This window comes from Anomaloglossus baeobatrachus, chromosome 2 (genome assembly GCF_048569485.1).
Source record: "Anomaloglossus baeobatrachus isolate aAnoBae1 chromosome 2, aAnoBae1.hap1, whole genome shotgun sequence".
Taxonomy (NCBI): domain Eukaryota; kingdom Metazoa; phylum Chordata; class Amphibia; order Anura; family Aromobatidae; genus Anomaloglossus; species Anomaloglossus baeobatrachus.
This window is the reverse complement of record NC_134354.1, coordinates 229,714,358-229,858,536: the sequence shown is the minus strand read 5'-3', so window position 1 is coordinate 229,858,536 and position 144,179 is coordinate 229,714,358.

The following is a 144,179-nucleotide window of genomic DNA, read 5'->3' as shown; positions in this document are numbered from 1 at the left end:
GACACCTGAGTCTGCCTGCACTGATCACAGACATCAGAAAAGTTATTAACCAGAGTTTCAGAATCTGTAGTCTGAACAGATTCCGTAGCCACCATGACAGTTGGCGATGTTTGTAAAATCCTCCATGTGACATCACCCCTCCCTCTAAGAGGGGTCTCTGTGCACTCAGGACCCATTTCTTTCTGGAGGGAGACTATGAAAAGTCCTAACTAGGTGATCAGCATTGATTTCAGAGGCTGGTACCTAAGATCTCTCCTCAGGACGATAACCCTGCCAATGAATCAAATATTGCAACGAACAGTGCATAAAATGAGAATCAACAATCTTGAACACCTGGAATTCTAATCACTCATCGACTAAGACTGGAGGTGGAGGTAAGGAAAGAGGTTCCCGAATGCACTTATTTTTTTTAACAGAAATTTGTGAAATACATTATGGATTTTGAATGATGCAGGTAATGGCAGATGGCAAGAAACAGGATTAATGACAGCTGTAATTTTGTACAGACCAATAAATCGGGGTCCTAACTTCAATGAAGGTATTTTAAATGTAATGTCAAGCTGAAAGCCAGCTCAGAGAAGGTTCAGCGCTCGCTCCCAGCGATCAATTGTACTCTCGTCTTTTAGACACGAGTACAATTGAAGCCCTGACCGCCGACACTTCTGGGTAAAGGTGCCATCAGCAGAGTGATCATTTCAGCTGATCACACTGCTGACATCACTCCTCATTACTACACAGGTTGCTGAAATTTGCTGTGGAAATGGCTCCAAAGGAAGACACCAAAGATTTATTGTAAGTAGCGGAAGGGGTAAGAAATTTGAGTACAGAGTATGGGGAGAGAGGGTGGAGGAAATGTATACAGTATGGGGAGCAAATGGGAGAAGAAATTTGAGGATACAGTATTTGAAGCGAGGGGGAGATGGGTGCGGACACAGTATGGGAGCAAGAAAATGGATGAGTGCGGACACAGTATGGGGGGGTTTGATGACAGTATAAGGAGTAAGCAGGTAAATTTGAGAATACAGTAAGGACAGTGAGGGGGTGGGATGGGTTTGGACACAGTATGTGGAGCAATGGGGGGAATGTATACAAACACAGTGTAAGAAATGAAGGGAGATGAGTGCAGAGTTAGTGAGGAAACAGTAGGGATGAGAAAAATGTGAGGTGGCACAGAATAGAGACTGGGTTGTGTACAGGGGACTATGGAGAGGGGGTAGCTTGGGGACAGAGTGATGCAATAGCAAGGAAGAAACAGTATGTCAGGGAGGGGGAGTGTTATGAAGGGGGGGAGTGATGAGTGGGGACATGTCCCATAAGAGGGACACTGTGTGCATCATATTTTGTACAGGGAACACAATGATGGGCAATTATATAGTCAGGCGCACTGCATAGGTCAGATATTTTTATTCAGAAGCATTATAATGACACTGCCAGTTTTTAAGGGTATCCTGCTGGGATGTGCTGAAGAAAACCAGAGAAGACAGAGGTCTGCAGAGATGAGCTGTGGATGTGAAAAGTCATCATGACACCCCGGCACCTCGACAAGATGAAGAAAATAAAGGGAAGAACTCTGATAAGAGACAACATCCTCTATAGGGTACCTAGTGTAAAGATAGTCCTGGGAGTGGACCCACTGGACCATGTACCGGATTCCCCTGTGACGCCGCCTCAAGTGAACCCCTATACAGGGACTGTTGGGCGTAACCGCAGAGGGCCTAGATGCATGAAATCCGGGATCAGCAAGAGTCACTGGATGCAAGATCCGATCTGGACCAGGTACAGGTTAACGGGATCAGGCAGACGTCCAGAAATGGGACTGGTGCAGGTCACAGGGATTAGGCTGAAGTCCAGGAGCGGAGACTGGTGCAGGTTAATGGGATCAGGGTGAGGTCTGGAGGCGGAGGCTGGTGCATGTTAACGGGATCAGGCTGAAGTCCAGAGGCGGAGGCTGGTGCAGGTTAACGGGATCAGGCTGAAGTCCAGAACCGGAGACTGGTGCAGGTTACTGGGTTCAGGCTGGAGTGTGTGCTCAGACCAGTACTCAGGATCTGCAAGCAGAGACAGAGTTACACCAAGCACCAGCGTAGAGGGACCTGAACAACTAGTACAAAAGAGACAAGCTACAGGGACACGATGAACAAGCACTGGCCATGGGGAATAGGAAGCCTTAAATACCCTAGATTGCTTATTAGTGATATTCCGGAAAGATGTGCTGGCCCTTTAAGTCTAGGTGAGTGCATGCGCGTGCACCCTAGTGTGCCTGTGTGAGGATTGCAACCCGGAAGTCAGAGCCGAGACCACAGGAGGAGAGGCAGGACGCTGGTGGCTGCACTGAGTGAGCGGAGCCGAGCCGGGACTGACAGGGAAAAGGTCTGGATGGGGTAGCAGGAGTGCGGGCTTGGCGGGGAGCAGGGACCCCAGGGGTTGGAGCAACGGGTGGTGGGCAGCACAGTCGGACCGGGAGCGTGACACCTGGAAATAAATTATTATTTGCGATGCTGACTAATTCTCATCAGTACTGGGCTTTCTGAGTGGTCGGCAGTCTAATGATGACTGATAGATTCAACTTCCTGTTTCTCCTTACTTTTGTTTAATACATAGTGGGAGTTGTATGTTCATACGATACAAATGTATATGGGTCTGACCTGACATTACAATTGATGTACCATGTACTGATGGTGGTTTCTGTGATGTATATCTGTACTGATTAGCGTTTGATGCTGCGTTTCCGTACTGATGGAGGGTTATATGGATGTATTTTGTTCTAAATTCTCACATGATTCTCTGGTTACAGTGCTAAGAGTGGGAGGTCACGAAACCGCAAGTGTTGTGAATGTCAGTTATGCTTTTGCTGCTATGAGGCTCCCTCTTATGGCCAGGAATGGTTTGGACAGAGACCAGGTGTGTTGAGCAATGGGCGTTTCCATTCCTAACTCTCTGCCTATTTAAACCCTGGTCTGCTAGCAGGCTATGCCGGATGTCAGTTGTTCTTTGTTTACCAGCCTGCTTCATCCTGCTCTAGACCACATCTACCCCAGATAAGTGCTTGTCTCTTTATTTGTTGTTTGGTTCTTTTTGCTCTTATCTGAGTTTGTCATTTGCTGTGGTTGTTTTCAGTTTATTTGCATGCAGTGATCTTCCCTCTCAGTTGCTTAGCTGGGAAGCTCCCTGCAGCTATGTTTGGAGTATTGCTCCTATAAGTCCATGTGTTTGTTGCTTCTTGACTTTGTAATGGTTCCTGCTTTCTGTTCATTGGTATGACAAGAGCGCCTGGTATAGGACGGAGTTCAGATCTAGTGATCTGAGGGCTTTTTGTACTATCAGGTTTTTGGAACTTTGTAGGGTTTTTCTCTGGCCACCATCAGTCCCTTTCCTATCCTGTCCTATTTAGTCAGTAGGGCCTCACCTTTTGCTAATCCTATCATCTATCTGTGTATTGTGTTTTCCTATATCACCGCAGTCTTTGAATGTGGGGGGCTTGCTATTCTTTATCTATTTTCTGAGGCAGAGAGTTATTCATCGTTCCTTCCTTTAGGATAGCTAGTCCTCCGTCTGGGTTCACGGTGCACCGGATGTTAGTTCACCCCTCGGCTACTTTTAGTGTTGATGGTTAGTAAGGAGATGGCGGCCAGATTAGTTGCCAGTGCTCTTGTCACCTTTTACCAATGATTTATGGTGGTCTTCCATGGTTCCAGATCATAACACGCAAGTATGCGATTTACATACATGTGGTCACGTGCCAAGTAGACATGAGCAGTCTTCCTCAATGAACATGAATTGAGTGAGGCTGGACATGTCTAATTGGAATGTGGCCAGAAGTATATTAATCGCATATTAGTGCTCACATGACCGTCCAATCCTGCCACTGGGAGGGAAGAGTGTGCCACTGGGAGAGAAAAGTGTGCAGTGCGCAAGCTGGGAGAATTCTGAAGTCTGCAGTCACCTACAGTGACTGCAGTATTCATCATGAACCTGGACAAGTCCTTTAATTATGAAATTAAGCACTGTAGGATGCCCAATTTTTAACAATATGTAATATGTTCACAGTCAGGATTCAGCTCTGCTTCCTGGTTCCAACAGTCATCACATTGATAGTCCTCTCATATGCATATTTCGTACTTACCATCATGTGACAACTGTCTTTTCTCACTGCTTCTCTCTGTTTTTCACTGAACATTGAGAGAAATGGGATGACTAAGGCCGGGGCCACACGGGGACTAATGCGATCCTTGCATGACACTCGGCTCGCGCTGGCAGCACAGCAGGAGCTGAGTGTCATGCGAGTGTCACTGCAACTGAGGTCCGATCATGCGATCGGACCTCAGCTGCGGGGGCGGGCCGGCTCGAGGAGTGGCAGCCCAGTGCTGAGTAGGGGCGGCCCGTCACGGAGGAGGAGAGGGAGGGATTTATCTCCCTCTCTCTTCCATAGCCGGCTATTGCCATTCTCGCCCTGCACTTGCGGAACACCGGTGTACCGCAAGTGCAGTGCGATCTTTCTCTCGCCCCATAGACTTGAATGGGTGTGAGAGAAACCTGGATCACATTACAGTCGCAGCATGCTGCGATTGTTTTCTCGGTCCGATTAGGGCTGAGAAAATAATCGCTCATGTGCGCTGACACACAGGCTAGTATTGGTCAGAGTGGAATGCAATGTTTTATCGCATTCCACTCTGTCCAATTTTCATGCCGTGTGTCTTAAGCCTGCTTTACATGGTACAATTACGCATACGATATCGGATACGATCGTACCCGCCCCCATCGTATGTGCGGCACGTTCAATTTGTTGACTGTGTCACACAAACGATTATTTCCCGTCACACGTACTTACCCTTCCATACGACCTCGATGTGGGTGGCGAACATCCACTTCCTGGAGTGGGAGGGACGTTCGTCGTCACAGCGACGTCACGTGGCAGCCGGCCAATTGAAGCGGAGGGGAGGAGATGAGCGGGACGTAAACATCCCGCCCACCTTCTTCCTTCCGCATTGCTGGCTGGAGCCGCGGGACGCAGGTAAGATCTGTTCATCGTTCCCGGGGTGTCACACACTGTGATGTGGGCTACCTCGGGAACATTGAACAATCCGACATGCAATTTTTAGCTTTTGAACGACGTGCATGCGATGAACGTTTTTTCGTTCAATCGCAATCGCACGTAACTTTTACACGTTACAATATTACTTACGATGCCGGATGTGCGTCACTTACGACGTGACCCCGCCGACACATCGTAAGATTTATTGTAGCGTGAAAGCCCGTTTTAGGCCTTAGCGTGCAAATTGCATATGAATGATTAAAGACTACCCAAACTGTTTCTGGGGCGGAATACCTACATACACCTCTATGCTATGGTGATATTTGTATGCCATAAATGAGCTTTAGTTTCTTATTTATTTAATCTTTTAATAAACAGAATGGAAAACATGGGTGTGCAAAGTAAATGGTTCTGTCCTGAAATGTTTTCCTTGTTTAGCAACAACAGGAAATAATTCTTAATTTTGTTTTAGGCCAAATAAAATATTGTTCAACCTGCACATGTAATGTCAGTCTGTAATGTCGAACTGTAAGAGGTGTGGAGTGGAGTGCTTGGGGTGCCTTCTGTAGGTGTAGCTGTGCTTTGGGACAGGCTTACTGAACATGCTTGGTGTGGGACTGGATGCTTGATTGGGGTGGAGCACACATCTAGAACATCAACAGTAAGAAGCAGGACAAATTTAACTGTAGAAACAAAATAGCAAGTTGGTTAGATCATGACAACCTGAACAGTAGCCATAACAAAACAGAATCTGATTACACCTGAAGGTCATAAATGAGACATATGCAATGACTGGCCTGACAGCATTGTGCTGACCTCCATCTGCAGGGGTTTGAATTAATTTTTTACTTTTAAATATTCTCACTCCATTTTAACAACATTTATATGACAACAGAACATTCCAATAAAAATTCAATAATAACAATTAAAAAATTGACAGTTATTAATATTGCTATTGTTAATCATTAGAATATAAGTATATCCAGATTAATAAGGTATTAATATAAGCTTTTACATGAATCAAATAATTATACTGAACAAAATGATAACTGTAACCCTTTTATTTTGACTCCCTTTTTCATGTGCTGAACTCAAAGATCTGATTTTTTCTATGTACACAAAAGGTCTTTTTCTCCCATATATTGTCCACAATAGCCTTCTAAATCCTATAACGACATGTGTTTGTCCCCCTCAATTATGTAGTAATGCCACCCATGCTGGGCCCCCCCCAGCCTGGTGTATCTGGGCTCTCAGCGTGGGCCCCATCCTGGTGTATATGGGTGACGCACCCTCTGCTCCCCCGGTAGCTACGCTACTGATTCTGTGCTTAAAAAAGTAACTGCAGTTTTCTCCATGTATTTCCTTAAGCTCCACATAGAAGAAATTAGAGAAAAATAACGCCCCAAAACAGTTCAGTGGCATCTTTTCATGAAGTCACATCCACTTTGCTTGGACATTTAAACACAGCAGAATTTATGTGCAAAAAAAAAGCAGCAGAATTAAGGCAGTATTTATGATACATGTGAACACAGACAGAATATGAAACGTCATGAAATCTCCATCCTTGGTAAGTCTAAGGGGTACTTTACACGCTGCGACATCGCTGCCGATATATCGTCGGGGTCACGTAATGGCGCACATCCGGCACCGGTAGCGACATCGCAGCATGTAACACTAATGAGCGACGATCAACGATCGCAAGATGCCGGATGTGCGTCACGAAAACCGTGACCCCGACGATGCATGATGCACAATTAGTCGTCTCGTGTAAAGCCCGCTTAAGTCGATGCTGAACTCTGCACTTTTGGTGCTTTTTTCCTCTATAGGCTTCTTTGTGGAGCCTGAAAAAAAAATGCTGCTGTTTTTTTAAACAGAGAATCAAGGCTTTTCTGTAGTATTAAAATGCATTAACAACCCAGATTCACTTCTGCACCAAATGTATCAAATGTCGAGGAATCGCATATAAGACACGGCAAACACGCAATAATCAGAGAAGATTGTTATTACACTGTGTAGTGCGGATCCCTGCAGAAAAAAAAGCAGTATTTACGCTACATGTGAATGTAGCGCCCGTGAGACTTCAGTTGCCACAGGGTATTGCATCTCACTTAAGGTGCAGAACTCATCCCAGGTTAGGAAGAGGTTAACCACTGGATTTCACTTACACAACACACAAAGCTCAGGTGCTTTCCCACTGCAACTGGGCTAAAGGTAGTAACCATAACAATGGGTTTTTCCCAGCCACCCATAAGTCATCAGGAAGGTGGGGGCAGCATGAGGGAAGTGAGAGAGCACACAGTTTTTACCTCAGAATAGTCTGAGACTCAGAACAACATGGTCGCTGTGGAGAGTACTTCAGAGCTTCCACAGTTAGGACCGGGCAGACTGGAAGGAGAAGGAGACAACTAGTGGAGCTGGTGGGACATGGGAGCAACATGGTAGCTGGAGGTAGAGTTCAATAGCTCCCTCAGCACCAGTGCAGACAGGGTGCAGAACCCTAGGGTGGCGTACATGTGCCGCATCTGCAGCGGATTGAACCGCTCGGATCCGAAGTTGCTGATTACTTGTGGCTTGAGGGTCTCCGGACCCGGGGGCTTAGGGGCCACACTCAAATGTAATAGGGGTTATTTACAGGGAAATTGGTATAGTTCGTGATGCCACCCTTGATGTACGGTAATTGGGAGTACCGCCGCTGCCGTTGGGAGTACCTGGTGTGATGGATTGGGGCAGCCAGGTGACCTTGCCCTCCACAGGTAGGGACAGGCTCCGAGACTTTGTTTGGAGATACTGGGACACAGTGCAGGGGCCAGTCGGGTACTCACTCACAATGAAGCAACAGGGTAAACCAAGTCTCTGAACGCCGTTGCCTCTCAAGGGGAGCTCGTCAGGGTCCCGTCCCCTGCCGTGTTGCCGGTGGTCCGTAACCTGCCTCCTAGCACTAAGTTTTACATTTTCTGTTGTGGCCTGGTAGCTCGGAGCTTTCTGGGCCCCGCTCCCCACTGTGGCTAAGTAAAGGAGTCTGCTCTCAGGAGCTCACACTTGGGATTTCAGTGGGCCGCTTGTAGGAAAGCCCTATCCCCCTCGTTGCGCTAGTGCCCCCGATCTCTGAGCTGGTGGGAACAGTCCATAAAGGCCCTGTCCTCAGCAGGGTAATTGCCAGGTTGCCTGAACCTTCTCCCTGACCTAGGGTCCGTGTACCCCATTGTGCCTTCGGTCCCAGACCGGTGATAGGACCAGGCTGCTGGCCGTCCTCCTTGACACCTAGCCTCAATCACCTGCGACTGGGGGTCCGACTCCTCTAGGTCCAGACCATCGTCTGCAAACTAGTTTTCTTCTCCCCTGGGAGCTCCAACTCCCAGCTTCCTCAGAGCTCCTCACAGCTCGAGGGCTACCACTCCACTCTGCTCAACACCTCCCACCTCTCTGCCTGACCCCTAGGTGGGTGGCACTATTCCTGCTTAAGCAGCCCACTGATGTGCCTGAAAGGTGTGGTGCAAGGTGCATCTAGGATTTGTGAATGCTGATGGGGGCAAACACTGCAGGATACAGACCCAGAACCATGGGGGGTTGAATAACGCATGGGGAGGGCAGTTTGTGCAGTACCCTGTGATGACCTGAATAGTCCAGGGGCGTCATATTCCCCCTTGGTTAAACGTAGCTCGTCCTTGAGCTACAGGAAATCCAGAGGTTTATTTATTTTTTTATTTTTTTTAACTGCAAAGATAAAAAGAAGGAATAACATTTTTATTAACATTTTTGGTTTTTGTACCAGATAAGGGAGGCACATTTGCTTTAACGTTTCAACAAACTCTTAGAGTTCACCTTTTATAAACTATGGAACGCTACCGGTTGTGTTGGTAGCGGGGGCTCAACCTACTCCGTTGCAGCCTCTTCCTCCGACAGTCCAGTCCCAACGTCCCGGATCCCATTAACCCGCCACCCAAACAAACCTGACCTGCTGTATTCCTACTTGGGTTCTGTGACAGGGTTAAAGTCACGGATTTAAAAGGGTGACTCTGGTAACAGTCCTGAGTAACCTAGTAGCCGTTGCCCGTTGCACCAACCTCCACCAGGGCCCCCTGCTGCCGTCTACCAGCACTGCACCGTCCAAGGCCCTGATGGTCTTTTCCCTATAACAGAGGGTGGAAAAAGGTTCAACAAGTCTATTTGCAGCATAACTTTCCTGTCACCTTCCATAAGGGACCCTTCAGCCGATCCCCAACAGCCTCCTCCATTTGGAACACTGGAGGACGTTCAACAAAGGTGACAGTCCACACAAAACTTTTAGAACTTGCAGGTTCCGGTCCCTTTAACATCAGTCACCTCCTGGACACACTCCAGCAAAGTGTCCTGGTAAACCACAGCGACGGTATACGGGCACCACCACATCCACAGTAGTGACCGGGGTTTCATCATCTGAGGTGGACTCCTCTCCCCCTTCAACCATCTCTAATTCGTGCACTGCCCGTGACGACAGGGACATCCAATAGCCGTTTCCTCCATAGCGTGGTACCCAGGCAGCCTCTGGAGTGCTGGAACCTGAATCTCCTTCCTTTATCTCCTCCGCTTCCAATTCTAGGGTAACCGGCACAATCATATCAGGAGTCGCGGCCTGGTCATCTCCAGCAGGAGTTAAGGATTCCACTGCCAATGTTGCGGGCAGCTTCTCGGGGTCAGCCGTGGTAGAGGGCGAAGGTGACGGCAGCTGAATGCTCGCGGCGGGCAGGGGCAGACCGGACCCCGCAGCCATATAGGCCGGGTCAACCGGGGCTGGGTAGCTGCTTACCCGCTCCTCGCACGAGACTTCAATTTCACGGGCTCGCACCGCCGCGACCACTCTCTGCATCTCGATCCAGGCAGCTGTAGCAGGAGCAACATCCTCTGCTGAACAGTAACGCTTCTCTGACATCTTGCCTCTGCGGTATCCAGGAACATTATGGCAGAGTCCAGGGGTCCCTGCTTCACTTCCGCTGCTACATGCCGTCACGCCCCCTCGGTTTTCGCCAGCCACTCACTTCTGCTCTGGGGCCCTCTGGGAACTTCTGGTTCCAGGCAAACTCTCAGGACGAAGGGCGGGGCTTCAGCTTCGCATGATTTTGGTCTGGAAGATGGTGTTTTGGCGCCAAAGATGGCAGACAATGGCGGAAATGGCGGGAACAGGATTTTTGACACGCAGCTTCGCTTTTCAAGGCACACGTCACCCAGGTTAGTGGGCCCAGCTCGTTTCCTGTTTGTGGCGCCAAGTTTTTGAGGTGTGCCGCCCCTACAGCGGATCGAACCACTCGTATCTGGGGGTGCTGATTACTCGTGGCTCGAGGGTCTCCGGACCCGGGGGCTTAGGGGCCACACTCAAATGTAAAAGGCGTTATTTACAGGGGAATTGGTATAGTTCGTGACGCCACCCGTGGCGGACGGTAATTGGGAGTATCGCCGCTGCCATTGGGAGTACCCGGGGTGATGGATTGGGGCAGCCAGGTGACGATGCCCTCCACGGGTAGGGACAGGACCCCCGGGACTCTGTTTGGAGATACTGGGATGCAGTGCAGGTGCCAGTTGGGTACTCACTCAGCCAAGAAGCAGACGCTGACAACAGGGTAAACCAAGTCTCTGAACGCCGTTGCCTCTTGAGGGAAGCTCGTCCAGGCCCCGTCCCCTGCAGTGTTGCCGGTGGTCCGTAACCTGCCTCCTGGCACTAAGTTTTAGATTGTCCGTTGTGGCCTGGTAGCTTGGAGCTATCTGGGCCCCGCTCCCCACTGTGGCTAAGTGAAGGAGTCTGCTCTCAGAAGCTCACGCTTGGGATTTCAGTGGGCCGCTTATAGGAAAGCCCTATCCCCCTCGTTGCGCTAGTGCCCCCGATCTCTGAGCTAGTGGGAACAGTCCATAAAGGCCCTGTCATCCGCAGGTTAATTGCCGGGTTGCCTGTACCTTCTCCCCGACCTAGGGTCCGTGTGCCCCGTTGTGCCTTCTGTCCCGGACCGGTGATAAGACCAGGCTGCTGGCCGTCCTCCTTGACGGGTCCCAGGCACCTAGCCTCAATCCTGTTACGTCGCCACCGGAGTCTGCTCCAGCGGCTTCTGCTCTGATCGCCAGGCGACGCCATGTTCCTGCCGTGGATGGTGCTGGTGATGGGAGAGGAGTTGATGCCAGCGGCACCGGTGGGCGCAGGCTCCGATCATCCACTGGGCTGGGTTATCTTGGGATCTGCAGTACCACTGGCTGACTGTGGGTGGCGTGTGTCTTCTAGCTTCAGTTGCCAGCGTTCAGCTGCAGCCATTGGGAAGACACCACACCCTTCTTAGTTCCCCTCCTGTCTGCTGACCTCTGCCAGAGATAGTTCTGATTTTCCTGGCTCCTGTTATGTCCTATTCTGTTTGGTGATTCCTGTCTCCTGACTTCTGCGTGTTTTCTGACTACCCTCCTGCCTGCTGTTTTTGTACCTCGCTGCCCGATCCGGATTTGTCCTCTGCTACGTTTACTGACTACGTCTTTGCCTGCCGATTCTGTCCCTGTTCCGCAATTCCTGGTTTGACCCTGCCTGACTACTACTCTCATCGGACTGCAGCCTTCCACAGGTAGTGATCACCAGGGCCCTGTGTAATTCCAAATCCCTGTATAGGGGTTAAAGGGTTTCAGGGTTCTGGGGGTCCTGCTTGGTGAGTGGCTTCCCTCTAGCCTCCCCATTACAGCCCATCTGAGTCTGTGGATCCAGGCAGGCATTACAAATCCCCTGCGACCGGGGGTTCGACTCCTTTAGGTCCAGACCACCGTCTGTGACCTAGTTTTCTTCTCCCCTGGTAGCTCCAACTCCCAGCATCCTCAGAGCTCCTCACAGCTCGAGGGCTACCACTCCACTCTGCTCGACACCTCCCCCCTCTCTGTCTGACCCTAAGGTGGGCAGCCCTATTCCTGCTTAAGCAGCCCACTGGTGTACCTGACAGGTGTGGTGCAAGGTGTATCTAGGATTTCTGAATGCTGATAGAGGCAACACTGCAGGATAGAGACCCAAATAGAGACCATGGGGGGTTGAATACCCATGAGGGCAGTTTGTGCAGTACCCTGTGACGACCTGAATAGTCCAGGGGCATCACATACACTCCATGTTGCACCATCAGAATCTGCAGGGAAGGGGGATTTTATGTCCCATTGCCCACCACAAAGGTCCCGGGGCACAGCAGCCTATAGTCAGGAGTCAAGACCACGGTCGGCCCCACATTTGATTTGCGCTGCCTGCGGATGGGATGGGAACTAAACCCAAGGACATTGGGGTCCCTAAGTAGCTTCACGCCACGGGGATCCATACTACAGAGCGCAAGGAAGGAAGGTCTCACACTCCACAACACCAGTAGTGGCTTCTAAGGTACCCGGGATTGGCTGGGGCCCATCACAGCGGAAACCGGCGCTCCAAGGGTGACAACTGAACTGTGAGTAAAAGACCTTGAACTGCAATCACTGTGTCAGCCCATCATTGCCGGTGCCGGCGCCCCGCACTCCGGCGCCAATGGCCACTACCACAACCATTCTAGCTGTGACACCATCTGCCCCACAGGATAGCGACTGCAGTGACGGCTAATCCCTGGCCGCATACCCTCAGGTGGCGTCACGAGACAACTACATCTCCCAACATCACCAATCAGCCTCATCCCATCATCTATCCCCTTTTTGTGGACACCTCGGGGTTACGAAACCGGACAGGGCCACTCGTGACATCCCCTGACCCTCACCAGCCCGGTGACGAGTATTCCCCAAGACCCCATGGGGTGCTCCATGAACACAGCCTCAGTGATACATTTTTATTACATTTCTTATGGGTTGTAATAGAGAAAAATAATCAATTGAGCCAAATCAATTGGGGTGAAAAATAAAATCATACTTTTCTAATTTCTTTTTTCTAATTTCTTTATACTGTAGTAGTTTTATAGGAATAAAACAATCTGATTTTTTTCCTTCACCTACATAAACATGCAGTATATATCTATATTTCTATGTAGCGGAATAATCTACTTCTGGCTTCTCTGTCTGCAATAAAGGTCAAGATTACCAAATCCTCCTCTGTCTCATAGTGTAGGCAGTGGCTCAGTGGTAGAGCAGCTGCCTTTGGACCAATAGCTCTTCACAAGCTCATGAGGAAACAGGATTAGATGAAATTTAGTTTATGCATTGCTCCCCTTGAATTAATTTATTCACTGAATTAAGAGGAGGAGGAGCAGTGAACAGCGGGACTGTGCGAGTGAATATGTCTGCACTCGATGCAAGCATGTTGCGTATTTGGAAGCCAAGGTAACTGATCTAAATAAGCAGCTTGCAACACTCAGGGGCATTGCAAACCTGGAGAGGAGTTTAGAGCTCACTGAGCTTTCTCTGGCTGGGGCCAGTGATATGGAGGAGGGTGGAGGTGGAGAAGATCAGGACCCAGAGGTAGGTAGTTGGGTAACAGTTAGAAGAAGAGGTAGGGGGAAAAGTGTCAGGGAGCCTAGTCCTGACCTGGCACAACCTAGTAAATATGCCAGCTTGGCTGATATTAGGAATGAAGGGCCTGGACTAGGGTCACTACAGCAGGACGTTGCTCCTAGCAACCAGGAAAACAACTGCTGTAGGAAGGAGGGAAATAGGAGTGCAGCAAAGCCCAGACAGATGTTAGTGGTAGGGGACTCTATAATTAGGCGGACAGACAGGGTCATCTGTCGCCGAGACCGTGAATGCCGAACAGTGTGTTGTCTGCCGGGTGCTCGGGTTCGGCATATTGCGGATCGGATAGACAGATTGCTGGGTGGGGCTGGGGAAAACCCAGCAGTCATGGTGCACATTGGTACTAATGACAAAGTTAGAGGCAGGTGGAAGGTCCTTAAAAATGATTACAGGGAACTAGGAGAGAAGCTGAAGTCCAGGACCTTCAAGGTGGTGTTTTCAGAAATACTACCGGTGCCACGAGCGTCACTAGAAAGACAGCGGGAGCTTAGGGAGATAAATACGTGGCTTAGAAATTGGTGCAGGAAGGAAGGGTTCGGGTTCATGGAGAACTGGGCTGACTTCTCAGTCAGCTACAGGCTCTACGATAGGGACGGGCTGCACCTCAATGGGGAAGGTGCTGGGGGAGAAAATTGTCAGACGGATGGAGGAGCTTTTAAACTAGGATCTGGGGGGAGGGAGGGTAGTGGAGCAAAAAAGGGGATAGATAGAGCAGATAGAGACAGTGAGATGGTAGGGGTCAATGAAGGATTAGTGGGGGATGGGACATGCAAGGAAGGTAGGGAGGCTAGGAGTAATAAAGGTGTTAATAGGATTAAATGTCTACTGGCAAATGCAAGAAGTCTTGCAAACAAAATGAATGAATTGGAGACTTTTATGTCAACCATAGATTATGATGTGGTCGGCATTTAGGAAACCTGGCTGGATGAAAGCCATGACTGGGTGACAAACATACAGGGTTATAGTACATTTAGGAGGGACAGGAAAGACAAAAAAGGTGGTGGGGTGTGTATATTTATCAAATCTAACCTAAAACCTGTGTTGAATGATGACATTGGGGGGAACTGCAACAATGTAGAGTCAGTATGGGTAAATGTACATGGGGAGGGGAATAATGGAAAAATGCTAATTGGAGTTTGCTATAAGCCTCCTAACATACCTGAACAAATAGACGGTGAAATGCTGGAACAAATTGAAAAGGCAGCTAATAATAATAATCGGGTTCTTATTGTGGTTGTGCTAAAAGCTGTAAATTCTTATCTACCATTCAAGACAATTACCTCTCTCAGATGGTAGATGAACCGACGAGGGGAGATAATTTGCTAGATTTGGTCTTGTCAAATAGACCGGATACAATTTCAGATATACAGGTCCGGGAGCACTTGGGCACCAGCGATCATAATATGGTAAGCTTCAACGTAATATTCAATAAAACATTTCAAAGGGGAAATGCTAAAACCTGGAATTTTAGGAAAGCTGATTTCAAAAAATTAAGGGAAGAGCTTAAATGTGTAGATTGGGACAAAGTCCCGGAATAAAAAGAAACCACTATGGATAAATAAGACTGTACAAAGTATAATAAAACAAAAACAAAGGGCGTTTAAAATCTTGAAGGCTGAAAATACAGAAATAGCATTTCAGGACTATAAAGATATCAATAGGCAATGCAAAAAAGAAATCAAACAAGCAAAACTAGCTATTGAAACAAAAATCGCCAATGACATTAAAATAAATCCCAAAATCTTTTATAAATACATTAATGCCAAAAGGAAAACAAAGGATAGTATTGGCCCCTTAAAATATAATAACAAGTTAGTTATAGAGGACAAACAAAAGACTGAGATATTAAATAGGCATTTCTCTTCTGTGTTCAGCAAGGAACTGACTGTACCAGGCATCATTCAACAAGTGAAAAATCAAAGTTCACCACCCGATATAATTAATTTAACACAAGAAGAAGTACGCCTACGTCTGAGAAAATTAAACATTGACAAATCCCCAGGGCCAGATGGCATTCATCCACGAATATTGAGGGAATTGAGCTCCGTAATTGACAGACCGCTGTATCTTATCTTTTTAGACTCGCTTGTAACAGGGTTGGTGCCTCAGGATTGGAGGCTTGCTGATGTGGTACCGATATTTAAGAAAGGTAAGAGGGTATATCCAGGCAACTACCGTCCAGTTAGCCTGACATCAGTAGTATGCAACGTTTTTGAGGGCATTTTAAGGGATGACATGCAAAAATATGTTGCAGAAAATAATATAATAACTGACAGACAGCATGGATTCATGAAAGATAAATCGTGTCTAACCAACCTGTTGGGGTTCTATGAGGGGGTAAGTGCAAACCTGGATATTGGTAATGCAGCTGATGTGATTTATTTGGACTTTGCAAAGGCATTTGATACTGTACCACATAATAGCCTTATACTAAAGCTCCAGAAGCAAGGACTAGGGCAAACTATATGCAACTGGGTAAGGAATTGGCTAAAAGATAGGAAACAAAGAGTAGTCATAAATGGAACATTCTCTAAATGGGCCATAGTCAGCAGTGGGGTGCCGCAGGGATCTGTGCTAGGACCAATTCTTTTTAATCTCTTTATTAATGACCTTGTGGATGGGATTGATAGTAAAGTGTCAGTCTTTGCTGATGACACCAAACTATGTAGGATATTAAAAACTGACCTTGATAGTATAATATTACAAAAAGATCTGGATAAGATGTCAGAATGGGCAGATACTTGGCAAATGATATTTAATGTTGATAAATGTAAAGTAATGCACCTAGGACGGAGTAATCCTATAACTGCGTATACATTAAATGGAAGTAAACTCGGGACTACAGAACAGGAGAAGGACTTGGGTATTCTCATTACAAATAAGCTGAGCAGCAGCACTCAATGTCAAGCAGCAGCTGCAAAAGCAAACAAGATGCTAGGGTGTATAAAAAGAAAGATTAGATCCCGTGATCCCAACGTATTGTTACCCCTCTATAAATCACTTGTAAGGCCACATCTGGAATATGGGATTCAGTTTTGGGCTCCACATTTTAAAAAGGACATTCAGAAGTTAGAGTCAGTTCAAAGGCGGGCAACTAGACTACTACAAGGAATGGAAGGCCTCCCATATGATGACAGGTTGAAAAAGTTAGATATGTTTAGCTTAGAAAAAAGACGTCTCAGAGGAGATCTCATTTATATGTATAAATACATGTGTGATCAATATAAAGGACTGGCACATGACTTATTTCTTCCGAAGACAATACTAAGGACCAGGGGACACTCACTGCGAGTGGAAGAAAAGCGATTCCGACAGCTAAATAGGAAAGGGTTCTTTACAGTTAGAGCGGTCAGACTGTGGAATACACTACCACAAGAGGTAGTAATGGCAGATACTATAACAGCTTTTAAAAAAGGGCTGGATGATTTCCTCAGTACACACAACATTGTTGGTTATAAATTACTTAGTGACCAAATGTAGAACTGGTGGAGGAAGGTTGAACTAGATGGACCTAGGTCTTTTTTCAACCTTAGTAACTATGTAACTATGTAACTATGTAACCCTCAAATCGGGACAGTCCGCTGAATCCGGGATGTTTGGAAGGTATGCATGGGACAGCTGTTTTTGACTCCTACTTCTCTCAGTTTTTCAATGAGAATTGAGAGAAATATGAAGAGCAGCTCGTCGGCATGTGACTGTAAGTGTGCAAATCGGATATGAATGTTTGGTCACATGACGACTACTCAAACCGCTTGAAGAAGTGGGGCTCAGTTGAATTCTTGCACCAAGTGCTGGAAAGCCTAGATACACCTCTGAGCGTGGGCAGCGTCTCACTTATGCTTGGTATGCCACCAAGGGATGAGAGGAACTGTGTGGGCATGGCCACTGTGATGGAGAGATAAAACTCACTGACAGTGCCAGAGACCTATTCCAGAAGATAAAACGTGGATATTTTTTTTAATGTAACACAATATTTAATAGCTGAATATTACAAAAATATATATTTACATATTTTCTGCCTAATTAAATGTACCCTTTAGGATGTGCATACCCCCTTAAGTCATCATAGGACAGAGGAAGAGAATACTATGCAATGTCGTGTCAGTCAGCACCACTCGTCACTATTTTTTCCTGTCAACCTGTTAAAAACAAACTGAGCTAAATATGAAGAAAAATGTCTTACATAGTTATAGATGTGGAGTCGTAAATAATCATATACCATCATTTATTTATCTTCTACACAGGACCAGTCTCTAATCTTCAGTTGAGGAAAATAGACAATTCTGGAAAGTCGCGTTTTTGTCCTTCTGGAACCCTTCTGTCGGGGTTTGCACCTGAATTCTGATTTTTAGGACTTCAGACAGGTGCCCAACAGAGCCACTAACGTATGGCAATAATGCAATAAAAACATAGCCTATAACATAACGAATGTTTCGTGATATTTAACAATGAAAAATAATTTTAGCCAACACACCATTACTGCCTGAAAAGGAAGCCTTTCTATAAAAATTACATTGATATGATTATATGTCTGGTATAGGTTCAAATCATGTATGGGCACTGTAGTCCTCCTGCACCCCAGGGAATGATGGCGCCTATGCAAGATCTTGGGTGGGGGATGCAGGTAATTCAGACAAAACTGACCTGTTTATGACAGGCGGGTGAAGAAAGAGGGAGAGTAGCAGGAGGTGAGTTGTAAGTGCAATGCCAGCCCCCCTGCACTTGCGCCTCCTTAGCATAAAAATTGTGCAAGGAATTTCTAAAAAAACAAAAAAAATTACAAAATAGTAAATTCCTTTTTACAAAGCAAATATGAACTTAATCTCCTTTAGGCCCCCTTCACACGTCCGTGATACACGTGCGTGTTTGGTCCGTTTCCGTATATACCGGAGACACGGCCAAACGTGCACCAATGTTAATCTATGATTGTGGTCACACGTCCGTTATTTCATTATGTCCGTGTGTGCGTGTCCGTGATCCGTATGTGTTTGCGTTTGGCACGGATGCATGTCCGTTATCTGCACGGAGCACGCACACGTGGACACAATGAAAGTCTATGGGTATGTGCACACACGTTAATAAACACGTATGCATATACCTATAGTCCGTGTCCGTTTGGTGTTTTTATTTCTAGTGATGTCGGCTATTCTTTCTATTTCTGTGTATGTCCGTCAATCTCCCTGAGTCCGTCGGTCAGTCTCTCTGTCGGTCTCTCTGTCTGTCTGTCCCTCTCTCACAGTCTGTCGGTCAGTTTCCCCCCCTCTCTCATACTTACCGTTCCCCGATCTCCGGCGCAGCGCTGCACGGCATTCACACTGCTGCGGCGGCTTTTACTATTTTGAAAAAGCCGGCCGCCCATTAAACAATCTCGTATTCCCTGCTTTCCCCGCCCACCGGCGCCTATGATTGGTTACAGTGAGACACGCCCCCACGCTGAGTGACAGGTGTCACACTGCACCCAATCACAGCAGCCGGTGGGCGTGTCTATACTGTGCAGTAAAATAAATAAATAAATAATTAAAAAAAAACGGCGTGCGGTCCCCCCCAATTTTAATGCCAGCCAGATAAAGCCATACGGCTGAAGGCTGGTATTCTCAGGATGGGGAGCTCCACGTTATGGGGAGCCCCCCACCCTAACAATATCAGTCAGCAGCCGCCCAGAATTGCCGCATACATTATATGCGACAGTTCTGGGACAGTACCCGGCTCTTCCCGATTTGCCCTGGTGCCGTTGGCAAATCGGGGTAATAAGGAGTTATTGGCAGCCCATAGCTGCCAATAAGTCCTAGATTAATCATGTCAGGCGTCTATGAGACACCCTCCATGATTAATCTGTAAGTTACAGTAAATAAACACACACACACCAGAAAAAATCCTTTATTAGAAATAAAAACACACACACATTCCCTGGTTCACCACTTTAATCATCCCCGAAAAAGCCCTCCATGTCCGGCGTCCTCCAGGATGCTCCAGCGTCGCATCCAGCGCTGCTGCATGGAGGTGACAGGAGCTGCAGAAGACACCACCGCTCCGGTCACCTCCACGCAGCTAATGAAGACAGCCGCGCGATCAGCTGAGCTGTCACAGAGGTTACCCGCTGTCACACAGCGGGTAACCTCAGTGACAGCAGCTGATCGCGCGGCTGTCTTCATTAGCTGCGTGGAGGTGACCGGAGCGGTGGTGTCTTCTGCAGCTCCTGTCACCTCCATGCAGCAGCGCTGGATGCGACGCTGGAGCATCCTGGAGGACGCCGGACATGGAGGGCTTTTTCGGGGATGATTAAAGTGGTGAACCAGGGAATGTGTGTGTGTTTTTATTTCTAATAAAGGATTTTTTCTGGTGTGTGTGTGTTTATTTACTGTAACTTACAGATTAATCATGGAGGGTGTCTCATAGACGCCTGACATGATTAATCTAGGACTTATTGGCAGCTATGGGCTGCCAATAACTCCTTATTACCCCGATTTGCCAACGGCACCAGGGCAAATCGGGAAGAGCCGGGTACTGTCCCAGAACTGTCGCATATAATGTATGCGGCAATTCTGGGCGGCTGCTGACTGATATTGTTAGGGTGGGGGGCTCCCCATAACGTGGAGCTCCCCATCCTGAGAATACCAGCCTTCAGCCGTATGGCTTTATCTGGCTGGCATTAAAATTGGGGGGGACCGCACGCCGTTTTTTTTTAATTATTTATTTATTTATTTTACTGCACAGTATAGACACGCCCACCGGCTGCTGTGATTGGGTGCAGTGTGACACCTGTCACTCAGCGTGGGGGCGTGTCTCACTGTAACCAATCATAGGCGCCGGTGGGCGGGAAAAGCAGGGAATAGGAGATTGTTTAATGAGCGGCCGGCTTTTTCAAAATAGTAAAAGCCGCCGCAGCAGTGTGAATGCCGTGCAGCGCCGGAGATCGGGGATCGGTGAGTATGAGAGAGGGGGGGACACTTCAGTCACTCGGGGGATTAGCGGTCACCGGTGAATCCTTCACAGGTGACCGCTAATCAGTACTCGACACAGACAGAGCCGCGGTATGAGGATGAAGTCGGGTGAAGTTCACCCGAGTTCATTCTCATCGCGCAACTCTGTCTGCTGTCAGCCGACATTTATAAACGACATTGTGCATCACACACACGGACATTACACACGGACATTACACGTACACATACACGTTAATTCCACACGCACAAACGGACGTTCTGCACACAAACACGGCTAGCATACGCAATTCACACAGGTGCCACACGGACCATAAAAACAGACACAAAAACGGGACACGGACCCGAAAAACGGCCCGTAACACACGTGCGTGTTTTTCACGGACGTGTGAAGGGGGCCTTACAGTGATTTTTGTAGTTGTTATTAGTTTGGGGTAGAAAATACTGCTGACAGGTGCCCTGTAATTGAAAATGTCAGCATTAGTGTGCGTGCTGCCTAGGCTTTCAGCATAAATTGTGCGAGGTATGCCTGGGCTTTCAGCATAAATTGTGCGAGGTATACCTGGGCTTTCAGCATAAAGTGTGCGTGGTATGCCTAGGCTTTCAGCATAAATTGTGCGTGGTATGCCTGGGCTTTCAGCATAAAGTGTGCGTGGTATGCCTAGGCTTTCAGCATAAATTGTGCGTGGTATGCCTGGGCTTTCAGCATAAAGTGTGCGTGGTATGCCTAGGCTCCAAGCACACCAGCATGGACTCTGAAATTATATTGATATTAATATGGTTAGCAACTCTAGAAACTGTCATACAATGATCGTGTGTAGTAGGCTCCTGGGAGCACAGAAAATTACACGGTAGGAAAGAATGTACATACTGTCTCTCAGACAATTACAACACGTGTGCTGAAGATATTCTCTCTTACATAATACATATGAATGTTGTTACAAGTATACTATTTCCTTTACATCCTATGTAATGTTTCCTCCCAGCAATCTGCTAAAGAGAAAAGTTACTATACAAAGAGGCAAATCTTATTTACCGGAGTTGCATCAGATGCATAGCTAAAGGATAAGGATAAAAAGTGGAAAAACGTCCGCGTTGCTGTGCCAATAAAGAGTTACTTCCAAATAAAAGCAATGCAGGGTGGGTTATTCTATGCGTTTCGGAGATAACCCCTCTCCTTCATCCGGAAATCCACCAAAAATGGTAAAGCAGAGATAATGGTGCAGTTGTTTCCTCCCAGCAATCTGCTAAAGAGACAAGTTACTATACAAAGAGGCAAATCTTATTTACCGGAGTTGCATCAGATGCATAGCTAAAGGATAAGGATAAAAAGTGGAAAAACGTCCGCGTTGCTGTGCCAATAAAGAGTTACTTCCAAATAAAAGCAATGCAGGGTGGGTTATTCTATGCGTTTCGGAGATAACCCCTCTCCTTCATCCGGAAATCCACCAAAAATGGTAAAGCAGAGATAATGGTGCAGTTGTTTCCTCCCAGCAATCTGCTAAAGAGACAAGTTACTATACAAAGAGGCAAATCTTATTTACCGGAGTTACATCAGATGCATAGCTAAAGGATAAGGATAAAAAGTGGAAAAACGTCCGCGTTGCTGTGCCAATAAAGAGTTACTTCCAAATAAAAGCAATGCAGGGTGGGTTATTCTATGCGTTTCAGAGATAACCCCTCTCCTTCATCCGGAAATCCACCAAAAATGGTAAAGCAGAGATAATGGTGCAGTTATATAGAAAAAAAAACAAAACAATCACATGAGGTCAAAGTTCAAAAGGAAACGTGCTTGTCCATGTGGCATTGCTTCAAAATTCTAAACCATTCATTTTATTAAAACACAAACAAAAACCATTGAATTAAAATTCAATAACCAAGTATTCAGAGAATGAAAATTAAAAAAATGTAAAAAAGGAAAAAAATAGTAAAAAAGGAAAAAAAAATTTAATAATGGAATAGAACCAGCCTCCATGCGGTAGTTTTATTTACACAGATGGATCACTACCGCAATGATCTACAAACCTAAGAAATATTCTACTCGTTGTTAATGTGTGGTATGTTGCAACAAAGTAAAGACATTGAAAAAAATCTTAAAACAATCTGAAGGGAGTGGAAAAGGAATTCAACTTGTCACATATAGTAAAGGTACTATGGTTATAGGTAAATTATAACATTGAGCCACATCCTAAGATGTATTATTTTTAGTTTTAGCTTTAATTAGTATGTCATAACTAAAAAAATGTATATATAGTATTTTGTTTTCAACTTTGGGTAGGTTTGCTGTGACAAAAAGGCAAAAGTTATTAAAGGATAGGACATAGTAATAGATTGTACAATAAATAAATATTTGAGATATGTGAATTTAAAAATATATAAAACCTTGGTTATTAAACATGTTACAACTTACGGATAAGCGAGTATACTCGTTACTACTCGGTACTCGCTGAGTAGTACAGTATTCAGGCTACTCGTTATTCCGCGAGTATCTTTGTGATTACTCGTTAGGAGTAGCGAGTAGGGATGGGCGATCCTGAACTAAAAAGATAGATCAAGCACATTACTCCAAAACAATTATAATCATACTTACAGGACCCGTGACGCGTCCTGCAGACTCTGCCTCCCGCCGCTTCTGCTTCTGCGTCTGTCCGATCATTGCTGTGCCGCCCGGTAACCAACACTGGACTACTGAAGGACCTTCAATAACGTCATAGCCATGTGACCCAGTCACGTGTGAATGTTGAATTACTTCATTGGCTACAAACTGAACTTTGACTGTCACTGTGCTAGTGTCGCATCGGCATCACCCGGTATGGCTGCACATTCTTCTGACAGGAGCGGTCGGCGCTCGTGTCCTGAGAGTGTCAGTTCGTTCGGGGTGATGCCGATGCCAGACTGCACGAGTCACACGTAAGTGGAGCTCCGGCCTCAGTGTCAGTCTGCATCTCACTCTGGATAGCTGCTGTGCAGAGGGATGTAGTAAAGTTGACATTGTTCATTGCTCTCTCTGATTCTCACACTGTATAGACTGTCTGTACAGAGTGATGAAGCAGAGGTGACATTGCTGTACCTGTGGATTACAGATTTTTTATAATAAAGAAGGAGCCTCTAAATGGTTTTTTTTGTTTCATTTCTAATAAAAAAAAATTCTCTGTGTTGTGTTTTTCAGGGCCACTGGATGAGCCGGGTAAAGTGCCTGGAAATTGCGTTAAGAAACAATGCGCCATTTCCAGGGGCGGCTGTGGGCTGCCGAGAATCCCAGCCCCCAGCTGCCTGGCTTTACCTGACTGGCGATCAAATTATGGCAGGAACTCATGCATTTTTTATATAAAAAAATAATTAATGGGCTTCCCTGTATTTTAATTGCCAGGCAGATGGGGGAGAGGGTGACAGCCTGTAGCCGTCCGCTTTATCTGCGCTGAGAATCAAAAATACCGCGCTACGTCATTTTTTTAAATTATTTATTTTAGACAACTATATATTGTGTGTGTGTGTGTATATATATATATATATATATATATATATATATATATACAGCTCTAGCCAAAATTAAGAGACCACTAGTCTATAAATTAGTATTTTCAGAAAGTAAATAAAAAATTTGTTGCTTGGAAATTCAGAGACGCTGTCAGTAGATTATAGAATAAAAGAACAATGTACATTTCACTCAAAAATATAAAGAGAAAAATCAGAAAAACTGAAAATTTTGCAGTGGTCTCTTAATTTTTGCCAGACATTATATATATATATATATATATATATATATATATATATACACACACATATGTATATATATATATATATATATATATATATACTGTATATAGACACACACACACACACAATATATGGTTGTATAAAAATAAATAATTTAAAAATAATGACGTAGCGCTCGGTATTTTTGATTCTTAGCGCACATAAAGCAAAAGGCCACAGGCTGCCACCCCATCTGTCTTTCTTTACCTTGGCTGGCAATCAACATACAGGGAAGCCTATTTTTTATTTTTATTTAGTTATTTAAAAAAAATAATTAAAAAAAAATGGGTGGGCTCCCACTCCATTTTCTATTGCTAATCCAAGCAGCTACTGGCTGCTAACCCACGCTGCTTGGTATTAGCTTCACTGGCAATGAAAAATCCAGGGAAGCCCTTTTTTTTTTTAAAGTTTTTTACCAAAAAGCTAAAAAAAAAATTACGTGGGCTTTGCCATATTTTTGTATGCTAGACAGGTACAGCAGGCAGGTACGAGCTGCCCCCAACCCCCAGATGCCTCTTTTTACCCGACTGGGAACCAAAAATATAGGGAAGCCCTTTTTTTTTAATTATTTCATGAAATAATAATAATAAAAAAAAACAAAAAACGACATGGGCTTTGCCCAATTTTTGTGTCCAGCCAGGTACAACTAGGCAGCTGGGGACTGGAATCCGCAGAACAGGGTGGCCCAAGATTTCTGGCCCCCCCCCGTTGCAAATTGCAGTCTGCAGCCGCCCCAGAAATCGGCCCTTTAATAGAAGCGCCATTTTCAGGCGCTGTATCCAACTCCTCCAGTGGCCCTGGTGCCGGGTGGCATGCTGAATAGTAAGGGGTTAATACCAGCTTTGTTTTACCAGCTGGTATAAAGCCAGAGATTCTTAATGTCAGGCCAAGTTTGACCCAGCCATTAAGAATCACCAATAAAGGGTTAAAAAAAGACAAAAAAAAAAAACTTTATTAGAAATAAATACACAGACACACTTAGAAACTCCATCTTTATTACTCCCTCTCACCCCTCTACGATCCAGGTCTTCTGTCTTCTTCAACCCATCTAGCTCTGCTATATCAGAATGCACAGGGAGAAAGACAGTGCTCCTCCCCGTGCAGTCTAATAACTGAATGAGTGAACAAAGACTGCGGGTTAGTAAGCGGTGATGTCACCGCTGCCACCATTGCCATAGTAAGCTAAAGAGCAGGTTACTATAACAATGGTGATCTCCGCTCACCTGATCCCCGGCACCGCTATTCACTGGCTGTAGCAGCCAATTCCTGCATGTAGGCTGACTCTGTAAAGAGCGCCAGCATGCAGGGATGGGAAGCCGAGCATGTGCCCAAGCATCTCGCCGGTACACGACGTTCTCCGAGTATACCGAGAGTAAGAAGATGCACGGGCGAGCACCAAGTACCAGCGAACATGCTGACACTACAGGACCTTAGATGACGTCATAGTCATGTGACCAGTCTGTAGCCAATGAGATCATACAACATTCACACGTGACTGGTTACATGCTATGACGTCACGGAAGGTCCTTTGGATACCGGGCGGCACAGCGATGAACGGACTCAGAAGCAGAAGCGTCAGGAGGCAGAGTCTGCAGGTCGCGTCGCGGGACCTGTAAGTATAATGATAATGTTTATTATTAACTGTATTCTTTATTTACAGCCCCCCTCGTGGCCTTTTACTCAGCCCCCAGACAATTACTCGCATTTCCCATTGACTTGCATTGGACTCACTACTCGTAATGAGTACCTGAGTATTAGAACATACTCGTTACGATTATAGCAAGTCCGAGTATTTCACTACTCGCTCATCCCTAGTTACAACTTTCTAAAAAAAAAATATATATATATATATATATATATATATATATATATATATATAATAAATTAAGAAATTAAGATAAGATAATTATGTATTCTAACGCATCGGGTATTCTAGAATTTATGTATTGTGTAGTTAATGTATGATTTCTGTTATATATATATAGATGTTGTTGTGTGTAGTTGCCAAGTGTTTGTGTAGGGCGCTGTAAATGTTCTGGGTGTTGTCTGGATGGGGGGGTGAGAGTGGTGTTGTTTGTGTGTTGCGTTGTGTGTTGCGTTGTTTGTGGAGCGCTGTGTGTCTGTAGCGTTGTGTGTGTGTGGTGCTGTGTGTGTTGCGCGGTTTGTGTGGGTGTGTGTGTGTGGGGTGCGTGTGTGGGGTGCGTGTGTGTGTTTTGGGGGAGGTATGTTTTGTGCAATGTGTGTGTTGCGCGGTATGTTCATATATTTGTGTGTGCCGCGGTGTTTGTGTGTTGTGTGTGTGTGCAGCATTGTCTGTGTGTGTGTGGGTGTCTGTGTAGGGTGGTGTTTGTGGTTCCCAGTGTGTGTGTGTGGTGTGTTGTGCGGTGCATGTGTTAGCGGTGTGTGTGTGTTTTGGGGGGATGTGTGCACCCCCCATCATGGTCCACCCCCCATGCTGCACCCCCCCCATCGTGCTCCTTCCCCCATGCTGCGCATCCCCCATCGTGCTCCATCCCCCATGCTGCGCACCCTCCATCGTGCTCCATCCCCCATGCTGCGCACCCCCATCGTGCTCAATCCCCCATGCTGTGCACCCCCCATTGTGTTTCATCCCTTCATTCTGGGCACCCCCCATCGTGGTCCACCCCCCATGCTGCACCCCCCATCGTGCCCCATCCCCCATGCTGCACCCCCCATCGTGCTCCATCCCCCATGCTGCACTCCCCATTGTGATCCATCCCCCATGCTGCGCACCCCCCATCGTGCTCCATCCCCCATGCTGCGCACCCCCCATCGTGCTCCATCCCCATGCTGCGCACCCCCCATTGTGCTCCATCCCCCATGCTGCGCACCCCCATTGTGCTATATCCCCCATGCTGCGCACCCTCCATCGTGTTTCATCCCCCCATTCTGGGCACCCCCCATCGTGGTCCACCCCCCATGCTGCACCCCCCATCGTGCTCCATCTCCCATGCTGAACCCCCCATCGTGCTCCATCCCCCATGCTGCACTCCCCATTATGCTCCATCCCCCATGCTGCGCACCCCCCATCGTGCTCCATCCCCCATGCTGCGCACCCCTCAGAGAGGAGTATAATAGGAGATTATAATAGGAGGAGAATAATGGGAGGAGTAGTCCTGGGGAAAGAGGAGTATAATGGGAGGAGTTGTCCTGGGGGGAGGTGTACAGGTGCCCAACGTGTGCGGGGGGTGTGGCCGAGCGGGCATAGTGTGAGGGGGGCGTGGACGAGCGGGCATAGTGTGAGGGGGGCATGGCCTAGCGGGCATAGTGTGAGGGGGCGTGGCCTAGCGGGCATAGTGTGAGGGGCCATGGCCTAGCAGGCATAGTGTGAGGGGGCGTGGCCTAGCGGGCATTGTGTGCGGGGGTGTGGCCTAGCGAGCATCGCGTGCGGGGGCGTGGCCTAGCAGGCATCGCGTGCGGTGGCGTGGCCTAGCGGGCATCGCGTGGATGGTCGTGGCCTAGCGGGCATCGCGTGCGGGGGGCTTGGCCTAGTGAGCATCGCGTGCAGGGGACGTGGCCTAGTGGGCAGAGCGTGCGGGGGGCGTGGCCTAGCGGGCATCGCGTGTGGGGGGCGTGGCCTTGCGGGCATCATGTGGGGGGGACGGGCCTGGCCAAACGGTTAATCCATGCGGGGGGGCCCCCAATCCGTGTGGAAGGGCGGGGCCAGGCCGAGCCCAGCGGCCAATCCGACGGTTGTCACTGTAAGGACACAATGTCACTGTAACGACACAATTTTGGAGCAAGACAGACAGACAGACAGACAGAATAAGGCAATTATATATATAGATACATAGATAAAAACACAATAACACAATAACACATACAATCACCGATAGGAACAGGTAAAAACACATACAGTATATGAAATATAGATCACAAATTAGAGGAAGGCACTTGGGGAATAAAAACCAAAACAATTTAAAGAAAAATTTCTGAAATCAAATTTAGTCCTTTGGGTTTCATAGTATCAACTTTAAAAATCCAATATATCTCTCTCCTATTAAAGGAGTTGTCCGACATTAGCTTAACAAAAATATTTGAGTTTATCTGTGCTGTATTGTCATATAAATCACCCCTACATTGTTATTTTTTGTTTTCTAACTTTTGTTCCTCTTGAATTATCCCTTTATTCTCTGCAGCTTCTTGTTTACATTCAGATCCAGCAAACATGACCACTTCCTGTGCTGAACCTCAGTCAGAGCTGTCACCACCCACCCCAGTGTCCAGCCTCGCCCCCTGCCCGCCCCCTGCACACATATTCCCTGTCAGTATTCTTCCCCAGCACCTGACCTGGTATCACTACAGCATTGCAAATAACAGCCCCACATCGGGCTCTGCACCGCACACGCACACATATGGCTCTGCACCACACACGTATGCTCTGCACCGCACACATATGGCTCTGTACTGCACACATATAGCTCTGTACCGCACCGCACACATATGGCTCTGCACCGCACACGCACACATATGGCTCTGTACCGCACACGCACAGATATGGCTCTGCACACGCACACATATGGCTCTGTACACGCACACATATGGCTCTGCACCGCACACGCATGGCTCTGCACCGCACACGCATGGCTTTGCACCGCACCCGCACACATATGGCTCTGTACCGCACACGCACACATATGGCTACGCACACGCACACATATGGCTCTGCACACGCACACATATGGCTCTGCACCGCACACGCACAAATATGGCTCTGCACCGCCCCACCACCGTGCGGAGCTGCCGCCCCACCACCGTGCGGAGCTGCCGCCCCACCACCGTGCGGAGCTGCCGCCCCACCTACACCCCACCTACTGTCTCCTCCCCAAAATCCTTTAGGATGTAAGCCCGCAAGGGCAGGGCCCTCTTCCCTCTGTACCAGTCTGTCTATTGTAACTTGTATATGTATTCTGTATGTAACCCCCTCATGTACAACACCATGGAATCAATGGTGCTCTATAAATAAACAATAATAATAATAACATATGGCTCTGTACCGCACACGCACACATATGGCTCTGCACACGCACACATATGGTTCTTTAACGCAGACGCACACATATGGCTCTGTACCGCACACATATGGCTCTGCACCGCACACGCACACATATAGCTCTGCACCGCACACGCACACATATGGCTCTGCACACGCACACATATGGCTCTGCACCGCACACGCACACATATGGCTCTGCACCGCACACATATGGCTCTGTACCGCACACGCACACATGTCTCTGCACACGCACACATATGGCTCTGCACACGCACACATAAGGCTCTGCAACGCACACATATGGCTCTGTACCGCACACGCACACATATGGCTCTGCACCGCACACGCACACATATAGCTCTGCAACGCACACGCACACATATGGCTCTGTACCGCACACGCACACATATGGCTCTGTACATGCACACGCACACATTTGGCTCTGCACACGCACACATATGGCTCTGCACACGCACACATATGGCTCTACATCGCACACACATGGCTCTGCACCGCACACGCATGGCTCTGCACCGCACACGCACACATATGGCTCTGCTCCGCACACGCACACATATGGCTCTGCACCGCAAACGCACACATATGGCTCTGCACCGCACACATATGGCTCTGTACCGCACATGCACACATATGGCTACGCACACATATGGCTCTGCACACGCACACATATGGCTCTGCACCGCACACGCACACATATGGCTCTGCACCGCACACATATGGCTCTGTACCGCACACACACACATATGGCTCTGCACACGCACACATGGCTCTGCACACGCACACATGGCTCTGCACACGCACACATATGGCTCTGCACCTCCCCCCCCCATATGGAACACATGTGGAATACATACTCACCCCTCCTCGGTCCCCGCCGCTCCTGCACGTTCGCCAGCTGTCTGTGCTCTGGACATATCAGCACAGTAGTGACGTCACCGCTGTGCTGAAGAGAGCACAGACAGCCGGAGGGACAGTGATGAGAAGCAGCGCTGCGCTGCTTCTCATCAGCACTTTCAAATGTACCGGCATCTGTGATCTGCGATCTGTGATGCCGGTACATTTGAATGTGTGATCCTGAGCAGGGGGCACGGTGCTGGAGCTGACACCATGGCAGCTGCCGCCAGGGCCCTCCCCCAGGTCACGGACCCCACAGCAGTGCAGGGGGAGATTACTGGAGAGTAAAAGAGGTGCGGGGGAATGTGTGGGAGGGTGCAGGGAAGGGGGCGGGGACTCCTCGCACTGTACAGCCCAGCAGGGCGGCAACATGCTGTTCCACATTTGCATGTCAACATGGCCCTGCCCATGTTGACATGAAATGACCGGAAGCAGCAAAATCGCGGCAGGAGCGGTCACATGACCGCTCTGAGCCGGGGGAGAGGGGCTGACAGCAGGGCAGGTAAGTGGTCTCTATCTACTTACCTGCCCCAATGTAGCCCAATACGGAAATAAAAAAAAAAAGTCAAAGAAGCCGGATAACCCCTTTAAGGGTTTCAATCCTATTGGGAGTGGAAGCAAGCACATGATTAATGGGACTTATTCTTAATTTATTGGGATCTTTGTTGTGTGATATAGCAAAATTCTGAGAGAGCCCATGTTTGGAATATCCCTTTTTAATGTTTGACCTATGGGAATTAAGCCTGCAATGTAGTGGTTTGGTTGTATGACCCACGTACTGTTTCTTGCTAGAAACAGTACGTGGGTCGTACAACCCAACCAATACATTGGTTGGGTTGTACACAACAAAGATCCCAATATATTAAGAATAAGTCCCATTGATCATGTGCCTGCTTCCACTCCCAATAGGATTGAAACTCTTAATAGGAGAGAGATACAGTATATTGGATTTTTAAACTGGATACTATAAAACCCAAAGGGCTAAATTTGATTTCAGAAATTTTTCTTTAAATTGTTTTGGTTAGTATTCCTCAAGTGCCTTCCTTTAATTTGTGATGTATATTTCTTATGCTGTATGTGTTTTTACCTGTTCTTATCAGTGATTATATGTGTTATTGTGTTTTTATACATGTATATATATATATATATATATATATATATATATATATATATATATATATATATAATATATAAAGCTGAATGTGTGTATGTGTGTATGTGTGTATATGTGTGTATATGTCCGGGATTGGCCTCTGCATCGTCGCAGCTATAGCCACAAAATTTTGCACACTCACACTTCTGGACCCCGAGAGCGTCATAGGCTATGTTTTGAGGGGAAATTTTAACCCCGCTCTTTACAGTTATTCACCAAAAAACCTACCTCCATTAAAGTGAATGGAGCTGGGAGCCACAGTGCAGCCAGAACTTCAGAAGAATGCGCAGCCACGCCCTTATATGGAATGTTGGCGTGTCACAATGCAGCCAGGGAAAGAGACAGCCACAGACAGGGTAAGAAACAGACATAGTCAGGGTAAGAGACAGACACAAAGAGACAAAGAGACAGACACAGATAAAGAGACAGACTGACAGGGAAAGAGAGGGAAAGTGACAGACAGGGAAAGTGACAGAGATAGATAGACAGGGAAAGAGATTGAGACAGACGGAGAAAGAGACAGACAGGGAAAGAGACAGACAGACAAAGAGAGAGAGAGACAGAGAGATATATACAGAGGGGGAGACAGACAGAGAGGGAGAGAGAAACAGAGAGACAGTTACTATCCCGGGCAGCGCTGGGTGCTATGTTGTGAGGCGAAATTTTAACCAATTTACCAATCAATTTTGCCCCTATCTACATAATGGGGGAAAAGTGAAACGAAAAGTGTTGGGGGCAAATTGACAGCTGCCAGATGTGAACAAGGGGGACTTAAAGAATGAGAACGATGGTGCCAAAGAGTATATACCGTACAGTTGCTAAGGTGGGACCCCAACATGGGATACTCACCGGACTCGGGGATATGAACACACACACAAAATGCGCCACACACTACCACGTACTTGAACACATATACCACCCTCAGCACACATCTCACCACACATACACCAACCTCGCCACATAATCGCCCTAAACACACACAAGTCTGGTATTATTCTTCAAAAATAAAAATCTGATTAATAAGCAGCCAAACTACAAGAACAACAAATGTACCACATAGGAAATACGGCAGCTGTCAGTCACATGACCTGTCTATATGTGTATGTGTGAGCTAATATATACTGTCAGGGGGAGGGCTTTCTGTTGCCTGGAGATTTATAAGGCTGCCAATAGCAACCAATCACAGCTTAGCTTCTATTTTGCTACAGTTAATTAATCTGAGCTCTGATTGGTTAATATAGGCAACAATTTAATAATAACATTTCTATCTATTTGTTTTGTGGTTTTTGTGTGCAGAATACATTTTTGATAATACATTCTATCTTGTTAACAGCAGTTATTAACCTGGGCAAAGCCGGGTAGTACAGCTAGTATATATATAAAATTATCTTATCTTAATTTTTATATATATATATATATATATATATATATATATATATGTATGTGTATATATATATATATATATATATATATATATATATATATATTATTTTTTTTTTTTTTAGAAAGTTGTAACATGTTTAATAACCAAGGTGTTATATATTTTTTAAATTCACATATCTCAAATATTTATTTATTATTGTACAATCTATTACTATGTCCTATCCTTTAATAACTTTTTTCTTTTTGTCACAGCAAACCTACCCAAAGTTGAAAACAAAATACTATATATACATTTTTTTAGTTATGATATACTAATTAAAACTGAAAATAATACATTTTGGGATGTGGCTCAATGTTATAATTTATCTATAACCATAGTACCTTTACTATATGTGACAAGTTGAATTCATTTTCCACTCCCTTCAGATTGTTTTCAAGATTTTTTTCAATGTCTTTACTTTATTACAACATACCACACATTAACAACAAGTAGAATACTCCTTAGGTTTGTAGCTCATTGCGGTAGTGATCCATCTGTGTAAATAACCCTACCGCATGGAGGCTGTTCTATTCCATTTTTTTTCATTTTTCACTATTTGTTTTCCATTTTTTTAATTTTCATTCTCTGAATACTTGGTTATTGGATTTTAATTCAATGGTTTTTGCTTGTGTTTTAATAAAATAAATGGTTTAGTATTTTGAAGCAATGCCACATGGACAAGCACATTTCCTTTTGAACTTTGACCTCATCATGTGATTGTTTGTTTTTTTCTATATAACTGCACCATTATCTCTGCTTTACCATTTTTGGTGAATTTCTTGATGGAGAGGGGTTATCTCCGAAATGCGTAAAATAATCCACCCTGCGTTACTTTTATTCGGAATTAACTCTTTATTGGCACAGCAGCGCGGACGTTTTTCCACATTTTATCCTTGTTTTTTTCTTGCTTCCGCCTTCGGCACGTGGAGTCTTCAGCAGCTGATACATGCTTTAATACTGGTTGTGTGTCACACAACCACCCCAGGTGAGTGGTTTTCATTGACCCTTACTGTTGTTATCCTGGTAAGACCCTATATGCGCTTTTTATATCCAGGTTTTTTTACTAGCTAAGGCTATGTGCGCACTTACCGGATTTTGCCGCGGATTTTTCGCGGATTTGCTGCATGTTTCGCTGCAGAAAATGTTCATAACATCTCTGCAGTGAATCACCAGCAAATCCTATGGAGAAAAAAAATCCTGTGCGCACTGGGCGGAATTTGACAGCTGCATGTTTTGCTGCGGGAATCCCGCAGCAAAAACAAGTGCATGTCACTTCTTTTCCGCACATCGCTGCGGGATTTCACTCCATTGACTCAATGTTAATCATGAAATCCCGCAGGGAATAACGCAGGCAGCAAATTCTGTGCGGTTCACTGCGTTTTCCTGCGTTATTCCCTGCGGTATTTCGCGGTTTACCTCCGGTAATGTGCATCGCTTGTCTGCGGTTTTGCAGGGAAGTGATGTCATTACAGGAAGAGGAAGCCGTGCAGAGTAAACACACACACAGACACATCACAGACACATAGAACACATAGAACACATAGACACAGACACATAGAACACACATAGAAAGAAAACGGAAATATAGGAAAAAAAGAACGTGGGCTCCGCTGCATATTTACCATCCAGCCGAGGTAAGCACACAGCGGCGGCCGGTATTCTCAGGCTGGGGAGGGAAAGGGGCAAGGGTAATGTCCCCTGCCTCACTCCCCCTCCCGCAGCCGAGAATATCAGCCGCAGCTGCCCCGGCACTGTCGCATGCAATATGCGGCAGCACCGGGAGTGTCCTCGGCTCTTCTTGCCACCGTGTAGCAGTGGTGGCAAGGTAATACAAGGGGTTAATGTTGGTGGGGGACCACCGCCATTAACCCCAGGCTTGATCATGGCAGCGTCTATGTGACAGCTGACATGATCAACCCGTAAGTAAAGTGAAAAAACACAGACACCAAAAATCCTTTATTTTAAATAAAACCAACAAGCCTCGTTCACCATTTTATTAACCCCCCCAAACAAAGCTCCGGCGTAATCCACACAGCTCCGGCTCCTGCGTCCTGCACTGCTGACATCCAGCCGCGATGTGTCACAGACACAGGCTGAAAGCAGCAGACAGCAGAGGTAATTACCGGTCATTTCCCACGGCCGGTAATGTGAACTCACTGCCGACCGTGGGAAATGCAGCGATCTGTCCTCTATCTATCTATCCCTCTATCTATTCTTCTGTCTATCTACTATCAGAATTAAATGTATTTTTTTTTTTTTTTCTTCAATGTGCTTTATTGCATTGAATGCAATAAAGCACATCCCAACCCGCACGCGGCAAAACCGCGGCAATACCGCGAATAATACCGCGGTAAAACCGCGGCAAACCGCTGCAAACCGCATGCGGTTTTCGGGTGCGGTTTCCCGCGGTTTTTTACCGCGGGTGCGGTAATCTTTGAGAGCATGCGGAATTCTCTCAAGGAAATTTCATTTCCCAGTGCGCACAGAGCCTAAAGGATAAGCAGAAGGGAGGTGGGGGAAACAAATCTGAGTAGGTCCCTAACCTAAGTAACCATGTTAACAACTGCAGTGGTGCACCCTAACCATAGTGGGTATAGGGAAACCTCAGGAGATCATTACTATGCGATCATGCTATTACTAAAATAAATCATTATACAAAAACCAAGACCAATGTTACTGTTAAATGATGACCGTTTAGTGGTAGTTATCAGTTTTGATGCATTTATTAAGAGATTACAACATAGTTTTATTAGATGATTTACAGCTGAAATAACAGTACTCCTAGTCCCCCACATAATAATACCAATACTGTGTCCTTTACATAGTAGCACCCACTTTGTATACCCTATTGATCAGGAGTCTCAAACTCGACTTATTAGAAGGGCCGCATATAGAAAAAAAAATATTTGTGCGGGACCACTATTTGCAGGACATAGTGACATTTTAAGTGATACCATTTTTTTCTCCATACACCTTTGGATGACTTTTTTTTGAACATTTTTTGCTTGTTTATTATAACAAATGTGCACTTTTTTTATTTCAGTTTATATATAAAATATCATATTTAATGTTAAAAAAAATAACGCTTTATTTTGAACTACTTTTTGTTTTACATTTTATCTCCTTCTTGTAAGTAATATTGTTTTAGAATTAGCACCATCTAGTAATTTTGGCCAACATCCTCTAGTAATGTCCCAATTCTGGTCACCATCTTTTAGTAATGTGCCCATCCTTGTCCCCATCCTGTAGTAATGTGCCCATCCTTGCCCCTTATTACTGTAGTAATGCCCCATCCTTGTCCCCATCCTGTAGTAATGGTAGTAATGTGCCTAATCCTTGTCCCCTTCTGGTAATGTGCCCATCCTTGCCCCCATCCTGTAGTAATGTGCTCATCCTTGTCCCAATCCTGTAGTAATGTGTCTATCCTTGTCCACATCTAGCAGTAATGTGCCCATCCTTGTCCCCATCCTGTAGTAATGTGCCCATCCTTGTCCCCATCCAGTAGTAATGTGCCCATCCTTGTCTCCAACCTGTAGTAATGTGCTCATCCTTGTCCCAATACTGTAGTAATGTGTCTATCCTTGTCCACATCTAGCAGTAATGTGCCCATCCTTGTCCCCATCCTGTAGTAATGTGACCATCCTTGTCCCCATTCTGTAGTAATGTGCCAATCGTTGTCCCTATTCTGTAGTAATGTTCCCATCCTTGTCCCCATCCAGTAGTAATGTGCCCATCCTTGTCTTCAACCTGTAGTAATGTGCCCATCCTTGTCTCCATCCTGTAATAATATGCCCATCCTTGTCTCCATCCTGCAGTAATGTGCCCATCCTAGTCCCCTTGTGGCAGTGTGCCCATGCTGGTCCTTTTCTTTTAGCAATGTCCCATCTTATTATAATGTCCCCATATTATACCGTTGTTCACATACCCAAAAAAGATTCTTCTCATCTGTACTCCGTTCCCCCTGTGTCCTCTTTTCTGCTTCTTGTGGCCCACAGAGATGTAAACCCCGTAACTATCGCGGCTCTATGCAGGGGGCCGCCAACGTCAGTGCTATAGGTCAGTTGAATGATTTGCGGCACCGAGCAGAGACCCACTCTTTACACAGCTATACCAACCAATGGCAGCAACCAGAAAATCAGAGGCCAGCATCTGACATCATACACTATCATGGGGTTTACGTGCTTGCTACTGCAAGAAGTAGTCTCAGGGGCTGCGAGTCACGTGTTTGAGTCCTCTGCTAGAGATAGTAATTTTGCCTTGGAGGAAATAGTAATGCACTCTGTGACTGCCGTAGAAAGTAATTAATTGTACTCACATTTTCCCTCTTAGAAAGTAATAATGTCTTCTTTGTGCTCCTTCGACAGTTATAATATCCTGAGTATTCTTATAATGTAATAATGACTATTACAGTTGGGAAAAAAAAAGTATTTAATCAGCAACTAATTGTGCAAGTTCTCCCACTTAAAAAAATGAGAGAGGCCTGTAATTGACATCATAGGTAGACCAGAACTATGAGAGACAAAATGAGAAAACAAATCCAGAAAATCACCTTCTTTGATTTGGCAAATTTTTTTTGCAAGTTATGGTGGAAAATAAGTATTTAGCCATCTAAAAACATGCAGGATTTCTGGCTCTCACAGACCTGTAACTTCTTATTTAAGAGGCTCCTCTGTCCTCCACTCATTACCTGTAGTAATGGCACCTGTTTGAACTTGTTATCAGTATAAAAGACTACCTGTCCACAACCTCAAACAGTCACACTCTAAACTCCACTATGGTGAAGACCAAAGAGCTGTCAAAGGACACCAGAAACAAAATTGTAGCCCTGCACCAGACTGGGAAGACTGAATCTGCAATAGGCAAGCAGCTTGGTGTGATGAAATCAATTGTGGGAGCAATAATAAGAAAATGGAAGACATACAAGACCACTGATAATCTCCCTCCCTCAATTTGGGGCTCCACGCAAGATCTCAACCCGTGGGGTCAAAATGATCACAAGAACGGTGAGCAAAAATGCCAGAACTACATGGGAGGACCTAGTGAATGACCTGTATAGAGCTTGGACCACCGTAACAAAGGCTACCATCAGTAACACACTGCGCTGCCAGGGACTCAGATCCTGCAGTGTCAGATGTGTTCTCCTGCTTAATCCAGTACATGTCTGGGCCCGTCTGAAGTTTGCTATAGAGCATTTGGATTATTCAGAAGAGTATTGGGAGAATGTCATATGCTCTGATAAAACAAAAGCAGAACTGTTTAGAAGAAACACAACTTGTCATGTTTGGAGGAGGCAGAATGCTGAGTTGCATCCAAAGAACACCATACCTACTGTCAACCATGGGGGTGGCAACATCATGCTTTGGGGCTGTTTCTCTGCAGAGGGACCAGGATGACTGATCCGTGTACATGAAAGAATGTCATGTATCGTGAGACTTTGAGGGCAAACCTCCTTCCATCAGCAAGGACATTGAAGATGAAACGTGGCTGGGTCTTTCAGCATGATAATGATCCCAAGCACACCGCCAGGGCAACAAAGGAGTGGCTTCGTAAGAAGCATATGAAGGTCCTGGAGTGGCCTAGCCAGTCTCCAGATCTCAAACCCATTGAAAACCTTTGGAGGGAATTGAAAGTCCATATTGCCCAGCAACAGGCCCAAAACATCATTGCTCTAAAGGAGATCTGCATGGAGTAATGGGCCAACATACCACCAACAGTGTGTGCCAACCTTGTGAAGATTTACAGAAAACATTTGATCTCTGTCATTGCCAACAAAGGATATATAACAAAATATTAATATGAACTTTTGTTATTGACCAAATACTTTTTTCTACCATAATTTGCAAAAAAAATCTTGCCAAATCACAGAAGGTGATTTTCTGGATTTGTTTTCTCATTTTGTCTCTCATAGTTGTGGTCTATCTATGATGTCAATTACAGGCCTCTCTCATCTTTTTAAGTGGGAGAACTTGCACAATTATTGGTTGACTAAATACTTTTTTCCCCACTGTATGTTATTACTTAGCATTTAATACTATCCCCTCAATGCCACTAAAAAGTTACAACATGCACTAATGCCCCCACAACATTCCACATGGTATTGTAACGCCCCTGAGTACATCAGGGTGCTACAGGGAACTGCATCCTTTCCCCAGGGTGCAGGGCCTACCCCCATGGTTCCAAGTTTCCGGAAACCGGTGTCGCCTCCCTCAGCACCACAAACCCCAACTAACACCTCACATCATGACCTCTGTCAGACACACCAGTGGGTTGGTCTAACTGGGACAGGACCACCCACTTAGGGGTCAGGCAGACTGGTGGGAGGGACTGAGTGAGAAGTCTAGTGAGAGCCCTCAAAGTGAGAGGGGCTGGAGTGTTAGTTCCCGGGGAGCTAGACAGTCAGAAGTTGGGTCGCAGACAGTGGTCCGGTACCACAGGAGTTGATGACCGGCTGCAGGGACGTCGGTCTGGAGTGCGACAGACATGGTTTAGGAGGGACTGCAGGCACCAGAGAGGGACCCACAGAGCTGACCGGTACCGAGCACAACGGGGTACAGGACCCTAGGTCAGGTGCCGATTCAACATCCTGGCAATTAACCTGCAGAGGAAGGGGACCTTCAGGGACCTTCCCAGAGCGCAGAGACTGAGGGCATCAGCACAACGTTGGGGACAGGGTTTTCCAAACAAAGCAACCCACTCAAGTCCCAAGTGCCAGCCCTTAGGAGCAAGACTTCACTTAAAACTGAAGAACTGGACCTTACAGCTTCAAGCTATAAGGACCCACACAGACACAAAGCAGTGCACAGAGGCAGGTTCACTAAGTGACACCGGTGGGACCGGGTACTTGGACGGGCTCCCCGCAGCGGCAGCGGCACTCAGAGACTTTGGTTTACCTACAGTGTGTGTGTCTACTTTCTAAACCTCATCCAACACCATGACTACCCGCAGTGAGTACCCTGATCCCTGCACCCGGTCCTCCCAGAGCTGCCAAACCCCAGAGTCTGGGCCCTTCCCTACCTGCGGAAGGACTGACACCTTGCTGTTTCACACCACCTGCCCTGGTACTCCTTCCAGCAGCAGCGGTAGTCCCATTACCGCCACCCGTAGGTGGCGTCACAAACTTCTCCCCTGTAAATAACCCCTTCTCAAGTTCTGAGTGTCCGCCGAGCCCGGGTCCGGACCCCTCGAGCCACGACCACCCTGGATCTGAGCACCCCGGTTGTCACCGGGGCGGCACAGTATTATGCCTCAACAGCTCCCTATCCACAGTATGATGGCCCCCGCAGCCCTTATACAAAGTATGATAGCCCCACAGCCTTTATACCAAGTATGATGGCCCAACAACATGCCAAACAGTATGGTGGCCCCATGCCCACCTTCCATTTATACATAGTATGTTGCCCACACAGTCCTATACACAGTATAATGGCTCCACCGCACACAGTATGATGGCCCCATAGTAGTCCCAACCATACAGTATAATGCCCCCATATTCCCTTACAAGTACTGAGCCAATCAAAATTAAGGCATCTTCCGGCATATTAGACTTTTATTTGCACTAAAAACAGTGGTGTTGATGCTCGGATTCCCGAGGCTCACGTGATAGTGTTATGACACATGAGCCCTGGGACCAATCAGCCCCGGCTTACTTCTTTCCACCTTCGTACGATTAAGTAATTAACAGGAAGTGAGTGGAAGCTACAGAGCTCACTTCCAATTAACTACTTAAATGTCTGAAGGTGAGTAGAAGGAAGTCAGCACTGATTGGATGCAGGGCTTGCATGTCATCACATTGTCATGTTTGCCCTCTGAACACAAGTTCTGACATCGCTGTAATCACGCCAGCACTGGCGGGGAGTATATGTGCCGCCCCCGTGCCAGCAGCCGGCGTTGCTCGGGTCCGAGCCTTCTGGGGTGGTGGCTCGAGGGTCTTCGGACCCGGGGGTCTCGCGGACACGCCGAATAAAATAGGGGGGATGTAGATGTATGGGCTAGGCCGTATTAAGTTCGTGATGCCACCTACGGTGTGTGGTGAGTTAGGACACCACCGCTGCTGTGATGAGGCACCCGGGGGAGATGTAGTGGCAGCTGGATGTTAACCCCTCTGTGGGTAAGGATGGTTGCCCCGGGGCCCAGTGTCTCTGTGCAGGGTATAGCAACCGCAGGGAGTGTTTGTTTACTCACAGTTAATAAACCACACAAGTCTCTGGTAAACCAAGGTGCTGGTGGCCGATGCCGCGGCCGGTTGCATTCGGGTCCCCCACCCGGCTGGTGGTCTCTATCCTTTTCCTCTGCACTATTTTGTATAAGGTGGACTTCCTAGTCTGAAACTCAGGAGTCCGCTCCCGGCTGGATGTGGCCTAAGGAGCCGTGCCCGCAGACGCTGGCCCGTGGGATCTATGGGTCCTGGCGGTGACCTCTTATCCCTATCGGTGGGCTGTTGTCTTCTATGAGAGACTTTGGGTGGGACAGGACCTCTAGTCCTGGCCTCAATCGGGAAATTAACCAATCCGCTTGTTTCCAGTTCTGGCTTCAGGGTCGGAGTACCCCCCCTTGTGCTTCGGTTTCCGGGTCGGTTCCCCGTGTCGGTACCGGCGGGCTACAACACTGTCCCGGTCCACCTCGGTTTTGCCGAGCCGTCTTCCCGTCTCCTGCTGACGGAGACCACCGTCTGCCTCCTAGCCAACGTACCAGGGCTCCTACCCTGGCACCGTTCAACTTGAACTTGCTCTGCTGGAACTACACTTAGCTCCAGCCCACACTCCTCTCCAAACTGAACTTCAGACTAATCTGACTTAGACTAACCATTTTCCCGCCCTGGGCTGTCAAGACCCCTGGGTGGGCATGTCCCAACCGCCTGGTCACACCCACTGGTGTGTCTATCTTTCCCTAAGGGGGGGTGACTAGGCTTTGAGGTCGGCTGTGTGTTTCCTAAGTGAGGGAAGGTGTTATGTGGGGGCCTATCTGCGACTACCTGGTTTTGCCAGGGCGTCACATATAGGCTTTGTTATTTTTATGGGGGCGAACATGGGGAATGAGAAGGGGTTGTCCAAGTAGTGGACAAATCCTTTTACTGAAAACTAGAATAAAAGTTTGGCCTCATCTTAGAATAAATTAAGTAAAACAAAACTATGGACTTGTCTGCTGCAAGAAATTAAAACTTCTTTTAGTGTAAATACCGCTCTAATATGTTCAGAAGATGTCTTTATTAGTGATGGGTGGACGCGCAGATAAGCAAGACTGGTGAACCTAACCGATTTAAAAAAAAAATTGGTTCCGGCCCGGAATTAATGCCGATTATTTGGCCAGATGCCGGTCCCCATATAAGTCTGTGGGGATCAGAATCCAGCGATTAAAAATGGTGGTAGAAAGGATAGGAGGAAAAGAGCAAGCACTTCATATTTACTGAGGCTCCAGCACGGCTGTAACTGCTTCCTGACCTCTCATTCACTTCCGGAGCAGATCATTTACCTTCATGCATATGCACTGCTTTCCCCGCCCACCAATGTCTATGATTGGTTGCAGTCAGACGCGCCACCACCCTGAGAGGGAGCGTGTCAGCTGACTGCTTCCAATCAAAGTCTCTATGTGCATGTATCATGGTAGAAAACTAATTAAAATTGTCGTAGGGTTCACCCATATTATTACACCTAGCACAGATAAAGCCTACTGCTATAGGCTGCAGCCCCCAGCCGTGCACTTATCTTGGCTGTGTATCAAAACAAGACAAACCATATGCGGCTTTTTTTCATTATTATTATTTAAATTTTCAATTTTGATACTATGATTAAGGCAACAGCTGGTGGCTCATATTCTCAAGTTGGGGAGACCCGTGGTTATTGGGCTCCCCCCAGCCTAAATATAGCAGCCTGCAGCTACCCAGGTTTGCAGCATCCATTAGATGCGCCACTCCCAGCACTTTACCCGGCTCTTCCCAATTGCCCTTGTGCAGTGGCAACCAATCACAGACGCCGGTGGGCGGGGAAAGCAATGCATATGCAATTAAGGATAATAAACAGCCCCGGAAGTGAATGAGCGGCCGCGGGAGCAGTTACAGCTGTGTCTGTACCTTGATAAATATGAAGTGTTTGCTTCATTCTTATTTTCTTTATTTTTCCTTTATGTTTTTATTTCCCGAGTTGCTGGATCTGGATCAATATCCAGAATTCAATGAGAATTCCGGGCCCATCACTCGGGCATGATTGAAACCGCGCGGATCCAGACTTTTACAGTCCAGGTTCACCTATCACTAGTTTTGATTTTGATTGGTTTAGTACTTGAAAGGGAATGTGGGAGCATTTTACTGTATGGTTGGGACTACTCTAGGGTCAACATACTGTGTGGGGTGGGACCACGAGAGGTGAGTATATTCTTTGTTATTTTTATGAGTGCAAACATGAGGAATGAGAAGGAGTTGTCTAAGTAGCGGACAACCCCTTTAAGTATTATTTAACAAACTTAGTGATCAACTAAGTTCTGCTCCATGTTTTGTTCATTTGGATCCAGGAGCATATCAGGGTAAGGGAGTGAGTGAGACATTTACACCAGACTCAGCTCGTAGGGGGGATGTTATCGGGCCACTTGATGCAGCAGTCTGTGTTACTTCCTCAGGAGCTGCATTTTGCTACTCCCCACCTATTGTGGGATTTAGCCATTCTCTGAGCTTAGAAGGCGTAACGTGACAGATCAGGGCAACATCCACAATGTGATCAGGTCATCTGACCACGCTGCTGATGTCTCTCCCATCAGCCACAAAAGCGTGAAAAACATCAGTTTGGTAAGCAATTCTCTGGCACTGAAACGACCAATGATTTATTGTTATTTGGGGAATGGCTGTAGAAACAATATGTGGAGCAGGGGAATGGCTGTGGAAACAATGCATTGAGTGGGGGAATACTTGTGGAAAAAACATGGGGAATGGGGGAGAATGGCCATGGAAACAATATCGGGAGCAGGGTGGGGGAATGGCAGTGGAACCAATATGGGCATGGGGAGATGGAGCAGGGAATGGCTGTGAAAGCAATATAGGGAGTGGGGAAAGGCTGTGGAATCAATATGAAGAGCAGGGGGTATGGTTGTGGAAACAATATAAGGAGCGAGGGGAGAATAGTTGTGGAAATAATGAGAAGCAAGAGGGAGAATACCTCACCCATGGCAACCGTCCTGCACCATGTAGCACCATTATAGGGACCAGGGGGGATAGTTGTGGAAACAATGTGGGAAGCAGAGGAGAAATGGCTGTGGAAACAGTATGGGGAGCAGGAGAGGGGATGTATGAGGAGACCGTATGGAGAGTGAAGCGTAAATGTGTGAGGGGATAGTATGGTGAGTGGGGGAATGTGTGAGAAGACTATAGAGTGGAATAGTGTGAAGAGACACTATGGGGGAAGAAACGTGTTAGGGAGCACAGAATAGAGACTGTGTAGTGTGGGGATGGGGCAGTATAGAGAGGCGGCAACATGGAGGGACAGTGTGATGGCACAGTTAAGACAGTTTTCCTGGGGGGCGAGTGTGATGAGGGCACACAGTGATACATGACTATGTTAATAAAGTATTGCACGATCTGACAAGCTAAGGGTTGCTACGTTTTTATTAATTTTAGGGGCATTAAAGAGGTAGTCCAATAGTGTGATGAAAGTCTGCAGACTTCTGGATTCTCACAGTGTGCACCTTGGATGCTATCAGGATTCTTTGAAACCCCAAGTATGTGATTTTCATACATGCAGTCAAGTGCCAACAAGACATGTGTTTTACCTTGCTCAATACAAGTGAATTGAGCAAGGCCGAAAACTTCTAGTTGAAATGTGGCTGTAAGTATGTAAATCACTTTTCTGCTCTCAAATGACTGTCCACTCTTGCCGATGGCACAGGAGAATCCTGAAAACGTGCAGTGCACGCAATGTGAGAATTCAGAAGTCTGCAGTCACATACAGTCACAGCAGACTTTCATCACAAACCTTTCAACCCCTGTATATGTAACATTAAGCACTGTAACATGCCGAATCCTAACAACGTGCAATATACTCACTGTCAGGATTAAGCTCTGCTTGCCGATTCCAGCAGTCATCAGATGACAAATCATGTTATTTTCTTTCTTACAGTCACAACTAGCTTTTCTTTTTGCTTCTCTCAGTGAAGCAAGGGCTGTAGTATTTCATTGACTATTGTGAGAATTGAGAAAAGCAGTACATGACTGTAAATAGGCAAATGAAATCCCATTTATATGACGACTGCTCAAATGGTTTGGGGGGAGGGGGACCCAAACTGAATTTTTACCCCAGGTGCACACCAGATCTACCTCCATGTGCATCTACAGTGGGGCTTTTATCATGTTGTTTGCTCATTTGTACTTTATTAGTACTTACATTGCCCACCATTTTCATTATACTTTTATATGGCATACTTTCACAAATATTTCTTACACTAGTTTAGTGTTAATAAGATTTGGCAGAATTGTATCTGGCCATAATCTGGTGTCACATCACAGACTGCGTCAACCACATGCGTAGCATACTGAAACAGAAGCAGACAATAGGGTTTTCAGACTGCAAATTTTCCCTGTCACCCTAGCTGGGTGTTGGTGTTATGTTTTCCTGTTTACTTCCTATGAGAGTGGAATGGAACACAATGTTCTACCTACAAGTCTGCAAGTCAGAGCTTTCCCTTTCCTATGGTGAATACCAGACATTAATGGGATTTTCCAGGATTTATAAATAAGTTTTAACATGACCGATACGGAAAACCCCCCAGAACAAAACACAATATACATATTTTCTATAAGTGTTTTTAAAGTATTATAAAAATACATGACAGTCCAGAGAAATGATTTTACACCAAATATGTACAATAAAAATAAGTTATTTTTATGATTATATTTTACTTTGTTGTAAATGTGTAAATATTAGGGATGAGCAAATCTTTTTAAATTCTATATTGCCAGCTTCCTTCAAAAAACGTAAGAAAAAATGTTTTGTAGAGAATCAATTCTTTGTAAATAGCAAGTACTTCAATTGCCATGAAAAGACAAGTTTAAAGGGAATCTGTCACCAGGTTTTTCTTACCTCATCCGAGAGCAGTATAATGTAGAGACAGAAACCCTGATTCCAGTGATGTGTCACTTAGCATACTGGGTGCAGCAGTTGTGATATAATCAGAGTTTTTAGATGTAGCATAGCTCACAAAGCTAACAGTGAGTTGCGAATCAGTGCTGGGGGTGTGGTCTGTGAGCTGTAGTCCAGGCAATGTTAATCTTCTGCTGAAATAACAGCACACAGCCTAATAAGTGACACATTACTAAAATCAGTGTCTCAGCCCCTACATCATACTGTATTCAAATGACATAGCAAAAACATGCTGATGGATTCCCTTTAACACTTGGAGGATTCCTAGGATTGTATCCAACTCCTTTCAAGCTCTTTCATATAAGCACAATCTTTGTAATGTTAAAGTGACCTAAACATATACAGCTGAAACCAGAAGTTTACATACAATATCTAAAAAGACACATCTGCTTGTTTTTCTCACCATCTGACATGAAATCAGAATAAACCACAGAGAGAGAGAGAACTAACTGTTTGGCCATAATGACCATTGTTACGTTTGTAGGAAAAAGGGAGAAGATTTGAAGCCCAAGAACACCATCCCAACTGTGGAACATTGGGGTGGCAACATCGTGTTGTGGGGTTGTTTTTCTGCAGGAGAGACAGGTGCACTTCACAAAATAGATGGCATCATGAGGAAAGAAGACTATGTAGCAATACTGAAGCAGCATCTCATACCATCAGCCAGGAACTTAAAACTTGGGTGGAAATGGGTCTTCCATAGGAACAATGACACGAAGCATACTACCAAAACTGTTACAAAGAGACTTAAGGATAACAAAGTCATTGTTTTAGAGTGGCCATCATAAAGCCCTGATCTGCATCCTATTTAAAATGTATCTGCAAAGCTGAAAAGGCAGGTGCGAGCAAGGCAACCTACAAACATGGCTCAGATACACCAGTTCTGTCAGAAGGAATGGGCCCAAATTCCTACCAACTATTATGAGAAGCTTGTGGAAGGACATCTGTGACGTCCCTGAATCTATCAGGGTGTCACAGGGAACTGCACTCCTTTCTCTTCTGGTGCAGAGCTCAACCCCCCATGGTTCTGGGATCCCAACCTTTGGTATTGCTTCCAGCAGCACTCAAATCCAAGCCACACCTCACACCACACCCTGTCAGGCACACCAGCGGGCGGTGCAGCCGGAACAGGGCCACCCGCCTAGGGGTCAGGCAAATTGGTGGGAGGGAGGAAGTCAGTGAGAGGAAGTGGAGAGTAGAGCTTAGTCAGTTCAGTGTAGCCCTCAAAGAGTGAGGAGCTTGGAGTTGGAGCTCCCTGGGGACTTTTGGCTAGGTCGCAGACTGTGGTCTGGGACCGGAGGAGTCGGAGACCCGGTCACAGGGTATTGGAGAAGAGTGGCCAGACTTAGTTTTGGAGAATGGTCCACAGCGAAGTACCTAGTAACTGAACCGGTACCGAGCACGGCAGGGTACTGGACCCTAGATCAGGGAGTAGCTTCACTCAACCTGATAATTAACCTGCGGAGGATAGTCTCTCTATGAACTGTTCCCAAGAGCTCAGAGATCGAAGGCAACAACACAACAAGGGGGATAGGGTTTTCCAGCTTATGCAGCCCACTGAAATCCCAAGTGTCAGCCATCGAGAGCACAGTTCCTTTACTTAACTGTAGGGAGCGGGATCCTGACAGCTTCAGGCCGAGGGGTCACCAGAACATCTAAAATACAAAGTGCATGGAGGCGGGCTTCAGACCATCAGCAATACCAACGGGAGCGGATTCCTGGACGAGCTCCCCTAAAGTGGCAGCGGCATTCAGAGACTTGGTTTACTCCTGTGTCAGAATTGCCTTAATGGTCGCACCGACACCAACAGGGCCTGAGTGAGTACGCTGTCCTCCCCTGCGTCCTGCCTGCACCACGCTCCCCTACACCTCATCATCCCGAGTCCGGGGCCTCCCCTGCCCCTGGAGGGAACGTCATCTGGCTGCCCCACTCCATCTCCCCCGGGTACTCCCATCGGCAGCGACGGTACTCCCCTGACCACGAACCACGGGTGGCATCACAAACTCTCCCCTTGTAAATAGCCCCCTTTTCATTTGAAGTAGCCACGAGCCCCTGGGTACGGAGACCCTCGAGCCACGGTAACCCCAGGATCCGAGCAGTGAGACTGCTGCAGGGGCAACACACCTCAAATTTCTGGCATCGCGAACAGGATTCAGACCGGGCCCACTAACCTGGGTGACGTGCGCCTTGAAAAAAATCCAAGCTGTGGTGTCAAAAGTTGGTTCCCGCCATTTTCCGCCATCTTTGGCGCCAAAAGCCATCTTCCTGACCAAAAGTGCGCGAAGCTGAAGCTTCGCCCCTGGTTCTGTGAGCGCAGCCGGAAGCTGGAGAACTGGCTGACGAAAACCAAAGTGGCGTAATGGGATGTAGCAGCAGAAGTGGAGCAGGGACGCCAGGACTCTGCCCATAAAGTTCCTGGACACCGCAGAGGCAAGATGTCGGCAGCAAGGGACTGGTCACCGGAGCGTGCTGCTCCCGGGACCGCGACCTGGATTGAAGAAGAAACCGAGCAGCTCAGCAGGAGGATGCAGACGCAGTTCCTCTACATCCTGGATCATGGGAGGGAGGAAAAAAGTGGCTTAGCTGTGGCAGTGCGGGCCCGTGAGATGGAGGCCCCGCACGTGGAGTGGCTAAGCAGCTACCCAGTCCCGGTTGACCCGACCTAGCCAGCTGCAGGATCCGGTCTGCCCCCGGCCACCACAATCACCCAGCCACCGGTACCCTCACCCTCGGCGGACGCCAAGTCGCTACCCCCAACACCAGCAGCTGAACCTTCAGCTCCAGCAGAAAGCGAGCAGGCCACGACGTCTCTGGCCTCACCACCAGCCAGACCAGACCAGGTGGCAACGTTTCCGGTCCCATCATCGGCCCCACCAGACCCGGACGCATCACCGGGCCCGTACCCCGGTACGGAGCACCCGGACTCTGCTATCCTGACTGCGGAACAGACGATTCCTTTATCTACCACAGCGGGGGTGGAGCCTCTTGAGATGCCGGTTCCACTGCCGTGCAGCCTCCCGTGAGCCGCCGGGGCCACAGGAGTCTACTTACAGCCAGTTCCCATAGAGGACGCGGAACCCGATATTAGCGCCTCCTATTGGGAAAGACAGCAGCACCAGCTGCATACTGAAATTGCCACCAGAGAGCGGCGCTGGCAGGAGATCGCTGCCCGCACCAAGAGAGAGAAGGATCCCTTAAGAAGGGCTACCTTCCATGTCAGAGGTGCGCGGTACCGTGGCCAAGTGGTGCGCTTTGACCCCATTAAGGGCTGGGGGTTCATGGCGGAGCCAGGCCTTGCCATGGGAGTGTTCGTTTCCAGGAGGGATGTGGCCGAGCACATTTCTAGAGGACACCCTGACAAAAACCTAAAGCCGAGTGACCCGGTTTCTTATTTCCGGTAGTGTGGGGAGCGAGGTTGGTACGCCCTGGAAGTTAACAAATATGCTGTGATGAATGAGGAAGTTGTAACAGCTCCCGCAACTACCCCCGACTACCTTAGAGAGTAACGGTAGCGGAACCAGGCTACAATGTTAAATGTTGTGTTTTATAATGTTTTATTAGCTGCTATTGCAACTTTGAGAACCAATGATAAGGGAAATGTTGCAAGAGTGCTGATTAACTGATAATTACCCGAATGCTTAACCTGATTAATGTTTGCACCTGGTGCATGGGCCCTGTTTTATCTTTCGTTATTAAATATGGACCATGGCTGCAGGACTGGCAGAAGCCAGCACGAACTTGTGCTATTGTATAAAGTTGCGCCTTGTACGCCCACCAGGGTCGTCTTTTACACCTCCAGAACTTCAACACTGTCACTGGGGACTGCCAAGGTACCTGGAAAAGGGGTGTCAACCAGGATTAGAGGTGGCATCAAGGATCCATGTTGTTTGGGTGGCGGGTTGAAGGTAGAGGGACAATGGGAATGGACTGTTGCAGGAAGGGGCTACAGCAGAGCAGGCTGAGACACTGAATACTGCTACAACCAGTAGCGTTCCCTGTTGTTTTTAGTAATTGAACTCTGAGAGTTAACGTAACGTTTAAGTACTGTGCCTCCCCTATGAGGGATGAATAAGTATGCATAACTTATTATTCTTTCTTTCAGTTAAAACAAACAAACAAAAATCCTCTGCGTGTCCTGTAGCTCGGGGACGAGCTACATTTAACCAAGGGGGAATGTGACACCCCTGAATCTATCAGGGTGTCAAAGGGAACTGCACTCCTTTCTCTTCTGGTGCAGAGCTCAACCCCCCATGGTTCTGGGATCTCAACCTTTAGTATTGCTTCCAGCAGCACTCAAATCCTATCCCCACCTCACACCACACCCTGTCAGGCACACCAGTACGTGGTCTAGCTGGAACAGGGCCACCCGCCTAGGGGTCAGGCAGACTGGTGGGAGGAATTCAGTGATAGCAGAGCTTAGTCAGTTCAGTGTAGCCCTCAAAGAGTGAGGAGCTGGAAGTTGGAGCTCCCTGGGGACTTTTGGCTAGGTCACAGACGGTGGTCTCGGACCGGAGGAGTCGGAGACCCGATCGCAGTGTATTGGAGAAGGGTGGCCAGACTTAGTTTTGGAGAATGGTCAGCACCGGAGTACCTAGTAACTGAACCGGTACCGAGCACGGCAGGATACTGAACCCTAGATCAGGGAGTAGCTTCACGCAACCTGAAAATTAACCTGCGGAGGATAGTCTCTTTATGAAATGTCCCAAAGAGCTCAGAGATCGAAGGCAACAAACAACGAGGGGGACAGGGCTTTCCAGCTTATGCGGCCCACTAAAATCCCAAGTGTCAACCATCAAGAGCACAGCTCCTTTACTTAACTGTAGGGAGTGAGACCCTGACAGCTTCAGGCCGAAGGGTCACCAGAACATCTAAAATACAAAGTGCATGGAGGCGGGCTTCAGACCATCAGCAATACCAATGGGAACGGATTCCTGGACGAACTCCCCTAAAGTGGCAGCAGCATTCAGAGACTTGGTTTACTCCTTTGTCAGAATCTGCTTAATGGTCGCACCGACACCAACACGGCCTGAGTGAGTATGTTGTCCTCCCCTGCGTCCTGCCTGCACCACGCTCCCCTACACCTCATCATCCCCTGTCCGTGGAGGGAACGTCATCTGGCTGCGGCACTCCATCTCCCCCGGGTACTCCCATTGGCAGCGGCGATACTCCCCTGACCACGAATCACGGGTGGCGTAACGAACTCTCCCCTTGTAAATAGCCCCCTTTTCATATGAAGTGGCCGCGAGCCCCTGAGTCCGGAGACCCTCGAGCCACGGTAACCCCCGGATCCAAGCAGTGCGACTGCTGCAGGGGCGGTACACATCCAAAATGTTTGACCCGTCATACAGTTTAAGGGAAATGATACCAAATACTAATGAAATGTATGTAAACTTTTGACTTTGCAGAAAGTAATAAAAATGCTTTAAAACATTCTCTCTCTCATTCTGGTATTTGGAAATATAAATAATTTTGGTTCCTAACTGACTTAAAACAGGAAAGGTTTATTCTGATTTCATGTCAGATAGTAAGAAAAACATGTAGATGTTTCCTAGATAGTGTATGTAAACTTCTGGTTTCAACTGTATGGCTAAGAACAAGGTAACCACTTTTCATTGCTGTTGTGCAACATACACTGTGTAGAATTTGTACAATGTTTTGTGGCTTTCTCTCCCTATGTCTTTTGCTAAGCCATGATTTGTGAAGTCCTCTCACTCTCCAGATTCACCCCAAAAGAGCTGCTACAATCACTGCCTTTGCTTTTATACAGACTATGATAATCTCCCTTATGGGGAAGCCCACCTGGCCTCGCCCAAGGTAATGTGTAGAATCGTAGGGGCCATTTTTTATGTTTCCTGTAGATTTGATTGGCTCATCTTTTATTAATATGCATCAAATGAATATTTATTTTAGTACTTGTCTATTTGTACATAAGTGTTATTAACTTACTGTATATAGCTTTTTTCCTTAGTATCTAAATCTTTGCTATGTTACATATGGATGTTTCTACAGAAACGTTACATATCACATCAAGTGAGGAATGGGAGAAGATATGAATGAAGGGAAGTAGTATGGAAATCATTTGCCCTTGAAAGAAGAAAATCCCTTCTGAACCCGTGTTGGTCAGATTGGTCAGACTCAAAACAAGAATTTCATACATTTACATAAGCTTGATGATATGTTATTCTAAGATATAAGTTTTTGTGGCTTTGACTGTGCTGTGACCCACACCTAAAGGTAAGCTATTCTGCTGACTTATCGTTCTTATGGGAAACATGCATTGTAACCTTCGTGTTATTCGGTGGTGTGAGCAAGTCCTTAGGGGCACTCTAGAAACTTAGAGGTTTCTCTAACTTCTATATCTGGTTGTTTGTAACATGTATAGGAATTGTTTTAATTGTTCCTTATTACGGAATAAATTATTTGATTATAGCATTTCATTATCAAAGAAGCTTAGAGTTATCAACTCTTGCAAGACATTCATGAGGTTCTTGGAAAAAGGGTAGACCTCCCAGATTCCAGAAAGCAGTGGCAAATCTACTGTGGGGACACAAAAGCCTACTGAAACCCCCCAACATGCAGGTCTTCCAGAAGGATTCTCATGTGTCTTCTCCATTATGTGATAAAGCCTCGGTGTCCAATCACGTATTCATCATGGGCGGGAAACATGATGAGGTATGACATGTAAAAAAGTCTCTGCCTATGATAGAACAATTTCCAAATTATGAGCCTCCTAAAAGGGAAATATGGAAATTATATACACGTTCAGGAACGTGAGAAAAACTTTCCATAGGAAGAATAATGACAAATCACGTGTCACATTTTTTAGTGTATTGCAGTGTAAAGAAAAGTATATTGGAGGTCTGTTTGGATCAAGAGCTAATTGGTCAATGGCAAGCTTTAAGGAACATGTAAATGTAGAATATCATTTTGTGGCAATGAAAGTGTTAACGTCCCTGTTGGTGACAACACTGTGGTGACACATTTACAAGCTGGGGGCTGTCTGGCTTGTAGTGTCACAGGATCCTCAGGCACAGAAGAATAGTCCCACTTAAAAGCCTATTAAGAACGCAAAGAATGTGCAAATACAATGATTCTTTCCCCCCTGCGGGCATAGACTATGAGCCAGCACATCACTCACACCTGAGTGCAGGGACAATGAGTCATCAAGTAGAATAATAACCACTGGATTGGGGGAAAGCACAGGATTTAATGGTGGGACATATTATATATGAGGTTTGCTCCCGCTTTTCACATTGCGGTATATTTGCCTGGCTAGGTTCACACAGGTAAAAGCGAAGCTTGAAAATTACTTTACTATTGCAGAAAGCAGCAAAATTGACTAACTAATCAATAAGTCTGATATGCGGGCCGCTTAATCCACCTCTCCCCTTGCTATTGTGATGCCCTGGGCACCCCAGGGGTCACAGGTCATTACACTCACCACATACACCCCCACCCCAGTAATGTACCATCAGTCAACCAAAAGACCTGATTGCCTCCCTCAGAGTCAGACAGGCACACCAGGTGGGTGGAGTCAGGCGGATAGACACGCCCACCGAGGAGTCTGCTGGCCTGAGGCAGAAAAACACAAGTAGATAGAGACTGAGTTAGGAGAGAGGAGTGAGAGGAGTGAGTTCTGCTTGGGGCCTGAGCTGGAGCCTAGGACCCCAGATCAGTCAGGCAGGCAGACGGTAGTGGCCGCCTGCAGGAGACCGGGAATACGACCGGCGGAACCGTAAGGGACCGGGACAGGGTAGTGGCCCACCAGAACCGAACCGGGGAGCTAACTGGATACCGGAGCACCAAGGAGGGTACTCAGACCCCGAACTAGGCTATAAGCCACCACCATAGTCAAATCAACTGATTGCGGTCTGGACCTCAGGTGTTCATTCCCACCTAAGTCCCGATTGAAGGCAGCAGCCCAATCCGTCCGGAAAGGAGCCACCGCCAGAGGCCAGAGATCCAAGGGGCCAGCGTCTGCAGGCAAACGGGCTCCTCCGACACATATACGCCAGGGAGCGGGCTACCCGTGCCCAGGCACAGTAGCCAAGATCACATGCAGGTGCAGGAGAACCGATCTGGAGAAACTGCAGCCGGCTGCGGGCCCCGTTTGTCACCCCATTTGGTTTACCAGTGACTCTGTGTGGTTTAATCGTGAGTACACCAGTGCCCTCGGGCATCGCACCGCACTGCAACCCCCGCGCCCTGCAACCTCACTACCGGGCCCCAGGACACACTGCCCCTACCCACGGAGGGCTTAACACCAAGCTGCGCCACTACACCGATCCCGGACGAGCCCCCGTACCTTCACCGCAGCGGTGGTGTCCATCATCACCACCACCCGTGGGTGGCGTCACGAACTGTACAACACAACCACCCCACAACCCCTGCGTGCACCGCCACTACACCCCTTACACAGCGACGTGACCCCCAGGTCCGGAGGCGCTCGAGCCACCGACATACACGAGCCCGGACCCGAGCGGCTCGGAGGTCGCAGCCGAGGCCGCGGGGCGGTACACTATTCCCTGGCCTCGCCATTCTGCCAATCCCTTCACTGGCTTCCCATCGCCCTAAGACTCCAGTTCAAAACATTGACCATGACATACAGTCATATGAAAAAGTTTGGGCACCCCTATTAATGTTAACCTTTTTTTCTTTATAACAATTTGGCTTTTTGCAGCAGCTATTTCAGTTTCATATATATAATAACTGATGGACTGAGTAATATTTCTGGATTGAAATTAGGTTTATTGTACTTACAGAAAATGTGCAATCCACATTTAAACAAAATTTAACCGGTGAAAAAGTATGGGCAACCTTATCAATTTCTTGATTTGAACACTCCTAACTACTTTTTACTGACTTACTAAAGCACTAAATTGGTTTTGTAACCTCATTGAGCTTTGAACTTCATAGGCAGGTGTATCCAATCATGAAAAAAGGTATTTAAGGTGGCCACTTGCAAGTTGATCTCTTATTTCAATCTTCTATGAAGAGTGGCATCATGGGCTCCTCAAAACAACTCTCAAATGATCTGAAAACAAAGATTATTTAACATAGTTGTTCAGGGGAAGGATACTAAAAGTTGTCTCAGAGATTTAAACTGTCAGTTTCCACTGTGAGGACATAGTAAGGAAATGGAAGAACACAGGTACAGTTCTTGTTAAGCCCAGAAGTGGCAGGCCAAGAAAAATATCAGAAAGGCAGAGAAGAATGGTGAGAACAGTCAAGGACAATCCACAGACCACCTCCAAAGACCTGCAGCATCATCTTGCTGCAGATGGTGTCAATGTGCATCAGTCAACAATACAGCGCACGTTGCACAAGGAGAAGCTGTATGGAAGAGTGATGCGAAAGAAGCCATTTCTGCAAGCACGCCACAAACAGAGTCGCCTGAGGTATGCAAAAGCACATTTGGACAAGCCAGTTACATTTTGGAAGAAGAAGATCCTGTGGACTGATGAAACAAAGATTGAGTTGTTTGGTCATACAAAAAGGCGTTATGCATGGAGGCAAAAAAACACGGCATTCCAAGAAAAGCACTTGCTACCCACAGAAAAATTTGGTGGAGGTTCCATCATGCTTTGGGGCTGTGTGCCGGCACAGGGAATCTTGTTAAAGTTGAGGGTTGCATGGATTCAACTCAGTATCAGCAGATTCTTGACAATAATGTGCAAGAATCAGTGACAAAGTTGAAGTTACGCAGGGGATGGATATTTCAGCAAGACAATGATCCAAAACACCGCTACAAATCTACTCAGGCATTCATGCAGAGGAACAATTACAATGTTCTGGAATGGCCATCCCAGTCCCCAGACCTGAATATCATTGAAAATCTGTGAATGATTTGAAGCGTGCTGTCCATGCTTGGCGACCATCAAACTTAACTGAACTGGAATTGTTTTGTAAACAGGAATGGTCAAATATACCTTCATCCAGGATCCAGGAACTCATTAAAAGTTACAGGAAGCGACTAGAGGCTGTTATTTTTGCAAAAGGAGGATCTACAAAATATTAATGTCACTTTTATGTTGAGGTGCCCATACTTTTGCACGGGTCAAATTTTGTTTAACCCCTTGTTTAACCCCTTCACGACCATGGACGGATATATCCGTCATGGAGCGTGTCCCGTTAAGCCCCGCCCAATGCCGCGGGCAGGCGGCGTGGATCGGCACACATATCAGCTGTTTTCAACAGCTGACATGTGTGCCTGCATGTTATGAGTGGAATCGCATTCCACCCGTAACATTAACCCCTTACATCTCGCTGCCAAAGTCTGGCAGCGAGATGTATATACGCGCGGTGAAGATTTTCACTTACCGCTGCCCCCACCGGAGGTCACGTGAGTGATCACGTGACTTTCGGTGGTTGCCATCGTAGCACAGAGTCATGTGATGACGCCTGTAGCTACGACGTTTCACTTTTTGTTTTCACCCGGCCCGGAGCAGAGTGAAACAGGAAGTGACTGTATCTGCTGTTTACAGCTGTATAGCTATGATCAGCAGAAAGATAAGAGCGATCGTATTGCTGATCACTATAGCCCCCTAGGGGGACTAGTAAAATTAAAAAAAAAAGTAAAAAAAAGTTTTAAAAAATAAAAAAAACCTAAAAGTTCAAATCACCCCTTTTTCCCCCATTGAAAATTAAAGGGTTAAAAAATAAATAGATATACACATATTTAGTATCGCCGCGTTCAGAAATGCCCGATCTATCAAAATATAAAATCAATTAATCTAATTGGTAAACAGCGTAGTGGCAAAAAAATTCCAAACGCCAAAGTTACGTTTTTTGATCACCGCAAGTTTTACGCAAAATGCAATAACAGGCGATCAAAACGTAGCATCTGCGCAAAAATTGTACCATTAGAAACGTCAGCTCAAGATGCAAAAAATAAGCTGTCACTGAACCATAGATCCCAAAAAATGAGAACTCTACGGGTTTCGGAAAATGGCGCAAAATGTACGCCACTTTTATTGGACAAGCTTGTGAATTTTTGTTAACCCCTTAGATACAAGTAAACCTATACCTGTTTGGTGTCTACAAACTCACACCGACCTCAGGCATCATACCCACATATCAGTTTTACCATATAGTGAACACCGTGAATAAAACATCCCAAAAACTATTGTGCCATCACACGTTTTTTGCAGTTTTTCCACACTTGGAATTTGTTTGCTGTTTTCCAGTACACCATATGGTAAAACTTATGGCTTCATTTAAAAGTACAACTTGTCCCGCAAAAAACAAGCCCTTATATGGCAAGATTGACGGAAAAATAAAAATGTTACGGCTCTCGGAAGAAGGGGAGCAAAAAACAAAAACGCAAAAACGGAAAGTGCCCCAGGGCTGAAGGGGTTAAATGCGAATTGCACATTTTCTGTTAGTACAATAAACCTCATTTCAATCCAGAAATATTACCATCAGTTATTCGATATATGAAACTGAAATAGCTGTTGCAAAAACCCAAATTGTTAAAAAGAAAAAAGGTTAACATTAATAGGGGTGCCCAAACTTTTTCATATGACTGTACAAAGCCATCCACAACCTGTCTCCTCCTTTCATCTGTGACCTAGTCTCCCGGTACCTACCTGCACGCAACCTCAGATCCTCACAAGATCTACTCCTCTCCTATGTCCTCTTCCTTCAATCTCATATAAGATTTTTCCCGTGCCTCCTCCATACTCTGGAACGCTCTACCTCAGCATATCAAAATCTCCCCTACCTACCATAAACCTCTCGCCCACCTCCTTCCTTCAGCATTGCTGGCGGGACGCAGGTAAGCTGTGTTCATCGTTCCCGGGGTGTCACACGGAGCAATGTATGCTGCCTCGGGAACAATGAACAACGGGACGTTCGATTTTTTTGCAAATGAGCAACGTGTCAACGATGAATGAGAAGGTGAGTATTTCTGCTCGTTCACCATCGCACGTAGCTGTCGTCACACACTACGATATCACAAACGATGCCGGATGTGCGTCACTTACGACGTAACCCCGCCGACATCTCGTTAGATATATCGTAGCGTGTAAAGCCCGCTTTTGTCCAGGACACCACTGAGCAACCAGCTCTGTCCTCACCTATTGTACTGTCACCCATTCCTTGTAGACTGTGAGCCCTCGCGGGCAGGGTCCTCTCTCCTCCTGTACCTGTCTGTTTTGTATTGTTAATGATTGTTGTACGTATACCCTCTTTCACTTGTAAAGTGCCATGGAATAAATGGCGCTATAATAATAAATAATAGTAGTAATAATAATAATATGTATATTTGTGAACTTGTATGAATTTAATTATGCAATATGGTTAATATATTTGAATAATTAATACATCAGTCACATTCATAGTGTTTTCATAATTTACACAAGATGGTGCAAAACATTGTAAAAGTATTATTTCCAAAAGTTTTACTATTCTATAAAAATAATAATTAAAAATAGATCAATTTGGGAAAATCTTATAGATGTACCATAAGTTTACTGCACACCACCATAGTGATGTAATAGTTCCTCCATTCAGGTATATGGGGCTTTAATAAACCTCCATAGGCCTCCAGTTTTATATGGAGAAGTAAGGCTATGTGCGCACATTGCCTTTTTTGTGACCCCAAAGATGCAGCATTTTTGGGCGCTAAAAAATGCACAACAACGCATCCGCGGTAAAAAAAAAGGCATAAAAAACCGCATGGTTTTTTTGCCGCGTTTTTGTTGCTGCGTTTTTTGAAATGCATTGCATGGGTGAAAAACGCTGGCAAAAACGCAGAAAGAATTAACACGTTGCATCTTTGTGGTCACCACAAAAATGCACCTAAAACAAAACTGCACTGTGCGGACAGCAAAAATGAAAACTCTTAAGGTCGCTTCACATGCAGCGACATCGCTAGCGATGTCGCTGGTGAAAGCACCCGCCCCCGTCGGTTGTGCGTCACGGGCAAATGGCTGCCCGTGGCGCACAACATCGCTAGGACCCATCACACAGACTTACCTGCCTAGCGTCGTCGCTGTGGCCCGCAAACCGCCTCCTTTCTAAGGGGGCGGTTCGTGGGGCGTCACAGTGACGTCACACGGCAGCCGTTCAATAGAAGCAGAGGGGTGGAGAGCAGCCGAAAGAAAGTGACGCCCACCTCGTTGCCGGAGGACGCAGGTAAGGTGTTGTTCCTTGTTCCTGGGGTATCACACATAGCGATGTGTGCTGCCGCAGGAACGACGAACAACCTGCATCCTGCAACAGCAACGATATTTGGGATTAGAACGACGTGTCAACGATCAACGATTAGGTGAGTAATTTTGATCGTTAGCGGTCGTTCGTACGTTTCACAAGCAACGACGTCGCTAACGAGGCCGGATGTGCGGCACGAATTCCCAACGACATCTCGTTAGCGATGTCATTGCGTGAAAAGCCCCCTATAGACTTTGCTGGGGAAGCAAAGTCATGCAGTTCTAAGACCAAAAACGCATCCGAAAAATTTGCATAAACACCACGAAAAACGCACCATGCGCACATAGCCTAAGGGGTGTTTTTTCTTGTCGTTTTTAAAGCAAATAAAGTGTAAAAAGTGGGCCAAGCTGCATTGTATATGTAGATATAAAAGGTACTTGTAATATCTGCCACATAAGGTGGCTGACGAAGCATCGTTTTGCTGTATAGAACCTCTGGTCATATGGGTGTTTTTGTATCGTCTCTTGTAGCTGGCTCTGTTCCTTTTACCCTATAGACCTAATGATAATTACAATATTGGTATCTGAGCTCAGTCTTGAATTAACCTATGTACCTATGTGTCTGGCTCCTATTAAAGGGGTTGTCCGACATAAACTCAAAAATTTTTGGTAAGCTAATCTGTGCTGTATTGTCATATAAAACACCCCTACATTGTTATTTTTTGTTTTCTAACTTTTGTTCCTCTTGAATTCACCCTTTATTATCTGCAGCTCTTTGTTTACATTCAGCTCTAGCAAACATGACCACTTCCTGTGCAAAACCTCAGTCAGAGCTGGCACTGCCCGGCCTCAGTGTCCAGGCTCGCCCCCTGCCTGCCCTCACTGTCCAGCCTCGCCCCCTGCCCGCCCCTTGCACACATATTCCATGTCAGTATTCTTCCCCAGCACCTGACCTGTTATCACTACAGCATTGCAAATAACAGCCCCACATCGGGCTCTGCACCCCACACCACATCGGGCTCTGCACCCCACACCACATCGGGCTCTGCACCCCACACCACATCGGGCTCTGCACCCCACACCACATCGGGCTCTGCACCCCACACCACATCGGGCTCTGCACCCCACACCACATCGGGCTCTGCACTGCACACCACATCGGGCTCTGCACCGCACACCACATCGGGCTCTGCACCCCACACAACATCGGGCTCTGCACCCCACACCACATCGGGCTCTGCACCCCACATGCACACATATGGCTCTGCACCCCACATGCACACATATGGCTCTGCACCGCACACGCACACATATGGCTCTGCACCGCACACGCACACATATGGCTCTGCACCGCACACATCTGTGATCTGTGATGCCAGTGCATTTGAATGTGCGATCCTGAGCAGGGGCCCGGTGCTGGCGCTGACACCACGGCAGCCTCCGCCAGGCCCCTCCCCCAGGTCACGGACCCCACAACAGTGCAGGGGGAGGTTGCGGGGAGAGTAAGGGGTGCGGGGGAATGTGTGGGAGGGTGCAGGGAAGGGGGGCGAGGCTCATTGCACTGCAGCCGCCCAGCAGGGAGGCGACATGCTGTTCCATATTTGCATATCAACATGGTCCTGCCCATGTTGACATGAAATGACTGGAAGCAGCAAAATCTCGGCAGGAGCGGTCACATGAGCACTCTGAGCCGGGAGAGAGGGGCTAACAGCGGGGCAGGTAAGTGGTCTCTATCTACTTACCTGCCCCAATGTAGCCCAATACGGTAATAAAAAAAAAGTCAAAAGAAGCCGGATAACCCCTTTAAATGACCATGCTTAAAATGATATCGCTGTTCCTTAAAATCACTCCTAAGATTTTTGTAGACGTTTTATAATTGTCACCATTGAAAAAAGACACGGTTCATTACGGCCAATCAATAATCCTAACATTTTGATATTAAGAAAAAAAATCTGTCCTGACGACACATATACTGTATTTTTCCCAAAAATAAGGCAGGGTCTTACATTATTTTTGGGAGGGATTATGGGAGGGAAAAGGGGTTAATTTTACATTAACAGCCAGTGTGCGACGCGACCATATATTTTCTGGGGCTTACAGCAACACAATGGGGCAACATACAGCAATAAATGTTACATATCCTCAAAGGGCTGCCCAAGCCCTATTTCAGAATACTATTAATATGGTAATCAAAAATGAACCACAACTAGAGCTTATTTTTGGAGTAGGGATTATATTTTAAGAAGACTCCACAAAGCCTGCTAGGGCTTATTTTCAGGGAAAGTCTTATTTTTGGGAAGAAGAGGTAGCAAAGAGAATTTTTGTGGATCAATGTTTCATCTGCAGAAATCTAGTAACATTTTTAAACTTAATTAACTGACCATCTCATCAATGTGTGGCAAAGAATTCAGTAGTGGCAAGGAAAGAGATAATGATTAGACATTAGGAAAACCTTTCTGACAGTGAGGGCAGTCAAAAAGTGGAAAAGGCTACCACGGAAGTTAGTGAGCTCTCCATCAATGGAAATCTTCAAGCAGAAACTGGATAACCATATAGCTGGGACGATTTAGGAAAACCTGCACTCACAGGGGGCTGAACCCGATGGCCCTTGAGGTCCCCTCCAACTCTACCATTCAATAAGTCTTAGAATTTCATAATATCACTGAGTAAAGATTCACCATCTGTGATGATCATGATGATGATGATGTAGAAACCTTTTCATTCTAGATGTAGATGATCCCCACTTATCATTGTTGCAGGCCTATGTATACAAATATCATTAGAAAGAGCTCTATACTGTTCCTTCACATATTCTTAGATTGCAAAAAGATCGCCACTAGAGAACTTTTTATGAAACTGAAGAAGCCTGTTTGATAACCTGTCTTGGTAGTGTAGTTTAACCAGTCCCTTTATAACCTGGTTATCCTCTCTGCACATGATCTAGTTCAGCTACTATATGTGCTTCTTATTTGTATACTTTACTAGAACCCAAAGTGTGGCCAAACTAGCGACTTGCATAGAGGCAACACTATGTTCTTTCATAAGCATCTATGCCTCTATTAACGCATGCCATCACTTTATTTGCCTTTGCATCATCTGCCTGACACTTGACAATAAAGTTGAGTTCATTATCCACCAACACGACCAAGTCTTTTCCGGTGGCAGTTTCACGTACGGTTTTATCATTTAGTACTTAATTGTACAATTTACTTCTTCAGCCCCAGTGAATGACCTTACATATATCTATGTAACGTTCAATTACCATTTCTTGGTTCAGGCCTCTAACTGCCCCAAATCCCTCTGAAGTATTAAATTAGCCTCCTCTGTGTTATTTACCTTGCTTAGCATCATCTGAAAATATTGAAATTCTCATCTTAATGTCCTTAACAAGGTAATTAGTAGGGAATCGGTTTATACTTGAGTATAAGTCGACCCAAGTATAGTCCGAGGCACCTAAGTTTACCATAAAAACTGAATAAACTTATTGACTCAAGTATAAACCTAAGATTATAAGACGCACCCCAAATTTAGAGAAGGAAAATTGAAAAAAAAAAAACATTTTTAATGTTCAAATGTTGGTCCGTCTTATAATCCTAGTGTCTTATATTAATTAGCTCACCAGTGGCAGCAGAGTGGCTCCGGAGGCTGGGTTGGCGATGTTGCAGGCTCAGAGGATGGGGGTATCCGCAGCTCAGGAGGGTCACAGGACGGAAGGTTAACAAAACTTATGGCTCTGGGGTGTAGCAGCTCAGGAGGGTAAGTAATACTGGGGGATCATGGGTGTTGCGGCAGGCACCATTGAACCAGCCAGCCGGCTCCCTTGAGCCGGTTGGCGGTTGACGAGATAGACTTCAAGAAAATGGCTGCAGAAGCAGTGTGTGCGCAGATTGAGATCTTGACTCTCCGAGATCTCAATCTGCCCAAGCACCACTATGGCAGCCATTTTCGTGAAGTCTATCGCGTTAACCGGTGCCCAGCTCAATGGAGCCCGCAGTCCGCTGGCAGGTTCAATGGGGTCTGCTGCCCGCTGGCAGGGTCAATGGTGCCCACTGCAACACCCCTTAGCCCCCAGTATAGCTGACCCTCCTGAGCCGCAACACTGCCGCAACAGCCCTGAGTGACAGTATCTCCAACCCTCCGTCCTGTGACCCCACCGCACTGACCCGGTAAGCTTAATCTGGATTATAAGACGTACTCCAATATCCTCCAGTTTTTTAAGGAAAAATGTGTCATAATCCGGAAGTGTGACCCTCACTTGACTATAAGCCGAGGGGACTTTTCAGCATAAACAATGTGCTGAAAAACTCAGCTTATACACAAGTATATATGGTTTATTTAAAAGTAGAGGGGCCAACACTGACTCCCTGTGTTAAGGCCACGTCACACTAAGCAACATCGCTAGCAACATCGCTGCTGGGCACGGCTTGCTAGCGATGTTGCTGTGTGTGACATCCAGCAACAACCTGGCCCCTGCTGTGAGGTCGCTGGTTGTTGCTGAATGTCCTGGACCATTTTTTAGTTGTTGCTCTCCCGCTGTGAAGCACACATCGCTGTGTGTGACAGCGAGAGAGCAACAACTGAATGTGCAGTGAGCAGGGAGCCGGCTTCTGTGGACGCTGGTAACCAATGTAAATATCGGGTAACCAAGAAGCTCTTTCCTTGGTTACCCGATATTTACCTTTATTACCATCGTCCGCCGCTCTCACGCTGTCAGTGCCGGCTCCCTGCACACATAGCCAGACTACACATCGGGTAACTAACCCGATGTGTACTCTAGCTAGGAGTGCAGGGAGCCAGCGCTAAGCGGTGTGCACTGGTAACCAAGGTAAATATCGGGTTGGTTACCCGATATTTACCTTAGTTACCAAGCGCAGCATCGCTTCCACGCGTCGCTGCTGGCTGGGGGCTGGTAACTGGTTGCTGGTGAGATCTGCCTGTGTGATAGCTCACCAGCAACCCGTGTAGCAACGCTCCAGCGATCCCTGCCAGGTCAGGTTGCTGGTGGGATCGCTGGAGCGTCGCTTAGGGGTACTTCACACACAGCGAGATCGCTACTGAGATCGCTGCTGAGTCACGTTTTTTGTGACCTCATTAGCGATCTCGCTGTGTGTGACACTGAGCAGCGATACGGCCCCTGCTGTGAGATCACTGCTCGTTACACACAGTGCTGGTTCGTTTTTTTATTGTTGCTCTCCCGCTGATAAGCACACATCGCTGTGTGTGACAGCGAGAGAGCAACAATCCTGAATGTGAAGGGAGCAGGAGCCGGCGTCTGACAGCCTGCGGTAAGCTGTAACCAAGGTAAACATCGGGTAACCAAGGTGGTTACCCGATATTTACCTTCGTTACCAGCCTCCGGAGCTCTCACGCTGCCAGTGCCGGCTCCTGCTCCCTGCACACGCTAAGTTAAGCGGTGTGAGCTGGTAACTAAGGTAAACATCGGGTAACCATAACCGATGTTTACCTTAGTTACCAGTGTCCGCAGCTTCCAGACGCCGGCTCCGTGCAAGCACAGCGTCGCTTGCACGTCGCTGCTGGCTGGGGGCTGGTCACTGGTCGCTGGTGAGATCTGCCTGTTTGACAGCTCACCAGCGACCATGTAGCGATGCAGCAGCGATCCTGACCAGGTCAGATCGCTGGTCGGATCGCTGCTGCATCGCTAAAGTGTGAAGGTACCCTTAAGTTGGGTTTACACACTGCAACATCGCAAAGGACATCGCTGTAACGTCACCGGTTTTGTGACATAACAGCGACCTCCCTAAGTCTCTGTTGAGTCGCTGGTGAGCTGTCAAACAGGCAAACCTGGCCAACAACGCAACAGCGATCCGGACCTGCAGAGCGACCTAGCTGGTTGTTGGGGACGTTGATAAGCAGCTTTTTGAAAGGGAAGTTGCTAACAAAGTCGCTGCAAAGTCTTTCACACACTGAAACTTTGTAGCGATGCATGCTGCACAGCGGGAAACAAAGGACCTAGGAATGGTCCTGAACGATTTGTAGCGATCAGCAACTTCACAGCAGGGGCCAGGTCGCTGATGTGTTTCACACACTGCAACATCGCAAACGACATCGCTATTGCGTCACAAAACCGGTGACGTTACAGCGATGTCGTTTGAGATGTTGCAGTGTGTAAACCCAGCTTTAGTGTGATGGTACCTTTAGCCCACTATTAACTGTAATCCAATCAGTGTGTTCCATTTATAACACTCTCTGTTTTCTATCACTGAACCAATTTCCTATTACTCACCAATTTACACATAGTTTCCCTTGATCCTATTGTTCTAATTGTATGTAAAAATCTTTGATGTGGCACAGTATGGAATGCCTTTGAAAAGTCCATGTAGACAATGTCCAAGGTCTTACCCTGATAGTTTGGACTTTACCTCGTTATAGATGCTGATCAGATTAAGGCTGCTTTCACACATCCGGTTTTTCCTGTACGGCACAATCCGGTGCTTTGCAGAAAGACCACAACTGGTTTTTTTTTCCGCCGGTTGCGGGTTTTTTTGCATAGACTTACATTAGTGCTGTATTGTGTCGCATGGGCTTGCGTTCAGTCCGGTTTTTGCCGCATGCGGCAGATTTAGCCGATGCGGCGGCTGGATGGATTGTTGCCTGGCACGTTTTTTTGTCCGGCAAAAAAAAACGCATCGCGCCGCATCCGGACGATGCGGCGTGATTTGCAATGCATGCCTATGGACGCCGCATGCGGCGTCCTGCGGCAAACACAGCATCCGGCCGCCGCATGTGTTTTTTTCCACTGCGCATGCTCAGTAGCCTGCCACAAGCAGCAAAAAACGGACGGGCCGCATATCAAAAACTTATGCAAAGGATGCGGTATTCTCGACGTATCCGTTGCATAGGTTTTAGAGCTGGATCGGCCGGTTCTGCTAAAAAAACGGATGTGTGAAGGCAGCCTAATTTGACAGATCCAATGTGAATTAATCAATATAGGAACGGGCAGACACTTAACAGTAAAGGGCTCCTGTGCAAGCCCTGTGTTTGCAACCCTTATATGTTCTATATGTTATATGTTCTATATGTTCTATGTTCTATAAAGCACCTACGTATTTGTCACCAGCAATTCTAAGCGTTTTCGCTTAGCTTATGCCACTATGTGTACTCTAATTGATCATTTTAAGATGGAGCCCTGTGCAGCAGCACATGTTGCATCATTGGTATGTGCGCTCCTTTATATACAGTATATCACAAAAGTGAGTACGTGATGGTCACTAATCCATCCCTTAATCTCCTCCTCTCTCCTGATTCCCCATATGTTCTTGGTTGGTTTCTTGCTTCTCTTCTACTCTTTTTACGTAACTTGTACTTTCTTCTATCTCTCTCCTCCACTTCTTTTGAGGCATACTTCCCTCTACCCTTCATTCCTCAAATGTGATCTGGCATACAGTTTGTCTTGTTCAACACTTTGTTATTTACCCATTTTGGCCAAATTTTTTAATTTTCTACGATTTCATACTCTAGGAGGTTTGGGTTTTGAATATCCTCCCATTATCATGGTGGCCTCTGTACTATTTGTTAACTTGCTGATTTTCTTTCTGTATGTTTAAAATCCAATAAAACATTAAGGTTGAAATAAATAAAGGAGCCTTTGTCACTAAGGGGTTAATAAAGATGAGCAGTTAAAACATACATCTTAAGGAGGAAGATTCCAGGAGGCTGCGTGATGTAATAAAGGGAATGGAACCTGGTGCCGGCTCGTCTTTTCCTCTATCATTGAACTGTATAAACTTAACTGGAGCAACACCTACGCCATTCGGGTTCCATCCAAAAATGCTGGTTTTATGCTCAATCGGGGTAGAATCAGGTTCCTATTGTCTCCTCTATTGACTATACAAATTCAGAAGTAATGGCACAAAAAAAGCATTTTAAAATGAAATCTACAATGCATGGTTCCCCAGAATCCCCACTTTCCATACAGGACCCATTTATTTTTATTCATAAAAACCCATGAATTCATCAAGAACTTTTGAAAGAGCCATTATAGTACTGCTGACCCCTGTCTATGGCCTATACAAATGTGCATTTACGGTATGCTGCATTGGGCAATGCGGCCCTCTGTGGTTTGCTTAGTCCTGAACTTTTAACCTTATGATCCTCTAAGAGGACCACTTAGTAAGAATATATATAGGAGATATACTTTTGAACGAAACCCCTCATTTTACCATATAGTGTACTGGAAAGCGGGGAAAAAAAATCCAAGTGCGGTGACATTGCAAAGAAAGTGCAATTCCACAATTGTTTTTTTGTTTCTTTATTTACCATTGTCACTATATGGTTAAACCTGGCAGTCTAATTCCCCAGGTCAGTACGTAGATACCAAACATGTATAGATTTTTTTTAAGTGGTGAAAAAAATCAGAAGTTATTAAAAAAAAATTCCCTTTTGGCACCATATTCTGAGAACCGTGCCGTTTTTATTTTTCGGGATCTGGGGCTCAGTGACGGCTTATTTTTTTTGCCCTGAGCTGATGTTTTTACTGATCCCACTTTTGGGTAGAGGTGATGTTTTGATCGCCTGTTATTAAATTTTATTGCAATGTTGGGGTTGTCAAAAAAAACATAATTCTGCTGTTTGGAATTTTTTTCCTGTCACGCTGTTTACGGATCTGATTAATTTATTTTATATTTTGATAGATCTGACATTTCTGAATGCATTGAAACCAAATATGGTTATTTTTTTATTTTTACTTTTAAATAGAGTAAAAGGTAGATCATTTGAATTTGTGTCGGGTTTTTTTTGTATTTTTTAAACTTTTTTTTTGCTTTGTATTTGTAAAGCCTGCTTTACACGTTGCAATTTCGTATACGATAACGTATGCGATTTGCAACGCCCCCATCGTATGTGTGGCACGTTCAATTTGTTGAATGTGCCGCACATACGAGTAACCCCCCGTCACACGTACTTACCCGTCCATACGACCTCGATGTGGGTGGCGAACGTCCACTTCCTGGAGTGGGAAAGACGTTCGGCGTCACATTGATGTCATGCGTCAGCCGGCCAATAGAAGCGGAGGAGCGGAGCTGAGCGGGACATAAACATCCCTGTGAGGTAAATCCGGAGATATGACGATAAATCATGATATTCAAGTATGTCAGGAAGCCCTCTCCTGGTGTCACCCCCCCTTTCCTTCACACAACTGGTTTAGCAACAAATCCCATGGCCATGTCCTGTGATATGGAGATGAGGTGGTGTGGGAACAATGGACACAGGATGACTCCCTGCCGTCACCCTGTAACAAGAGTTGTATCTCATTAGCAAGGCTATGGAACTAGCTAGACAGAACGACTCCAGTAAAAAATGGTTCATATCTCGCAAGCCATATTTCCGATAAATATGGCAACCATAAAAATGGTGTCTCCGCATGTGGACGATGCCGGCACCCCCTTTTTATGGGAGCAGGACATTGGGAAATGCCCCAGGCGTGATATCAGCCAATGGGGAACTGGCAGACAGGTCATGAGTCCCCTCGTTCTGTAGCTAAATTCATAACTGTCACAATGAGAGCATTGGCGTCCGCCTACGACGCTCCCAGGCCAAGTTATGGCCATATTCCATGTTGTGGATTTTGTCCATAACTCCAGCCAGGGGTGGAGCAGTGCTTCCCTGTGAGGTCACTAAGGTAGGAGGGGACCTGGATTGCCCAGGTTGATAACCCTACTTCGGCCATTTTCCAGTGTTCTTCTGCTCGGGGGCCTGGTTGGGAAAGACCTGTGAGGGAGTTCCTGGAAACCTGGTCTACAGCGCCCCCCTGTGGCCAGACGCAACAAGGTAACTGCTGGAACTGTGTATGCCTGTTTGTAACCCATGCTTTGATTGTAACTGTACTCTGACATAACTGTATATTCTGTAGATTCCCTATTGTATATATTGTAGTTCTAGTGTGCTTTAGGCTGATTAAATTATATAATTAATCTTGGGCTGTTCTGTTATCTCGATCTTGAATCCCACGTCTGTGTGTTCGGCTAATAGTTACCGTAAATCGGTTGGTGGCAGCGAATTGTGCCAAGGATTGTTGTGGGGAGGCCAGTGAGATTCGGGGAGATTTTATATATTCCGCCCGCGGAGGTCGGGGGAATATATACCTTACTCTCACCGGGGACCCTTCAATAATCGGCATAAGTAGTATAGCGGCCTCCTTGCTTATGGTCGGGCAATTCCATAATTGGCCTGACTATAAGAGGGGCGCTAGAGAGCGCGTCACGTGCTCTGTCTGTCGGTCGGGAGGTATAAAGGAGGGGTGACCCCCACTTGTTACCCCCCGATTGTGACGTACTGGTAGCCAGCGCGGGGGGATTTCTGAGTGACCCCCCCGGTGGTTCGTGACAATCCCGCCCACCTCCTTCCTTCCACATTGTGGGCCGGGAGCCGCAAGACACTGGAAGGATCTGTTCAGCGTTCCCGGGGTGTCACACACTGCGATGTGCGCTACCCCGGGTACGATGAACAGTCAGACGTGCAATTCTAGAGAATGGTACGATGTGTATGCGATGAACGTTTTACCGTTCAATCGCAATCGCACGTACCTGTCACACACTGCAATGTACCTTACGATGCCGGCTGTGCGTCACTTACGACGTGACCCCGCCGACACATCGTAAGATACATTGCAGCATGAAAAACGGGCTTTAGTCTCCTTAGTGGACTTGAAGCTGTGATTATCCAATCCAATTGTGCTGTACAGAATGGAGCATCATCATCAGCAGCACTGCTCTGTATAGCAGAAATCCCTATGTACTGTGGGCTCACAGCCAGCATTCGCAGGAGGATCACAATGACAAACACAGGGGTCATCAACTGACCCTTGGCTGTAATGACAACCCATTGTCGCCCCGTAATCATGTCACAGGAGCACTGATGGGAGCAGGGAATAACGTGCCCCCTTTCAGTATGACTCGCCCACCCCAGGGCTATGGGACACCTGGTGCCGGGCTGGACTAGTCCGGTGGTAGTCAGTGGTGGCTGGGCCCGGCTCCGTGGCCCTGGTGGGTGTCAGTAGAGTATGTGGCTTGATGAGTAAAGTTGGTGTTCGTGACGCCACCTGTGGTATGCGGCTATTAGGCCGCCGCTGCTGTGTGAGGCCTCCGGGGTGATGATATAGCAGCAATGGTGGTACTGCTCCCCACAGGTGGAGCGGAGCCCCGGGGACACTGTTAGTGCTCGTGAAAATCTATGGTGTTGTGTGGCTAACACGGTGCAGGGCCGACAGGCAATGAAAGAACCAGGCACAAACAACAGTCTCTTTACCTTTTCCTCTTTTACTTTGGGAACAGTCCAGTCCTGGGAGACCGTTACAGGTGGTGATGGGAATCCGGTCGGCCTGGAAGTATTTGGGGTGATCTTTCTGACCAGCTGAGTATGAGGCCTACTCCTGTGCTTTTCTTTGTTATGATAGGACCCTGCTTCTCTGAATCCAGCAATGGCCCTCTTTGCTGCTGGGACCCATGGTACGTCCCTCTCCCTCTGTAGCAGGCTGCGCAGGCCCTCTCTGGTGCTTCTCTGCTGGAGTCCACACCGGGCCCTGATGCTGAAGCTGTATGTTCGGGATGTATATGGGCCAGGTGCTTGCAGCTCTCCTGCCCTTCGGATTCGGCTACCAGGGGTATTTTAAGCCCTGGTGGCCACAGACTCCGATGTCCGAGTCTCTTCTGTGCCTCTCTGCTGCTCCTGCTTCCCTGGGCCAAGCTACTCTAGCTCTAGGCCCCAGATCCACAGGACAACTCACTCTGCGTCTGCTCACTAGCACCTCTCTCTACAGACTGACCACTACTTCCTCCCTCTGGTCAGACTTGAGGAAGGCTCCCTGGAATTCCAGGTTCAGAGCTCCCCCTGCTGGCCGGAGGGAGAACTGCGTTGGATGTTAAACTTGCTGGCCAATGGACCTCCCAATTACCTCCAGGCTCAGCATTAACCCTTTTGGGAGGGCAATGCTGTTGTGGCGACCAGGTCCTGGGGCGCCACAAGTACATGTTAAATCCCGCTGCCTGAAATTGACAGCAGAATTTAACTGGTTATCAGCTGCGGGTGGATCTCTACACTACCCACGGCTGTTAGAGGGATATGTTGGAGTACCCCTTCCCTGGGTGTGACAGCTTCTTTTTTTCTGGTGTCACGAACAGGATACGGACAAGGCACATTAACACGGGTGACGTGTGCCTTAAGGAACTGTATTTAATGGACTGTTTGTGCAAAGACTGTCGCCATTTTTAATTCTGAAAAACATGCTGCGCCATCACTGTGCCCAAAAGAGTGCGAAAAGCCGACCCTGCCCCTGACCATGTGGCAACATGCAAAAGTGAAACTAATCACAGGAAACCGGAAGGGGCGCCGGCAGAATGCACCCTGGCATACGGAAGCAAAACCAGCTCTGCAGCAAACCTGCAAAAGACGAGATGTCTGTCCCTCCAGCCCGCAGAACCATGCCCTGGCTCAAAGCAGAGCTGGATCGGCTGTGTCTCCGGATGCGGTTGCAGATGATTCAGCAGATCGAGGACTGGCGTAGGGAGATGATGGTGATGGTGGTGACGGTGCAGACCCAAGCAGAACGGGCTTTGCACGAGGAACGGCACCAGGAGCCGGTAAGCATGGGAACCTCCTCTGCCCCGCTCTTTCCCATGGTCACGGCACCAGTAACACCCGTGCCCGCTGACCCGCTGGTAACACCCTCCGTCCATGGCCAGACCAGACCAGGCCGCAACGCCTCCGTCAACAATCAGACCGGATCCAGATAGGCTGCGGGATGGAGCCCTAGAAGACCCGACGACCACGAGAGAAGGCGCCAGTGACCAGTCTGACCTGAAATCCGCTAACGGTGATCCGGATGTGGGTTCTTGAGGTTCGGGGAGCGTGAAGTTCGAGAGGGAGTCCAGTATGGCTGCTGCGGCACAGAGGGCTGTCGTGGATGAGGAGGCCCGCCAAGCCACCATCCTGCAGCTGAACCAGGAGCAGCGGGCTCGGGCTGCAAAGAAAAGGCAAGTGGTCGCCCGAGATTTGCAGGAAAAACAAAGCCTGCGCAGAGATACCTGGAGTGCCCGAGGAGTCCAGTACCAGGGCACCGTTGATAAGTTTGACCTGCAAAAAGGTTGGGGGTTTATAAAGGAGACCAGTATGCATGCTGGCATATTTTTTGTCCCGCAGGGATGTGCTCTACCACCTGAAACATGGACATCCAGACCATGACCTGCACCTGGCTAATGTGGTCACGTATACCAGGCACCATGGAGAGAGGGGCTGGTACGCTTTGGATGTGCAGAAGATCCGTGATCTGTCCCTGCCAGCTCCTCCTACCCCCCCCCACCATTTCCAAGGTCCTCCACGCTGTGGTAGCGGAACCAGGCTACCCCAGCAGTTGAAATGTTGAAATGTTGTGTTTGTTATTTTCTTTGAAAATCTGCATAGTTTAAAAAATGTTTTGAAAAAATGTTGATAATCCCTGGAAAAGTAACCTGATTTACCTGTTTGCCTAATGCGGAAAGCTAAACATTTTGAAAAAAAAAGTTAATTTAAATATGGACCACTGGTCATTGGACTGGGAATGAACCAAACTCTCACAGTGTAAATAGTTGCACCAAGTGTGCCTCACAGAGTAATCCTTTTTACCATCAGTACATTGATACTGCCACCAAGGAAAGAAAGGTTGGAGGAAAGGTCTGGGATAGAGATGGCCCAGATCTGGTCACCACTGGGACCGGTGACCTGCCTCCTTAGAGGGTTCTGGGGACCAGGACCTTTTGGGTGGTGGGTTGATCGGGGGTTACTGCAACGTTAAAGAAATGAGCCCCCCCTGTGTGGGAAGAATGTTATGTATTGACAAATCACTTTTTCATTCTGGTTCAATAAAAACTCTATTTTGCTTACAGCCCGAGGACATGCTGTGTTTAACCAAGGGGGAATGTAGTGCCCCTGAGCCACTCAGGACACTACAAGGAACTGCATTCTCTTGGGGATGCAGGCCCTACTCCCTAGGACCTGGAGTACCAGTGCCGATACCACCACAGCACAACCAAAATCCTAGTTCTCCACTCTACACTGGGCATAGAGGGTTAAACATGTAAGGGGGTCGTCGCCATGGGAACGAGTGCCGGGATTAGCCAGCCTGGTGGGAGAGGTCAGCAGTCAGTCTAGAGAAGTGTGGCCCACAGAGAGGTGTGCGGACGTGCCTGAGCTGGGTCCATGCAACGGTGACCCCGGGGGCATGGGAGAGAGGTCGCCAGGGCGGGTACGGACAGGTACCGCTGGGATTGGAGCACGCATGGGGCATAGGGCCCTAGATCATGCGCTAGTTCTACATGGCTTGATAATCACCTGCACTGTGAGGACATCTTCATGGACTTCACCGAACCAAATAATCCGGGGGCATCAGCAGTAAACTAGGATCAGGGTTCGGACACTTACCTCCCCACAGAGTGCGCACTGCCTGCCGTACGGAGAAGGAGACTGTACTCCAAAAGGGACAGTCGGGCCCCAAATGCTCCACGCTACGGGGACCCAACCAACAGAGAGTGGCGGGGACAGAGCAACCTGGGTCACTACATTGGCACTGATACTCCATGGGACCTGAACCGGTAATCCAAGGGTCTGAGTTAGTAGAGACTGTTCAAGACAACCTGTTGTGGTCTCCGTTATTACCCTGTCACATCTCCCAGGCATGGCCCTACCTGCGGAGGGCCTAACACCATTGCTGCAACCACCACCAGCTCTGGGAGTACCTACATTCAGCAGCGGTGGTTCTCCACCTTTAACTGCAACCCGCAGGTGGCGTCACATGAACATTAACTCTTATCTTCCCTGTAAATACTCCCCTTTTACAAAAGAAGCCCCACGGCACGGGTCCGGGCAACGGCCACCAGAGTGACATTTCCATTTGCAACCGCCCGGGACCGAGTACCCCCTTCCCTGGGTGCGTCAAATGCTACCACTGTGCCCCCCACATACTAATGCCACCACTATGCCCCCCACATACTAATGTCACCACTGTGCCGTTTATATGGTAAAATGCCTCCTTTGTGCCCTTTAGATGGTAGACTTGCACCTAGAAAATATTAGTACCCTGTATAAGTGCTCTAGAAAAGTGCCCACATTTTGCTTCTAGAAAGTAATAGCGGCCCCTGTGTGCCTGTGATGGTCATAATACCCTGAGTGCTCCTATAACAATAATGGTTCTTAGGTGTTCACTTATCAACTAATAATGTCCCCCCATGTACAGCTTGTCTATACACAGTATGAAGCCCCTATACAGTGCCTTGCGAAAGTATTTGCCCCCCTTGAATTTTTCAAGCTTTTCCCACATTTCAGGCTTCAAACATAAAGATAAAACAATTTAATTTTATGGTGAATAATAAACAAGAGGGTCACAATTGTGAAGTTGAACGAAATTTATTGCTTATTTTAAACTTTTCTAAAAAATAATAAACTGAAAATTGGGGTGTGCAATATTATTCGTCCCCTTTAAGTTAATACCTTGTAGCGCCACCTTTTGCTGCACTTACAGCTGCAAGTCGCTTGGGGTATGTCTCTATCAGTTTTGCACATCGAGAGACTGAAATTCTTGCCCATTCTTCCTTTGCAAATAGCTCGAGCTGAGTGAGGTTGGATGGAGAGCGTTTGTGAACAGCAGTTTTTAGCTCTTTCCACAGATTCTCGATTGGATTCAGGTCTGGTTTTTGACTTGGCCATTCTAACACCTGGATACGTTTATTTGTGAACCATTCCATTGTAGATTTTGCTTTATGTTTTGGATCATGGTCTTGTTGAAAGACAAATCTTTGTCCCAGTCTCAGGTCTTTTGCAGATGTGACACCCCTGCGGTAACCAGGTGTCACAAAACAAGGTAACATCACAGTAACAGCCTACGTGATTGTGCCAGTCAGTACAAACACTAGCACACCAGGACACTTACACTCACAACCAGGGCGGGAGACCCCCCTTAGAACCAGGTGACAGAGCTGGGCACTGTGAGCTAACAGGCAGCCAACTGGGAAGGGAAGGACCAGACCTGGGGGAGGAGCGAGTGACCTGGGAAGTGTGAGTAGTCAGTGGAAGACAGAGAGAGAGAAGGGAGTTGAGGAGAAAGGAGTTGAGAGTTGAGGAGAGGAGTGAGAAGTGAGTGGCAGTAAAAGGACTGGTGTCAAGACAGACAATGGAATCTTGAGGCACAGTGAAAGTAGCAAAGACCCTGCAAAGACCTGAGTAGAAAGATCAGCCACTCAGAGGAGAGGAGAAAGTAGATGGAGAGCGAGAGAGCAAGCTCCAAGGACAGAGGGATCCTGTCGGGTGGACATCCAGGGCTCCCAGTACTATGCACGCACGGTGTGCAGATCCCAGAACAGACCAGGACTTCAAGCCATCTGTTAACTCTGCAAGGCGGTTGGGCTGGCACAGCTATAGTGGACTCAGGCGCACCTGGGATCCAGCACGTCTTCAGAGTGCGAACCCAGTAGTAAGTAAAGGCAACCAAACTGCACTCCCCTGTCTGGACCGATTTATTGCCCCGCGCCTCCACGTTAACCCTTCACCTACCCCTTGAGAAAAGCCCTGCTCGCGGAGGGCTCTACCATCCACGCTGCCCCCATCCATCATCCCCAGCGGGAACCCACAGTGGCGGCCATACCATCCCTGGCCGCACACCGCGAGTGGCGTAGTCGGACTTTTTATTACTTTATTTTTTTTCCTTTTCATTTAAAACTGGCCGACGGTGACCCCGGATCTGGGACCCATCGAGCCACGGACCGTCCGGATCCGAGCAGCCCGGCTGCCCCAGGGCGCTACACAGACTCCAACAGGTTTTCTTCAAGAATGGTCCAGTATTTGGCTCCATCCATCTTCCCATCAATTTTAACCATTGACCATTAACCAATTTTAACCAAAAGCAGGCCCAAACCATGATGCTGCCTCCACCATGTTTGACAGTAGGGATGGTGTGTTCAGGGTGATGAGCTGTGATGCTTTTATGCCAAACATATCGTTTGGCATTGTGCCCAAAAAGTTCGATTTTTGTTTTATCTGACCAGAGCACCTTCTTCCACATGTTTGGTGTGTGTCCCAGGTGGCTTGTGGCGAACTTGAAACAACACTTTTTATGGACATCTTTGAGAAATGGCTTTCTTTTTGCCACTCTTCCATAAAGGCCAGATTTGTGCAGTGTACGACTGATTGTTGTCCTATGGACAGACTCTTCCCCCTCAGTTGTAGATCTCTGCAGTTCATCCAGAGTGATCATGGGCCTCTTCGCTGCATCTCTGATCAGTCTTCTCCTTGTTTGAGATTAAACATTTGAGGGACGGTCGGGTCTTGGTAGATTTGCAGTGGTATGATACTCCTTCCATTTCAATATGATCACTTGTACAGTGCTTCTTGGAATGTTTAAAGTTGTGGAAATCTTTTTGTAACCAAATCCGGCTTTAAACTTCTACACAACAGTATCACGGACCTGCCTGTTGTGTTCCTTGGTCTTTATGATGCTCTCTGTGCTATAAACAGAACACAGACTATCACAGAGCAGGTGCATTTATACAGAGACTAGATTACACACAGATGGATTATATTTGTCATCATCAGTCATTTAGGACAACATTGAATCATTCAGAGGTCCTCAATGAACTTCTAGAGTGAGTTTGCTGCACTGAAAGTAAAGGGGCCGAATAATATTGCACTCCCTACTTTTCAGTTTATTATTATTTTTAAAAGTTTAAAATAAGCAATAAATATCGTTCAACTTCACAATTGTGTCCCACTTGTTGTTGATTCTTCAACATAAAATTTAATTTTTTTTATCTTTATGTTTGAAGCCTGAAATGTGGGAAAAGGTTCAAAAAATCAAAGGGGCCGAATACTTTTGGAAGGCACTGTATCTCACCTATACACAGTATGATGTTCTCATAGCTCCTCCTATACACAGTATGATACCTCTACACGTCCCCTATATACAGTATGATACCTCTACATCTCCCCTATACACAGTATGATGGTCCTACAGCTCCTCCAAAACAATGGTCCACAAGAATCCTCTTCCTGTACATGTCACTTTACTACCCACCTCCTGCGTTTATAGCTGCGTTTTGGTCTTAGAAACGCACCAAAACGCACCAAAAAGCAGCTATTTGCGTTTCTCATTGCGTTTTTCAACATCCCATTGCACTCAATACATGAAAAGCTCAGTGAAAAACGCGGGAATAATTGTGGCACCACAAAAACGCAGCTGAAAAAAAACGCTGTGTGCAGACAGCAAAAATGAAAACTCATAGACTTTGCTGGGGAAGCAAAGTCATGCAGTTTTCTGAGCAAAAACGCACCCGAAAACTGCGCAAAAACGCCGCGAAAAACGCACTGTGTGAACTTACCCTATAATGGTCAGCACAGATGTCAACACACTGATTATTTGTTCCCACAGCCGCCCCCACATTGTATATTCACTTCAATAGTAGCCCCCCCACTGTATGAGGGCTCCCAAAGTACTCCCCACAGTATATGACAGCCCCCACATTAGCTCCCACACTGTAGAAAGGCCCCCCATTAGCTCCCACACTGTATAAAGGCTCCTCACACTGTATAAGTGCCCCCCACATCAGTGGCATAACTAGAGTCCGATGGACCCTGATGCAACATTGATATGTTTATGCCAGAAGTACTGGCCCTTGCAGCTTTCTAAATCCTATAAAGACATGTGTTGCACATCTAGCCCCACATAATGTCCCCCATCCTGGTATATATAGTATGTCCCCATCCTGGTGTATATGGGCCCCCATGCTGGTGTATATGGGCCTCCAGCATGGTGTATATGGACTCCAGTCTGGTGTATATGGACCCCTAGCGTGGTGTATATGTGTGCCGCCCCCATGTCAGCAGCCGGGCAGCTCGGATCCGGATCCGCAGTGGCTCGAGGGGTCCCTGGACCCGGGGGTCGTGCGGACACTCCAATAAAAAAGGGGATGTAATATGTACAGGGGATTATTGTAGATAGTTCGTGACGCCACCCACGGTGTGCGGTAAAGTGGAGTACAACTGCTGCTGTTGAGGAGCACCCGGGGGTGATGGAGTGGCAGCTGGATGTTAACCCGTCCGTGGGTAGGGGTGGATGCCTCGGGGCTCAGTGTCCAGAACACAGGAGGTGATGGCTGTTGGTGTTGATACACCGGGCCGGACCGGAGGGTGTTGGTGTACTCACGTGTTGTGAATGTCAGTTATGCTTTTGCTGCTGTGAGGCTCCCTCTTGTGGCCAGGAATGGTTTGGACAGAGACCAGGTGTGTTGAGCAATGGGCGTTTCCATTGCTAACTCTCTGCCTATTTAAACCCTGGTCTGCTAGCAGGCTATGCCGGATGTCAGTTGTTCTTTGTTCACCGGCCTGCTTCATCCTCCTCCAGACCACATTTACCCCATATAAGTGCTTGGCTCTTTATTTGTTGTTTGGTTCTTTTTGCTCTTATCTGAGTTTGTCATTTGCTGTGGTTATTGTCACTTTATTTGCATGCAGGGATCTTCCCTCCCAGTTGCTTAGCTGGGAAGCGCCCTGCAGCTATGTTTGGAGTATTGCTCCTATTAGTCCATGTGTTTGTTGCTTCTTGAATTTGTAATGGTTCCTGCTTTCTGTTTATTGGTAAGACAAGAGTCTGGTATAGGATGGAGTTCAGATCTAGCGATCTGAGGGCCTTTTGTACTATCAGGTTTTTGGATTTTTGCAGGGTTTTTCTCTGGCCACCATCAGTCCCTTTCCTATCCTATCCTCACTTTTGGCTGGTAGAGTGAGGCAACCCGGGCGATGCTATGATGAACCAGGTGGAACCAGGTATGTTGTGAATGTTAGTTATGTTTTGGCTGCTGGGAGGCTCCCTCTGGTGGCCAGGAATGGTTTGGACTTGGACCAGGTGTGTTGTGCAGTGGGTGTTTCCTTTGCTAACTCTCTGCTTATTTAAATCCTGGTCTGATTGCAGGCTGTTGCCGGATGTCAGTTGTTCTTTGTATCTCCAGCCTACTTAATCCTGCTCTACACCACATCTTCCCCAGATAAGTTCTTGCTCTTTATTTATTGTCTGGTTCTTTTGTTTATCTGGGTTTGTCATTTGCTGTGGTTAGTTTCAGGTTATTTGCTTGCAGGGATTTTCCCCCTCATTGGATTGTTGGGGAACTCTCTGCAGTTCTGTGTGGAGTATAACTCCTTTGGGTCCATGTGTTTGTGGCTTGTTGACTTTGTTATGATTCTTGTTTTCTGTTCATTGGTATGACAAGGGCACCTGGTATAGGACGGAGTTCAGATCGTGCGATCTGAGGGCCTTTTTGTACTATCAGGAAGTTGGTATTTTGCAGGGTTTTTCTCTGGCCACCATCAGTCCCTTTCCTGTCCTTTCCAATTTTAGTCAGCGGGGGCCTCACCTTTTGCTAATCCTGTCATCTACCTGTGTATTGTGTTTTTCCTATATCACCGCAGTCTTTGAATGTGGGGGGCTAGCTATTCTTGTCTATTTTCTGAGGCAGAGAGTTATTCATCTTTCCTACCTTTAGGATAGTTAGTTCTCCGGCTGGGTTCGCGGTGCACAGGATGTTAGTTCACCCCTCGGCTACTTCTAGTTGTGATGGTTAGTAAGGGGATGGCGGCCAGATTAGTTGCCAATGCTCTTGTCACCTTTTGCCAATGATTTGTGGTGGTCTTCCATGGTTCTGGATCATAACACAGGTATCCTTCAGGCTGATTTAGGGATGACTGCTGACTCGCCTCCCTAGCACCTTTGTTTCGGACCACCCCTGACTTTAAGTACTGCGGGATGCGCCCACGGAAGTCGCTGCTGCCGTTCTCCCATTTCTGACCCGTTTGCTGACAGCGTGGACCAAGAATAAGATGGCTCCAGGCTCGATCCTCCTTATGGGCCCCTTCGTTGCTGTTGATGCTGCGGGCTCTGTGTTGGTTGGTGTGGGACTTGTTGTCCACCCCACCGGCAGGATTCAGCAGACCAGTAAATCGATGTCTGGCTCTAGGGACCTGTACCCCGTATGTGCTTTCATTGCCAGGAGCTCCCGTACTCAACTCTGTACTTCTCTCTCTATTCAGGTGTCTTTCAAAGCAACCGTGTGGCAATGTTCTCCTCCGCCAGCAGCCACTGCACGTGCAGGGTCTGACAGTGTTCCGCTGTTCAGCCCTACACTTCAGACACGGCTGCTCCACTCCTTCTCCTCTGACTGCCACTGCACAACTCCCCTCCAGCTTCACTACAACACCACACTATCTGAGATGTGGAGGCTCCGCCCCCTCCTGGGTCTGCCCAGGGGTCCCCTCTAATGTGTATGGGTGATCTGGTCAAAGGGTGCCTGTGCGTTCACACCCTATTCAGCCTTTGGGATTACCTATTTGTACTGACCCGGCATGGGTGCAGTACTCCGTGGCGCCTGATCAGGTGAGGGGCGCCACATATACAATGGTGAACTCCCTATGGCTATGAAATTATCCATAGATCCTGAGAACAGGGCTCCAGTCATTCTCTATAGCAGTGTTCCCCAACTCCAGTCCTCAAGAGCCACCAACAGGGCATGTTTTCAGGATTTCCTTTGTATTGCACAGGTGATAATTAATTATCTGTTCACTGCTAAGGAAATCCTGAAAACATGCATGGTTGATGGCCCTTGAGGACTGGAGTTGGGGAATATTGCTCTATAGGAATGCCAGAGACAACTGAGTGCAGCGCTGAGCCATCTCTGATATTCGTAGAGAGAATGAATGGAGGGTATGTGCACATATTTATTATGCAGGTACTGGAATAAATTACCTGTGGTAATATTGCAACTCCTCATTTACCAAGAACAGGTTTCTCCTCAGCTCATTCCTCTCCTGTACAATATGATTCACATCTTCCTTGGTAACACATAGTTGATTTGATGGTGCTTTGTCCTTTCCGTCTTGTTCCAAAGACTAATATTCAGGGATGTTCTGAAAAAGTCACCACGTGAATATGAATTGTGATATATGACATACGAGCAGAGAATAGAGGCAGGAATATGCTTTTACTCACCTTTTGTATGTTTTCTTCTGACCTATAGATAGCAATGGAGATTCATTTATATATCATGTATACGGTCCTCACCACTAGATCACGGTATCCAGGACTGGAAGCCTCGCCACTAGACATCACTATCCAGGACTGCCAGCCTGACCATTAGACCACGGTATTCAGAACTGGAAGCTTCACCACTAGACCACAGTATCCAGGACTGGAAGCCTCACCACTAGACCACAGTATCCAGTGCATGCAGCTTCACCACTAGACCATGGTATCCAGGACTGTCAGCCTCACCACTAGACTACGGTATCCAGAACTGGAAGCTTCACCACTAGACCACGGTATCTAGAACTGGAACCTTCACCACTAGACCACAGTATCCAGGACTGTCAGCCTCATCACTAGGCCATGGTATCCAGAACTATCAGCCTCTTCACTAGACCACAGTATCTAGGACTGGCAGCCTCACCACTAAACCATGGTATCAAGGACTCTTAGCATCACCACTAGACCATGATATCCAGAACTGGAAGGGTTGCGGGCGGGGGCCGCTGCCGCTTCTGGGTCTGCTCGGATCAGGGTTGTTGTTGCGGCTTGAGTAGTGACCGGACCCGGGCTCGCACGGCTGTCCTTCCTCACAACCGTCGGAAAGGGGAATATTTACAGGGTGTTTGTTGTGTCGGTGATGCCACCCGTGGGTTGCGGTGAGGGATAGTGACACCGGCGCTGCCTGGTGATGGGGCGCCCGGGGCTGATGGAGCAGGGGCAGCAAGATGGGATCCCCTCCACGGGTAGGGGAGGTGTAGTCCCGGGGCCCGCGGTCTGAACACGGGAGTGATGGCTGCTGGTGGTGATGCACCAGGTTGGACCGGGGGACAATGGTGTACTCACAGTTCAGTAATCTCACACAAGTCCAGCGGTAAACCAAGTTGAGAATGACCGGCTGCCGTTGGGGGGTGTATTCAGGTCCCACACCCGGGCTAGTGAACTGGTGTCCCTTCCTCCTGCACTCTGTGTTTGTCTCTTCTGTCGGACAACTTCACATGGAACGGAGAAGTCCACTTCCGGTTCTGTGTGTATTTGGGAGTTGTGGCCCACGAAATCTGACCCTTGGGATCTCTGTGGGTTCTGACGGACACCCTTTCCCCCACATTGGACTTCCATTTTGCTCTCTGGGCTCCGGGAGAACAAGGCCTGAAACCTCCTCCTCTGCTGGTTAATTAACAAGGGGCATGCAACCTTCCTCGTCCTAGGGTCCAGGCACCCCGTCTGTGCATGGGCTCCGGACCGGAATCCCGCTGTTGGCACCGGCAGGCTACGACCCTGCCCCGGTCCACTTAAGGTCTTCCGCGACCGGATCTCCGTCGCCTGTGGCCCTGTTCACTTTCTGCCACCTAGCCAGGTGGTCCAGGGGCCCCTACCCCTGACTCCACTGCTGTCCAAACTCAACCTTGTCTATGACTCAACTAAACTCTTTTTCTCTCTCTCTCGTGTTCCCGCCCCTGACACTTCAGGACCCCTAGGTGGGCGTTCTCATCCGCCTGATCCCGCCCACCGGTGTGTCCTTATTATTATGAGGGGGTGGCTAGGCTTTAATGGCTGTGTGTTGTACCTGGGTGTGGGTTTTTTGTGGTGACAAGGAGGGTGAACACTTTTGTGACTACCTGGTTTTGCCAGGGCGTCACACTCCCCCTTGGTTGAATAGAGCCCATCCTCGGGCTGTCAGGCCACTGATGTTTATTTTGCAGCAACTGAAATTAGAAAAAAGGGTAACAAACATATAAAAATTTTAAAACATTTCATCCCTTACAGAAGGCACATCACTTGAACGTTGCAATAAACAAACAAACAGCCTCTCCTTCTTCCCTTTCACCCGCCACCCAAAACACCTGAACCCACCCTTGGTGCCACCGCTAATCCAGGTGTCACACCGTTTCGAGTTCCCGTGGGTGTCCAGAATGTTTGGATAAAAGTCCCTTACCCGCCAGTCCACCCCAAGAATTCCATGGTCCGGAACCCTTGGCCTGGAGGTTAGCCACCGGTTTAGCCGCAGGCCCTTCCTCCAACCAACCTCTCCAGGGTGTTACAGTCCTGGTGGTGGGGTAACAAGAAGGTAGATGGGGGTTATTTACAAGGCCCAAGAAAGTTTTTGGCTGGCTTCGCCAGTCCTGAAGCCATGATCTATTTCTTTTTTTTAACCTAAAACAGGGAAGTAAACATCAATGAACTGTAGAAGGGTAGCCGGAATCCGCTACCTACTCCTTATCTTAATAACAAATCAGGTAAAGTACACGGTTAATTGGCATTTACTTACATACATACATTGCTATATACAAGAACATACAGGCACCACTCACTCTATATATCTGAGCGGTGGCTGACCTAGGTTAGGGCGTGTGGCCCTCCTCAGCCCTACATTTTCTCCTAGGCTGGGTGGGGTAGAGTGATCTACGGGTTCCTCACTCTTAGTGACAGGTACAGTAGGTAGGGACCTATGGGGGCATGACATAGATGCAGGCGTACCCCTAGGTGTATGTACTGGTGGAATGTCAATGGGCCTCTCTCGTTCTGGGTCTTCCACAGGTTGTGGGAATGTTAGAACGGGAACAATTACTGCTCCATTTTGCATAGGCCAATCCACTGGGAAATCACCTAGGATGGTGTGGATCACCTCTTTTCTTCTTTCCACGCCCGGGGCTGGAGTGGGAACTTCTTCCACGGTTTTCAGGGGTTCCAGACACCTCTTCAAGTGGTCTCTGGAGACGGTAGCTGAGGTTTTCCCTTGATCTCTGCTGACAAGGTAAGTTTTCTAATTACCTGAGTCAGAAAGTTGGATAACATAGGGGGCCCTCTCCCACTGGTCGTCCAATTTATGCAGTCTTCTTTTTCTTTTCAGCACCTCGTCTCCTGGTGCAAAGGGGGCAGCTTTCGCCTGTTTGTTAAAGTGCTGCTCCTGCTTTTCCTTGCTCCGGTTCAAGTTCTTCTCCACATATTCCTGGATTTGTTTGTACTGCATCTGGCATTTGGAATTCCAGTCCATAGTTGGGAGATGGTTTCGGTCTTGGTCTCAATATCCATGTCCAGGTCTACCGGCAATCTCCCAGGACTCGCCCTCAAAAGATAAGCAGGCGTACACTTAGTAGAACTGACAGGGATGTTATTATTATACATGTCCACTAGATCAGGCAGTCTCTCAGGCCACTGGCTCCGCTCTTCAAGGGGCAGAGTCTTAAGCAGGTTGATAACCAAGTGGTTCATCTTCTCACATATCCCATTGGTTTGGGCATGGTATGGTGTGGTACGGATCTTCCTGCATCCGTATAGACTGCAGAACTCCTTGAAGATCTCTGCTTCAAAGGCAGGGCCTAGATCTGTAAGTACCTTCTCTGGGTAGCCATGCGGCCAGCAGAAATGCATCTGGAAGACCCTCACTGCCGTGCGAGCTGTTAGATCCTTGACGGGTACCACGACCATAAACCTTGAGTAGTGGTCCACTATTGTGAGAGCATATGTATACCCGCTTCTGCTTGGTGTGAGCTTCACGTGGTCCAGAGCGACAAGTTCCAACGGCTGGTTAGTTACGATCGGCTGCAACGGGGCCTTCTGGCTGGTACCATCCTTTCTTCTTAGCATACAGGGACCACAATCCAGACACCATGCTTCGATGGATTCTCTCATTCCAGCCCAGTAGAAGCGTTCCCGTAGCAGCATCTCCAATTTCTTGCAGCTAAAATGTTCAGCTCCATCATGGTAAGCTTCCAGGACCACCGGTACGTATGCTTGAGGTACTATGACCTGGCAGATCCTCTCATGCATCTTGGGATTAATCAGCCCTCTGCATAACTTGCCTCTCTGCAAGTATAGCCGGCTCCTCTCTTTCCACAGTCTCTGTGCCTCTGCTGGTGCAGTAGGCTCCATCTTGGAATCAGCCTGGGAAATCAGTGTCTTGATCAGTCGGACTGCAGGATCTCTATCTTGGGCTTCCTGCCAGCCATGATGGGGTAGCGGGTTGAATGCTGCCTCCTGCTGACTACTGTGAGGTCTGGTATTCTCCAAACTGGCAGGTTGATGGAATGCAGGCAGTTCAATTTCTTCCAACTCATCTTCATCCACCCCACCATCAGGCAGATGTGGCATTCTGGACAACGCATCCGCGCTGGTATTCTTCCGACCGGCTCTGTACTTTATGGTGAAATCATAATTCGCCAACCGGGCTACCCAGCGCTGTTCCAAGGCCCCCAGCTTCGCTGTGTCCAGATGGGTCAAAGGGGTGTTGTCCGTGTACGCAGTGAACTTCGCGGAAGCCAGGTAATGCTTGAATCTCTCGGTCACAGCCCAGACGAGTTCCAGGAACTCCAACTTGAAAGAACTATAATTTTCAGGGTCCCTTTCTGTTGGGCGGAGCTTCCTGCTTGCATACCTTCTCCCTGGCATTCTGCATCTGGGACAGGACAGCCCCCAACCCCACATTACTGGCGTCCATATATAGTATGAATGAGAGGCCATAATCGTGGTACGCCAAGATCTCTTCTCCGGTCAGGGCCGACTTCATCTGCTGGAAGGATTATTCCTGTTCTTCTCCCCAGATAAATGGAGGACCAGGAACTTTACCATGTTTGGAGGTCTTGCATAGAGGCTGCCATTTTAATATAACCCTTGACAAAGCGGCGGTAATAGCCCATCAGGCCCAGGAATTGCCATACCTCCTTGATGGTCGTGCGGGTTGGCCAGTTCTGGATGGCGGTTACCTTACATACACTCAGCTTTATATATTAGATGATTTTATATAATTTTTTTATTGCACATTTTTATGCAGCGTGCAGCCAGGCCCATTGAGATGTCTGTCCTGTGGGGTGAACTTACCATATTGTTCGGACTATAAGACGCACTTTTTTCCCCCCAAATGTTGGGGTTGCGTCTTATAGTCTGAATGTAGGGCATGGCTGCAGGGAATGAGGTTGCTGTGGTGGAACGGGTCATCGGTGGCATGCACAGGCTGTAGTAGCGCCTGTCATGACCACGCGGGCCCGTTCATTTCATATGCATGCATCCACCCGTCCATCATCTCTCAGCACTGAAGCCGGCGCTGACAGGTGGCAGGATGATTGGCGGGGCATGAGCGCATAATTAGCAGCCGGCCCGCGTGATCACCCCTGGCAACTACAGCCTGGAGTTATCATGTGTGGCTATATTCCCTGCCCCCCGCACATCATCATCAGCGCGGGGGGCAGTGAATAAGTACGGTATACTCACCGATCTCTGCAGCATCGCGATGTCCTCCTGTCTGCCAGCCCGCTGATGTGTGTGGCCAGCGGTGAGCACAGTGATGACGTCATCGCTGTGTGCACGGATCCACACACATCAGCAGGCCGGCAGACAGGAGGACATCGTGATGCTGCAGCGATCGGTGACTGGCTCCACACAGGTCAGCGGCACTGCTGCCGGCACAGACAGGAAGATAATGATGCTGCTGGAGTGAGGAAAAATGAGTATAAACGTTTATTTTTTTGTGTGCTGCAGGATGGGGGTATATAGCAGGACGGGGGTATATAGCAGGATGGGGGTATATAGCAGGATGGGGGTATTTATCAGGATGGGGGTATATAGCAGAAAGGGGGCTATATCAGGATGAGGGTATATAGCAGGATGGGGGGTATATAGCAGGATGGGGGGTATATAGCAGGATGGGGGTATATAGCAGGATAGGGGTATATAGCAGGATGGGGGTATTTATCAGGATGGGGCTATATAGCAGGATGGGGGCTATACCAGGATGGGCTATTTATCAGGCTGGGGGTATTTATCAGGATGGGGGTATATAGCAGGATGGGGGCTATATCAGAATGAGGGTATATAACAAGATGGGGGGATATAGCAGGATGGGGGTATATAGCAGGATGGGAGTATTTATCAGGATGGAGGTATATAGCAGGATGGGGCTATTTATCAGGCTGGGGGTATTTAACAGGATGGGGGTATATAGCAGGATTGGGGCTATACCAGGATGGGGATATATATGAGGGTGGGGGTATTTATCAGGATGGGGGTATATAGAAGGGTGGGGGTATATAGCAGGATGGGGGTATTTAGCAGGAGGGGGGTATTTAGCTGGATGGGGGTATTTATCTGGATGGGGGTATATAGCAGTATGGGGACTAAATCAGGATGAGGGACATATATACAAGGATGGGGATCATATACACGGCAGGAGGATCATTACCAGGATAGGGTACCTTAGTAGAGAATTTGGGGACATTACCCCCATAACAGTGTCAGCAGCAGATCCTCGCCCCATAACAGTGTGTCATGACCATACTTTTTGCTTAAAATTTTATTTCCTATTTTCCTCCTCTAAAACCAGGGTGCGTCTTATGGTCCGGTGAGTCTTATAGTCCGAAAAATACGGTATAGAGTGTTGGGCAGCTTGCATGATCTAATAGTATGAGCATCATCAATAGGCTGTAAGCGAGAACTGTGCATCGCATGTACCTGTGTGACTGGCCCTATGCAAACTTCATCTACTTGTATGTCTAATATCAGCAATCACCCCCTCCATGAAATGGTAGATTGACAGTTGGTTGGCTCATTGGTATTCATTCTGCACCTGTGTTGCCCCTGCCTTTATTGTGGGGGCCGGCTACATCTTGCTAGTGCATTTGCTATTTGTCCTTTAGTTGGCTAATTGCTGTTTCTGGTGAGTTTTTTTGACTTTTTAAATTGTGTTTTCTATGATGTGGTTAGTGTCTTCCAGGACATTGTATGGTCGAGGACGATCATGGTCAAGATGGGATTAATGTAAAATTGGTGGACTGTGGCTGTCGGGTTACTACCCCTGAAGACACCAATCGCATCAATGTGTTGTTATGTTGTACAGTGTGCATGTGTTGCATCTTTTGTAAATACTGTGTTATGTGAATTGTATTGTAATGTGATGTTTGTTTGTGTATTGTACAATGTATATGTGCCGCCGGATCCGGATCCACGGTGGCTCGAGGGATCTCTGGACCCGGGAGTCGGGGTCGCGCGGCCATTCGGAATAAAAAGGGGAGTATATTTACAAGGGAGGATGTGGAAATTTCGTGACACCACCCGTGGTGTGTGGTAAGGTGGAGTACCACCGCTGCAGTTGGGAGTACCCGGTGGCGATGGAGTGCTCACCGCGAGTGGGGGCGGTCTGGATCCGTCAGCCGCTGTGGCCGGATTTGGGCAATCAATAGGGACTGGGTAACCGCTTACCCTCTCTTCACGTGGGACTTCTATCTCACGGGCTCGCACTGCCATCGCCAGGCTCCTCATTTCTTCCCTCCAGTGGTTCAAGATAAACAGGAACTGCGTCCACATTCTCCTGTACAACTGCTCTGTCTCCTCCTCAATCCAGGTCGTGGTCCAGGGAACAGCTTGTTCCGGCGACCAGTCCCGCTCCGCCATCTTTCCTCTGCGTTGTCCAGGAGCGTTATGGCAGAGTCCTGGCATCCCTGCTTATCTTCCGCTGTCGTTACATTCTAGCACGCCCTCTCGGTTTTCACTCAGCACTCTTTCGCGCGCTGTGGCCCTCTGGAAACTTCAAGTTCCGGCCTCACACTCAGGACGAAGGGCGGGGCTTCCGCTTTGCACGCTTTCATGGGGAAGATGGCGTTTTGGCGTGAAAAGATGGCGTAAAATAGCGGAATTGGCAGGAAGAGGAATCATGACTTGTGGTTTTCGGCTCTAAAGCGGGCTTTACACGCAACGACATCGCTAACGAGATGTCGTTGGGGTCACGGAACTCGTGACGCACATCTGGCCTCGTTAGCGACGTTGTTGCATGTGAAACGAATGAACAACCGTTAACAATCAAAATTACTCACCTAATCGTTGATCGTTGTCTGGTCGTTCTAATCCCCATTATCATTGCTGTTGGAGGATGCAGATTGTTCGTCGTTCCTGCGGCAGCACACATCGCTATGTGTGACACCACAGGAATGAGGAACATCATCGTGCCTGCGGCCACCCGCAATGAGGAAGGAAGGAGGTGGGCGGGATGTTCGGCCCTCTCATCTCCACCCCTCGACTTCTATTGGGCAGCCGCTTAGTGACGCCACTGTGACGTCGAACTAACTGCCCCCTTAGAAAGGAGGCGGTTCGCCGGCCACAGCAACGTCGCTAGGCAGGTAAGTATGTGTGACGGGGACTAACAATGTTGTGCGCCACGGGCAGTGATTTGCTGTTATGCACAATCGACGGGGGCGGGTGATTTCACCAGCGACATCGCTAGCGATATCGCTGTGTGTAAAGCCCGCTTATGGCGCACGTCACCCAGGTAAGTGGACCCTGCTCGGATCCTGTTCATGACACCAAAGTTTCCAGGGTGTGCCACCTCTGCGTCAGCAGCCGGGCTGCTCGGATCCGCGGTGGCTCGAGGGATCTCCGGACCTCGGGGTCGCGCGGCCATTCGGAATAAAAAGGGGGGGGGTATATTTACAAGGGAGGATGTGGAAAGTTTGTGACGCCACCCGTGGTGTGTGGTAAGGTGGAGTATCACCGCTGCAGTTGGGAGTATCTGGTGGCGATGGTAGGGGCAGCCTGGTGTTTAACTCCTCCACGGGTAGGGGGAATGCCCCGGGACTCGATGAGGGCGACGGAGAGGTGCCGTTGGGACGGTAAGGGTCACTTATGTACTTATTCAGTCCAAAACGCTGACACCGACAACTGTGGTAAACCAAAGTTCTTGACACCGCTGCCGCTTGGAGGAAGCACGCCTGGATCCTGTGCCCGTTGGTGTTGCCTGTTAGCCTGTGACCTTTTCCTTGGCACCTTTTTTTCTAACTTTTCCCTTTAGCAAAAACTAGTCAGGTCCCTCTCACCAGTGTGGCTAACTGGGTGAGCTTTCTCTCAGGGTTCACGATTGGGATTTTCTGGACTATGTAGTGGGAAAGTCCTACCCCCCTTGTTGCGCTAGTACCCCAATTTTGGAGCGGGTGGAGAACGGCTATGCAGAAGGACGGAGGTGGGCAGGATGTTTACGTCACGCTCAGCTCCGCCCCTCCGCTTCTATTGGCCGCCTGCCGTGTGACGTCGCTATGACGCCGCACGACCCGCCCACTTAATAAGGAGGCGGTTCGCCGGCCAGAGCGACGTCACAGGGCAGGTGAGTGCATGTGAAGCTGCCGTAGCGATAATGTTCGCTACGGCAGCTATCACCGTGATATCGCAGCTGCGACGGGGGCGGGGACTATCGCGCTCAGCATCGCAAGCATCGGCTTGCGATGTCGTAGTGTGCAAAGTGCCCCTTTGTCTCATTGTGAGTGTTAGTTGTCATCCAATCCTGGCAACTTGACACCAGCGGCAGTATGTGGCCTACATGGGTTTCCAGTCTGCACGGCGAAAGTCTACACACCAACCAGGACCAGGTATTTGAGGCAAAAAGCCAGGGCGTCCGAAGTCAATACCTCATCCACGTCCACTGCCTCGCGCCACTCTACAGCATCCTAGTTTGACACTGTTTACCAACCTCAAGCTTGCGACTGTTTATTAAGGCAAAGTTTAGAGTTGTTTTGCAGTCCAATTTTGTTGCTGTTTTCTCTCTTTTAGAGCCCCACCTGTTTATGAATAGGTTCAGACAGGTAAAAGTATTTATTGTACTTTATAGTAATACTTATTGAACATTGTCCCTTCTGTGCAGCCGCATTACATAATATGTGGTTTATTATCTTTTATACACCCACTATCACAACTTTGTTGGCTTATTGTTATGTAATATAGTTTATTGAACATAAAACTTAGCATCGGATAATATTTCCACTAACATGAAAGTAATTCAGTTCTTGGTTACAAAATATACATTTCCATCCACAGGGGAGTCTGACCTTAGGATGGTATGGAGATTTGCAGGGGAAATATGTCATTTAGGTAGGAAACTAATGCAGCAGGTTTTTTAGGCATCTTTTTTGAGCCAAAGCCATGGAATACTTGTACAAAAAATAAAAACAAAGAAAAAGCTAATACGTCTCCTCTTCCTAGTATTCCCTCTGATGCTTGGAATAACATGCATGTGTTCGCAAAGAGGAGAAGAATGTAAGATGTTGGTGGCAGTTAAGCTCACCTTAGAACAAAATGATCAGGTATGTTGAAATTCAATATGCCCAATCCTTTCTTTTGACACAATCTGTCAATGGGGGAGAATCGGGAAGTCCCCATACACATAATACAGTCACTGTTAACATTGTTCATCTGACTTTTGATCCATCTAGTTTTGAAACTCCTCTAGTTCACTTTTAAAGCACCACTCCAGCATGTTTTTTCTTTTAGTTTTTTTTTTTGTTTTTTTTTACTGGTGCTTTAAATATAAGTTCCCTGCCCCCTACTCCTATACTTACCTGCCACCATCTTCACCTTCTATCACCGCCGCTCCTGCAGTTTTTGGCATGCCAGCTGCTTCAGTGTTTCATGGAGCAAGCAGGAAGTCACTCTTCAATGCAAGTCTATGAGAGCCTCGTTCTCGCTCTCATAGACTTGCATTGAGAGCTTGTGACTAGTCATGAGCGAGCGTAATGCTGCTGCTCATTACTCAATATAGCATTGAGGTTCAAAGGCACAAATCGATTACCAAGTATAATGACAGTTAATGGGAAACTCGAGCATTTCCAAACTCCAATGCTCACTGCTCATCAAGTATCAAGCATTGGCGAGCACACTCGCTCATCACCACTTGTGTCATAACTTCTGACTTCTGCTAAAAGGTAGAAAAGTCATAGTGTGAGAATAAGGGGTACTTTATACGCTGCGATATCGGTACCGATATCGCTAGCGAGCGTACCCACCCCCGTCTGTTGTGCGTCACGAGCAAATAGCTGCCCGTGGCACACAACATCGCTAACACCCATCACACGTACTTACCTGCCCAACGACGTTGCTGTTGCCTGTGAACCGCCTCCTTTCTAAGGGGGCCGTTCGTGTGGCGTCACAGCGATGTCACACGGCAGCCGTCCAATATTGAGGAGGGGCAGAGATGAGCGGCTGGAACATGCTGCCCACCTCCTTTCTTCATCATTGCCGGTGGACGGAGGTAAGGAGATGTTCGTCTCTCCTGCGGTGTCACACATAGCGATGTCGCTAACAACGACGGATGTGCGTCACAAACACCGTGACCCTGACGATAAATCATTAGCGATGTCGCAGCGTGTAAAGTACCCCTAAGAGTAGGGGCAAAGACCTTGGATTATAAAAAAAAAAAGCTGGACTGGTGCTAAACTAGAAATAAACTTTACCATCCATAGCTATAGAGAAAGACATGTATACACATTCAAAAATTAGAAATAAACTTTAGAATTTCATCACTCATTCTCAGGTTTAAGCAAGCCATTCCTATTTAATAGAAACCAGACCGGCCAATATCAGAGATATTGGCTGACAGTGCTCAAATTTGTTCCTAGAAGGATTGTGCATGTTGGATTTCAGCAATCTTCATTCTTTGTTCCCGTGAAAACAGACAGCTCTGGAATATCAGATTCTAATTTACGGTATTTCTTTTTTTGCTTAAAAGAGAAGTCATAATTAGTCTCATGCTGCCCAAACACAGGCAGCATTAATTCGAGGAAAATATGTCTCTGAAATGATTAGTCCAATGTCCCCCTTGATCTGCTTTTGCCCGCCTCACTGCTGGTGATTGACAGGTCTCTTCAATGTGTGGATCTGTCCAAATGCTGCCTGGTCTCTCCCTAAAGTCAGGTCTCCCTCTAAAGTCCTTGGCCAGCCTTGCCAACTATTTTTCTCTGAAACACTGCAAATTTTCAGAATAAAAAATACTACAGTCGTGTAGCCTTTCTCTGCTTCATGTCGCCTGTGGTTTGGGCAGCATGGATCTAATGAGAAATTCCTTTTAAGTTAGTAATAACTGTTCAATTACACCTCTATTATTATTATTATTATTATTATTATTAATAAGATCAAATATTAATATATTGCATTTCTACTGTATGAGATAAATTGCATAATCAGCAATAAAGACTACAGAGAACAGGATAATGTAGTGTAACATTTCAGAACCTATTAAGTGAGAAATTGTATTCAACCCAATTAAACATTAGCTGTAGACAGCTCACCCAGGAACACATTAAATTATTAACATCACTCTTCTGCAAGTTATGTCCTCACCTTCTAGTGAAAAAGTCAAAATAGTTCTTAGGCTTAGTCCTATTCATTTTGTTGACACTATGCTTAAGCTTTTCAACAGGAGAACGGCTGGCTGGTTGGCATGGGCTCTTGGCATGGCACCAGATAAAAGTTGTTTTGTATTCCAAAGGTTGTTTGCATTTGCTTTGATGTCTTTTATATACAACATCTATTCAGACTTCATGTTTAGTACTACATTAGTATTACTTTCTGCCCATCACGCTCTTGAAGCTTTTAAACATATACTGTACGCCTCTGTAACGTATTCTAAAAAGTTGCCGACAGAATTACTACTTGTGTTGATGTCAATCACTATATTTAGGAACTTTACTGTTCATACAGATCAACAAAAATAATTATACAATTAGAAACATCAAATCCATACACAATGAATTAACAGAAAGTCAAAAAGATCCACAAATAAGGATCAGCCCTAACTTATGAGCTACTCAAATGGCATAAAACAACAAGAGGAACAGGAGTAATATCCCTGCTAATCTATTGTACGTTTCCCATTCCCCCTGATGAAGGAAGTCACTTGAATGTGAAACGTTCGTTGGGGTTCCTCCTCAGTGGGACCTTACCTCTTCATCCCTGCCTGCCTGTACTCTCTAGCACTTTTTCAGCCATTTGGGTATGGTATTTGAAGCTGCAGTTTTATGTTATCCCAATTGATGGCAATGATTTGTGCAATAGATTAGCAGTGATATGTCATACCATGTCTGCATCTATGTGATTCATCCCAGTATTGCTGTTTATTCGTGATCTTTAGCCTATGTGTTGGGGATACATGTATATTTTGTCTCAGAAATCTGTTCTGAATGTGTGCTAATTTAAAATCCATATAAGATTTGATCTTCTTATGTATTGCAGGCTTGGCTTGCCTCTTTTTGTACATCTATTCTTTACTGTGCTGTCTGTATAAAAAAACGTTTTGTAATTAATAACTATTTTGTTATCAATAAATACATAGAAATAATGGTTGAGCAATATTACTCCTGTTTCTCTTGTTGTTTTAAAAATAAATATACAGTAGTAAATCTGTAACATCAGTTTTCCGTTAGGGCAAAATTATGTAGAGTACTGTAAATTCTAAAATAAAGCACAACGAGGCAGTGGTCACTTAAAGTGCCTTTAAGATCCTCACAAGAGTAAATTCACATGTAAGTAGATTTGCTCAGTTTTATCTGCAATTAATTTTCAGCAAAGCCAGCACAACAAAATCTGCATGTGTCCTCTTCTGTTTGTGTCCACTAGTGATGCACATACAATTGAATTCAGGAAATAAGGCATTTAAGTCTCCTCGTGCTGGCATGCCAGACCTGGTGTGTCATATAAGGAGAAAACCTCCCCCTTAGATCCCAGTCTTAGCCTCTCACCTAGGCAAACCAGATCTCATACTTTGCACTGATGAGGGGCAATAACCCGAAACATGGTGTCTGCAAATAGAGATTCTGGTTTGGCTTATAAATCCTAAGGGTACCGTCTCACTAAACGACGTACCAGCTATTCCGACCACGATATGACCTGGTCAGGATCACTGGTGTGTCACTACATGGTCGCTGGTGAGCTGTCAATCAGGCAGATCTCACCAACGACCAGTGACCAGCCACCAGCGACTTGTGGAAACTATGCTGCGCTTGGTAACCAAGGTAAATATCGGGTAACTAAGCAAAATGCTTTGCTTGGTTACTGATATTTACCCTGGTTACCAGCGCACACCGCTTAGCGCTGGCTGCCTGCACTCTTAGCCAGGGTACACATTGGGTTACTAAGAAAAGCGCTTCGCTTAGTTACCCGATGTGTACTCTGGCTACGTGTGTAGGGAGCAGGGAACCAGCACTAGCAGCCTAAGAGCGGCGTATGCGAGTAACCAAGGTAAATATCGGGTAACCAAGCAAAGCGCTTCGCTTAGTTACCCGATGTGTACCTTGGTTACTAGCATCCACAGCTTCCAGAAGCCGGCTCCCTGCTCCCTGCACATTCAGATCGTTGCTATCTTGCTGTCAAACACAGCGATGTGTGCTTCACAGCGGGAGAGCAATGACCAAAAAATTAACCAGCACTGTGTATAACGATCAGCAATTTCCCAGCAGGGGCCAAGTCTCTGCTTAGTGTCACACACAGCGAGATCGCTGATAAAGTCACTGGTAAGTCACAAAAAACGTGACTCAGCAGCGATCTCACTAGCGATCTCGCTATGTGAGAAGTACCCCTAATGGTGGTGTCACACACAGTGACGACGACAACAATATCGCTGCTAAGTCGTTATTTTCTGTGACGTAGCAACGACCTGAACAGTGACGTCGCTATGTGTGACACATAACAACGATCAGACCCCTGCTGCGAGATCGCTGCTCGCTCTTGACTATTCCAGGTCATTTTTTGATTGCTGCTATCCCGCTGCGCCACATGCATCCTTGTGTTTGACACCGCAGCAGCGACGGTCACGACGACACTGAAGGCAGTGATATAGGACTGAAGGCAGGACAAGGGCGTGTTTTTGCGGTGTATTTTACAACGCCCCCTGACTCCGATTGGTGGTCATAACAGCGTTCCGATTGGGTAACTTGCCAAAGGCGTTACAGTGATTTCATTCTTTAAGTTACATTCTTTGTTCCACGTAGTAGAGTCTCTGTCTGGTGTCGCTAGTGTGTCGTTCTTTGTGTCTTCCTTGGTTTGGCATGGTCACCCAATCAGGCGCCGCTGTAGTGATCACCAATCGGAACAGAGGGGCGTAAAAAAAGCAACGCAAAGGCGCTGTAGCGATCACCAATCGGAACAGAGGGGCGTGAAAAGAGGCAATGCAAAACATGTCTATGGCTAAACACCACGCCTCTATCAAGGTCTGAGTCATCGCACAGCGACGCGTGTGACGCGTCCCAACAACCGTCGAGGTCGCTATGATCGCTGCTCCGTCGCTGCTTAAAATTACATGTTTAACAGCTAACTAGCGATCATGTAAGGTCGCTGTTACGTCACAGGAAATGGTGACGTAACAGCGATGTCGTTGTCGCTGTCGTTGTGTGTGAACCCAGCTTAAGTCTTATAACAAGGCTCGTTTAAAAGGGTCAATATTGACTTTTAGGATTACTACTTTCAATATATGGTACTAGAGTTCAAGTCTTCTTCCTCTTTGAAGAGGCAATTTACATAGGAAGTAAGGAAGCGCTCTATGGCCTGATGCAAGGGAGTACAGTTACAGCAAGATATAGCTGGTGGTGCAATTAAATCATCACATCAAGGGAGAATCTCTGCAAGATCCTGTCCTGGTCAGATCTGCATCATTCAAGGACACTTTGAGACAAGGGATTGGTGTACTTTGAGTAGTGATGGGCGAACCCAAACTATAAAGTTCAGTGTTCGTACCGAACACATAGTGTTCATGCACACAATCCCGAACACGAGATTTCCTGGGAAGCTCGTGTTACAGTTCGGGTCCAGTTCGGGTCCAGGGGCTGTAAAAAAAAAGCACGTCATTAAAAACATTCTGATTATACTTCAAGGTCCCGCGACACATCCTGCAGACTCTGTGTCCTGGCCGCTTCTGCTTCTGTGCCTGATCATTGCTGTGCCTCCGGGTAACCACGATTGACTACACGACCTTCCTTGATGTCATAACCATGTGACCAGTCTGGTGTGAATGTTGTACATTGGCTTACAGACTGGTCACATGGCTTAACATGGACAAAACAGAATTCATTGTCTTTCCTCCTCCTCAATCATCCCCCTCCAAGAAGCCTTTCCATCAAACTTGATGGTTGCTCGCTCTCCCCAGTCTCACAAGCTCGTTGCCTTGGAGTAACCCTCGACTCTGCTCTATGCTTCAAGCCACACATCCAAGCCCTCTTCACCTCATCCAGACTACAACTCAAAAATATCTCCTGGATCTGTGCTTTCCTTAACCAAGATTCAGCAAAAACATTAGTGCATGCCCTCATCATCTCCCGCCTCGATTACTGCAACCTCCTGCTCTCTGGTCTCCCTTCCAACACTCTTGCACCCCTCCAATCTATCCTAAACTCTGCGGCCCACTTAATCCACCTCTCCCCTCGCTATTCCCCAGCCTCGCTACTCTGCCAATCCCTTCACTGGCTTCCCATCGCCCAACGACTCCAGTTCAAAACATTAACCATGACATATAAAGCCATCCACAACCTGTCTCCTCCTTACATCTGTGACCTAGTCTCCTGGTACCTACCCGCACGCAACCTCAGATCCTCACAAGATCTCCTTCTCTACTCCTCTCTTATCTCCTCTTCCAACAATCGCGTGCAAGATTTCTCCCGTGCCTCCCCCATACTCTGGAACGCTCTACCACAGCATATCATACTCTCCCCTACCGTGGAAAGCTTCAAGAGGAAACTCAAGACCCACCTCTTTCAACAAGCCTACAACCTACAATAACCTTCAGTCCAGTACACCACTGCGCAACCAGCTCTGTCCTTACCTATTGTACCATCACCCATTCCCTATAGACTGTGAGCCCTCACGGGCAGGGTCCTCTCTCCTCCTATACCAGTCTGTTATGTACTGTTAATGATTGTTGTACGTATACCCTCTTTCACTGTAAAGTGCCATGGAATAAATGGCGCTATAAAAATAAATAATAATAATAATAATAATAATAATAATGGCTATAACGTCATCAAAGGTCCTGTTAACTTCCGGGGGTATTCATTGCACTGCTCGTCACTCATCAGTTTTCGGCTGTTTTCGGCCATGTTCGTGATGATGTCAGGATTCACCCGAGTCCATGGCTCATGGACTCGATTGAACTTTGACTGTCACTGTGCAAGTGTCGCATCACATCACCCATCACAGCGCACACTCTCCCGACAGGAGCGGGTTGGCTGCATGTATTTCCATGCAGCTTAGGCACTCCTGTCAGGAGAGTGTCAGGCCATGCGGGGTGATGCACAAGTCATACACAAGTGGAATCATACCCTCAGTGTCCCCCTCCTGATCTTTTCCTGATATATATGTCCCCCTCCTGGCCCCCCCAAGTATATATGTCCCGTTTTGATATATATGTCCCCCTCCTGGTATATATATCCCCCTCCTGGTAAATATCTCCCTCTCCTGGTATATATGTCCCGATCCTGGTAAATATGTCCCCCTCCTTGTATATACGGTATATTCACATCCTACAAATCAAATTAGTAGAGCTAGCCCTATTATTGAGAGCAAACTCTGCCAATGGCAAAAATGAATATACATTACAAGAATATTATATTATATAATACAGCAGTGAAATAAGTAATGTCACATTATTATTGACCTGAATTTCTCAGCAGATGTCGGTAACAATGTATCCAATCCACACAAGCAAAGAAATCCAACCATATATGTCACTAAATTAAGTTTTTTATAAAAATGAGAAATGAACAGGGAAAAGTATTGAACACATGAAAAAAGAGAAGTGCAAAAAGCCATGGAAAGTCATGACACCAGCTGAAATCTATCAGTAATTAGAAGGAATTCCTGCCACTTAGTGAAAAAAATATCAGCTGATTCAACAGATGGCCAATAAAAAGGTGTCACATTACCAAGATGCCACACAAGAAACATCTCATGATGGGTAAAAACAGTGTCACAAGACCATTGCAACCTTATTGTTGCAAAACATACTGATGGCATGTAAGAATTCATAAACTACTGAAAGTTCCAGTGAGCACTGTTGGGTTCATAATCTGGAAGTGGAAAGAATATAATTTCACCATAAACTGGCTACAACCGGGTCCTCCCTGCAAGGTTTCAGAGATTGGAGTATAAAGAATTATCAGAAGAGCTGTCCAAGAGCCAAGGACCACCTATGGAGAGCTACAAAAAGGCCTGGAATCAGAAGTTACAATTGTGTGAAAGAAAACAATAAGTAATACACTCAACCTCCATATGGCGTGTATGTTCACTCAACACGCAAGACTCCATTGCTGAACAAAAGCATGTTCAAGAGTGTTTAAAGTTTGCTCAATAAAATTTAGACAAGCCTGAAAAATACTGAAAGAATATAGTCTGGTCAGATGAAACCAACATAGAGCTCTAGATGCCATAACACACAATATGTTTGGAGGCCAAAGGCACTGCATATCACCCCACAAATACTATACCAACAGTGAAGTTTGGAAGTGGGAACATCATGGTGTGAGGCTGTTTTTCAGCATGCGGCACTAGCAAACATCATATAATTGAAGGAAACATGAAAGGACAAATGTACCGAGATATTCTTGCTACAAATATGCTGCCATGTACCAGGATGATGAAGATGACACGAGGGTGTACATTTCAGCAAGACAATGATCCCAAACAAACAGCTAAGGAAATTCTCAATTGATTTCAGAGAAAGAAAATAAAGCTAGTAGAATGAACCAGCCAATCACCTTACCTAAATCCAATACTAAATTTACGGAAGTAACGAAAGCTCAGAGTTCATAGAAAAAGCCCCCGGAACCTTCAGGATTTGAAGAGTGTGTGGAAGAATGGGCCAAAACCACACCTGAGCAATGCATGCAACTAGTTTCTCCATTCAGGAGGTATCTTGAATTTGTCATCACTACCAAAGACTTTTTTACAATATAATAAATATATTTCAGTTCGTTTTCCCTGTGTCATTTCTCATTATTACAAATTAATAAATGTATGGACATCTATAGTTTGATTTCTTTGCCGTGTGGATTGGATGAGTTGTTACCGATGTCTGGAGAGAATTTCATGTCAATCACACCTTTAGAAATATATTTATTTAGAAAATTGGTGACATGCTCAATACTTATTTCACCCGCTGTATATATTATATACAGTAGACTATATTATAAGGAAGAGGAGAGGCTGACTATAAATATTATTATTAATTTCTGGGGGTGGAGGACACAGTGTATATTACAAAGAATTGCTGGAGAATCGTTTATTGTTTATTCTAATTCATTACTGTGGGATGAGACGCAGTGTATATTATAAGAAATTACATAATATACATTATAATTTATGAGGACAAAATGTATATTTCAAATAATTGTTGAGGGGCACAGTGTCTATTGTAATTCATTGCTGGAGGCACATTGTGTATTATGATTAATTGCTGGGTGGCACACTGTATATTATAATTAAAGGGAATCAGTCAGAAGGATATATGATGGTGATAGTTGAATAAAATCATACCTTAATTGATAGAGTATATGTGATCCGATGTCTTATTCTTAAGAAATCCACGTTTTTCTTAATATGTTTATGAATTGTTGACATCTACACCAGATGGGGTGTTACCAGTGTGAGACATGTAATGACAGATAGCCTGCTCTACAAGTCTCACACTGTTAACGCCCCCTTTCATTTAAAATAAGCCCTGGAGGCAGATTCTCAAGAATATCTGTGTCAGGACCATAGAGCTTATCTGCTCATTTACATATTAAGAGAAATAAGGATTTTGATGTACTTTTTTGAGTCAAAGCCAGTAGTGGATCAGAAAAGTATGAAATAAGAATGACTGATATATTTCTGTTTTTGTATCTACTACTGTATTTGTTTCAGAAAACTGCATTAAAAACTGCCACAAAAATTACATGTGAGATGACAGGTATTTGGGCACTCTAGCTGTTATCAGAACACTTTGGCTGTCAATGACATGGCAGACCATATAGAGAGTTGATACACACGGCACTTCTGGGGTGGTGCTCAAATAGGGTCCAAAACCGTCTCAAGTAGATGTAGAAACTTGGCAATCAAGAGAAATGTGAATAGTGGTCTTTTATTGAGAAGAACTTGTAGGACCAGCACAAGCACAGTCGTTTCGGTCAAAGACCTTCATCAGTGTGTGTGCAGGGAGTCATCAGAAGGTATAGCAACTTGGCAACTGGCGTAGTCAGGTATGAGATGGTGTCCACCGCTGTCAATGTGACAATGACGTGCTTGTGCTGGCCCTACAAGTTCTTCTCAATAAAAGACCACTATTCACATTTATCTTGAGTGCCAAGTTTCTACATCTAATGGTAGACCATATAGTCATGATCAATTTATTGTAAAAAAGAAAAGATTTCAAAGTAAAAAGAGTCAGCAAACACTGGAGATTTATTTAGACTGTTATCTCATATGCCAGGCTTAATTCTGGAGTTCTCTGGAATAAAAGGCAAAACATTTCTTATATATAGTTTGGGGTACCGTTGCCTGTCTGGGCGTAAGAAAAGCAAATTCATGTTATAAATTATAATAAAACTGTTAGGGTGTGGAGGCCAATACCCCCTTAGCTAAGTTAAGTTAAGAGCATATTACCTTTTAGCAAAGTAGCCAGAGAGGTATTAAGATCTAACAAGTCACTAATTTTTACACAAAACCAAAAAATCAGCTGAAAGGTTAATAATAAATTCCTCCCTTTATGTGTCAGTATATGCCCTAAATATGCTTAGTCTACATTAACTAACTTGTCTACATTCATAATAAACCAAAACTATGTAAGGAAGAATTAAGCAAGAGGAAGTAATAGTACACAGAAACACAACAAAATAAAACCACCTGACAAGATCTGTCTGGAAAGAAAAATAATGTGTCATAGCACTAATGGCATATTAACATTCTAAACTAATGAAATAGGATGGTGCTATATAAGCAACAGGAAGAAAATAAATAATATATGCCATAGACATTGTGTTTTTGTAGTGAGTTGGTATGTTGAATTTGGCTAGCATGTGAAATCAGTGGTTCTACAATGCTGCTTGACTCTCATCATCTTACCTGCTGTTCTGAGCAAACTTTCTTTATAGTCACATCATAGCTCTCGAATCAGCTGCCCCCCTCACACACACAATCAACAGGCAACCCTAGCACACGAGCCAGACTAAAGAATTGAGATGGGCTTCCAGAATTGCTGAGCGCAGATGGAAGAGGTCTCATTCCACTGAGCACTTTGTCACACACAAACAGGCCCTCACTAGTTTCAAGTCTGCACTCACTGCTGCAAAACAAACCTACTTCTCATCTCTCATATCCTCTCTATCTCACAACCCCAAACAGCTGTTCAACACTTTCAACTCTCTCCTCCATACCCCAGCACCTTCTCCCTCTCATCTTCTCTCAGCTGAAGACTTTGCCTCTTTCTTCAAGCAGAAGATTGACAACATCAGAGCAAGCTTTGGCCCACAATCACGACAGCCCCTCCTCACAACTACTCAGCCTTCTTCCTCTAAATTCAGCTACTCCACCATGAAAGAAGATCATCTTTCCACTTTACTCTTAAGATCACATCTCACAACCTGCCCATTTGATCCACTCTCATCCCACCTCATCCCCAATCTCACCACAGTCTTCATCCCAGCCCTAACCCATCTCTTCAACCTATCACTAACAATTGGTGTATTCCCTTCATACTTTAAACATGCCTCCATTACACCCATCCTCAAAAAGGCCTCCCTTGACCCTTCCTCTGTGTCAAACTATCGCCCCATATCACTTCTTCCCTACGCCTCAAAACTACTGGAACAGCATGTTCATCTCGAATTGTCCTCATACCGCTCTTCCTGCTCCCTCTTTGACTGTCTACAATCTGGCTTCCGAAACCATCATTCCACTAAAACTGCCCTAACTAAAGTCACTAATGATCTACTAACCACCAAAGCCAATCCTCCTCCTCTCCTGGACCTGTTCTCTGCCTTTGACACAGTATACCCCTCCCTTCTACTACAAATTCTCTTATCTCTAGCTCTGGGCATCACAGATTTGGCCCTGGATCTCCTCATACTTAACCGACTGAACTTTCAGCGTCTCCCACTCTCACACCACTTCCTCATCTCGCCCCCTATCTGTCCTGGTCCCCCAAGGTTCAGTTCTAGGACCCCTACTGTTCTCAATATACAAGTTTGGCCTGGGATGGCTCATAGAGTCCCACGGATTTCAGTATCATCTCTACGCTGATGATACGCAGATCTACCTCTCTGGACCTGACATCACCTCCCTACTAACCAAAATCCCACAATTAAGAAAAAACAAAAAGCCAGCACCAAATGTGCAGTACAGCACTAAACATTCCAAACTGTACTTATTATAAAAAAATTTTTGTGATTTTTGGCAAAAAATTGCAATTTCTTGAGCTGCTTCGCCACGTCACGGCAAATCTCATTTGAAGCAGTCCTACACTAAAATATTTTTATAAAATGTGCCATACGGCCTCACATATGAATAGTAGAACTGCTCTTAGCAGCACTCACCTGGTCTATTTCAATCCCGTACCCATGACTGAGTCATGGCTGTGGGCGGGACAGGTCCAAGCAAATGCTGCATGGAGTAAATAGCCTGTGGACAAAGCCTGATGACTTAATGTGAACAGTCACCAACCGCCAAAATCCAGACAGATGGAATACATCCCAAATTGGGGTGCATAGCAAGGTGGAGGTCAACCACCGACCAATTCAATTAAGAAAAAACAAAAAGCCAGCACCAAATGTGCAGTACAGCACTAAACATTCCAAACTGTACTTATTATAAAAAAATTTTTGAGATTTTTGGCAAAAAATTGCAATTTCTTGAGCTGCTTCGCCACGTCACGGCAAATCTCATTTGAAGCAGTCCTACACTAAAATATTTTTATAAAATGTGCCATACGGCCTCACATATGAATAGTAGAACTGCTCTTAGCAGCACTCACCTGGTCTATTTCAATCCCGTACCCATGACTGAGTCATGGCTGTGGGCGGGACAGGTCCAAGCAAATGCTGCATGGAGTAAATAGCCTGTGGACAAAGCCTGATGACTTAATGTGAACAGTCACCAACCGCCAAAATCCAGACAGATGGAATACATCCCAAATTGGGGTGCATAGCAAGGTGGAGGTCAACCACCGACCAATTCAATTAAGAAAAAACAAAAAGCCAGCACCAAATGTGCAGTACAGCACTAAACATTCCAAACTGTACTTATTATAAAAAAATTTTTGAGATTTTTGGCAAAAAATTGCAATTTCTTGAGCTGCTTCGCCACGTCACGGCAAATCTCATTTGAAGCAGTCCTACACTAAAATATTTTTATAAAATGTGCCATACGGCCTCACATATGAATAGTAGAACTGCTCTTAGCAGCACTCACCTGGTCTATTTCAATCCCGTACCCATGACTGAGTCATGGCTGTGGGCGGGACAGGTCCAAGCAAATGCTGCATGGAGTAAATAGCCTGTGGACAAAGCCTGATGACTTAATGTGAACAGTCACCAACCGCCAAAATCCAGACAGATGGAATACATCCCAAATTGGGGTGCATAGCAAGGTGGAGGTCAACCACCGACCAATTCAATTAAGAAAAAACAAAAAGCCAGCACCAAATGTGCAGTACAGCACTAAACATTCCAAACTGTACTTATTATAAAAAATTTTTTGAGATTTTTGGCAAAAAATTGCAATTTCTTGAGCTGCTTCGCCACGTCACGGCAAATCTCATTTGAAGCAGTCCTACACTAAAATATTTTTATAAAATGTGCCATACGGCCTCACATATGAATAGTAGAACTGCTCTTAGCAGCACTCACCTGGTCTATTTCAATCCCGTACCCATGACTGAGTCATGGCTGTGGGCGGGACAGGTCCAAGCAAATGCTGCATGGAGTAAATAGCCTGTGGACAAAGCCTGATGACTTAATGTGAACAGTCACCAACCGCCAAAATCCAGACAGATGGAATACATCCCAAATTGGGGTGCATAGCAAGGTGGAGGTCAACCACCGACCAATTCAATTAAGAAAAAACAAAAAGCCAGCACCAAATGTGCAGTACAGCACTAAACATTCCAAACTGTACTTATTATAAAAAATGTTTTGAGATTTTTGGCAAAAAATTGCAATTTCTTGAGCTGCTTCGCCACGTCACGGCAAATCTCATTTGAAGCAGTCCTACACTAAAATATTTTTATAAAATGTGCCATACGGCCTCACATATGAATAGTAGAACTGCTCTTAGCAGCACTCACCTGGTCTATTTCAATCCCGTACCCATGACTGAGTCATGGCTGTGGGCGGGACAGGTCCAAGCAAATGCTGCATGGAGTAAATAGCCTGTGGACAAAGCCTGATGACTTAATGTGAACAGTCACCAACCGCCAAAATCCAGACAGATGGAATACATCCCAAATTGGGGTGCATAGCAAGGTGGAGGTCAACCACCGACCAATTCAATTAAGAAAAAACAAAAAGCCAGCACCAAATGTGCAGTACAGCACTAAACATTCCAAACTGTACTTATTATAAAAAAATTTTTGAGATTTTTGGCAAAAAATTGCAATTTCTTGAGCTGCTTCGCCACGTCACGGCAAATCTCATTTGAAGCAGTCCTACACTAAAATATTTTTATAAAATGTGCCATACGGCCTCACATATGAATAGTAGAACTGCTCTTAGCAGCACTCACCTGGTCTATTTCAATCCCGTACCCATGACTGAGTCATGGCTGTGGGCGGGACAGGTCCAAGCAAATGCTGCATGGAGTAAATAGCCTGTGGACAAAGCCTGATGACTTAATGTGAACAGTCACCAACCGCCAAAATCCAGACAGATGGAATACATCCCAAATTGGGGTGCATAGCAAGGTGGAGGTCAACCACCGACCAATTCAATTAAGAAAAAACAAAAAGCCAGCACCAAATGTGCAGTACAGCACTAAACATTCCAAACTGTACTTATTATAAAAACATTTTTGAGATTTTTGGCAAAAAATTGCAATTTCTTGAGCTGCTTCGCCACGTCACGGCAAATCTCATTTGAAGCAGTCCTACACTAAAATATTTTTATAAAATGTGCCATACGGCCTCACATATGAATAGTAGAACTGCTCTTAGCAGCACTCACCTGGTCTATTTCAATCCCGTACCCATGACTGAGTCATGGCTGTGGGCGGGACAGGTCCAAGCAAATGCTGCATGGAGTAAATAGCCTGTGGACAAAGCCTGATGACTTAATGTGAACAGTCACCAACCGCCAAAATCCAGACAGATGGAATACATCCCAAATTGGGGTGCATAGCAAGGTGGAGGTCAACCACCGACCAATTCAATTAAGAAAAAACAAAAAGCCAGCACCAAATGTGCAGTACAGCACTAAACATTCCAAACTGTACTTATTATAAAAAAATTTTTGAGATTTTTGGCAAAAAATTGCAATTTCTTGAGCTGCTTCGCCACGTCACGGCAAATCTCATTTGAAGCAGTCCTACACTAAAATATTTTTATAAAATGTGCCATACGGCCTCACATATGAATAGTAGAACTGCTCTTAGCAGCACTCACCTGGTCTATTTCAATCCCGTACCCATGACTGAGTCATGGCTGTGGGCGGGACAGGTCCAAGCAAATGCTGCATGGAGTAAATAGCCTGTGGACAAAGCCTGATGACTTAATGTGAACAGTCACCAACCACCAAAATCCAGACAGATGGAATACATCCCAAATTGGGGTGCATAGCAAGGTGGAGGTCAACCACCGACCAATTCAATTAAGAAAAAACAAAAAGCCAGCACCAAATGTGCAGTACAGCACTAAACATTCCAAACTGTACTTATTATAAAAAAAATTTTGAGATTTTTGGCAAAAAATTGCAATTTCTTGAGCTGCTTCGCCACGTCACGGCAAATCTCATTTGAAGCAGTCCTACACTAAAATATTTTTATAAAATGTGCCATACGGCCTCACATATGAATAGTAGAACTGCTCTTAGCAGCACTCACCTGGTCTATTTCAATCCCGTACCCATGACTGAGTCATGGCTGTGGGCGGGACAGGTCCAAGCAAATGCTGCATGGAGTAAATAGCATGTGGACAAAGCCTGATGACTTAATGTGAACAGTCACCAACCGCCAAAATCCAGACAGATGGAATACATCCCAAATTGGGGTGCATAGCAAGGTGGAGGTCAACCACCGACCAATTCAATTAAGAAAAAACAAAAAGCCAGCACCAAATGTGCAGTACAGCACTAAACATTCCAAACTGTACTTATTATAAAAAAAAATTTGAGATTTTTGGCAAAAAATTGCAATTTCTTGAGCTGCTTCGCCACGTCACGGCAAATCTCATTTGAAGCAGTCCTACACTAAAATATTTTTATAAAAAAGAGCAGTTCTACTATTCATATGTGAGGCCGTATGGCACATTTTATAAAAATATTTTAGTGTAGGACTGCTTCAAATGAGATTTGCCGTGACGTGGCGAAGCAGCTCAAGAAATTGCAATTTTTTGCCAAAAATCTCAAAATTTTTTTTATAATAAGTACAGTTTGGAATGTTTAGTGCTGTAGTGCACATTTGGTGCTGGCTTTTTGGTTTTTCTTCATTGAATTGGTCGGTGGTTGACCTCCACCTTGCTATGCACCCCAATTTGGGATGTATTCCATCTGTCTGGATTTTGGCGGTTGGTGACTGTTCACATTAAGTCATCAGGCTTTGTCCACAGGCTATTTACTTCATGCAGCATTTGCCTGGACCTGTCCCGCCCACAGCCATGACTCAGTCATGGGTACGGGATTGAAATAGACCAGGTGAGTGCTGCTAAGAGCAGTTCTACTATTCATATGTGAGGCCGTATGGCACATTTTATAAAAATATTTTAGTGTAGGACTGCTTCAAATGAGATTTGCCGTGACGTGGCGAAGCAGCTCAAGAAATTGCAATTTTTTGCCAAAAATCTCAAAAAAATTTTTATAATAAGTACAGTTTGGAATGTTTAGTGCTGTAGTGCACATTTGGTGCTGGCTTTTTGTTTTTTCTTCATTGAATTGGTCGGTGGTTGACCTCCACCTTGCTATGCACCCCAATTTGGGATGTATTCCATCTGTCTGGATTTTGGCGGTTGGTGACTGTTCACATTAAGTCATCAGGCTTTGTCCACAGGCTATTTACTTCATCCAGCATTTGCCTGGACCTGTCCCGCCCACAGCCATGACTCAGTCATGGGTACGGGATTGAAATAGACCAGGTGAGTGCTGCTAAGAGCAGTTCTACTATTCATATGTGAGGCCGTATGGCACATTTTATAAAAATATTTTAGTGTAGGACTGCTTCAAATGAGATTTGCCGTGACGTGGCGAAGCAGCTCAAGAAATTGCAATTTTTTGCCAAAAATCTCAAAAATTTTTTTATAATAAGTACAGTTTGGAATGTTTAGTGCTGTAGTGCACATTTGGTGCTGGCTTTTTGTTTTTTCTTCATTGAATTGGTCGGTGGTTGACCTCCACCTTGCTATGCACCCCAATTTGGGATGTATTCCATCTGTCTGGATTTTGGCGGTTGGTGACTGTTCACATTAAGTCATCAGGCTTTGTCCACAGGCTATTTACTTCATGCAGCATTTGCCTGGACCTGTCCCGCCCACAGCCATGACTCAGTCATGGGTACGGGATTGAAATAGACCAGGTGAGTGCTGCTAAGAGCAGTTCTACTATTCATATGTGAGGCCGTATGGCACATTTTATAAAAATATTTTAGTGTAGGACTGCTTCAAATGAGATTTGCCGTGACGTGGCGAAGCAGCTCAAGAAATTGCAATTTTTTGCCAAAAATCTCAAAATTTTTTTTATAATAAGTACAGTTTGGAATGTTTAGTGCTGTAGTGCACATTTGGTGCTGGCTTTTTGTTTTTTCTTCATTGAATTGGTCGGTGGTTGACCTCCACCTTGCTATGCACCCCAATTTGGGATGTATTCCATCTGTCTGGATTTTGGCGGTTTGTGACTGTTCACATTAAGTCATCAGGCTTTGTCCACAGGCTATTTACTTCATGCAGCATTTGCCTGGACCTGTCCCGCCCACAGCCATGACTCAGTCATGGGTACGGGATTGAAATAGACCAGGTGAGTGCTGCTAAGAGCAGTTCTACTATTCATATGTGAGGCCGTATGGCACATTTTATAAAAATATTTTAGTGTAGGACTGCTTCAAATGAGATTTGCCGTGACGTGGCGAAGCAGCTCAAGAAATTGCAATTTTTTGCCAAAAATCTCAAAAAATTTTTTATAATAAGTACAGTTTGGAATGTTTAGTGCTGTAGTGCACATTTGGTGCTGGCTTTTTGTTTTTTCTTCATTGAATTGGTCGGTGGTTGACCTCCACCTTGCTATGCACCCCAATTTGGGATGTATTCCATCTGTCTGGATTTTGGCGGTTGGTGACTGTTCACATTAAGTCATCAGGCTTTGTCCACAGGCTATTTACTTCATGCAGCATTTGCATGGACCTGTCCCGCCCACAGCCATGACTCAGTCATGGGTAAGGGATTGAAATAGACCAGGTGAGTGCTGCTAAGAGCAGTTCTACTATTCATATGTGAGGCCGTATGGCACATTTTATAAAAATATTTTAGTGTAGGACTGCTTCAAATGAGATTTGCCGTGACGTGGCGAAGCAGCTCAAGAAATTGCAATTTTTTGCCAAAAATCTCAAAATTTTTTTTATAATAAGTACAGTTTGGAATGTTTAGTGCTGTAGTGCACATTTGGTGCTGGCTTTTTGGTTTTTCTTCATTGAATTGGTCGGTGGTTGACCTCCACCTTGCTATGCACCCCAATTTGGGATGTATTCCATCTGTCTGGATTTTGGCGGTTGGTGACTGTTCACATTAAGTCATCAGGCTTTGTCCACAGGCTATTTACTTCATGCAGCATTTGCCTGGACCTGTCCCGCCCACAGCCATGACTCAGTCATGGGTACGGGATTGAAATAGACCAGGTGAGTGCTGCTAAGAGCAGTTCTACTATTCATATGTGAAGCCGTATGGCACATTTTATAAAAATATTTTAGTGTAGGACTGCTTCAAATGAGATTTGCCGTGACGTGGCGAAGCAGCTCAAGAAATTGCAATTTTTTGCCAAAAATCTCAAAAAATTTTTTATAATAAGTACAGTTTGGAATGTTTAGTGCTGTAGTGCACATTTGGTGCTGGCTTTTTGTTTTTTCTTCATTGAATTGGTCGGTGGTTGACCTCCACCTTGCTATGCACCCCAATTTGGGATGTATTCCATCTGTCTGGATTTTGGCGGTTTGTGACTGTTCACATTAAGTCATCAGGCTTTGTCCACAGGCTATTTACTTCATGCAGCATTTGCCTGGACCTGTCCCGCCCACAGCCATGACTCAGTCATGGGTACGGGATTGAAATAGACCAGGTGAGTGCTGCTAAGAGCAGTTCTACTATTCATATGTGAGGCCGTATGGCACATTTTATAAAAATATTTTAGTGTAGGACTGCTTCAAATGAGATTTGCCGTGACGTGGCGAAGCAGCTCAAGAAATTGCAATTTTTTGCCAAAAATCTCAAAAATTTTTTTATAATAAGTACAGTTTGGAATGTTTAGTGCTGTAGTGCACATTTGGTGCTGGCTTTTTGTTTTTTCTTCATTGAATTGGTCGGTGGTTGACCTCCACCTTGCTATGCACCCCAATTTGGGATGTATTCCATCTGTCTGGATTTTGGCGGTTGGTGACTGTTCACATTAAGTCATCAGGCTTTGTCCACAGGCTATTTACTTCATGCAGCATTTGCCTGGACCTGTCCCGCCCACAGCCATGACTCAGTCATGGGTAAGGGATTGAAATAGACCAGGTGAGTGCTGCTAAGAGCAGTTCTACTATTCATATGTGAGGCCGTATGGCACATTTTATAAAAATATTTTAGTGTAGGACTGCTTCAAATGAGATTTGCCGTGACGTGGCGAAGCAGCTCAAGAAATTGCAATTTTTTGCCAAAAATCTCAAAAATTTTTTTATAATAAGTACAGTTTGGAATGTTTAGTGCTGTAGTGCACATTTGGTGCTGGCTTTTTGTTTTTCTTCATTGAATTGGTCGGTGGTTGACCTCCACCTTGCTATGCACCCCAATTTGGGATGTATTCCATCTGTCTGGATTTTGGCGGTTGGTGACTGTTCACATTAAGTCATCAGGCTTTGTCCACAGGCTATTTACTTCATGCAGCATTTGCCTGGACCTGTCCCGCCCACAGCCATGACTCAGTCATGGGTACGGGATTGAAATAGACCAGGTGAGTGCTGCTAAGAGCAGTTCTACTATTCATATGTGAGGCCGTATGGCACATTTTATAAAAATATTTTAGTGTAGGACTGCTTCAAATGAGATTTGCCGTGACGTGGCGAAGCAGCTCAAGAAATTGCAATTTTTTGCCAAAAATCTCAAAATTTTTTTTATAATAAGTACAGTTTGGAATGTTTAGTGCTGTAGTGCACATTTGGTGCTGGCTTTTTGTTTTTTCTTCATTGAATTGGTCGGTGGTTGACCTCCACCTTGCTATGCACCCCAATTTGGGATGTATTCCATCTGTCTGGATTTTGGCGGTTGGTGACTGTTCACATTAAGTCATCAGGCTTTGTCCACAGGCTATTTACTTCATGCAGCATTTGCCTGGACCTGTCCCGCCCACAGCCATGACTCAGTCATGGGTACGGGATTGAAATAGACCAGGTGAGTGCTGCTAAGAGCAGTTCTACTATTCATATGTGAGGCCGTATGGCACATTTTATAAAAATATTTTAGTGTAGGACTGCTTCAAATGAGATTTGTCGTGACGTGGCGAAGCAGCTCAAGAAATTGCAATTTTTTGCCAAAAATCTCAAAAAAATTTTTATAATAAGTACAGTTTGGAATGTTTAGTGCTGTAGTGCACATTTAGTGCTGGCTTTTTGTTTTTTCTTCAAAATCCCACAATGTCTGTCTATTTCACTCTTTTTCTCTGCTCGATACCTAAAACTGAACATGGACAAAACAGAATTCATTATCTTTCCTCCTTCTCACTCAACCCCCCCACCTGACGTACACATCAATGTCAATGGCTGCTCACTTTCCCCAGTGCCACGTGCTCGCTGCCTGGAGTAACTCTAGACTCCGATTTCTCTTTCAAGCCACACATCCAAGCCCTCTCCACCTCCTGCTACTTCCAACTCAAAAATATTTCCCGGATCCGTACATTCCTTTCCCAAGAAGCTGCAAAAACCCTAGTGCATGCCCTTATTATCTCCCACCTGGATTATTGCAACCTCCTGCTCTCTGGCCTTCCTTCTAACAGTCTCGCATCCCTACAATCTATTCTAAACTATGCTGCCCAACTGATCCACCTGTCCCCCTGCTACTCCCCGATCTCTCCTCTCTGCCAATCCTTTCACTGGCTTCCCAGTGCCCAACAACTCCAGTTCAAAACCCTAACCATGACCTACGAAGCCATCCACAACGTATCTCCTCCCTACATCTGTGACCTAGTCTCCCGGTACTTAACTGCACGTAACCTTCGATCCTCGCAAGATCTCCTTCTCTTCTCCCCTCTCATCTCCTCTTCCAACCATCGCAGCCAAGATTTCTCGCGTGCCTCCCCCATACTCTGGAATGATCTGCCACAACACTTCAGACTCTCACCTACCTTGACAAGCTTCAAAAGGAACCTGAAGACCCACCTCTTCCGACAAGTCTACAACCTGCCGTAACCCTCAGTCTGATACAGCACTGCATGACCAGCTCTACCCTCACCTACTGTATCCTCATCCATCCCTCGTAGACTGTGAGCCCTCGCGATCAGGAACCTCTGTCCTTCTGTACCTGTCTGTGCCTTGTATTGTTTATGATTATTGTACCTGTCCCTATTTTGTATACCCCTTTCACATGTAAAGCGCCATTGAATAAATGGTGCTATAATAATTATTAATAATAATAGCATACAAGTCTAGAAGTTCTATTACATGTAAAAATGCCATTACTAGTAATCAATGTGAATTGAGTTGATCCAAAAGTCTCTTGTGCTGTGGTCCATTTTCCTGTTCACTAAGCCACCGTCAGGTTTGGTTGATGTCCTGGTTCTGAAAACTTTGTTTGTGTTCATTGCCTTTCTGCCAATAAGTGTTTCCAATGCTGTAATTCAGTCTGCCTTTTAGTGTTTGTAACAATTTATAGCTTTCTCTAGGCTTGCATTACCCACTGCTGATATTTCTGAAGTTGACCCTCCTTGAAATTACAGCCTGTCTGCGAAGTGCTTTCCTGCCAGACTGTTAAGGCCGCTTTACACGCTGCGACATCACTAGCGATGTCGCTAGCGATCGCACCCGCCTCCGTCATTTGTGCGTCATGGGCAAATCGCTGCCTGTGGCGAACAATATCGCTAGGACACGTCACACATACTTAGCTTCCTAGCGACGTCGCTGTGGCCGGCGAACAACCTCTGTTTTAAGGGGGCGGTTCATGCAACGTCAAAGCGACGTCAATTAGCGGGCCACCAATAGAAGCAGAGGGGCGGAGAGCAGCCGCATTCACATTATTCCCACCTCGCTGCCGGAGGACGCAGGATCGCTGTTGTTCGTCGTTCCCGGGGTGTCACATGTAGCGATGTGTGCTGCCTCAGGAACGACGAACAACCTGCGTCCAAAATGAGCAACGATATTTGGGAAATGAACGACGTGTCAACGGTCAACGATTTGGTGAGTATTTTGGATCGTTAGCGGTCGCTCGTAAGTGTCACACGCAACAACGTCGCTAACGAGGCTGGATGTGCGTCACGAATTCCATGACCCCAGCAATATCTCGTTAGCGATGTCGTTGCATGTAAAGCAGCCTTTAGTTTTGGTTTACCTTATTTTTTTTACTTTGCTCCTTCCTCCAGATTCTTAAGGAGGTACGTGATACCCTCAATGGCCGCTTAGGAAGTAAAGGTCCAAGTGGTCATCTTAAACATCTAGTCAGAGTTGTTTCAGTCTGCGCAGGGGCCTATAGGGACTGCGCAGCTAGGACCTCTAGTCTGTACAATAAGCTGGTGGGTCAGGTGCAGTACTTTTGAGGTAGATCGTAGTTTACTTTATTTTCCACGGTGCACTATTATGCGCATAACAGAATGACATCAGAGCATTCTGTGTCATCTGTACAGGTGGGGGTTGATACAGAACCCAGAAAAATGCAACGAGGTATAGATGAAGGTCTGTGAAAATGGCTTAAAAATATTTTTTGCAAGTACCTTAAGAATTGAAAATACTACCATACAGTGCTCACAGAATACCACCAGACAGGTATAATCAGGCTTTTGAGGCCCACCACCTAAGGGTACATGCACACAACAGCATCAGGTTGGCAAACCGTCAAGTTTTTCAAGGGGAAGAAACTTAGGCCAAGTGTACACGTTGAGTATTTTGTGAATTTTTTACTTCAGTATTTGTAGCCAAAACCAGGAGTCGCACAGAGAAAAAGTATAATAGAAACACAGGCACCACTTCTGCATTTTACCCACTCCTGGTTTTGGCTACAAATACTGAGGTAAAAAACTCAACAAATGCTCAACGTGTGAACGTAGGCTTTGGGAAATGCTGTTTGTTTGTCCTGAAGTAGTTTTTGTGTCATGACTTGAACACTTTTTCAACGCTTGTGATGTGTTGTTTTTAAACATTTTTCCAGCTTTTTGTGACTTTTTTTTACTGTTGTTTTCAGAATGTTTTATTAACTCTATTTTTAATGGAGTTGTTTTCAGCAGCTTCCAAGTCTCCTGATATGTTTGTATTAGTAAAAACTTAAAGTTGTTCCAGCTTTTTTGTGTCGTTTTTTGTACTGCAATTTTCATGGGGATTTTTTTTTAAACTCCATTCAACAATGAAAAAACTACTAGAGGTTTTAAAAGAAACAAATGCTGACAAAACACTTTAAAACATGTTGGAATGTGTTTGGGGTGCTTTAGAACCATCCCATTGACTTATATTGTAAGTATGGAGTGTCTACATGTAAGGGGCGGTCAGGAACCTCAATAGTCGTGGCAGAGCCTGCTGTTCGGCTGCAGCACAGCCCATTTTTTTCTGTACCCCAACTGCCACTTTAGTGCAATCTATATATATAATTGCCTTATTCTGTCTGTCTGTCTGTCTGTCTGTCATGCTTCAAAATTGTGTCCTTCCGGTGACATTGTGTCCTTACGGTGACACAAAGCTGATTGGCCGCTGGGCTCGCCATGGCCCCGCCCCCCACACGGATTGGCCGCTCGCCCAGGCTGCGCCCCCACACGGATTGGCCAGCCGCTCACCCAGGCTCCGCCTCCCCCACAGATTGGCCTCTCGCGCCGACACCCTGCAGGCATTGGCAACTCGGCCACGCCACGCCCCGCCCCCCTCACGCAATGGATGCTAGCTCTGCCCCCCTCCCCCTTCGCATTGCTGGCCTTGCCGCCGTATGCTGGTGTGGGCTCCCGTGTGAGTGGGGGACGTGATGCGCTGGTAACCATGCTAGCATAGTTACCAGCACATCAAGGTCCTGCAGCGGCGGAAGATCCACACGCACACACATAACAGCACACACACATACACACACATCAGATCACACTCACTCTCACACACACCTCACACACACACATCACATCGCATCCACACACTCACAGTATCTGGCGATATCGCTTGCTTCTCGGCCTCAATACTGTGCTGCTGTGACCTTCCAGGACCTGACGGAGGATCACATGGCCAGAAGCATGTGGTATCTCCGGATGTTGTGAGTATCAGCGCGTATGTGCGATTTCGTCAGTGTCTGTGTGTGTGAGTGTATGCGATCGGGTGTGTGTGAGTGTATGCGATCGGGTGTGTGTGAGTGTATGCGATCGGGTGTGGGTGGGTGGGTGTGGGTGAGTGTATGCGATCAGGTGTGTGTGAGTGTATGCGATCGGTTGTGTGTGTGAGTGTATGCGATCGGTTGTGTGTGGGAGTGTATGCGATCGGGTGTGTGTGAGTGTCGGCAGAGGAGCACGGCGTGCTGGAGGAGGCTGGGAGCAGAGAGGCTGATCTTGGGGAAGGCTGGGAGGGGGAGGCTGATGCTGGGGGAGACTGGGAGGGGAAGGCTGATGCTGAAGGAGGCTGGGAGGAGAGAGGCTGATCCTGGGGAAGGCTGGGAAGGGGAGGCTGATGCTGAGGGAGGCTGGAAGGAGAGAGGCTGATGCTGGGGGAGGCTGGAAGGAGAGAGGCTGAGGCTGGGAGGAGAGAGGCTGATGCTGGGGAAGGCTGATGCTGAGGGAGGCTGGGAGGGGAAAGCTGATGCTGGGGAAGGCTGGGAGGACGGAGGCTGGGAGGAGAGAGGCTGATCCTGGGGAAGGCTGGGAGAGGGAGGCTGATGCTGGGGGAGGCTGGAAGGAGAGAGGGTGATGCTGGGGGAGGCTGGAAGGAGAGAGGCTGATGCTGGGGGAGGCTGATGCTGGGGGAGGCTGGGAGGACGGAGGCTGGGAGGAGAGAGGCTGATCCTGGGGAAGGCTGGGAGAGGGAGGCTGATGCTGGGGGAGGCTGGAAGGAGAGAGGCTGATGCTGGGAAAGGCTGGAAGGAGAGAGGCTGATGCTGGGGGAGGCTGATGCTGGGGGAGGCTGGGAAGAGAGAGAGGCTGGGAGGAGAGAGGCTGATGCTGGGGAAGGCTGGGAGGAGAGAGGCTGATGCTGGGGACAGAGAGGAGAGGCTGATGCTGGGAGGAGAGAGGCTGATGCTGGGATGAGAGAGGCTGATCCTGGGGAAGGCTGGGAGGGGGAGGCTGAGAGAAGAGAGGCTGATGCTGAGGGAGGCTGACACTGGGGTAGGCTGGGAGGAGAGAGGCTGATGCTAGGGACAGAAAAGGCTGATGCTGGGAGGAGAGAGGCTGATGCTGTGAGGAGAGAGGCTGATGCTGGGAGGAGAGAGGCTGATGCTGGGAGGAGAGAGGCTGATGCTGTGTGCAGAGAGGCTGATGCTGCGGGCAGAGAGGCTGATGCTGCGGGCAGAGAGGCTTATGCTGGTGCAGCATGGCGGATGGAGCACGATGGGGGGTGCGCAGCATGGGGGATGGAGCACGATGGGGAGTGCGCAGCATGGGGGATGGAGCACGTTTGGGAGTGCGCAGCATGGCGGATGGACCACGTTTGGGAGTGCGCAGCATGGAGGATGGAGCACGTTTGGGAGTGCGCAGCATGGCGGATGGACCACGTTTGGGAGTGCGCAACATGGAGGATGGAGCACGTTTGGGAGTGCGCAGCATGGCGGATGGAGCACGTTTGGGAGTGAGCAGCATGGCGGATGGAGCACGTTTGGGAGTGCGCAGCATGGCGGATGGAGCATGTTTGGGAGTGCGCAGCATGGCGGATGGAGCACGTTTGGGAGTGTGCAGCATGGCGGATGGACCACGTTTGGGAGTGCGCAGCGTAGCGGATGGACCACGTTTGGGAGTGCGCAGCATGGCGGATGGACCACGTTTGGGAGTGCGCAGCATGGCGGATGGAGCACGTTTGGGAGTGCGCAGCATGGCGGATGGAGCACGTTTGGGAGTGCGCAGCATGACGGATGGAGCACGTTTGGGAGTGCGCAGCATGGCGGATGGAGCACGTTTGGGAGTGCGCAGCATGCCGGATGGTGCACGATGGGGAGTGCGCAGTATGGCGGATGGAGCATGTTTGGAAGTGCGCAGTATGGCGGATGGAGCACGTTTGGGAGTGCGCAGCATGGCGGATGGAGCACGTTTGGGAGTGCGCAGCATGGCGGATGGACCACGTTTGGGAGTGCGCAGCATGGCGGATGGAGCACGTTTGGGAGTGCGCAGCATGGCGGATGGAGCACGTTTGGGAGTGCGCAGCATGGCGGGTGGAGCACGTTTGGGAGTGCGCAGCATCGCGGATGGAGCATGATGGGGGGTGCGCAGCATGGCGGATGGAGCACGTTTGGGAGTGTGCAGCATGGCGGATGGAGCACGTTTGGGAGTGTGCAGCATGGCGGATAGAGCACGATGGGGAGTGCACAGCATGGCGGATGGAGCACGTTTGGGAGTGCGCAGCATGGGGGATGCAGCACGATGGGGAGTGCGCAGTATGGCGGATGGAGCACGTTTGGGAGTGTGCAGCATGGCGGATGGACCACGTTTGGGAGTGCGCAGCATGGCGGATGGAGCACGTTTGGGAATGCGCAGCATGGGGGATGCAGCACGATGGGGAGTGCGCTGCATGGGGGATGGAGCACGATGGGGGGTGCGCAGCATGGGGGATGGAGCACGTTTGGGAGTGCGCAGCATGGCGGATAGAGCACGATGGGGAGTGCGCAGCATGGCGGATGGAGCACGTTTGGGAGTGCGCAGCATGGGGGATGCAGCACGATGGGGAGTGCGCAGTATGGCGGATGGAGCACGTTTGGGAGTGCGCAGCATGGCGGATGGACCACGTTTGGGAGTGCGCAGCATGGGGGATGGAGCACGTTTGGGAGTGCGCAGCATGGGGGATGCAGCACGATGGGGAGTGCGCTGCATGGGGGATGGAGCACGATGGGGGGTGCGCAGCATGGGGGATGGAGCACGATGGGAGGTGCACACCTCCCCCCAACACACACACACGCGCACTGCACAACACACACACACTGGGAACCACAAACAACGCCCTACACAGACACCCACACACACAGACAACGCTGCACACACACAACACCCAACACACAAACACCGCAGCACACACAAATATACGCACATACCGCACAACACACACATTGCTCAAAACATACCTCCCCCCAAAACACACCACACACACACAAACCGCACAACACACACACACACACAACGCTACAGACACACAGCGCTCCACAAACAACGCAACACACGCAACACACATACAACACCGCTCTCACCCCCCGCCACACCCAGAACATGTACAGCGCCCTACACAAACACTTGGTAACTACACACAACAACATCTATATATATATATATATATATATATATATATAACAAAAATCATACATGAACTACACAATACGTAAATTCTAGAATACCCGATGCGTAGAATCGGGCCACCTTCTAGTACAGTAATAAGTATACTTTTTCTTCATGCGTCACAAGCACTGACACTGTCACACGTTCTTTCAACCAAACTTCTTTGCTTGTCAACGTCTTCAAAAAGAGTATTTTATCTCCCCAGAGGCTGGCACATTCTTGTTTCCTGAAGGGATTACCATTAGCAATGGATAATTCATACATCTTGCCGGTTGACCGCTTCCCTGGTACTCGGGATCCTGTTGGGGTCCCATAAGCTCCTCATCCTCTCCTTCAGCTTCATTGTTCATGGCAGAGACAATAGTTTTTCCAGTTAGTCAGAACCTACTCTTCTCTCAAGGGCCCACTGACCTTCCACTGACTGAGGAGGTTCATTAGGTATCCGCCAGGGAATGGCCACCACCAGGGCCACACTACCTATGTCCAGCACCTAGATTCGACCCAGAAGGTCACGCCAAATTAAAGTTATTGGGGTTTTCCTCCACCACGTCTCTCACAGATAATGTATGAATATAACGGATATATTATAATCCGTTATATTCTAAGGGTAACTCCTTCAGGAAACAAGAATGTGCCCGCCTTAGGCGATATAAAATACTGTTTTTGAAGATATGGACAAGTAAAGAAGTTTGATTGAAAGAACCTGTGACAGTGTCCATACTTGTGACACATGAAGAAAAAGTATGCTTATTACTGTATTGCACTAAAATATTGTGCAGAGGAAGAACACAGCCAAACAGCAGGATCTGCCACGACTATCGAGGCCCCTGACCGCCCCTTTAACATTTAGAGTAAAAATGCCTGAAGAATAATCAGGTTACTTGTTTTAATCACTTGGCATTTTTTTAAAAACCAGAGGTGCCTAAAGGAAGCTCAAAAGCCTGAACAAATTAATTGCAAGTCATTAATACATAGAAAAGCATAAGTTAAAGAGAACCTGTCATTAGGATCAGGCATGACAAGCTAAAGGTATGGGCACAAAGGCGCTGTTCTGCTGATTTAATAGATATCTTCACTGTAGAAATCTACAGCCGGATTATTCTTCATTTACCATTAGAAGTTTTGGTGTAATGGCTGTTTGTGCATGGTGTGGGACTGTGGGGCAGAAGTATGAGTGGGGTATTTATCAGCTCAGCTGTCTCTGGTGCAAGTACCGTATTTTTCGGATTATAAGACACACTTTTCCTCCAAAATTATTTTCATTTGCTCTGGTCTCCTAGACAGGATAAAACTCATGAGTAGTGATGAGCGAGTACTAAAAAGCTCGGGTGCTCGAAGCTCGGGCCGAGCCTCCCAAGATACTCGTGTACTCGGGCCGAGCAACGAGCCCAATGTTATCCTATGGGAGACCCGAGTATTTTTGTGAAATGACCCCCCGGCAGCATGGAGAAACCCTAAAAATGGCACAAAAGTCTCAGAAGAGTGCTCAAATGACATGGCAACAGCATGGGGAAGACCCCTTGAAGCATTTATCACTGAAAAGTCACAGCTGTGAACAATTTTGTCCGCGTTTTACGCCATTTTTACGGACTCACCAGAAAACCTTCCAAAATGACCCCAAAATGATTTTTCATGGCGGAAATGTTAAGGGCACATACCCAATAGTGAGATAGAGCTGGTGTATGTTACTTTTTGAGATTAATACATGAAAGATTTTACGTGAAAACATTGTGTGGCACTCCGATGTCCCTGAGAAGAGACGTACATGAAGGCCTCTTGAGTCTAATGTGCCCATTTTGAGGAACTGAGTCTTTGTAGTATTTTCCTTTGCCAGGGCAGTCCAAAATTGTGAGGTTCACCAATGCCCCTGCATACAGACGTGCATGAGGGCCTGTAAACCTGAAGTGCCCATTGTAAGGAAGTGGGTCTATTTCAGTATAGCCCTTTGCCAGGGCAGCCAAAAATTGGGAGGCTCCACATTGTCCCTGGATAGAGACGTGCATGATGGCCTGTAAACCTGAAGTGCCCATTGTAAGGAAGTGGGTCTATTTCAGTATAGCCCTTTGCCAGGGCAGCCAAAAATTGGGAGGCTCCACATTGTCCCTGGATAGAGACGTGCATGATGGCCTGTAAACCTGAAGTGCCCATTGTAAGGAAGTGGGTCTATTTCAGTATAGCCCTTTGCCAGGGCAGCCAAAAATTGGGAGGCTCCACATTGTCCCTGGATAGAGACGTGCATGAGGGCCTGTAAACCTGAAGTGCCCATTGTAAGGAAGTGGGTCTATTTCAGTATAGCCCTTTGCCAGGGCAGCCAAAAATTGGGAGGCTCCACATTGTCCCTGGATAGAGACGTGCATGAGGGCCTGTAAACCTGAAGTGCCCATTGTAAGGAAGTGGGTCTATTTCAGTATAGCCCTTTGCCAGGGCAGCCAAAAATTGGGAGGCTCCACATTGTCCCTGGATAGAGACGTGCATGAGGGCCTGTAAACCTGAAGTGCCCATTGTAAGGAAGTAGGTCTATTTCAGTATAGCCCTTTGCCAGGGCAGCCAAAAATTGGGAGGCTCCACATTGTCCCTGGATAGAGACGTGCATGAGGGCCTGTAAACCTGAAGTGCCCATTGTAAGGAAGTGGGTCTATTTCAGTATAGCCCTTTGCCAGGGCAGCCAAAAATTGGGAGGCTCCACATTGTCCCTGGATAGAGACGTGCATGAGGGTCTGTAAACCTGAAGTGCCCATTGTAAGGAAGTGGGTCTATTTCAGTATAGCCCTTTGCCAGGGCAGCCAAAAATTGGGAGGCTCCACATTGTCCCTGGATAGAGACGTGCATGAGGGCCTGTAAACCTGAAGTGCCCATTGTAAGGAAGTGGGTCTATTTCAGTATAGCCCTTTGCCAGGGCAGCCAAAAATTGGGAGGCTCCACATTGTCCCTGGATAGAGACGTGCATGAGGGCCTGTAAACCTGAAGTGCCCATTGTAAGGAAGTGGGTCTATTTCAGTATAGCCCTTTGCCAGGGCAGCCAAAAATTGGGAGGCTCCACATTGTCCCTGGATAGAGACGTGCATGAGGGCCTGTAAACCTGAAGTGCCCATTGTAAGGAAGTGGGTCTATTTCAGTATAGCCCTTTGCCAGGGCAGCCAAAAATTGGGAGGCTCCACATTGTCCCTGGATAGAGACGTGCATGAGGGCCTGTAAACCTGAAGTGCCCATTGTAAGGAAGTGGGTCTATTTCAGTATAGCCCTTTGCCAGGGCAGCCAAAAATTGGGAGGCTCCACATTGTCCCTGGATAGAGACGTGCATGAGGGCCTGTAAACCTGAAGTGCCCATTGTAAGGAAGTGGGTCTATTTCAGTATAGCCCTTTGCCAGGGCAGCCAAAAATTGGGAGGCTCCACATTGTCCCTGGATAGAGACGTGCATGAGGGCCTGTAAACCTGAAGTGCCCATTGTAAGGAAGTGGGTCTATTTCAGTATAGCCCTTTGCCAGGGCAGCCAAAAATTGGGAGGCTCCACGTTGTCCCTGGGTAGAGACGTGCATGAGGGCCTCAAAACATTAAGTGTCCATTTTAAGGAAGTGGGTGTATTATAGTATAGCCCTTAGGCAGGGCAGCCAAAAATTGGGAGGCTCCACGTTGTCCCTGGGTAGAGACGTGCATGAGGGCCTCAAAACATTAAGTGTCCATTTTAAGGAAGTGGGTGTATTATAGTATAGCCCTTAGGCAGGGCAGCCAAAAATTGGGAGGCTCCACGTTGTCCCTGGGTAGAGACGTGCATGAGGGCCTCAAAACATTAAGTGTCCATTTTAAGGAAGTGGGTGTATTATAGTATAGCCCTTAGGCAGGGCAGCCAAAAATTGGGAGGCTCCACGTTGTCCCTGGGTAGAGACGTGCATGAGGGCCTCAAAACATTAAGTGTCCATTTTAAGGAAGTGGGTCTATTTCAGTATAGCCCTTTGCCAGGGCAGCCAAAAATTGGGAGGCTCCACGTTGTCCCTGGGTAGAGACGTGCATGAGGGCCTCAAAACATTAAGTGTCCATTTTAAGGAAGTGGGTGTATTATAGTATAGCCCTTAGGCAGGGCAGCCAAAAATTGGGAGGCTCCACGTTGTCCCTGGGTAGAGACGTGCATGAGGGCCTCAAAACATTAAGTGTCCATTTTAAGGAAGTGGGTGTATTATAGTATAGCCCTTAGGCAGGGCAGCCAAAAATTGGGAGGCTCCACGTTGTCCCTGGGTAGAGACGTGCATGAGGGCCTCAAAACATTAAGTGTCCATTTTAAGGAAGTGGGTGTATTATAGTATAGCCCTTAGGCAGGGCAGCCAAAAATTGGGAGGCTCCATGTTGTCCCTGGGTAGAGACGTGCATGAGGGCCTCAAAACATTGTTCCCATTGCAAAGGAGCGGGTCTCCTGTCGTTGTAATGTCCATTCTGCAAAGAATGGGCGAAAAAATTTACCACTGGGGGTATACCTGAAACAAAGGCCTAAGTATTGCAATTTGTAACGGTCATCATCATGGTGGCGCATGAGGAGAAGGAGGAGCAGTCCAGCGATTATCCAAAGTCCAGAAGTGTGTACCCATGGGTGAGTGGAGGTACATGGCAAACTTTAAATTCCGCTCTCATTTGCTGGTGGTGTGGTGAAGTCTGGCCCAATCCAACCCTTGTTCATCTTGATCAGAGTCAGCCTGTCAGCATTTTCAGTTGACAGGCGGGTGCGTTTATCTGTAATGATTCCACCTGCGGCACTAAAAACACGCTCTGACAAAACGCTAGCAGCAGGGCAGGCCAGGACTTCCAAGGCGTAGAGAGCCAATTCATGCCACGTGTCCAGCTTGGATACCCAATAATTGTAAGGCACAGAGGAATGTCGGAGTACAGTTGTTCGATCTGCAAGGTACTCCTTCAGCATCTGGGCAAACTTAGGATTTCTTGTGGCACTACCCCGCACCTCAGGGGCTGTGGTACGTGAGGGGCTGAGAAAACTGTCCCACATCTTAAAGACTGTTCCCCTACCTCTGGCGGATTGGACTTGTGCCTCTCTCGGCTGAACGCCTCGGTTGTCCACTGATTCCTGACCTATGCCGCTAGCGTTTTGTGAGGGGAATGCTTTGCCTACTTCCGTGAGTATGGCCTTCCGGAACTGCTGCATTTTGGTTGACCTCTCCTCCACGGGAATAAGAGACAAAAAGTTCTCCTTGTAGCGTGGGTCTAACAGTGTTACCAACCAGTAATGATTGTCGGCCAAGATGTTCTTAACGCGAGGGTCACGAGACAGGCAGCTTACCATAAAGTCAGCCATGTGCGCCAGACTCTTAACAGCCAGGACTTCAGTAGCCTGACCAACAAGATGACTGAACATGCTGTCCTCCTCCTCCTCCTCCTCCTCCTCCTCATCTACCCTGTCCTCTGGCCAGCCACGCTGAACCGAGGATATGACTGGTGTGCATGTCATATCCTCAATTTGGCCGGAGAGTTGCTCCATGTCTTCATCCTCCTCCTCGTCATAGTCCTCCACTGCACGTTGTGATGAGACGAGGCTGGGCTGTGTGTTATCACCCACACCCACTACTGTTTCTTGCTGCAACTCATCGCGCTCCGCCTGCAATGCATCATGTTTGTTTTTCAGCAGAGACCGTTTTAGAAGGCAGAGTAGCGGTATGGTGACGCTAATAATGGCGTCATCACCACTCACCATCTTGGTGGAGTCCTCAAAGTTTTGGAGGATGGTACATAGGTCTGACATCCATCTCCACTCCTCAGGTGTTATGTGTGGAGTTTGACCCATTTCCCGACGGCTTAGGTGATGCAGGTACTCAACAACTGCCCTCTTCTGCTCACATCCTGACCAACATGTGCAGAGTTGAATTCCAACGCGTGGGGACATCACACACCAGTCTGTGAGCCGGAAGATGCAAACGGCGCTGAAAGCCGGCAAGGCCGGCTGAAGCAGTAGGTGACTTTCGAAAATGTGCAGACAGGCGGCGAACTTTTACCAGCAGATCAGACAGCTCTGGGTATGACTTTATAAACCGCTGAACCACGAGGTTGAGCACATGGGCCACGCATGGAACATGTGTCAGCTGGCCTCGCCTCAAAGCCGCCACCAGGTTCCGGCCATTGTCACACACGACCTTTCCTGGCTTTAGGTTCAGAGGTGTGAGCCAGTGATCTGCCTGCTGTTTCAGAGCTGTCCACAGCTCTTCTGCATTGTGGGGTTTGTCACCTATGCAGATTAGCTTCAGCACAGCCTGTTGCCGCTTCGCCGAGGCAGTGCTGCAGTGCTTCCAGCTTGTGACTGGTGTGGAGGGCACAGTGGATGAGGATGCACAGGAGGAGGAGGAGGCTGAAGAGCATGACATTCCGGAGCTGTAGAGTGTGGGTGAAACACTGACTGAGGTAGGGCCTGCAAACCTTGGTGTGGGAAGGACGTGTTCCGTCCCTCGCTCAGACTGGGTCCCAGCTTCCACAATATTAACCCAGTGTGCCGTCAACGAGATGTAGCGGCCTTGCCCACAAGCACTTGTCCAAGTGTCTGTGGTTAGGTGGACCTTGGGTGAAACAGCGTTGTTCAGGGCACGTGTGATGTTTTGTGACACGTGGTTATGCAACGCGGGGACGGCACACCGGGAGAAATAGTGGCGGCTGGGGACCGAGTAACGTGGGACAGCTGCCGCCATCAGGTCACGGAATGCTTCTGTCTCCACCAGCCTAAAAGGCAACATTTCCAGCGCAAGCAGTCGCGAAATGTTAGCATTTAGAACTGTGGCATGTGGGGTGTTGGCAGTGTATTTGCGCCTGCGTTCAAAGGTTTGCTGAATGGATAACTGAACGCTGCGCTGGGACAAGGACGTGCTTGATGATGGTGTTCTTTCTGCGTAGGCAACTGCAGGTGCAGGAGTGGAGGAGGCTTGTTCGCAGGCAGCATGGACAGAGGATTGGCTCGCATGCACAACCAGCGAAGACATAGCAGTGACATCAGCAAGCACTGCTCCTCGACTCTGTTGTACTTCCCACAAAGTCGGGTGCTTGGCTGACATGTGCCTGATCATGCTGGTGGTGGTCAGGCTGCTAGTTTTGGTACCCCTGCTGATGCTGGCACGGCAGGTGTTGCAAATGGCCTTTTTTGAATCATCTGGATCCAACTTAAAAAACTGCCAGACTCGGGAAGACCTAACATTTGTACAGGCACCTTGTGTCGTCGTGTTGTTCCGGGGAACGGTTGCCTGACTTCTGCCTGGGGCCACCACCCTGCTTCTTACTGCCTGTTGTGATGCTACGCCTCCCTCCCCCTGTGCACTGCTGTCCTCGCTCTGCATATCCTCCTGCCAGGTTGGGTCAGTTACTGGATCATCCACCACGTCGTCTTCCTCTTCCGCACCCTGCTCCTCCTCCTGACTTCCTGACAATTGTGTCTCATCATCGTCCACCACTTGTTGGGACACGTTGCCAACTTCGTGAGAACGTGGCTGCTCAAATATTTGGCTATCTGTACAGACGATCTCCTCATGACCCACTTCAATATGAGCTGGCGAGAGGCCAGAATGTGTGAATGGAAACGTGAACAGCTCTTCCGAGTGTCCAAGTGTGGGATCATTAATGTCCGAGGAGGACGTGTACTCAGCCTGGTGGTAGGAAGGAGGATCAGGTTCAGAAATGTGCGGTGCAGTATCACGGCTACTGACACTTGACCGTGTGGAAGACAGAGTGTTTGTGGTGGTGCCAATCTGACTGGAAGCATTATCTGCTATCCAACTAACAACCTGTTGACACTGGTCTTGGTTCAAGAGCGGTGTACTGCTGCGGTCCCCAAGAATTTGGGACAGGACGTGCGACCGACTAGATGTGGCCCTTTGTTGTGGCGAAATTAGAGCTTGCCCACGACCTCGGCCTCTGCCTGCACCACCATCACGTCCACTTCCTTGTTCCTTGCCAATGCCCTTGCGCATTTTGCAATGCTGTGCACTGCTGACGTGTATATTCACTACTTGTGCGTTATATCAAAGTTTCTGGAAATTGCACACAAGTGCACCTGTACGCTGCCACCAACAGGCACACACGTGCGGTTTTAAAAACCAAGCACGGACGCAATAAGAACCTAACAGGTTTTTTTGGGGAGCGACAATTACAGACAAGTCAGACACTATCTGGACTGTTTTACACTGTGTACACCAGCCCCAGATATGATGAAGGCTGGTATACGGTCACCACTACCCTGCCTGCCTGCCTGCCTGTATACTGGTACAATAGTCCTGACAAGGACTCTTTTGGTCACTAGCCTGTATTCAGACCTGGCTATACCCTGCCTGTATATAGCAACAATAGTCCTGAGAAGGACTCTGCTACTGTACTCCGACCTGGCTATACCCTGCCTGCCTGTATACAACTAGAATAGTCCTGAGAAGGACTTTTGGTCACACTGTTTGCAGCCCTGCAACTGAAAAAGCTATAAAGGGCCGCAAAGCTTTCCCTGAATCAGCGACACTCTCCCTGCACTGACAGTCTGGATAGCTGTGAGCACAGCACAGCGCGCCGGCCGATATAAAGGCTCGGTCACGCTGTGCAGGCCGGCCAATCACTGCAATTCCACAACTAACAGGGCTGTGGCATTGCAGTGGTCTGCCAGCCAATCCCTGCATGAGGGCTGGCTCTCAAAAGAGCGCCAACATGCAGAAATGAAGACCACGAGTACAGCACGAGTATCGCGAGATTACTCGGTCCCCGCCGAGCAGCCCGAGTACAGCGATACTCGTGCGAGTACCGAGTAGTGACAAGCATGCTCGCTCATCACTACTCATGAGCTCTATGGCCATAGGCAGCAGCACTATTATTGAGCCACTAGCTGTACTAAGATACATATGAGGAGTTGGTAATCTTGACCTGTATTGCAGGCAGAGAAACCAGAAATAAATTATTCAGATACAGAGAAATATAGATAGATAGATAGATAGATAGATAGATAGATAGATATTGTATCTATATGTAGCTGAAGGAAGAGGTCAGATTATTTTGTTTTTATAAAACTACCATAGAGAAAAGACAAAAAAAAATTAAAACAATTATTTATTTTCACCCACCCCTCAGAGTCAAACCAGCAACTTTTAAACATGTGTCCAGCAACCTTAGCTGTTGAGCTACAAGCACTGATGACTGATGATGTCAGAGGAAGGATTTTGTATAGATGAACCTGCATTACTGCCCCTGACTCCACAGCAGATTATACAGGACATAGAGATCCATTGTACAGAGCAGCATTTCTGTGTCCTGTATTCTAGAGGGAGAGAAAAAGATTTTTTTTTCTTCTAATAAAATTTCTAAAAACAATAAAAAGTTAGAATATAATTTTATTGCGTTTTTTTTATAAAATAATAGACATCACAAATAAACAGATAACATAGACATATTTGATGTCCCTGTAATCATAACGACCCAAACAACAAAGCAATCAGATTATTTATGAAGATTGGTAAATGGCGTAAAAACATGGCGTAATTGATTATTTTTCTCTTTTAAAAACATAAAAATGTAATAAAAATGTAATGCTGAGCCTGTCTTCACACGTAGCATAAATGCTGCATTTTCTTCTGCAGGTGTCTGCAGCACGCAACATAATAACAATTTTCTCTGATTTGCGTGTATTTTATGCATTTTCCCAGATATTTCATACATGTTTGGTGCAGAAGTAAATCCAGGTTTTTAATGCTTGTTTAATACTACAGAAAAGCCTTGATTCTGTCTTTAAACATGTAATGGCATTTTTATTTCTTTTTTCGCTTGTGTTTTTTTTCAGGCTTCATAAAAAAGTCTATAGAGGAAAAAAAACAACACCCAAACCGCACAGTTCAGTGGCATCTTTAAGACACTCAGTGGGCAGAGATTTTATGAAATCACAACCACTTCGTAGTGAAGGGCAATCCCCTCGATGGTCGGGATTGGGGCGAATCGCCCGATCGTTTTGTAAGGATCGAGATCGGGATCGAGATAAGTTATGGGATGGGGCGGGAGGGGGCTGTATAATAAAGAATATTGTTAATAATAAACATTGTCATTATACTTACAGGTCACGCGACGCGTCCTGCAGACTCTGTCTCCCGCCGCTTCTGCTTTCGAGTCCAATCATCGCTGTGCCCTGCCGGTAACAAGCACTGACTAAAAGGACCTTCTGTTACGTCATAACCATGTGACCAGTCACGTGTGAATGTTGTATTATCTCATTGGCTACAGACTGGTCACATGGCTATAACGTCATGCAAGGTCCTGTAGTGTCAGTGGATAGGGATTGGCGAGCATGCTCGCTGGTACTCGGTGCTCACCCTGCTTGGCTCCCCCTCCCTGCATGCTGGCGCTTTTTACAGAGTGAGCCCACATGCAGGGATTGGCTGCCACACACTGTAATTTCACAGCCGGTGAATAGCGGCGCTGGGAATCAGATGATCGGAGATCACTGTTGCTATAGTAACCCACTCGTTGGTTACTATGGCAGGGTTAACGTCACCGCTTACCATCTCGCAGCCTCTGCTCACTCATTGAGTGATTAGACAGCACGGAGAGCAGAAGCGACTTCCTCCCCCCGTGTTTCAGATATAGCACAGCTGCATCAGTTGCAGAAGACAGAAGATCAGGATCGTGGAGAGGTGAGAGAGAGTAATAAAGATGGAGTCCCTAAATGTGTCTGTGTATTTATTTCTAATAAAGTATTTTTCCTTCTGTGTTGTCTTTTCTTTAACCCTCATGGCCGGGTCAAACTTGGCCTGACATTAAAAACCTCGGGCTTAATACCAGCTGGTAAAACAAAGCTGATTTTAACCCCTTATTAACAGCGTCGCTGGTGAGTTGAATACAGTGCCAGAAGATGAAAGCGCCATTTCCTGGGGCAGTTGCGGACTGCAATTCGCAAAGGGGGGCCAGAAAGCTTGGGCCACCCTGTGCTGAAGATTCCAATCCCCTGCTGCATAGTCGTACCTAGCTGGACACAAAAAGTGGGCGAAGGCTACGTCATTTTTTTTTTTTTAATTATTTCATGTAATTCATGAAATAATTAAAAAATTATTTTAGTTTCCAGACGGGTGCAAATAGGCAGCTGGGCGTTGGGGGAAGCCCGTACCTGCCTGCTAGCATACAAAAATATGGCAAAGCCCACGTCATTTTTTTTTTTTTTGGGCAAAAAAAAGGGCTTGGAAGGTAGTGAAGGTAAAACCAAGCAGTGAGGATTAGCAGCCAGTAGCTGCTTGGATTACCCTTAGCTAGCAATAGAAAATACAGCAGAAGCCCACGCATTTTTTTAAATTTGTTTTTTTTTTAAATAACTAAAAAAAGAGCTTCCCTGTATTTTGATTGCCAGCCAAGGTAAAGCTAGGCAGGTGGGGGTGGCAGCCCGTAGCCATCTGCTTTATGTGTGCTGAGAATCAGAAATACTGCGGAGCGCTACGTCATTTTTTCAAAATATATATATATTATATATTAATGGGCGGCACAGTGGCTCAGTGGTTAGCACTGCAGCCTTGCAGCGCTGGGGTCCTGGGTTCAATTCCCACCAATTGTTTGTGGGGATTTCCTCTGGGTACTATGGTTTCCTCCCACACTCCAAAACATACTGATAAGGACCTTAGATTGTGAGCCCCAATGGGGACAGTGTTGCCAATGTATGTACACCGCTGTGGAATCAATAGCGCTATATAAATATTATTTTATATACTGTGTATGTAAATAAATATATATATATATATATATATATATATATATATATATTTATTGCCAGTAAGGTAAAGCAGGCAACTGGGGGCTGGGATTCTCGTCAGCCCGCAGCCACCCCTGGAAATGATGCATTATTCATTAGCGCTATTTCCAGGTGCTTTACCCTTCTTGTCTAGCGGCCCTGAAGGCGGTGGCATGCTGGGTAATAAAGGGGTTAATACCAGCTTTGTATTCTCAGATGGTACTAAGCCCAAAATTCATGGTGTCACGCAAAATTAGACATGGCCACCATGAATTTCTAGTAAACAGTAAAAAAAAAACACAACAGAGAAAAAATTTTTTATTAGAAATAAAACAAAAATAATTTAAGACTCCATCTTTATCATATAAAAATCCTAAGTCCGACGTAGTTCACAGGGAGAGCAATGTCTACTCTGCTTCATCACTGTGCACAGACACAGTCTATACAAAGTGAGAAGCACAGAGAGCCATGTCAGCACCGCTACATCAAACAGGCGGAAAGTGAGGGTATTCACACCTGGCTGGCCACATGGTTATGACATCACGGAAGGTCCTTTAGTCACTGGTGCTTACTGGGGGGCACAGCAATGATCGGCTGGATGCGGAAGTAGAGGCGGCTGGGAGACAGAGTCTGCAGGATGCATTGCGAGACCAGTATGTACTGCCCCAGCAACTGTCGAACCGCTCGAATCCGGATGTTACTGCTCGTGGCTCGAGAGTCTCCGGACCCGGGGGCTAAGGGTCAAACCCGAGTGAATAAGGGGGCTATTTACAGGGGAGATATATATAGTTCGTGACACACGCCACCCGTGGTGTGCAGTAATAGGGAGTACCCAGGGTGATGGAGTGGGGCAGCTAGATGACGTTCCACTCCATGGGCAGGGAAAGGCCCCGGGACTCTGGATGGTGTGATGGGGTGCAGGGGAAGCGCAGGCTCGGTGGTTGAGAGAGGTTAATCAGGTACTCACTCAGCAAGAAAGCAGACGTTGACAATGTGGTAAACCAAGTCTCTAGGTGCCGCTGCCCTCTTGGGGAGCTTATCTGGGTCCCGTCCCCTGCAGTACTGCCTGGTAGTCTGTGGCCTGCCTCCGAGCACAGTAATGTTAGTGTCCAAGTGGTCCGTCAGCTTGGAGCTTTCCAGGCCCTGCTCCCTGCTAATGGTAGCAGAGGAGCTTGCTCTCAGGAGCTCACGCTTGGGATTTCAGTGGGCTGCTTTGCTTGGAAAGCCTTATCCCCCTTGTTGCGCTAGTGCCCCCGATCTCTGAGCTTCGTGGGAACAGTCCATATATGCCCTGTCCTCTGCAGGTTAATTGCCGGGTTGCTTGAAGCCTCTCCCCGACCTAGGGTCCATGTACCCCAATGTGCCTTTGGTCCCAGCCCGACTATTGAACTGCAGCTGCTGGCTATCCTCCAAGACTAGCCAAGCACCCAGTCCCAATCTCCCGCGACGGGTCTCCGACTCCTCCGGGTCCAGACCACTGTCTGCGACCTAGTCTTCTTCTCCCCTGGGAGCTCCAACTCCCAGCTTCCTCGAGCTCCTCACAGCTCGAGGGCTACCACTGTTCTCCTTGCTTTCTGGAGCCGACTGACTTGTCACCTCCCACCTCCCTACCTGACCCCTAGGTGGGCGGCCCTATTCCAGCTTAGCAGCCCACTGGTGTGTCTGACACGGTGTGGTGTAAGGTGTAACGGGGATTTGTATATGCTGGTGGAGGCAGTACTACAAGATGGGGACCCAGAACCATGGGGGGTTGAATCCTGCACTGGAGAGAAAGAGCGTGCAGTACCCTGTGACGACTTGAATAGTCCAGGGGCGTCACAAGTATGATTATAATGTTTTTTAATGATTTGCTTTTTTTTTTTTTACAGCCCCTGGACCCGATCTGGACCCGATCTGTAACACGAGCTTCCCAGGAAAGCTCGTGATCGGGATCGTGTACACGATCACTATGTGATCGGTACGATCCCCGATCTTTACAAATCGGGATCGCCTATCACTACCACTTTGCTTGGACATATAGTTCATGTCAACATGTAGCATAAATGCTCAATTCTTTTTCTACAGTTTTTTTTTGCACATAAATTCTACTGTGTTTAACTGTCCAAGCAAAAGTGGATGTGATTTCATGAAACGACGCCGCTGAATTCTGCAGTTTTGGTGCTTTTTTCTCCAAAGGTTTCTATGTGGAGCTTAAAAAAAAATGCATGGAAAAACTGCAGTTACTTTTTTAAGTGCAGAATCCAAGCTTTTCTGTACTATTAAATCATTTAAAAAATCATGGCTTCCCATGTGCACCAAAAATGCATGAAATAATGGGGAAAAGGTATAACAAATGCAGCAATAATGCAATAATCAGAGAAAATTGTTATTGTGTAATTTGGTGAAGACAGCAGCAGAAAACAAAAACACAGGATTTCTGTAACATGTGAACATGGACTTATAGACACAAAAAGCAACATGTCATATAGTGAAGCTACATAACGATGAGAAAGTTCTCGCTGCTATGAATGAATGAATGAACAGTCCAGGGCGTCTGCTGAATGCCCCTTAGTGCCAAATGGGTGTGGCTTGGCGCGTGGCCAAAATATGCAGCAGCGCACTGCATGTGCCACAGAATTTGTCCCTCTTTCTGTTTTTCAAAAGTTGGGAGGTATGCAAAGTCTACCCTGATGTGATGCTTTACTGTGGCCTTCACTTTATCCACACTCCTTAACCTGCCAATAGACATGGTGGAGGAGTTGGTCTGGGCCCTCAAGACAATCCCTTCTCCCTTATTGTCCCTTCTTTTGAAGTGCACTTTGTATCCATTCTTGCTCCAAGTGGCCATCAAATACAGTCCCCCAGGCCTAGCCACTGCCTTTATTGAACACTTTGTGCAGTTTTTCTCTAATAACATTCCTGCCATCATCATGAGTGACTTCAACATTCCCACTGACTCCCGACTGTCAGCAACCTCCAAACTCCTGTCACTTGCTTTATCTTTTGATCTTACGCAATGGTTCTCCACAGCCACCGACACAGATGGACATACAAGGGCATCTCAATAAATTAGAATATCCTTAAAAAGTTAATTTATTTCAGTAAATCAATACTAAAAAGGAGACACATATTATATAGAGTCATTACAAACAGTGATCTATTTTAAGAGTTTATTTCTGTTAATGTTGATGATTATGGCTTACAGCCAATGAAAACCCAAAAGTCATTATCTTAGAAAATTAGAATATTATATAACACCAACTGAAAAAATTATTTTAAACTCAGAAATGTTGGCGCCTACTGAAAAGTATGTACAGTAAATGCACTCAATACTTGGTCGGGGTTCCTTTTGCAGGAAGTACTGCATCAATGCGGTGAGGCATGGAGGTGATCAGGCTGTGGCACTGTTGAGGTGTTATGGAAGCCAGGATTGCTTTGATAGCAGCCTTCAGCTCATCTGCATTGTTGGGTCTGGTGTCTCTCATCTTCCTCTTTACAATACCCCATAGATTCTCTATAGGGTTTAGGTCAGGCAAGTTTGCTGGCCAATCAAGCACAGTGATTCTGTGATTATTAAACCAGGCATTGGTACTTTTAGCAGTGTGGACAGGTGCCAGGTTCTGCCCGAAAATGAAATTTCCATCTCCAAGAAACTTGTCGGCAGAGGGAAGCATGAAGTGCTGTAAAATTTCCTGGTAGATGGCTGCGTTGACTTTGGTCTTGAAAAAACACAGTAGACCTACACCAGCAGATGACATGGCTCCCCAAAACATCACTGATTGGGGAAACTTCACACTAGACTTCAAGCAGCTTGGACTGTGTGCCTCGTTACTCTTCCTCCAGACTCTGGGACCTTAATTTCCAAATAAAATGCTAAATTTAACTTTCATCTAAAACAGCACCTTGGACTGCTGAGCAACAGTCCAGTTCTTTTTCTCCTTGGCCCAGGCAAGACACTTCTGGTGTTGTCTATTTGTCATGAGTGACTTGACACAAGGAATGCGACATTTGTAGCCCATATCTTCGATACATCTGTGTCTGGTGGCTCTTGATGCACTGACTCCAGCAGCAATCCACTCCTTGTGAATCTCTCCCAAATTTTTGAATGGCCTTGTCTTAACAATCCTATCAAGGCTGCGATTATCCCGGTTGCTTGTGCACCTTTTTCTAACACACTTTTTCCTTCCACTCAACTTTCCTTTAATATGCCTGGATATAGCTCTCTGGGAACAGCCAGCTTCTTTAGCAATGGTCCTTTGTGGCTTAACCTCCTTGTGGAGTGTGTCAATAACTGCCTTCTGGTCATCTATCAAGTCAGTAGTCATCCCCATGATTGTGTAGCCTACTGAACCAGATTAAGGGATAATTTTAAACATTTAGGAAGCCTTTGCAGGTGTTTTGTTGTAAGTATTCTAATTTTCTGAGATAATGACTTTTGGGTTTTCATTTGCTGTAAGCCATAATCATCAACATTAACAGAAATAAACACTTGAAATAGATCACTCTGTGTGTAATGACTCTATATAATATATGCGTTTCCCTTTTTGTATTGAATTACTGAAATATATTAACTTTATGAGGATATTTTAATTTATTGAGATGCACTTGTACATTTGAACTTATTTTCTCATGTATATGTGTATGTATATGGACTCTAATAAATGGTTATGCACCATATAATAGAATGTACATAAGAAAAAAATTGCATTAAAGACTGAAATCAATATAAAATTTAATTAATCAAATCATTTAAAATACAGTACAAGAAAAATGAAAATGTATCGCAAATGGCCACAAGGTGGCACTGCTTACAAGATACAGGGATAATCCAAACAATAATTTTATGTAAAACTATACCTGAAAAAGTAGAACAATATATACTAAGTTGATATTACCAATAAAGTGACCTGTGCACAATCTGACTAATAGTAAACTAATGCACAACATAGAGAGTCATAATATACGATATATAATAACAGCAGTACTACCATTTCATAAAATATAATAGCTAAAAAGTGACAAGTGCGCACAATATATAAATAATGAAGAGAAATTAGTAATAATAACAGCAGCACCAGTGTCACTAGAATAAAATTAATACCATTATTACCACCAACAAAGAGGCCCCTGCATAATGTAAACAAATGGCAGCACAAGCAGTAAATCTCAAGGAAGGTGCTCATAGTAGCATAGCGAGTGCTAAACAGCAGCTCCAAGGCATACAGTCCATTTTGTGTTGTTGGTAGTAGTAACAATTAGTAAACTGCAAGAAGCAGTAAAGATTAAATCATAGTACCTGTATCAGGAGCAGTGCTATGACACCAACCCGCATTTCAGCACAGTGCCGTCTTCCTGACGCCCCGCTGCATGCGCAGTAATAATTTTTCCCACGCTTCTGAACTTGTTTAACCTCACACAGCATTCTAGCTTCTTGTCTCTCCATTACCGCATGCGCATTACTATTTTCTCTCACGGTCCTGAACTTTTTTGACCCCTCTCGTTCTGCTGTTTGAATACACACAGGATCTTTTTTCCTTCTAATTTTACTAAATGATACACGTTTGTCTCCTTTGTTTCTTTGTTCGCACCATGGGTTCTATCTGATTAAATACTTTTTTCTCGGGCTCTTGTCTGTTCGCACTGATAGCTTAAGGGTTTCAATCCTTCAGAGACATACAATTCAGGCGAATTCTAGGTTCGATTCTGACCTAATCACCTCTCACATCTTGATTTTGATCACTGGGGCTGGTCCTTATATATTTTTTTTTTTGTCACCAGTAAAATAATACACGGCACACATTTTTTAATTTTTCTTTTTTTCAATTTATTACACTCCATCTGTGAACTTGTTCCTCAGAGGTATTTTCTGGTTGAAGGTTGCTCTGATTTGCACTGAAATCATGATACTACGTCATATATTGAATGTATGGAATTCCCGCTGATTTTTTTTGTAAAGTGGGTGGTCCTATGACATCACACCCAAGGGTATATGTGTTCAATCCGGTATTTTGTCTGCAGATTTGATGTTTTCTGTGCCTGTATTGTCCTGAGGAAGGGAGCAGAGTCTCCTGAAACGCGTAGACCTGAGCATGAAATAAAGTGACATTAATCTCTTCATCTGCATGAGTGGTCGTTGGCGCGGTATTTAGAAATCACCTTTTCCTATCTACTTCTACCATTGATCGAGGTGTTACTGCTGCCGCTGACCGTTTTACCATGCCTATACAGCAGTTGTGACTTTCACAACTATACTTGGTGAGTATATCTCACGTGCATTTCACCCTGTTGTTTTTGGGGTAAGACCCTATTGCGCTCTTTTTCCACAGCTCCTATTTTCCGTGGCTTGCTACTGGACCTGGCGTGACCAGTTCTTCTTGCCTGTGGATCTAGCAGCAGAGGGTCATGTGGTCTCTAAGATGGAATATTTCAACAATCGACTTTCCTCCAGAGAAAAATTGATTCTACAAACAGTAGGTGCACCCGAGGTTCATAGAGCCGACTGGGAACTTGATTTACCTAATATATACTCTGAGGAAGATACAACATGCATGAAAAAACGTTTTCTTCGTTTGGAGGACTTGTTAAAAGAGGAACTCAGGTTTGGACTAGACGCCAGATACCTTATGATCTACATGGAGGAAAAACTCTGCCCGAGGGGGCTGAGAATTAAACATGATTCTCCCTTCCCATCTGATCCGGTTTTCACTTCAGAATGGGAGGCAATCCTTTCTAACTGCATGCAGGGCATGTTACAATGCCTATATAAGAAAATAAACAACATTGCCAATGAAGCAACTACTAATATAAATGAACTATATAAAGAACTGAATAAATATGATCTGCACCCCGAATATAAAATTCTCAATTCAGATATTAACACCAAGCTGACTCAATTAGAACAGGATAATATATTCCGTAAATCCAAAAAACTTCAGCGAGATAGACAGGATATGATCACTGTTAAACCCCGGGACCCGATCCATAAGGGGAATACAAGGGTACCCTCTAATCATAGATCCAGATTCAATAGTCAACACAGAAATTTTTTTAATAGTAAATTTCATAGAAAAAATTCCAACTCATCCACTAGAAAAGAAAGTACCACCACTAGTGATGATGGACACATAAAAATGCCATTACCCCCCTTGTCTATCAGGTCCCCTAACGCAAAGTCCCCCTCGGTGTCTACCATTGATGAGGTTTTTATTACATCACACAATGCGGATCCCACGATCACTGCCATTTCCAATCATGCTCCTTCAGCCCCTATAGAGATTGGACCCCCTTTATACTCTGACACTGTCCCCAGAGATTTTAATGAGACTAAAAAGCAATTAAAAGCTCTTAGAGTACAAATAGAAAGGATCCGAAAAAATCGAGTATTAGAACTTGAGCAGGATATAGCTAAATCAGTAACTACTAAGGTTGATACCATTGATAGAGATGTACTGGATCTACTTGATATGTCTGTACATGACGAATATATCCCATTACCACTAGAACAGGTTTCATCAGAGATTCCTATCACAGGGCTTCCCATAGCCACTATAAATATTGACTCTCTGGAGGGTGTCATTACGATCGACAATTCTTTAAAGGGGGACAAATGCGTTCCTTTTTTACCCGGGGCCAGGAATACACAATCCCAGATCACCCATTTTTTAACTCCCAGAGTGGGAAAAAGAAAAAACAGTACAGAGGAACCAGGGCTGGACTTAGGATCCAGCAAAAAAGAAAGAAGGTGTCCACGTTAAGTCCTGAGGATATGTGGATTTTTAATTTATCTAGCCATACACTGTTCAAAGGAGAGCTAGATATACTTAGTAAAGGACTATCTTTTTGTCCTGCGAAAAACTCCAATGACTTTGAGGTTTATCTTGACCTGCAAAGATTTGTCAGAAAATTGACACTCACCCGCCACTTTCAGATCCATAAACACGATCATCGTGTGAATAGTGTACCTTCGGACACGTTTCATCATACTAAGTTTAAGGTCAAGTCTAATTTCTATCCCCTCCAAAGTAAGGGACATCATTTAAAAACGTATAATGACCTAGTCCTGGAGGATCTGAAAAAACTCACATTGAATAGGGCTCTATTTAAGTCAAACCTTAACAAGGGGGAGAGAATGGCTCTCCTGGAGTTGAAAAACAACCCACAATTTATCATCAGGAGTGCTGACAAGGGGGGGGGCATTGTCATACAAGACAAAAAATCCTATATACTTGAGGCTATGAGAAATCTCTCCAATCTGGTACATTATGAAGTGGTGGATATACTCAATATAATCAATCAGTTGAAAACTACCATGAATTGATACAGGAGGCCAAAGTCACAGGGATATTAAATAAAGATGAAACAAAATTCCTTGAAGTTAAGAGTCCCAAACTGGCATTTTATTACCATCTACCCACAATTCATAAATGCCTCCATAATCCCCCTGGGAGGCCCATTATTTCAGGGATCGGGTCCCTAACGGAAAATCTGGCAGCTTATATCGATCAGATTATGAGGATTCATGTGGTTAACCTCAGGAGTTACTTGCGCGATTCCACTCACCTTATAAATAATATTAAGGATATTAGATGGAAGGACACTTTCCGCTTTGTTACACTGGATATCGCCTCTTTATATACAAATATATCACCTACTCTGGGTCTTGAATGCTTCCAGCAATTTTTGGCTGTCGATGACCGGTTACCAGAGGTGCAAAAAAACTTCATCTTGAAGGGTATGAATTTTATATTATCAAATAATTTTTTTACTTTCCAGGACACACTATATCACCAACGATGTGGCGTGGCAATGGGCTCTAAAGTGGCACCCACCTTTGCGAATTTATTCATGGGGCTTTTTGAATTACAATACATTTATTCTTCCATTTTTTTCAAACATGTAATTATTTATAAAAGATATATTGATGATTTGTTCTTGATCTGGGATGATTCAGAAATTAATTTACCATTTTTTCTCAAACACATAGAGAACAATAACTGGGGTCTTGATTTTTCCCCCACAGTAAAAGAAAAAGCTATAGATTTTTTGGATCTGACCATTATGCATGAGGAGGGGGCCTTCTTTACCAAAACATTTTTTAAAAAGGTAGATTGCAATGGATACATTGACTTTACCAGTGATCACTACGATAAATGGTTATTGAATGTTCCTAGAAATCAATATCAGAGGATACGAAAAAACTGCACTCTAAACAAAGACTTCATTGAACAGGCCGGGATCCTTAAAGATAGATTTCTTGATAAAAAATACCCCCATTCAGTTATTAGAAGAGCATATAAGGATAATATAGATTCCAAACAAATTGATTTAATCAAAGGGACTAACAAACACTCAGATACCAAAAATGATACTAATAATTTCTCTTCCAATTTTTTGACCACATATAGTAGGGATGGTGTGAGATTAAAAAACATTATTCAAAAACACTGGAGCATTCTTCAAAATGACCCTTTTTTGAAGGATGTTCTCCCATTAAAACCTGGTATAACTTATAGAAGGGCATCCAGCTTAAAAAATCACTTAGCCCCCAGTAGGCTGAGGAGTACACCCTCAGGACCTACTGTTAACCTACCCATGGGAGCATTCAAATGTGGTGCAAAAAACTGTCTGTGCTGCAAATCAATACAGCACAATAGGTCGTCTTTTGGCTCCACTCCAGGGGGGGACCGAGTTCACCATAAAGGGTCATTTGACCTGTCAATCCGAGTTTGTGGTCTATCTTATTGAGTGTGAATGCAATATGCGTTATGTTGGCAGGACCACACAAGCACTCCATAACAGAATCAACTCACATAGGCACAATATAAAAATAGGTTTTATGCTCCATGGCCTATCTAGGCACACAACCATGGTTCATGACAAAAAATCTAGTCTAAGAGTGACGCCTATTGAACAGATACCCTTTCATACCCCTAATCGCAATGAATTACTGAATAAGAAAGAAACCTATTGGATTTACAAGCTCAATACACTCAAACCTTTGGGGTTAAATGAGGTGACAGATTTGTTTCACTAGTTTTTTATATTAGTTTCCGTATACAAAAAGTTTTTTATCTTATATATATTTTAAATTTTTAATGTTTGTGTTTTAATGTATACATATATATGTATATATAATTTTCATATATATATATATATATATATATATACATTTTTTATTATCCATCTATGCTATGCCATCCATTTTTTTAATATGTATATATATATATATATATATATATATATATATATATATATATATATATACATACATTTTTTAGTTATATTTTCCAGCCATGTTTTTAAGGTTTTAATGCCAGGTCTTATTATCTGCCGTATTTTAACATGTACACTATCGTTTTTTTTATGTGTTGTTAGTCCGCTTCACGGGAGTGTTATGTATTTTTCACCCTTATCTTGGGGAATATATATTTGCACATATATATATGTATGAGCAGATGGTTTTTTCCTTGCGGAGCTTGGTTCTGCATGGAATGGTTTTATTTTCTTTTTTGCCCAATGCACATGTACTAGTGTGTTTTTCGTCGCCCATGAACTGCATGGTTTGTGGGAGATATGTTTATAATTCTGTTACCATGCTGGAATGATTTACATATTTAAGTTCTATGCATATAACTGTATATCCATTCATCTGCACGATGGCATCTTCTATGGAGCTCACGTTCTGGATCTTTCTCCTTTGCCACATGCGCAGTAATAATTTTTCCCACGCTTCTGAACTTGTTTAACCTCACACAGCATTCTAGCTTCTTGTCTCTCCATTACCGCATGCGCATTACTATTTTCTCTCACGGTCCTGAACTTTTTTGACCCCTCTCGTTCTGCTGTTTGAATACACACAGGATCTTTTTTCCTTCTAATTTTACTAAATGATACACGTTTGTCTCCTTTGTTTCTTTGTTCGCACCATGGGTTCTATCTGGTTAAATACTTTTTTTCTCGGGCTCATGTCTGTTCGCACTGATAGCTTAGGGCTATGTGCCCACGGTAGAATGTACCTGCGGATTTTTCTGCATGAAAATCTGTGACTTTCGCGGCAAATCCGCACCTTATTTTTGCTGCGGATTTGCCGCGGATTTACCACGGATTTACCGCGGATTTGCCGTGGATTTTGATGCGGATTTTTTTTTTTTTCCCCATTCTATACCCAAAATCCGCACCAAAATCCGCAACAATAATTGACATGCTGCAGATTTTTCCGGATCAAAATCCGCAGCATGGACACAGCATTTCCAAAATGCCATTGAAATGGCTTGGAAGTGCCGCTGCTGCAGATTTTCGGAAAATCCGCGGCAAATCCGCGGCAAATCCGCAGCGTGGGCACATAGCCTAAGGGTTTCAACCCTTCAGAGACATACAATTCAGGCGAATTCTAGGTTCGATTCTGACCTAATCACCTCTCACATCTTGATTTTGATCACTGGGGCTGGTCCTTATATATTTTTTTTTTTGTCACCAGTAAAATAATACACGGCACACATTTTTTAATTTTTTTTTTTTTCAATTTATTACACTCCATCTGTAAACTTGTTCCTCAGAGGTATTTTCTGGTTGAAGGTTGCTCTGAGTTGCACTGAAATCATGATACTACGTCATATATTGAATGTATGGAATTCCCGCTGATTTTTTTTGTAAAGTGGGTGGTCCTATGACGTCACACCCAAGGGTATATGTGTTCAATCCGGTATTTTGTCTGCAGATTTGATGTTTTCTGTGCCTGTATTGTCCTGAGGAAGGGAGCAGAGTCTCCTGAAACGCGTAGACCTGAGCATGAAATAAAGTGACATTAATCTCTTCATCTACATGAGTGGTCGTTGGCGCGGTATTTAGAAATCACCTTTTCCTATCTACTTCTGCCCCCCGGAAGAAGACACTGCGTGGTGGGGGCCGCCCCTGCTTCAGCTGGATGTGCATCCGAGGGCACACATCCAGTTGAAATGCATTGCAGTGCAGGGAGGTCAACGCACAACGTGGGAGCCTGGAAGGGTGAGCAAAATTATTATTTTTTGTTTGTTTTTTTTTGCGTTAGAGACAGAACGGACACATATTTACCAGGATGGGGACATATATAACAGGAGGGGCCCAGCAAGTTGACATACATACCACGTGGGGGACTCATCTATACCAGGAGGGGAACATATATACCAGGAGGAAGACATATATACCAGGAGGAGTTAAGGAAGGGGGGCATAAATACCAGGAGGAGAAATTATAAACCAGGATAGGGACATATATACCAGGATAGTCCCAGGTGGAGGACATATAAACCAGGATGGCAACATATATACCATGAGGGACACAAGATGGAAATAAATATATATATATATATATATATATATATATATATTTACCAGGATGGGGACAAATGAACCATAATGTCATAATGTGGACATATATCAAGGGGGATATATTTACCAGGATGGGGATATATAAACCAGGATGGGGACATATATACCAAGAGGGACCCAGGATGGTTATATATACCAGGATGGAGACAAATAAACCAGAATGTGAATATACCATATATACAAGGAGGGGGACGGACATATTTACCAGGATTGGGACATATATACCAGGAGAGGGAGATATTTACCAGGAGGGGGATATATATACCAGGAGGGGGACATATGTATCAAAACGGGTCATATATACTTGGAGGGGCCCAGAAGGGGGACATATATATCAGGAAAAGATCAGGAGGGGGACATATATACCAGGAAGAGCCTAGGAAGGATGCCAGATACCAGAATGGAGACAAATAAACCAGGACGGGGACATATATACCAGGGGAAGCCCAGGATGGGAACATATATACCAGGAGGAGGACATATCAACCAGTTAGGGTAAAAATAAACCAGGAAGGGAACATACATTTCAGAAGGAGGACATATGAACCAGGATGGGGACATATATTCCAGGATGGGTCCATGAGGAGGAAATAAATACCAGGATGGGGGAAATATATACCAGGAGGGACTCAGGATGAGTATATATATACCAGGATGGCGACAAACAAACCAGGATGTGGACATATATACCAGGAGGGAGACATATATACCAAGATAGGGGCATATACAGTACAGACCAAAAGTTTGGACACAGCTTCTCATTCAAAGAGTTTTCTTTATTTTCAGGACTCTGAAAATTGTAGATTCACATTGAAGGCATCAAAACTATGAATTAAAACATGTGGAATTAAATACTTAAAAAAGTGTGAAACAACTGAAAATGTGTCTTATATTGTAGGTTCTTCAAAGTAGCCACCTTTTGCTTTCATTACTACTTTGCACACTCTTGGCATTCTCTTGATGAGCTTCAAGAGGTAGTCACCGGAAATGGTTTTCCAACAGTCTTATAGGAGTTCCCAGAGATGCTTAGCACTTGTTAGCCCTTTTGCCTTAACTCTGCGGTCCAGCTCACCCCAAACCATCTTGATTGGGTTCAGATCTGGTGACTGTGGAGACCAGGTCATCTGGCTTAGCACCCCATCACTCTGCTTCTTAGTTAAATAGCCCTTACACAGCCTGGAGGTGTGTTTGTGGTCAATGTCCTGTTGAAAAATAAATGATGGTCCAACTAAACGCAAACCGGATGGAATAGCACGCTGCTGCAAGATGCTGTGGTAGGCATGCTGGTTCAGTATGCCTTCAATTTTGAATAAATCTCCAACAGTGTCACCAGCA